We start from the raw sequence: 144,179 nt of genomic DNA on the forward strand, positions 1-144,179 counted from the left end.
ATTCTTCACGGAGTGCTGCACTGAGGAGAGGTATCGATGTCAGTTGGTGAGGCCTGCACGAAGTTGGCGTTCCAAAACATCCCCAAGGTGTTCTATAGGATTCAGGTAAGGATTCTACGCAGGCCAGTCCATTACAGGGATGTTATTGTCGTGTAACCACTCAGCCACAGGCCGTGCATCATGAACAGGTGTTGAAAGATCCAATTGCCATCCCCGAATTGCTCTTCAACAGTGGGAAGCAAGAAGGTGCTTAAATCATCAATGTAGGCTGGTGCTGTGATAGTGCCGTGCAAAACAACAAGGAGTGCAAGCCCCCTCCATGAAAAACATGACCACACCTAACACTACCAGCTACGAATTTTACTGTTGGCACTACTCACACTGGCAAATGATGTTCACTGGTCATTAACCATACCCACACCCTGTCATCGGGTCGTCACATTGTCTACTGCGATTTGTCACTCCACACAATGTTCTTCCACTGTTCAATTGTCCAATGTTTATGATCCTTACACCACACAAGGTGTCGTTTGGCATTTACTGGCGTGATGTGTGGCTTATGAGCAGCCGCTCGACCATGAAATCCAAGTTTTCTCACCTCCTGCCTAACTGTCATAGTATTTGCAATGGATCCTGATGCAGTTTGGAATTCCTGTGTGATGGTCACTTTGTGCAATACGTGTCCCTTCACGTTTCCACTTCACTATCACATCAGAAACAATGGACCTAGGGATGTATAGGAGTGTGGAAATCTTGCATACAGACGTATGATGCAAATAGTCCGTGAGATCCGTGGAGGACCCCATTCTGCTCTCTCACGATGTATAATGATTACTGAGGTCGACGATATGGAGTACCTGGCAGTAGGTAGCAGCACAATGCACCTAATATGAGAAAAAAAAAATGTTTTTGGGGGTGTCTGAATACTTTTGATCATGTAGTGTATCACAACCTCCAAAATCACAGATTCTCACCTCTCACTGATCATATATAAGTATCATCCCACTATCTATGCAAAACTGACATGTTGCCTACTGTGAGCAGTAGAGAAACCATGTTGCAACTACTGCTGCTCATGATCTAGACTTTAGCCAAAAAGGCAGATCTAATTTTTTTCCTATGCTTATCTTACCTTAGATTATTCTCTATCTCTAATAACCTCAATGTCTGCCGGGTGTTAAACTATTACTCTTTCTTCCTTTAAAGACACTATACAAATCCGGTAGAAAGAAGCTTAGTTTTACACTAAGAAAAATAAAAGCCTCTAACTCCCAGGTGAGCAAAATGCCAAGGAGATTAACACATTGTTTGCTTCCCTAGTTGCAAACAGTAGCAAAATGCTGTTCAAAGAAATAACATTTTCAGAGACTTGCCATCATGTAACTGGATTACTTGGCAGTATAACCTTTCTTCAGATAGACAGTTTGGGAAGTGAGTCCGAGTCTGCCTGAGAACCAAAGGAACTCCGTTAACAAAATCATCATATGCGACAAAAATATGTTCACTGTTATTTATGAATGAAGATGGGACAAAGCTTCCACATTTTATAAACAAAGAGATTTGGAGGAACTTGCCTTGTACTTGCAGAAAATGAATGAGTTGTTACAATCTTACATTTCCTACCCAAAAGTCATATCTTGTCACACAGATTCATTTCTTATATAGAATGAGAGCAATGAACACGCAAAACACTAAACTAATCCACATATTAAGTTTCACAACATGTGAGAACTGTGTTATGGCACTGCAACTTGCAGAGAAAATACCGGGAGTGCAAAGAAAGTGACACAAATAAAGAATTTCAAGATACCAACTGCTCCTTATTAACTCTGAAGTCACTAGTTAGTTCAGTAATTTCATGGGTCACTTGTACAGCTAACGGTAATGATGTCGGGCAAGCCATTTTGCATTCACATTACACATTCATTTGCAAATATGGCAAACCAGTTTGCTCGATCATTCCTCATTTTAAAGAGATTTTAATGCACAAACTGTGGTATTACACAGCTACCTACCCAAGATACTGAATTTGAGGCCCTCATTTTAATACAGAAGGTCTATGTTAAAAAGAGCACTACCAACACACTAACTCAGGAGTTTGCTTGCCCTCTATTATCTACCTTTCTTTCTAGTGAATTTTCTTTATAGACACAATAGCTTAGAAGGAATATCCAGCAAATGATGGGCCTCAGCACAGGTATCATTCACTATGCCACTGCTGAAACCATCTACAGAACTCCTGCATCAGACAATAGTAGAAAAATGTCCCAAAGGTAACAGATCTCTGGGGTTTTCCATAGAAACTAACAACAAACAAGGTTTGGTCACACATCGTATTATCAACTCTGAGAGGATGTGACGGCATGACGATGACAGAGTGAGATACATCAGTGCAGTACTTACTCAGAACTTTGTTGCCGAACGATGCAACAATGAAAGACACAAAGTTCCATCAGCATCTTTACTCTGAATTGCTAGAGCAGCATGTGGATAACAGTGTTGTGATTCCTTTTGCACAGGAGGAAGTGAGACTGACAATAATTAAATTAAAGAAGAAGGAAGCACCAGGACCTGACAAAATACTGGCACAAGTGTTGCATCAGCTAATGGAGCAAATTGTTCCACATATAACAGTGTTATGAAACTAAAGTCTTTTGCAGGGTAGCTGCCCAGTATCTGCAAAATCTCAAACTTCATTGTACTTAAAAAAGAGAAAGACAAAGGTCCAAGAGAACCAAAATCTTACAGGCCGATCTGTTTGGTAAATGCTCCAGCCAATGTACAGCAGAAGCTTTTGTGCCGCCACCTGAGGGACCACAGACAGTAGGCATGAGACCCTTGCAGTACAGTTTTAGAAGAGGGAAATCTATCAAGGGTGTGACAAATCATGCAATGAATAATGTGAACAAGTCAGACAACAAGTATGTTATAGCCATAACGGTTGACATGGCTGAACCATTTGACAATTTATGGCGGACTGCTCTATTCAAAAGACTGACACAGCCTGCCTGTCCCAGGTGTCTTTATAACAGTCTACAAGATTATTACACAGTCAGGCAGTTGCAGTTAGAATGTCCTGGAAAGAAAATTGTGAAAGACATCATCAAAGGCTTCCCACAGGGCTCTGTTTGTGTTCCTGAGTTCTGGGATGTTTGCATAGTACCATTGCAACAAACATTACAGGTTGCATCGCCTATGCAATCTGTTAATTATAGTCTCTGCTAATGCAAGGGCTAAATTATAGGAAACAGCAGGATAGTTCTTTAATAACTAAGCAACTGGTGTGTAGAAAACAAACTAAAGATAGCAGTGCACAAAGCAGTCTATATGATACTAAAGCCAACATTATCAAGAATGAGAAATCCCACAATCAGAATAAATGACCAACCAGTGAAAAAAAGAACTATGTAGGTACCTTAGAATTATCATTGATGAAAAGTGAAACTTTCATGCACATGTAGAAATAGTACGCCAAAGAGGCATTAAAGTCCTACATAAAATAGCAACAATTAGCCAAAGAAGTTTTCGGCGTCAATAAACTTCACCAACAGCCGTTTACTTCTGAAAGTAACCAGTTTTGACAATTCATTTTGCCATCTTCAGGCCCCATATGCTTTTATCCAGTTGCTGTCATCTCTTCATATGAAGCATTTGTATAACAACTGGAATTCATGACATCCAGTGTTTTACGGCACTATTATTTGGATAGAAGCATATGGGGATTGAAGATGGCAAAAGGAATTGCCGAAACTGATTGCTTTCAAAATAAAATAAAATATTGTAAAGTATACAGCTGTTGATGAAGTTTATTGACAATGAAAAGTATTTAACAGCCGATGTCCCCCAGCCTTGATGGTCCAACAAAGAAAGAAGTTTTCAGCTGCCACATAAGTGCAATATGAACATACAACAACACATTCTTACTCACTATTGTTGTGGGTTACGGGTCAAGCATTTGGGCTCACAGAGTCAGAAAGGTAAGGACAGCACAAGTTCTACTAAGTGTCCTGAACCTGCCAAGCATGTACAGAACAACTCCGACAGAAGCACTAGTTGTCATATTAGGCTTGCAACCTCTACACCTAGCAGTAACACAGGGAAATGCAAAATATTGGCTCAAAAAGCATGAATGAGATAAAATAAAGGAGATACTGGAGACAAGAGCCATATCGAATAAGGAAATAAAGGCATGCATTGACAGAGGATGGCGAAATCTGGTACAGGGCAGAAACAGGAAGGAGAATCTACCAGTTCCTTCCTAACATAATGAAAGAACAAGAATGATATACTTCCTACCGACCAAAAGAGCTGTACACTACCTGTTCGGACATGGTATCGAGCTACTTACTAGCAATATGACAGTGCACCACAGCCACATAGTCTAGGAATGTGCCATTAGACAAGATGTTATAGACCAGAGCAGGAATATATCTGGAAAAGCAAAAGTCTACAATATAATAAGGAATGAGGAACTGTGGCATAAGCAGAACTCACTGACACCTAAGTTATCAGCTTGTGAACTGCAAGTCTACATGGCTGAGAGACAACCAACGAGAGGCAACACACAATGATAATAAGACATGCCATGGCAGAATACCCACCTACAGCAACCTTCTGGAAGCTGTGAGGAAACAATCTCAGAGAGAACCAAGAAGGATTTCCTGAGACCCTGACAGCCATCTCCCATCTCCTCGCCTTGGGTGGCAGAGCCCCTGTGAATTCAGAGTTGCACCTCCGCGCATGTGGGGCTAGCATTCCAGACACATGAGAGATCCATCTTGGTTCTGACACCAAGTACGGTAGTGTAGTGTTGTGCTGTGGTAGCGTAGATCAGAATTATAAAGTATGTGATCTACTAATACTGCAAAGTATAATAGACCAGTAGCATGTGCCTTCTGGATTCCGGATGAACCGACATCTATATGCCAGATGGCCAAATGGTGTTTTATGTACATATTCCACGTAGATTCCCCCTCCCCCTTAAACAGCACAATGCTTACCAGAATGAAAGTTTGGAAGGTAGGAGACGAGATACTGGCAGAAGTGAAGCTGTGAGGACGGGACGTGAGCCGTGCTTGGATAGCTCAGATGGTAGAGCACTTGCCCGCGAAAGGTAAAGGTCCCAAATTCGAGTCTCGGTCCGGAACACAATTTTAATCTGCCAGGAAGTTTCAGCATAATGCTTAGTTATTACTAACACATTTGAAATAATGTTAAAATATTAATGTGCTATACTCATGCCAATTCATGTGCAATATTTGGTCTGTTCTTTTGACAAAAAACCAAAAGAAAATAGCAAACAAATAAATAACCATCTAAAGAGGAGCCTTCACCTGGTGAAATGTTGACAACAGTTCAGAAAGGCAGTGATGTGTAAATTCAAGAGCCAACCAGAGACTCATAGCACTTTTTTTTGGTGGTGAGTATTAAAGAAATGCATAGGAGTAGAGGAGGAGGGTGAGGATCCCAGCAGTGACATCCTGAATTATATTGTCCATTCCATTACTGTGGAATAAGAAGGATGTCATGAGTGGGACAGCAACTATGACAACGTCATGTCAGATTCTGACATGGTGAAGATGATGGGAGGGCCACTGATCATTGAACATTTATCAGGAATAAGTGACTGTATCTTGGTATCACAAGAAGACTGATAATCAATTTTACACCCCCCCCCCACCCCACCCCCCTTTATATCTGTACAATCACTCTCAAACACAACCTCGGTTCAGAACTCCGTGACCGAATACAAAACACCCTGTTCATTATTGAAGTGAAACTAGGCTCAGTAAAGTGTACCAAAAACCCTGAAGAGAGTCACTATATTGCAACCTGGAAGGGAATCCACTAGAACTTCTGAAGTACTATGAAAAGAATGCAGTCTGACTTCACATAGCACCAAGTCTTCCACTTGTGTTATCTATGCTGTAACTAGAAATAGCAGGGAAACTAATGAGTACAAAGGACATGACAAACTGAACTTAATTTTTCCCCTCTGCCTCTGGAATCTAGGGTGTGGACTGGCAATGGCAAAGTTGCTCTTCTTTTATGTTGTGATTTATAAATTATTACCCGTCACTGTTTTTGTCAAGAGGTAACAAATTGAGTTTTTTATTATTTGCAACACAAGTGACAGAGAAAATGCCCAATGTGATCTCCAATTTAAAACAGAATGGTGAACAATAAAAATGCTTACTGAAATTGTTAATCACTTTGTGGTTTACCCACGAAATATGGACCGCAAGTCAAAATCAGTATCATACTCAAGAAATGACTTAAGGCTCTACACTTTGAATATTCCATTAATGGCATCTGCACGAGCTGGCCACCAGAGGCTGCCTGTGGTGGACCACGAGTTGTGCATATGGCATGGCACCCGCCACGCTGTCTTCCAGAGCCCTCCTCTTTATAAGCATAGTGCACCAGGCACTCACTCTCATACTGTGTTCATACTTATTGTCAGCAACTGCTTGTATCAGTACCTGGGTGGTTTCTATGTTTGTGTCTTTGTTCTCAACTGTTGTTTGCTTGTATGTGGCCATGCTGCTGTTTTTGTCTTACAGTATGATACAAACATCATACATCAAAAAGAACATTTTAGTTTAACAAGTTAAATATTATGATTTGTAGATGAATGCATAAAATGTAGTACCGAAAAAAGACATTATCATCATCAACCATAAGAGTTCTTGGTTGTGATTCAGCCAAGGTGCTCTAGGACAAATATACGATATAATTCCGTAAAGATTGCACAGTTTATCACCTTATAGCTCATAAAAGAAACGAACTTGTAATGGATTAATGTTCCACGGAAGTAACATGGAAGTTGATAGTGAGTTGCTAGAAGGACCACGTATAGTTTCTTCTTAACAATCACTGCACACAATACCTCACATGAATTAGCATTTGATCCACAATGGCTACTTATTGCTATGGCACAAAATACTGTTAAGATAGTTAAGGCTAGCAATAAACATAAACTTTCCAGAGCGGCACTAAGTCAGCCAACTTTCACTGATTAGAAAGGAGCCTCCAAAAAAGTAACCAAAACCGCAATTAGATAAGATCTAACGTGCGCATTTGGTGGAGGAGATGGCAAGGCAATCGCAACTGTTAACTTAGGTACAAAGTGGTAAGCTACGGTGGTCAGAGAATATAGTGTTCTGACATTCACAGACAATATGGTCCCTCCAACCAGGGAAAGAGAACAGCTCTAAAAATGAAAGATGATACTGAAACTACTGGCAAATATTATGGAATGAAAATTTAAAAAAAGGAAAATGAAAACAATGGCAACAGAACAAGATGAAAGAGTAAAAATAATTATGAATGGAAAGAAACTGGAACATTGGTAAGATTTTAAGTTCCTAGAAAGTAAAACAGAAAGAGATGGGAGAAACAGTCCAGATATTAAACCGATAATAGCAACTGCAAAACTAGCTGCCTCTAAGAAGAGGTGGAATTTCTGCACCAGTAAAGAAATTGGCTTGTGGAAAACTTTGAAGTGTCCTGACTGGAGCATCCTACCGTACAGAGGAGGAGATTACTGTTCAACGTCCCATCGACAACAAGGTCATTGGAGATCGAGCACAAGCTCGGATTAGAGAAGGATGGAGAAGAAACCATCCCAACATTTGCCTTAAGGGATTTAGGGAAACCACGGAAAACCTAAATCAAGATAGCCGTCGCAGGTTCGAATTGTTGTCCTCCCGAATGTGAGTCTAATGTACTAACCACTGCACTACCCCACTCTGTTAGTGTATGGTGCTGGAAATTCAACTACAAGGACGCAAGACTGAAAGCAGTTGCAGTTTTGAAATTCAGCTATGGCAGAGAACGGAAAAAATAAAATGTGTAGACAAAGTGACAAATGAAAATGTGCTGTTGATAACAGGAGGAGAAAGGCAATTACTGGATGTAATTGAATATAGAAAAAGAAATTGGCTTAAGTATGAACAAGGAAAACATGAAAGAATTTAAAAAAATACAAGAATGAAGCAACTGACTGTAAAAAGTCGGACACACACACACACACACACACACACACACACACACACACACACACACACACACCTAATTGTTATTTTATTTATCTTGTAACACTGAAAATTATAGTTGGAAATGGGTACATTAGCTGGAAGTACAATGTGTCTCCCAAAGATATCAGCTATTATTTTGAATAAATCCTTAAAATATTACATACACGATGAAGACGAAATTTTGCGACTGGAAGTTTTAAACTTCTAAATTAAGTGCTCATTTAAAATAGGCAAAATAAGTAAATCATACATTATTTACCCATTTTTAATATATTCTACTGAACATTGATATCCAATCCATTTGTTGTCCATTTACCACTTTTAGTAAAGGACACAGTGATGTTTCTGAAACTTTTTTTCGTGCTTTCCACAAGTGTTTCTTCCTACCAATTAACTCCACTGAGCAATAAGTTTTTAGCACCCATAAATCACATCTTGTGTATCCACAGGACATGTGGACTGTAATTGAAAAAAGTGTCTACGACCTCTTCATTGACAAAAGATTCCAAACTAGACCCCATTTGGACCTCTAAGTGAGGACTGCCAAGGGGGAATTGACCATGAGAAAAAGATCGACTCACTAACGATGGGATAAGATTCTATGAGTTGGAGCATGGAATGTCAGAAGTTTGAAAGTAGTAGAAAAGCTATAAAATCTGAAAAGATAAATGCAAAGGCTCATTCAAAGTGTACTGGGGGACAGTGAAGTGGAATGGAAAGAAGTTAAGGATTTCAGGTCAGATGCGTATAGCGTATTATCAACAGCAGCAGAAAATGGTATAACATGATGAGGGGTAGGATTTGTTATGAATAGAAAGGTATGGCACAGGGTGAGCTACTGTGAACAGTTTAGTGATAGGGTTGTTCTCATAAGATTCGACAGCAAACAAACGCCAACAACAACAGTCAGGTATACATGGCAACATCACAAACAGCGGATGGAGAAAGAGAGAAAGCATATGAGGATCTTGAATGGATAATACTGTATGTAAATGGAAATGAAAATCTAATAGCCATAGGGGACTGGAATGTGGCTGCAGGAGAAAGAATAGAAGAAAGGGTTACGGGAGAATATGGGCTTGGCAGTAGGAGTGAGAGAGGAGAAAGACTAATTGAGCTCTGCAATAAATTTCAGCTGGTAACAGCTAATACTCTGTTCAAGAATCACAAGAGAAGGAGGTATACTTGGAAAAGGCTGAGAGATATGGGAAGATTTCAGTTAGATTACATAATAGTCAGGCAGAGATTCCAAAATTAGCCATTGGATTATAAGACGTACTCAGGTGCAGATGTGTACTTAGACCACAATCTAGTAATTATGAAGAGTAGACAGAAGTTTAAGAGAACTGTCTAAAATAATCAATGTGGAATGAAGTGGGATACTAAGGTATTGAAGAAAGATGAGACACATTCTAAATTCACTAAGACATGGACACTGTGATAAGGAACACCAGAGTAGGAAGCTCAGTTGAATCGGAAGTGGACATCTACAAAAAAGGGCAATCACAGATGTTGGACAAAGAAGAAACCTTGGGTAACAGATGAAATACTTCAATTAATTGACGAAAGAATAACATATAAAAATGTTCAGGGAATGACCCGAATACAGCAATACAAATCCCTTAGGAATGGAATAAATAGCAAATGGACGGCATGCAAGGCGAAATGGCCGTAGGAAAGATGTGAAGAAATTGAAAAAGAAATGATTGTCGGAATGACTGTTTTAGCATATGGAAAAGTTAAAACAACCTTTGATGAAATTAAAAGCATGGGTGGTAATATTAACAGTGCAATGGGAATTCCATTCTTAAACACAGACAAGAGAGCAGATAGCTGTAAAGAGCACACTGAAGGCCTCTAACAGGGCAAGAATTTGTCTTGATGGTTTTAGAAGAAATTGGAGTCGACAGTAATGACATAGGGGACCTAGTATTAAAACCAAAATTTAAAAGAGATATGGAAGACCTGAAAACAAGTGAGGAAGAAGGGATAGATAAATTTCTGTAGGAATTTCTAAAATCATTGGGAGAAGTGGCAGCCAAACAACTATTCTAGTTGGCGTGTAAAATCCGTGAGACTAGCGACATACTATCAGACTTTTGGTAAAAATATCTACACAATTCCGAAGATAGCTAGGGCAGATAAATGTGAAAACTATCATTCAATCAACTTAACAGCTCATACACCCAAGCTGCTGACAAGAATAATATACAGAAGAATGCAAAAGAAATGTCAGGATCAGTTACATGATGATCAGTTTGGCTTGAGCAAAGATAATGGCACCACAGAGGCAGTTCCCATATTGTGCCTGATAATGGAAGTAAGGCAAAAGAAGAATCAAGACACACTCATAGGATTCATCAACCTAGAAAAAGCATTCGACACTGTAAAATGGGTCAAGATGTTCGAAATTCTAAGAAAAAATTGAATAAGCTATAGGGACAGAGTGTAATATGCAATATGTACACAACCCAGGAGGGAACTATAAGACTGGAAGACAATGAACATAAGTGCTTGGATTTAAAAGAAAGAATGAAAGACACTGATGCAATCTTTTGCCCCTACTGTTCAATCCTTACTCAAAGAAGCAATGATGGAAATGAAAGAAAGGTTCAAGAGTGGGATTAAATTTCACGGTGAAAGCATACCAATGACAATATTCACTGATGACATTGCTATCCTCAGGGAATGTGAAGAAGAATTACAGGATCTATTGGATGGAATGAACAGTCTAATGAGTACAGAATATAGATTCAGAGTAAATCAGAAAAAGACAAAAGTAATGAGATGTAGCTGAAATGAGAATATCAAGAAACTTACTAAAATTGGTGATCAAGAATTAGAGGAAGTTAAGGAATTCTGCTACCTTGGAAGCAAAATTACCCACAATGGACAAAGTAAGGACGACATAAAAAGCGCACTAGCACAGGCAAAGAGGGTATTCCTGGCTAAAAGAAGTCTACATTGGCCTTAATTTGAAAAGGAAATTTCAGAGAATGTTCATCTGGAGCACAGCACTGTGAGGTTGTGAATCACATATAGCGGGGATTTGGGGAGGGGGGGGACAGAAGAGAATAGAAGCATTTGAGATGTCCCTGCAAGTACAGATGGTTGCAGGACCTCAGCAGTTCAATATAAAATATCAAATCAAAATATCTTCAGCCATCTAAATTTCCCATTATTTCACCTCATTTGAGCAACCAGCACAGCTAGTGATGATCAAAGAGATCACTGTGTCAAATATCTACGAATACCAGTTGCTGAATGCTGGCCACTATTCTGACTTGTCCAAAGCTGGGATTATTCCCACATGTAGGTCAGTGGGCCTAAAGATGGCATAATGTGGCGCTGAAACTAGTTACTCAAATAAAATAACAACTGGAAATCTAGATAGCTGAAGGTGTTTTGATTCGACATTTTTCATTTGAGATGTGATGCTACAGAAGAATGCTAAAAGTAAGGTAGACTGATTAGATAAGGAATGAGGAGGTTGTCCACAGACTTTGAGAAGAAAGGAACATATGAAAAACACTAAGAAGAAGTAGGGACAGGATGATATGACGCGTTAAGACATCTAGGTATAACCTCCACGGTGCTAAAGAGAAATGTAGAGGGAAAAACTGTAGTGAAATACACAGATTTGAATACATCCAACAAACAACTGAGGACTTAGGGTGCAAGAACTACTCTCAGATGAAGAGGTTAGCACATGTGAGGAATTTGTCGTGGGCCACACCAAATCGGTCATGGGGGGAGGGAACTTTTTTGTTGGACTGAATGACAATAAAATACCACTATCTCTAACGACATCTCCCAACTCGGATGGGATATTAAACTCTAAATCTTCCTCCCTTCTATTTAATAAAAGCTCAGCCACCTGAACTGAATCTCAATTCGGTCCTTCCATTTCCAGCATACAGTGCATATTTTTGAGAACAGTGACAAGTGCATTTGTTGCTTTGTCATTCAACCATGTTAGTAAGTGGAATATCAGTACAAGTTATCCACATAAGCAGAATGTACACTGATAAGCCAAAACACTATGAGCACTGCACACCGTGATGATGAGTACTGCCTACTGGCAATGCAGGCAAGTGACACGATAACAAAAGTATGGAAGTGGAGCAGACATGGACAGGAGATCACACTAGTGAAGATATTGGCTGCAAATGGGGAAATCCACTGAGATAAGTGACTTTGGCAAAGGGCACATTATTATTATTATGCAGAGCCTGTGAACGAGTATCAAGTAAATGGCAAAGCAGGTTTAATTTTCACATGCTACAGTCGTGAGCAACTACGGAAAGAGGACAGTGAAAGTATCACAAGGGGTTATTTGGTTGGACATTCATGACTCTTCACAGAATGTAGGGTTCAGAGGCTTGTCTGCTCTTTAAAGTAGAATAGATGGTGATCTGTGGTATCTCTGCTGAAAGAGCACAATGCTAGTGCACACACAAGTGTTTTGGAGCACACTGTTCATCGTACATTGCTGAACATGGACCTCTACAGTAGTCCACACCTACATGTTCACATGTTGAGCCAACGACATCATCAATTATGGTTGCAGTGGGCATGGGACCATCGAGATTCAACAGTCGATCAATGGAAATGTGTCGACTCTTCCGGTGAATCAAATTTTCGCTACACAAAGTCGATGGTTGTCTCCATAAAAGCTGTCAGCAAGGCAAACGGTGGTTCAAAATGTGCAGCGTGTCATAGAGATAGGCTAGTGGGAGCAGTATTATAGAGATGGGCAAAACTGTTCTTTTCAGAGATTGGATCAGAACTGTTCACTCCCTGAAATGAACTAGCTCTTTTTCATGACTCACCACTCATTGACAATAGAAAATAAATGGAAGGCACATTGCCCTTTAAACTTGGTTTATTCCAGTACTATACCTGTATTTTGATCTTATTTGATCCTATTTTGAAGTAACACAGAGAATGAGTAAGAATTTGGTATTGTTTATTGAAATTTCCATGATATGACAAAGTTTTTGATTAGTGATTTATTTTGCACTATCGTGGTTTTTTGGGTGATCGGAAAATGTTGTAACTTGAGATTTACATTAACAATGTATTTGGAAATAATGTATTAAAATTTCATTAACCTCATACAAATAAATCCCAAGCCATATATTTTTAAAGTGAACGTTTCCTTCCGAAGACGCCTAAAATTGCAAAATCCCTACTACAATAAGAAAAAAATACATAAATTTGACTGTAAGACCAAAGTGCTGCATATAGCCTTACGCAGAATAAAACAAGGAAAATATTGGTGTACCAGATTTTGCAATACGTTTATCGGTTCGCTCGTAATTAAAGCGTAAATTCGAGTGTGCATAATAAAAAATCCTATAGTAAGAGGAGTCGTCAGGAACCTCATCTGATCAGTTTAAACAAATAAAAATAAAATAAAAACAAATGATCTATACATAACATAATTATGTAATATACATACTGGTATTACTACGAAGAACAATATCCAGTATCGACGAACTCCCATGCAGAGGCGCTGAGTCAAGCAGGTCGAGCCGCGAGCTGTATTACTGCGTGAGCTAAGACTGCAGAGACCAGAGTGACACCTGAGTTACTTTGCTCAACGCTCTGGCTAGAGTCGAGAATGGTGGGGTGAGCGTTGAGCGGGTGAGTTCCTTGGGTGGGGGGAGCGGTGAACGGCCACCAGTCACCCGGTCCGAGACAAATCGTCCGTTCTCTTGCGAGCAGGTTGTTGCAAGTAGTTCTTATGTTCTCTGCTAGGAGGCTCTCTGTCCTGTTGCTCGCATCAACTGCCCAGAGTGTAGGACGTGCGACTGAAATGATCGCCGATGGAGTGCAATGCTAAGTTAAGGTGCGCCAGACACCGCACGGCATATGTGAAACACAAAATCCAATGGGGCAGTGCACAATGCAGGCAGCCAAGGCAGAAGCAGGGCAGAGGCTGGCGCTGGCTGTGTAGTGTGGCGTGCAGTGTGCTCTGACCAGCAGAGGCCCCGCTGATCTGCTCCGACTCTCTCTCTCTCTTTCTGCTGTGGGAAACGTTTGGAGCTACCGTTCTTTTTTTCTGAATCACTGATTGTTCACTCCTTTGAAAGATTCAACTCTACAGTATTATGCTATGGGAGACATTCTTCTGCACTTGCTTGGGACCTGTTGTAATAACTGAAGACACATTGACAACTGCGAAACACCTCCATTCCTTCACGCTTGATGTCTTCCCCGACAGCGATGTCATCTTTCCGCTGTATAATTGTCCATGTTTCAGAGCCAGAACCATGCTACAGTGATTTGAGGAGCATTATGGTGAACTCCGATTGAAAAAATTTACCTGATGTAAATCCTATGGAACCCATCTGAGTTGCTATAGGATGCAATCACTGCGTACCATGCTTTTACGTGAATTACATGACCTGTGCATAGACATCTGATGCCACATATATCCACAAACTTACCAACGAACTGTAGGATCCCTTAGGCAGAATCAATGACGTATTTTGTTCCCAAAATGGACAAACAACCTATTCAGCAGGTGGTCGTAATGTTATGGCTCATCAATGTACTATCTGAAGTTATAGTTTTAGGACTATAACCACAATATTCAATGATTTCCCCAGTTAAATTATTCTATATTAACAGTGGCTCCTAGATACACAAGAAAATCCAGGAAATTGAACAAACCACAACCATCTGAAACATTTTTTTCCATTTCTACTAAGGAAGAATAGTTCGTTTCACGAATTAGAAAATAAAATTGAGTTCCCAGAAAAATAGCTGACACAGTAATTATGACACATTTAAATCATTGACCACCAAATTCAATTACACTTTCTCACAAAGGCAGAAGAAATTGCACCTACCAATAAACAACCAAAAACCAATATATTACACTTACTTCGGAAAAAACTGCATGCACCAAATTTGGCATTAATTTTCAAAAATACAGCCTCTGAAGAGATTAGAAAATTTATAAAGTCATTTTAAAAAATTAATTCTTCTGGTTATGGTGGTGTTTGCAGCATTCAAATCTTATGCAAACTTGGTACAACTACCCTTAACCTATCTTTGTAATCAGACGAAGACTGAGTGCACGCCTTAAGCTACCATTATCAATCAACAACTTAGACCATATTACCTGACAGACATAAAGACGACACGGTGCACAGAAATGTGAACATTTGAAATTGATGTTGGCAGCCCTATAGATGTTCAATAAATGGCAGGAAAATATTAAACTGTCAAGTTGTAATAGCCATTTAGTAGCAATGACAGGGTGTTGAGTGTGCCTTTGTCATGAGCATTTACTACTGGCATGGTTACAGTGAGACAGATGCACCAAGAGTGTTTTGGTGCCACTATGAGATCCCACCCCATGGTCAACTTCTTTCTTCACACACCACAAACAACCGAAACATGGGTTCATAACTTTGAAGAAACTGGTTGGGCTTTGGGAGGGGGGTGGGAGTATACCTTTGGACTTTAAGAAGCATGTAATTATCTTAATTTCCTAACAGGCGGCTGCTGCCAGGTGTGAATATTACCAAACCAACTCTGGTCCTAAGACTTATTTTTGAAGAAAGAATGAAGAACAGCAAACATACATTTATAGCATTTGTTGATTTATGGGAAGCTATTGACACCACTGACTATGATGCACTCTTTGAAGTTCAAAAGGTAGCATTAAGTAGATCTTAATGTTTTTGTGGAGCATTGACTGATCTAGTACAATTTTAAGTGTGCAGCTACAGAAACTCATTTTTTCCAACCGATATTTTGGTTATATACCATTCGGATATCTCTCAAGTGAACAGGTTGCCTGAATTTACAGCATGTACGTCCATCCCTTTAAATCCAAGGACCACATCATGGCACATGTGATCACAGATACATAATGGTAAGAGATGTTCTATGACAGCAAATAATTTTATATGAACTGAATCTGAGATTAGAAACTTGATCCATGCTGGGAGATAATGCTTCAACGGGAACTACGTTATAGTGATGACTTTGCAGGCTGATCAAAGAAAGTGCTGGATTCTATGCTATGTCCACGCTGAAACAGCTGTCTCAACTCGCATGGCTTCCTCAACAGTTTTCAATCTATAACAGTCTATAACAAATTACAAAAAACATGGAAGGATGAATAATACAGAAATATAATAAATTTAATCAAATAAATTTTCTGTTTCTATCACCTCTGAGTCCCAGAATAACTAAGTTGATGCCTGTAGTCATCATACACTACTGGGCATTAAAATTGCTACACCAAGAAGAAATGCAGATGATAAACGGGTATTCATTGGACGAATATATTATACTAGAACTGACATGTGATTACATTTTCACACAATTTGGGTGCATAGATCCTGAGAAATCAGTACCCAGAAAAACCACCTCTGGCCGTAATTAAAGGACTTGATACGCCTGGGCATTGAGTCAGACAGAGCTTGGATGGCATGTACAGGTACAGCTGCCGATGCAGCTTCAACACCATACCACACTTCATCAAGAGTAGTGACTGGCGTATTGTGACGAGCCAGTTGCTCGGCCACCATTGACCAGACGTTTTCAATTGGTGAGAGATCTGGAGAATGTGCTGGCCAGGACAGCAGTCGAACATTTTCTGTATCCAGACAGGCCCGCACAGGACCTGCAATATGCGGTCGTGCATTATCCTGCTGAAATGTAGGGTCACAGGGATCGAATGAAGGGTAGACCCACGGGTCGTAACACATCTGAAATGTAACGTCCACTGTTCAAAGTGCCGTCAATGCGAAAAAGAGGTGACCGAGATGTGTAACCAATGGCACCCCATACCATCACATTGGGTGATACGCCAATATGGCGATGACGAATACACGCTTCCAATGTGCGTTCACCGCAATGTCGCCAAACACGGATGCGACCATCATGATGCTGTAAACAGAACCTGAACTCATCCGAAAAAATGACGTTTTGCCATTCGTGCACCCAGGTTCGTCATTTAGTACACCACCGCAGGCGCTCCTGTCTGTGATGCAGCATCAAGGGTAACCGCACCCATGGTCTCCGAGCTGATAGTCCGTGCTGCTGTAAATGTCATTGAACTGTTCGTGCAGATGGTTGTTGTCTTGCAAACGTCCCCATCTGTTGACTCAGGGACTGAGACGTGGCTGCACGATCCGTTGCAGCCATGCAGATAAGATGCCTGTCATCTCGACCACTAGTGATACGAGGCCGTTGGGATCCAGCACAGCATTCTGTATTACCCTCCTGAACCCACCAATTCCATATTCTGCTAGCAGTCATTGGATCTCGACCGCAATCGCGATAGGCTACAATCCGACCTTTATCAAAGTTGGTAACGTGATGGTACGCATTTCACCTCCTTACATGAGGCATCACAACGACGTTTCACCAGGTAACGCAGGTCAACTGTTGTTTGTGTATGAGAAATCGGTTGGAAACTTTCCTCATGTCAGCACGTTGTAGGTGTCGCCATGGGCGCCAACCTTTTGCGAATGCTCTGAAAAGCTTATCATGTGCGTAGCACAGCATCTTCTTCCTGCCGGTTAAATTTCGCGTCTGTAGCACGTCATCTTCATGGTGTAGCAATTTTAATGGCCAGTAGTGTATATGCAACACTGTGTCTTTATCGGCACCTTAAATCAAAGATTTAGTTAATATAAAATTCTTCACCATGAAGCATCTCTGGCACTTCTACATCTGTGATCACATCTGCAGTGATGCAGCTCTCGAGTTTAAAAGGACAGAAGCGAGTGCTATAGCTTCAGTCTGTCAGTTCACACAGAAGATGACTGTATACAACCAAAATATCAGTTGACGATGGAAGTTTGTGATTTCAGGCCATCCAATGGATAAAAAATTACTGTTTGCTGATTACACTGTTTTTATAGCTGAGACAGCAAACAAATTGGAAAATCAGCTGAACACAATCGATAGTGCCTTGAAATCAAGTGATGCCGAGGGAATCAGGTTGGGAAATATACTCTGAAACTACTTGTCAACTTTTGCTGTTTGGGGAGCATATGACTATGATAGCATAAGGAAAGAGAATATAAAATGCTGACTTGCAATAGAATGAAAATCTTTTCTAGAGAGATAAAAACAATGTTAATAAAAATGCAAGTGTTGAGAAGTCCTTTCTGAACACATCTGTCTGCATTTAGCCTTGAATGAAAGTGAAACGTAGACAATAATTAGTTTAGACAGACAACAACAGAAACTTTTGAAATATGGCACTAGGGAAGAATACTGAAGATAAATAAATATGGAAAGGATAGATTGCTATTCACCATAAGATTCCACACTGAGTTGCAGTCAGGCACAATGTAAAGACTGCTACATATTAAGCTTTCTGCCAAAGCCTTCATCAGAAAAGAGAAACACACATGCGTTCACACAAGCAAGCACACATCACTTTGTGTGAATGTGTGAGTATTTCTCTTTCCTGATAAAGGCTTTGGATGAAAGCTTTATGTGTAACAATCTCTCCCTTCTGCCCACCTGCAATCAATGAGTCCTCTTTGTAGTGAGTAGCATCTAACCTTTCTGTAATATTGTCGATATTCCAACCTGGATTTTCCACTGTCTAATGCTGAAGATTAGATTAATATTTCATCCAAATAGTGTAGATATACTGAACAGAATCATATGAAATTCATAGCACAACTTGACTAAAAGAAGGCATCCATTGGTAAGACACTTCCTGATGCTTAAAGAATAGTTATTTTGATAATAAAGGGAAGTGCGGGGTTTGCATAAGGAAGCCAAGACTTGGGGACAGCCAGCATTTAAGTAGCAAGTTGTAATAGTACACAGAAATGAAGAGACTTGCATAGGATAAATCTATGATAGTGTGGATGGCTGCATCAAACCACTCTTTTGGGGACAGCCAGCATTAAAGTAGCAAGTTGTAGTAGTACACAGAAATGAAGAGACTTGCATAGGATAAATCTATGATAGTGTGGATGGCTGCATCAAACCACTCTTGTCCAAAGAGTCAAGGACATAAAAATATAGCTTAATTTTATTGATTCTCTCTTTTGGGATAGTGATTATTACTGTATGTGTCTTACTAAAATGATGAATAATATCAAATACCTTACAAGTATCCTTTTTTATTCTGCCATTGGTGCCATATTGCAGGAGTGCCCCTTTTTATCATTCAGTCACAATCACTTAACATAGGAACACACCATTTCCACTTGTACCTACGGTCAATTTATACTGCACTTGGAGACAATACTTATATCACATGTGATTGAAAATTATGCCTTTAGTGACAGTATATTTCTGTTGTTCATACATTTTTATCATATCACTCACAAGTTGTTTGAAATTTTCTAATATTCTTAAATGATTGCAATGTTGTCTTCTTCTTACTTTATACCCTTAGTTAAGACTAAGTGTCCTTAAACAATTCTCTGAGCTGTGAACTGATAAATAACCTGGTTTCATTTTTTCAAACCTGCAACTGGAAAACTTCTGAAATAAGTAAATGAATCCAGAGTAATTTACAGTAAAAGCTTTTACAAAATTCCTTGATTCCCAATTTTATATGCAGCACTGGAAGCAAAACACTGCTTGGCTCTATCAATGATTCACCTATAAGATTTTCATTTCATGACTAAATAATTACCTCTTCAGACAATTTTTCCACAAGTAGTGTTCGTCCCTAGGCGTCCCATTCACACAGGAAACAACAATACTAGGTGTAGGCACACTGTGCTCCTAAAAACTATGACAACCACTTTAAAACAATCACAAGCTTCTCACTGGTACCTTGAATAATCTACATCTGTATGAATGTTTCTCATATTTGGATATGTTTATAAATAGAAGAGAACTTGTCACCACTGTGTAGGAGTACTGCTGGATGACTTGTGTTCAAATGGCAAGCTAACAGTTGCTACTGATCAGAAATATGCATCATATTTTCCCATCAGACCCTCTATGTCTTTGTAGTAAGTAGTTGTATTCAGTTTTAAAGAACTGCTCCAGTTCTTTAGTTCTGCTGTGTTACATGGATACTTAATTGGAATCATGTACATACTTCTACTGTTTTTAATGTGACACCAAAACTTCTGCCACCACATAAATTCAATGGTCTTTTCATTCAGCTGTGCATTGTATTTGGACAATATGTAATGCAGTATACATGTGGTGCACCTTTGGACAACATGTAATACAGCATACATGTGATGTACCTTTCATTTTGTCCTGCACACTATCTCAGAAGCCAAAATACACAATGGCATCAAAATATGACCACTTTATTACAATAGGTCTTAAAAACTTAAGGCTGTTCTGAACAGAGTGCTACTGATCATTTGATGAACTCATACAGAGCATGTAGATGATCACATGATGCTACCATACTGTGAAAAATGGGACATTGTAGCCAATGCTGCTAACTACTTACACAGAGGATCCAATATTAAGTGAAAAAACTGTAGCCATACATAACAGCTGTAATTAAAAATTAGATGTAATTAACAACATGGCACCACCATCTTACAGTGTGAGTGTATTTCAACTGTTTTTTTTTTTTCTCCTCTCTAATTTGGTGGTGATAAATAAATGTGGAAGTTCAAAGACTTTTTCGTCTGTGCAATCTATACTGCCCTTCCTCCCCCAATTTGTGGTCTGTTAAGTTTCTACTGACAATATCTATTGAACTTGTGGGGTATGTTGAACTTTTTCCTGGAGTTCCTATGCTGTATTATTTAATACAAGAATGTAGAAGCTCTGCATTTAAATTAGGTAAAATACATATCATATTATTGTAACAGCTGCACCAATTACCAGACACTATGCCATATGAAGCTGTTTGATAGCTATTATGCAATACTGCTTTCTGATCTTATTTTCTCTCACCCTGAAACATACAGGCAACCAGTACCAAAACTGTTATGGAATACTGCTCTCTGATCTTATTTTCCATCATCCTGAAACATACAGGCAACCAGTACCAAATCATATATAAAGAGAACGAGTCGCCCCCCCCCCCCCCCCCCACACACACACACCTGTAAGATATACTATCCTTCCTTGATAAATCACAAACCTTTGGCAGTTTGTGTGCATGTTAGGTATGCTCCAATGTCAACAACTCAAGTTTGACATTTTCTTTTAGCTGCAGTACTCTTGTGTTTGAAATACCTGCAATCCATCAACTATAAAGGGAAACATTGTTAGCAAAGAATAACACTGTTAGATTTGCATGACTGTCACATCATAAAGTATAACAAAGTAGTAGTAGTAGCAGTAGTAGCAGCAGCAGCAGTGGTGGTAGTGGTAGCAGTAGCAGCACTTGTCTGAAATGCATATAACAAGCATGTTACGTGTCAACTGGATTCTGACTTCCAGCTACTGGTAGAAAAGATTTACAGCTTTTCCACACCATTCTCTTTGGATTAGTACATGAACTTTGAAATTTGATACAAAGATATTCAATAAGAGGAACCATATACCATCAACTGTTTAATTTAAAACTTATGCAGTTTTATTAATATACTCCAACAATTTCAATAGCATTTTGCTGCCAATCACTTAGGAATAAAGTTGTCATTGGCAAATAAAATGTCAGTATTATGCACATGCATATTTCCACATTCCAATGGTAAAGATTTAGTGTCAAATGAAAGAAAGGTCACTGTCTAAAAAATCATTCTTTGGTTCCAATATATTCCACAGTCTTTCCAGTTTTCTTAATTGTTTCCAGCAATTGGTCTGATGTTAGTGTTGAAGTCACTCTCACCTTCTTGTCCTCCAGTGAAATGGTAACATCTTCAACACCTTGTCCTGGAATAAAAACAGGTTAGCTTAAATTATATGAGAGTGTTAAACAAGTGTGTGATCTCACTACCCCACCAACATCAAGATTTTCCAGAAGGCAAAAAGGAAGGCAACTTATTAACTTCACTTTAAAAGATGTGAATAAATGAAGAAGTGTATCAGCAAGTTACAGATCAACAAAGTAATCGATGAGAATGGAACTGAGACAGAGCTGCTAAAAGAGGCTTGAGATAATGCTGCATCTGCAGAAAATTCATCTAAAGGACATAATCTATAATGCAAAGAAAATGTCGAAGTTGGAAAAGAGCACTCATGCTACCAATCCACAAAGAGGGCTCACTGTGACTCAAGTAACTACATACTACTGAACATTCATTCACCATGCTCTATAGACCCCATCGAGGAGAACCTTCATAGGTATGGAATGCGTCAAGATATGCATTAACATGAGACACAGACATCATGGAAACTTAATCTGTACACAGTATTAATAAACTATCTTTATGCTTCTTAAAGCCATTCATGCTTATGCCATCTAAATTTAATCAGGTAAATTAGTAAGAAAGCTGTTACTTTGGGGGAAAAAAAGCTGCTGCCTCCTTAGTTTCATTATACAGGGTGTTACAAAAAGGTATGGCCAAACTTTCAGGAAACATTCCTCACACACAAAGAAAGAAAATATGTTATGTGGACATGTGTCCGGAAACGCTTACTTTCCATGTTAGAGCTCATTTTATTACTTCTCTTCAAATCACATTAATCATGGAATGGAAACACACAGCAACAGAACGTACCAGCGTGACTTCAAACACTATGTTGCATGAAATGTTCAAAATGTCCTCCGATAGCGAGTATACATGCATCCACCCTCCGTCGCATGGAATCCCTGATGCGCTGATGCAGCCCTGGAGAATGGCATATTGTATCACAGCCGTCCACAATATGAGCACGAAGAGTCTCTACATTTGGTACCGGGGTTGCGTAGACAAGATATTTCAATGCCCCCCATAAATGAAAGTCAAGAGGGTTGAGGTCAGGAAAGTGTGGAGGCCATGGAATTGGTCCGCCTCTTCCAATCCATCGGTCACCGAATCTGTTGTTGACAAGCGTACGAACACTTCGACTGAAATGTGCAGGAGCTCCATCGTGCATAAACCGCATCTTGTGTCGTACCTGTAAAGGCACATGTTCTAGCAGCACAGGTAGAGTATCCCGTATGAAATCATGATAACGTGTTCCATTGAGCGTAGGTGGAAGAACATGGGGCCCAATTAAGACATTACCAACAATGCCTTCCCAAACGTTCACAGAAAATCTGTGTTGATGACGTGATTGCACAATTGCGTGCGGATTCTCATCAGCCCACACATGTTGAGTGTGAAAATTTACAATTTTATCACGTTGGAATGAAGCCTCATCAGTAATGAGAACATTTGCACTGAAATGAGGATTGATACATTGTTGGATGAACCATTCGCAGAAGTGTACCCGTGGAGGCCAATCAGCTGCTGATAGTGCCTGCACACGCTGTACATGGTACGGAAACAACTGGTTCTCCCATAGCACTCTCCATACAGTGACGTGGTGAACATTACCTTGTACAGCAGGAACTTCTCTGACGCTGACATTAGGGTTATCGTCAACTGCACGAAGAATTGCCTCGTCCATTCCAGGTGTCCTCGTCGTTCCAGGTCTTCCCCAGTCGCGAGTCATAGGCTGGAATGTTCCGTGCTCCCTAAGATGCCGTTCAATTGCTTCGAACGTCTTCCTGTTGGGACGCCTTCGTTCTGGAAATCTGTCTCGATACAAACGTACTGCGCCACGGCTATTGCCCCGTGCTAATCCATACATCAAATGGGTATCTGCCAACTCCGCATTTGTAAACATTGCACTGACTGCAAAACCACGTTCGTGATGAACACGAACCTGTTGATGCTACGTACTGATGTGCTTGATGCTAGTACTGTATAGCAATGAGTCGCATGTCAACACAAGCACCAAAGTCAACATTACCTTCCTTCAACTGGGCTAACTGGTGGTGAATCGAGGAAGTACAGTACATACTGACGAAACTAAAATGAGCTCTAATATGGAAATTAAGCGTTTCCGGACACATAACATATTTTCTTTATTTGTGTGTGAGGAATGTTACCTGAAAGTTTGGCCGTACCTTTTTGTAACACCCTGTATATCCATAGTTCATTTGCTAATAGCAGCTAAATAGTTACTTGATTACAACGGTATTTCTCAAAGAAAATATTTTTAAAACTATCAATGCTCAGATCAATTTACAGTACATTATTACTTACTATACAGCTTCATAACAACATGGCTGCCAACTATTATGGACTGACCATAATTGTTACGGATTTATCACCTTAATTGGAATTATTTTCTTCCTGAGCACGTAGAAATCTGTCTAGGAATAATTTTGTCACCATGAATTTACAATAAGTTATACTGGGTGACACTGAAAATTTTGTTCTGCACCTTTCAGCTTAAAGGTTAAGAATAAAGCTGCTTTCGAGCCAAGTGACGGCACAAGGTTCAAGGCATTCGTCTGTAAGCTTTTGCGATTTTTCCAACCAGGTGACTTTTCAATCTCCTGAGTTGGGGGGCTGTTATGAAAAGAAATTTACTGCAAAAACTGCATTTCACTTGCATGTGATAATCTAAATACAATGGTGAGACATATAACAGGAATTGTTGCCTTTTTGAAGAAAGTTTAACCACACATAAGAATACGAAATTCTTCCTGCCACTTGCATTATTTAGCCACACAAACAGGTGCAAAGAGCATCAAATTGTAATTGAACTTTCCTACTTTTGCAAAAAAAAAAAAAGTTCGAAAAGACAGTTTACTTTCAAACTCTGGCAAAATATAAAGCATGTTCGGAAATTCCCATTACAAACTTGTAAGACTTGTAGAAAAGAGTGATGATTCCTTAATATCTTGAATAGGAATGAATGTCCAGAAACATAGTGTTTCCATTCTAAGACGTTTTCAATTCTGATGGGTAATGTGTCCACATCTGCTGAGGGAAAGAGGAAAGTCTCAGAATTGCTTGTCCTGGTATGCAATATGGCAGATGGAAAGCCTTATACCATGCATGTTCATAGGTATTACAGCATCTGTTTGGTATTAACATGTAGGCACATATTCTGGACAGTCATGCGATTTGGCCATACCTCCTCCCACTCAAGCTAATTTGTCCCACACACTTTATGTTCTTACCAAAGTATTGGACCCATTCTTGCAAGCTGTGCCACTGAATGTCAGTCAGGAAATGTGGTTTTAGCATGATGGGGTACCACTTCATTTTTCACGTGCTGTCTGGAGACATTCCAACAGATAATATGATGAAAAGATGGATAGGCCAAAGGTGTTTAACCGTATGATCATCGCGATTGCCGGATTTAACTCCTATAGACTTCTTATGAGGTCACATGCAAAGTTTAATTTAAGGTCCTCTTGTAGAGACAGAGGAAGATCAGCTGGCACGAATTCTGGGCACTACACAAGAAACTGAAGAGATATCAGGAGGGATGAGAATGTGTACCAGAACATGCTTCGTAGGTACAAAATCTGTAACAATGCTGGTGGTTGCCACATCGATCCGCTTTTGTAGTGCGTAAGTACTGTTCTGTACATGCAGTATGGTGTGTTCTTTTTTGTTTTGGAATAATGTAAACACTTAATGATTAAGTGTTAACACAGACAAATGTGCGTAAGTGATAAATGGGTGTTTCGTTGTGTTTACTTTAGAATTGTTACTAAATAATTGTAGTATTTCATGCCTAATTCAATTCCTCCAGCTGAAGTGGATGAGTTACACATTCTGAACTGAAACCATCGTAGAACGTAAATGTTACATTTCTGGACATAGGTTCCTATTCAAAATATTATGTAATCACTCACCTCTCAAGCCCTGGAAATTTGTAACGGGAATTTCCAAACACCCTGTGTATGTTCCTAAACCGTACAAAATATTGAAGTATGTATGTATGTACAAGATTGCTCTCTTTTCTCTAATCAAATAGTGGGAATCTCTGGTAAATTTTTCAGTGAGGAAGCTTCAAAAACTATATGAACAACTCTTACTTAAATGGAGTGCACCCTATTCTAAATGACCCAGTTACCAAACTATATAATAATCTTTCATTGTTTACCAAACCGAAAGTGTTCCTTCAGAAACAAGAGCTAGTAATTCATAAACTTCATAGCATACTAAAATCTTATTTACAGATTTCAGTGTGAGATTTATCAAACTTTCTGCAGTACCTACTTCTGGCTGTCTGCATGGAACTGAAATTTAAAAAAAAACAGAAGGGCAATGAAGATATTATCACCGGTGCGACGTTAAAAGCTACATTTACCATACCAAGTCTGAAAAATATGTTGTAAAATTTTATGAAGATATCTCATGCAGTCAATTCTGGTAGTTACATCCAAGAAAAATTTCCACTAGATGACAATTTCTCAAAAAACAAAGAAGTTATAGGTGTTGGATTTACAAAAAGTAAAATTTTTCCATCAGTTGTAAAGCTGAATGAGCTTTTTCCCCTGATCTCCTGGGCAACACACACACACACACACACACACACACACACACACACACACACACACACACACACACACACACAAAATGTAACTGGAGTCTTAAAGATAACAGTTTGACAATTTTACACTTAACCTGATTTTTTAATTTACAATTGTTTTTATGCCTGGAAAATCTTCTTTATTTAGGATTGGAAAGTGTTTGAAATAGAGCATGTAAAGACCTAAATCAGGCTTACAATTTTAAAGTTTTATATTCAGATGATTAGTAGAAAGAGTGGCTAACAAGACAAGTTTTTAATTTTCTTTTGAGCTGGTAGAGATTCCATATTTCTTGCTTAATGCAGACAGGAGTTTGCTGAATATCGTACCACTGGAGTACATAACCCTGAACAAGGAAGCAATGGCGACATGAAAACTATTTTTGTGTCCTGTTCTCTAATTGTGTATATCACAGTTCACTTAAAACTTATTTTTAATATCAGTAACAGAAACCATTATGGAGTAAAGGTATTGCAAAATCCACAAGAATTTCAAGAGCCTTAAAAAGGCTTTTGCAAGATGTACAAATATCTACTTCATACAATATTCTTACTAAAATAGTAAGTACAAATATCTACTTCATACAATATTCTTACTAGAATATTCTCCACATTAGTGTTAGGCAACAGAAAAAAAAAACTTGCTAAAACAATACGGGGGATTAATATGCAGGTAACTGCAGAGGACAATATATTTCCAATTAGACAACTGTGCAAAAAATACTGTGAATACGAAACGAATATGTACATCCCGCTCACTGAGAGCATGCACCATCACAGCCTACAGCAGTGCTGAATGATGCAGGGGTATCAGAATTTTGAAGTGAAATCCAGTTCTGAGACTGGATAATACACACTGTCCAGTGCATTCGATTTAGTTCTAGATTGGTTCATAGAGAAGTACGGGGTCAACACATAACGAAGAGATATGTGGCAGGATGGGAGGTCAGCAGACAACAAATATATTGAGGAGCAAACAAATCCAATTAGATGGCCATGTGGCAAAAATAAACAACAGTAATATGCTCAGCACTGTAAAAGCAACTGACAGACCAAAATTATATTGAAAGAGCAAATGGAAAAGACAAATGAGCTTTTAATTTCTGGTGAGTGGAAAATCAACAGTGATGGTAGCAACTTGAAAGGGTATGTATTCTTTTGTGGCTTTTATCAACGAACAATAATGATGATGAACTCAAGCAAGCTGAAAGAGTATGTAGTCTTTTGGGGCTGTTATCAATGAACAATAATGAACGATGAACTGAAGCAAAAGTACCCTATTGCCTCCCTCAGTACCCTATTGTCCCTCTCACTGTGTCTACCAAATTACAATACCCGGATAAGATGTGTCCACTCCGCTGCCTTCAGCATCGGATAAAAATAAGTGATAAGCATTCAAGAATTTTAAAGTGGAACACTAACTAAAAGATATATATTACAGAATGTTGAGACTTTTTTTATCACAATTGTGGCAACCCAGTGAATCAAAATTATCTGTCCAGTACAACTTTCATGAATTTGATGCAACAAAAAGTGACAGCAAATGAAATGCTGGGCAAGAGTGAATCAAATTTCTTAGAATTTTTTTCATTTATAAAAATTGTTCTATTGCTGCTCTGTTAAGTGTTAAATATACATGAAGATGGGAAATATTTTAAAATCAAGAACTATTTTTGGAGTAAAGTTGAACACCTGTATTCAGTGAGATTCAATGTCCACACATAAATCAACAAAGGAAATGACACAATTTAAATATCTAATTCATTTTGTTTGTAGTGGCAAGTAAGGGCATGACTATGAATCTCATAGCAAATAGTCAAGTAGCAAACTACATTTAAGCATGAGGATTCTGAATTCAATATAGCATTTTTAATATTGTTTTGTGACTCACAATGAGCCTGTTTGGATTTACTGTCATCCCAAGCTCATTAATTAAATTTAAAAGGAAAAAAATTAAAAAAAGAGAGCTTACAAGATTCAATTTGGCTACTTGAAGAAGGATAGGGAGCTGTTACGTAAATTTAAGTAGGATATGGTACAAGAAAATGCATTATTGAATGAAAAAAGAAAAAGTGTTATTTAATATGTGACTTGCTGCTCTGTAAGTTCTGCGAGTATGTATCTGCAAAAGATTCTAAAGGCATCTATTTCTTCCACGCATGCACTATAGAGAAACAATAGTACAAAAATGAGAGCAGATGGCAGTGAAACTTCTGCAAATGTCCAACCATTCCTACATGTCATATCTGTGGACTAAATAGAGAACTGATATCTATGGACTAAACAAAGAAAGAAAAGAAGAGGTATAGCTGTTCAGCAGAGGGGTAAAGGAGTACGCATGTGCAGCAAGTTTCAAAATTTAATGTGTCACCTTATTTGCTTCTGTAATAGCCAGACTGAAGGCTCTTGGATCCACACAACAGAGGAAACAACAACAACAAAGGGAAAAATACAGAGAAAACAAATCAAATAACAGAAATTTCAGCAAATGCGCAGTGAAAAGCAAACATGAAAAAAGTGGACAGAAGAAACGCAGTGAATATAAGAGAGGTTTTTGGGAAGAAAAAGGAAAGAGACAGAAAAAAAGGCCATGAAAATTGATTGTGTTTAGCACTCTCCTTAAGGGGGAATTAATGATGACGATGATGATGATGATGATGATGATGATGATGATTATGATCAACAGAGAAATAACAAATATCATACAAAACATATGGGAGATGGTAGTAGTACCAGAAAATCAGAAATTTTGTGTACAAAGGGGGCAGGACCAATGCTAACAATTACAGAGGGATATCTGTACTATCAGTCACATACAACATTCTATCACAGTGGAAGAGCATTCTGAAGTTTTCCACCTCGGCTGTTTTTCACATGTATTCAATCTATTATATCTTGAAGGATTGGCCAATTTTTGCCTTACAGGCCATTTTCAAGCACAATAGGTGTTGATAGGTTGCACAATAATCCTGTTATTAAACAGTAGATATAGCTGTTCTGAAAGCGAGCATGTAGTGTGCGAGAGGTAGAATTAAAAGGAGAAAATTTATTGTGTGCAGTAATAGTCATCTTTATAGCTAATGCCATATTATAGCACATACATGTCTACGACATGGCATTTGTTACAAAGATGACTATTATTACCTGCAGGAAGCCTTCTGGCTTTAATTCTGATGCTTGCACGCTATGTGCTCACTTTCATAACAGCTTCATCTGCCATTTAAGAACAGGATGACTGTGCAATGCACTGACACGGTGCTGCCGCCACAACCTCCTGTGCTTGAAAAATGGACTGTAAGGCTGAAATTGGCCATTCATGTAAGATCTAATAAAATGAATTCCTGTGAAAAACAGCCAGGGAGGAAACCTTCAATATTTCCTGTAACATATTTGCTGTTGTGTTATTCACACATGCAGAAAATTATCTATCACAGAGCCTACTAGACAGGATACAGTTCCAACAGGAAGACAAGATGGAGAATACCTAGCAGGCTACAGACCAGTAAAATCCTATGCTGAACAGATTTTCAACTTACAAACAGTCCTGAGATACCAAGCGACAACAAGCAAATAGACCATGTGTATCTTCATGGATTTCAAAATGGCGTATGACCCTATAGATAGCCTATCACTGATCCAAGAACTGGGAGAGCCTGGCCTAAGAAGTGGGAGAGCCTGGCCTCAATGAGAAGACAGTTAACACTATGGGTAGACACTAATAAACATCAAAACCAAAATTAAATTCATGAGGAGAGTTACCCGAGTCCCACAGGGTGATGGTATTTTATCATTATTGTTCAACATACTATTAGACAAAGTTTTCAGGGAATGTTGAAAAGAACTGAAGATACAAGGACTTTATAAATCAATCAGGCTTGTAAGGAGAAACGAAAGATTAGATATTAGCTCTATGGCATTCGATGATGATCTGGCAATAGTCACAGATAACACAGAAACAGCAATAAAGCAAACTGAGATAACGAAAGGTGAGACTGAAAAGGTTGGACTACAGATCTCCAACGAAGAAACAGAATAAGTGTCAAATCAAAAAGATGCAGCAAAAAAGATTACAGGTAGACTATTACAAAATATGGTGAGATCACGAGTCAAAAAATTCATAAACTTGGTGCAGCTGATACAGACAAATGGGATACAGAAAGAGGCTCACAAACAAAGAAATCAAAAGATGATTTGAGCATTTGCTAAGACTGGAAACCTCTACAGTAAGTCATGCCTATCACATAACACAAAAATGCTATATCACAACTTCATCAAGCCAGAAACTTCATACAAATCAGAAACATTGGTCCTGCATCAGAAAGGTGCACTACAGAGAAGAATCATCACCAAAACCCTAGGGTCAACATGATGGCAGAAGGCTACATATTGTAGAATGGACAAGAGACTGAACAAATATCTAACACAGTTCATGACATGAAGAAAAGTTGACAGTAATTTTACTGGCATATCCAGAGATTGCAGGACACCTGACAAATATATCTTGGAGAACATAGAAAGTATTTAGAACATGAAGTGGATCACTGAAGTCAGAAAAGACCTGAAGAATGCTGGCATAACACTTATACAGGTCTCTACAAGATAGATAAACATTCAACAACAAAGTACAGAAGTGGAAAGTTAGCAAAGTGGTTAAAAAATTCAAGGTAAGCACACCTTGGACCAGCAGAAAGAAAGAAATTGAAAGTGAGAAGATCTCAAAACCAGTAGTGGTCCTCTCCCTGTCCTACACCTGTATTACTATGATAAAAATAGTGTCTGATTGATAACTTCTTCACACTGTTTACCTCATCATTTTGCGTAAACAGAACTTCTTAGTGACTTTCTTATCGCATTATAATTCACTCTTTTTTAACAACAAAATCCTTAACTACGATCACTTTCTTAAATACAGTAAGATAACGCTAAAATTTTTTTTTTTTCGAGTTGCTATGGATTATTCGGTGCAAATTTGATCAAAAGCATACAAGCAACATGAAAATCTCGTTAACTTGTATTGCCTAGAATATTACTCGATTGACATCAATGATAAGTTGTTAGGTAGAAATCTACAGAAACCAAGAAAAAATAAAAAGGATAAAAACGACAAAATAAATGTGTAAACATGTCAATTCTTTATTGTACATAAATGACGAAGCTATTGGGAAATCCATTGGCTTGTTATGTGATACCTGGTAGACAATAAATTCATTCTTCTTACGTTATCGTGTGCATATTCGCTGCAATTATAGGAACCACTAATGCACGTCAGACTTTGTTGCGCACTAAACTCACAACACAATACAACAACGAAAGAGAGGCCATCGACATAGAATAAGGTACATAAATTTGAAACTGAACAAATTAATTTTTTTCGTAAAAGGGTCGTAAAAGTGGGAAAAATATTCAATACATTACCCTTCAATTTTCCCAGAACTTTTTCGACTGCAGATGCACAGCCGCCGCATGCCATATCGACAGTAAACTCATGAACCTGTTCAAAAAAATTAAGCAACAGTAAAAAAGAAGATGCATTTTTATGGCCAACTACTAATAAAACGAAATAAACCTTGAGCGGCATCTTGGTGTGTTGGTTGAACTGGAGATTTGGGAATGACAGGAGATTGGATTGTAGTCTGTTATCTATAACACATCCTCTGACAGATGTTCATTATCTTGCAGTCAAGATTACACAGTCAAAGACCCTAAATCCGCAGTAACAATGTTAGTGTTCCATTACAAGATGACAGATGTTTCTGCCACGCGAGTACGACGTATTACTTCATAAAATACTAATTTTGTTTGGTATTTTGAACGATCAGATATGAACTTGTTAATTACAACCTATAATCCTTTTCAAAGTCGTAATTATATTTTGGAAAACCTAAAATAATTAAACCAACACTTAAGTGAGATGTTATGTACTGCAAAAAAGAAAAAAAATCTGCTTTCAACATTTTTGCTTTCTTAAGAGCTATAACAATAATATATTTAATGAATAAAGCAGTTGGTATAATACCCATGGAGGGCAAAACGAAATTGGTTCGATCAATGACTGCATGCGGGAAGTGGGTAACTACGTTAAGGCGTTACGGAAGAAAATTTTGATTAACAAGTACGTTTAATAATTATGATTAATGCTTATAAAATATTGTATGGAGAGTGCAAATACTTGTAAGAGCAGCAAGTAGACGCGATAACAAATGACAGGATGTAAAGGCACTGAATATACATCGGAAGTTTCGCTTTGTTGTCCAATAATATGAGATGTCGCCTTGCTAAATATTTAAGGTCTAAAATAGCAGTGTCAATAATAATAACTGCCGTATTTGGCCTTGTTATCAAAGAAGCACTTTTTCCAGTCAGGGCTTTTTTGCTTAACAGTCATTTTACAGAACAGAAGAAACCGCTGCGGAAATATGGAGATAGTCAAAATGCATTGTCTTCACCATCCCCTGAAAGCCATAGGAAGCCCGTTTTCATACCTGCAAGTTTCTTAAACAGTGAGGTACCGAAGAATGAAAGCTATTGCAACTTCAATTACAAGTTTCCGGACGTTTGGAACATGACAGAATTGTTTCTCGAGGCAACACCACAGCTAGGAAACAATGGACCTTACCGAGTAGTGTACAATCTCATAGAAGGCCGATTTGAAGACAACACTGTAGGTGTGACATATTGTACACATGCAACACCAGAATTTCTTTACCACATTGCTGAAATAGTGAATCGGTGGGACGGCCCAGTGAGTGTAGCCGTGTTCGCACCAGGCACAGATTTGTTCGTAAGTTTGAGTGTTCTGTATCACATGTGCAGATGCCTCCCCGAAATGTCACGCGTGACAATACATTTGATTGTACATTACAAATATTTTCCCATGGAATCCCGTTATTCAGTAGTTGGCAGTAAACTGCTCGAAGACCTAGATTTTTCAAACTGTTCCGCCCCACTAAACTTACTGAATGGAAGATTTGAGACCTTTCGACATCAGCAAAAGTTAACATATCCTGTAAATACGGCCCGTAATGTAGCGCGAATTGCAGCAAAAACCACTCACGTATTGGTGTCAGATGTAGAACTCTTACCAAGCTCAAACTTGGTACCAGCTTTCTTGTCTATGTTCAAGAAATTTAAGCAGCATTTCGATAATGTTAGCCCACATGCAACAAAACCTGAACTTCAGTTGAAAAGGTATGTGTTTGTGTTACCTGTATTTGAAGTTGAAGCAACTGTGCTGAAAGTTCCTAGCACCAAGAAAGAACTTCTACAACTGTATTCTGAGAACCGGGCTGTGTATTTTCATCGCTGGGTATGCTTACACTGCCAGAGGTTCCCAGGTCTTCAGAAATGGCTCCAGAAGAAAAGTGACAATGAAGACACACCACTGATACAGGTTTAAACTTTTACAGGTCTCACATGAACACAGCTGCATGTAAGAAAGGAATGTTTCTGCATTTAAAGCTGTTATTATTCTTTTTTTATATTTTTGTATGGCTGCCTGCCAAAATATGTGATGGTTCTATAACGCTTGTTTTCAGCTGCTGCTAAGTGGACAAGTTGTAATTTTTTTTTTTTTTTTTTTTTTTTGTCAGAATAATGTGAAACTTTTTCTTTTAGTTTTATTTATTTTCCAAAACCAGTGTTAGAAGTTTGGTTTTGCCATATGATTGTGGCATAGTAGCTCATTGTGATAGAGATCACTTGTGTGTTGTGAAAGCTGGCTTATTTTGAGGGTACTGTACTGGTACTTGCATTGTTATGTTTGATGCCTTTCTTCTGTAATGAGCGCATCAAAATTTGACCAGTGTTCCTTTCGCAAACATTTTCTTATATTCTGGAATAAAATTATTGAAAACACAAAGAATTGGTGGGGGCATGAATGTTGGAAGAGTTGTATATCATCAATATTTACTTCATTATCCATGGAAAATGCATCCAGTTTACAATAAACAATGGGAGTTTTCTTCTTGTGGTATTAATCTGTAATATTTATCATAGTTACATGTATGTCATTAGAGCAGAATGCATTAGGGGCCTACAACCGCAGCCTGAGCCACAGGGTAGTCTTGTATTTAAGACAGTGGACTTAAATTCAGATGGAATGTAGATCCAATTCTTGTCACTCCTTTCTGATTCATATTTGCTATATTTTCTCTAAATTATTTGAGACTAGTATTTGGATGATCATGCACATAATCTTACTGTTTCAGGAGACTTCTGACTCTGTTGTCTGTGTTGACTATGGAACATTAAACTCTAATCTTTGACTCACGACATAGAATATGTAATTGTTTTGAATCTGACAATTGGAAGAAGCAAGCACTTGTGTAGGTGACATAACTTTCGTGTCATGTTCTTCTTCATTAGATGTCGACTCTGCCTGCTCAACTTTATTCTTTATCTACATCTACACTTTGCAAACCACCGTGAAGTGCACAGCTGAGGGAATGTCACATTGTACCAATTAATAGGACTTTGTCCTGTTCTATTTACTTATGGATCGCGGGAAGAATGACTGCTTGAATGCCTCTGTGTATACTCCAATTAATTTAATCCTGTCTTCGTGGTCCCAGTGGGAGGAATACGTAGGGGTATGTAATATGTATCTAGATTCATCACTTAAAATTGGTTCTAGAAACTTTCTGAGAAGATTTTTATAGGATGGTTTGCTTAAAACTACTGTAAGTTACATCAGGGTTAGACAGTGGTACCCCACAACACATGGGACAGCTTAAAAAGAGAACATTGTAGTTCTTATTTCCTCACAGCTAATGCAACCCTCATAAGTGAAATACAGAAGAAAAGTAGCTTCCTGTGTCATATCATTTATTGCAAAGCTGCTTTCTATTTTTGTTGCATTTCAAACTGCTTATTTCATAGTGAAAGTGCATGTGAAATAAGTAAAGACTGTTTATAATAATAGCAAAAGAAGTGTAGTTTGCACTTGAAGGAAATGACAAACTGTGAGGTATGATTGCATCCATAACCATGTTTACTCACTTTTTTCCAACATATGATAGTTCATATTGTGGTGTCCACTGTTAAACTAACTGTTTTAAATGTTGTGCAAACTGTTGATGGATACCACTGGAATTACAGTGACTCTTTATCCTGGAAAGTTCCTTTCCCTTGCTCAAATTGAAAAGGATCAGCATAGTATTATGGTTTGATTCAGTGCTCAGGTATTTATAGTGTATCCTGTATCAACCTGCTTGTTTAATCTGTACGAGATAGTATTTGGTGTTTTGTTTAAACCTTTTGAGTTGTACACGTACAAGTTATGTTCCACTTTAATGGTGCTTTCCCAGAGTTATGTTCCATTATTTAAATTGTTTACCTATCTCCTGCCAGTTCTTCTTCCAATTATGTCTCTGTGTCGTGCAGAGCTGTTGATCTTGTAGACAAACTAAATTCAGTTTTTATTTTGGCCTTTTACAACCAAACATAGATGCCTGACTGTGCTAAAAGTTTTTTCATACAATGTGTTAAGTATGTTTTAAAAATTTCTTGTATGCTGCTGAATTATTTCACTAACACTATAGTTTAGTGAGATTCTTGTTTGTGAAATAAGATTTTGAGTTCTAATTCTGCAAGGAATGTTCCAGGTGAACAGTGAATTTTTGCTATTCAGTATTACAGGCAATTATTCATCAGAGGTTTGTTATAGATGCTGTGTATTCTGAGAGAAATTATCAGTATGCCTATTTAGAGCTTTTTCTCTCTTAGTTGAAGAGGGGAGTACAGGATTTATTATTTTATGTAAACTTGATAGATGTGTACAGCAATGAGTATCCTAGATGTGGAATGTATCTAGATTATTTAGCTGTAGATGAGATTACAATCACATGCTTATCATACTTCCATAGAAGATACTAGTAATGACAAGCCAAAGAATATGAAGAAGAAGTTGACAGAGCCAATGTGTTCTCATACCACTGTTCTGATATCTATCTGTACAGTAATAACATATACAAAATACACAGTGGCTAGTGGTAGTATTAGCCATAATACTTATGTTGATTTGTGACAATCATGAAACTGCTTGGAATACTTGTTCATTTTATAAGCTAAATTCACCCACCCTGACAGCTAAACGCATTAAAGCGGCCACTTCTGAAACGTGGAGGCACACCAGCCCCAGTTCAAATCTCACTCATGATTATGCGGGCTGATGTGCCTGCCCACATAGATGTGGTTTTAGGTGGTTTTCCACATGAACCTTGGGGAATACAAGTCTGGTACCCATGTCCTGCCTCAGATAAACATTGAAACATTCTGTCATACTGTGTTACTTAGACCATGTAGTTATACTAGGCCTAAACAGAAGGGGCACACAGATTCCTCCTTGTGAGGAGGGGGGGGGGGGGCGGTCAGTAGCTTTAAAAAAGATGCCTTTGGGAGTGGCGACCCTATCGTAATAATAGTCTATATTTGGGGGTGGTTGCTTCTCCATAATATAAGAGAAGTACCATATCTGTCCTGTCCAGGCATTAGCTGGTTAAAGGACACCAGGGACCAAGGAAGGAAGGAACGTAAATATGACAAATCTATCGCTGTAGCAGAAAGAGGGATCCTACAAGACCTGCTGTAACTTAATTTGGAAAGGAATCAAATAGGGCAGGCTCCAGAAATAGATACAGTGTGCATCACATCAGAAGTTGCCTCTATGCAAAAAGAGTGAGAGAGAGAGTGTGTGTGTGACTTGGAGTGTGCCAGAAATGAAGTTTGCTTGTATGTGGCGTCAGAGAGGGGGCAGATACCTCCCATGTTACTAAGCTGTAGAGAATATTGCTGAGTACAATTATGAATTACAGAGTTATGGCCATATTGCAGTTTGGATTAGAGCAGTTATCATTGTCTAGCACTATTCATGGAAAGGCATCCAACATACCCAAAATATCATTGGATGGCAGCTCTTGGTGAAAGTAGGTGCACAGCATATTTCAAAACTGGACTAGCTTCCAGCATGACATGCTGTATCTAACTATTCAAATACACATTTTGTATTTCACTACAAGTTTATAAAATTGTGTCACTTTCAAAGTAGTGTCCAAAAAACCTAATTCACTTCTCTCGATGTTTCATTCTTTGTTGGAAACAATTTTTAAACTCATCCAAAGTTGCACAGGTTAGTATGACGATGATGATGATGTTTGGTTTGTGGGGTGCTCAACTGTGCAGTCATCAGCGACTGTACAAAGTCCTTTTTTTTTTTTTTTTTTTTCCACACACACAGCCCCATTTTTGTACACAGTCCAATCTAACCACAGTCACGAATGATGATGATGATGAAATGTTGAGGACAATACAAACACCCAGTCCCTGGGTAGAGAAAATCCCCAGCCCAGCCAGGAATCGAACCTGGGACCCCGTGATCCAGAGGCAGCAATGCTAGCCACTAGACCACAAGCTGCGGACGCACAGATTAGTGCCTCCAGCAATTTTTGTATTGTCTGTTCGTGCTCTCAAACTGTTAACCTGTCAGTTGATTTTCGTTCAAGGGAACAGGCAAAAGTCTCCATTGAGTTGAGTGAGTGCTGAACCACTATCATTTTGATTTTTATCATTTTCTTTAAGGGGAGGTTCTGGTTGAGGCACGAAAAATGGGAGAAGCTTAGAATTTTTTCATACAAGTATTGTTTTTATTAAAATGTTATTATACATAAATTTGTGTGTGAAAAACGTCCCTTTATCTGTTAAAAAATTAAAAATGGTAAATGCAGCCCTTGTCAAAGTATGTACCTTGCTGCGCATCCTGGTTGGTGCGAAGCATTGCATAGACTTGTGGCTATTTCTGAAACCCATAAAAATAGAAGATTCTTAAATTAAAATGAATTTAGGGGTTTGGAAAATACCGGGGGAGGGATGTGTGGGGTAAATCAAATATTTGAAAATCATGTCAATTTCTTGGCATGTTTTTCTAAGTTCAGATGTTTGAAAAAATATTTAAAATTCAAGTAGCAAAAAAGCTCTTGCCAAGGCTCCCTAAATTTAATTGTCTTTTCTGAGACATTCCTTGCTCCATGGTGGCCATGCATTTTCTATCAGGTTACTCCACAAAGTTTTAGCTGTACATTCCTATGATGATTCCTAACACATTCATGGTCTTCAGACTAGATGAATAACCTTCGCTGAATATATCTGCAGCTATTTATGCTGCTATTTTAACAGTTTATTGTCTCACAATGAAGATGTTTTGGTACCAGCTTCCAAATGCATGCGTTGAACCTCTTTTGTCATTTTGCATATTGGCATTAATGCAGCTTTTAAGCAAATCTTCATTGGACAAAAATTGATGTACTGATCAAATCTTTCCTTGAACTAATTCTTTGAGCACATACAGCTACTTATATATCACTCAGAACATGGTTCCATTCAGCACACTGTAATTTCTAAGATAGTTGCACAATTAATAAATCCTTTTGCAGGCATAATCTACACACTCCTGGGATGCAAATTATGTGAAAAAATCCATTTTTAATTTGTCTTGGCCAGGACCTCCTCTTAAGGTATTTATTGTATTACTTTGTAAACAAAAAAATAAACCAACGTTATTTTAGTTGATTCTCACATGTGTTGCTTAACTTCAATCAGATGATGATGCAGTCTTTGAAAAATTGGGTTTATGTGTGATCATAGTCATAAAAGTTGGTTGTGCTAAAAACTTAGCATGCTGTTTTGTTATGTTTGCAACTGGAAACTGTTCCATTCATGAAACTGTCTTTTTAAAAACAAGCACTCCTAGCTAAGAAATGGTCACCTGATTCTGAAATATGTGTAATAGAGACATCTAGTGGGAGGAGAGGACCTATCATCACTGCCCTTCTGCTCACAGGAAAGATATTAATGCTTACTAGAGCATGAAAAATATGTGAGAAATGACTTGAAAATTTTTAGCACCTTAAGGACAAAATTATTTAGATCATTGGGAGAGCCAGTCGTTACAAAACTATTCCTATTTTAACCCTCATTTTAGGACTAGAACTGCTTATTGAACACAGCTAAACTTCTTTAGCAACAAACAGAAATTGTCTATTAATCCACAAAATCAAACAGTGATAGTTCTTGGTGGAAGTTCATAAGAGCCAAGATAGAAAGAGTATGAGAGAGCTCATGATTAACTGTGAATAAAGTCAAAACAAACATAGTCACTATGCATGCCTCCAGTTAGTATGAGATTCAATAAAGATCAGGAATGTGGCAGGGGGGCTAGCCAAGCCAAAGACCATCTGAAAGGTAGTTTCAAGACCAAACACTTCCTTGAGTCCTCATGAACTTGCAACTGAAAATACGCCTCTGCAAGATCAATCTTTGAAAAAGTTTTTCAGTTTTATCTGGAGAAGGAAAGGAAGAAGAATCAAAGCATTGCAAAGTACTTGAGCATTAATAGTTTGCTTAAACACTCCACATAGCCACAGGAAACCCCCATTTCCCAACAACCTTTAATGAGAAAGTCCATAGACTGTAGGAAATAGGGGTCCAAATTTGTTGTTGTTCTTTCTGTCTAGTTCAGCCTTAACGTCGTCTTTGATGGACTTGCTGCTAGTTTTAAGACAATGTGGACCTGAAAGTCAACCGCTTTCCCCAAACCAGATTCAAACAGTGGCAAAAACTGCATTCAAACTGTATCTGTTGTGGTGCAGCGTACCAACGAGCCAGTAGAGTCCACTTCATGATTTAATGAAAATCCAAAACTAACTAAACTAAACTAACTCCGTCTACAGGCCGCAAGCGGCCCATCGGGACCATCCGACCGCCGTATCATCCTCAGGTGAGGATGCGGATAGGAGGGGCATGGGGTCAGCACACCGCTCTCCCGGTCGTTAAGACGGTTTTCTTTGACCGGAGCCGCTACTATTCGGTCGAGTAGCTCCTCAATTGGCATCACGAGGCTGAGTGCACCCCGAAAAATGGCAACAGCACGTGGCGGCGGGATGGTGACCCATCCAAGCGCCGGCCACGCCCGACAGCGCTTAACTTCGGTGATCTCACGGGAACCGGTGTATCCACTGTGGCAAGGCCGTTGCCAATGAAAATCCAAAGGTGGAATATATGTCAAAGCCAAAAAATGTTCCTAACCATAGGAGCCACCTCAACCAAAAATGGCAACATTTGAGATACGCTGTCACTGGAATGTCTTGCACTGTTGCATGTAACAAAATTTGACACAGAAACTACATGCGATTACCGTCTGAAATGTTATTAGTCTGAATCAGATGTGGTTGATGCCTAGTTCCTGCCAAGCTAAAAGCATTCTGCAGAATTACCTCTACATAAATACTTATAACATGCACCCTCATAATATGGACCATCTGGGGTGCAAGGAAAAATAATCCTGGTAACTTGGGAACAAAGTGTATCATCATGTTGCCATGAACGGCACCTGGTACTAGCCTGAGACTGCTGAAAACATGGCCAGGTGGCTGCTGCTGAGTGGAACTTTTTTATCAATGGAGAGTCTATGATGGGAATTTACTGCATTATATCACAACTGCTCTAAGCCACATGTGCAGTGTAAAGGTCTGCTGAGAAAGTTTGTTGCACCATTTGCATCAAGTTCACATATCATTTCCAGTATTTCAGGATGGAAGGGATTGGACTGTCTTAAGGTTTGGGCGTGGACATCTTATCAGGGTCTAAGTGAATCACTACATCACATATTAAACTTTCTGTTTATTATCTACCATGCTCTCAAGTGAATTTATATTTTTGACTCAACCACTGCAAACTCACAATCCAGAATATGTAACTGGCACTGGACTTAGAGCATTGTAAGGATACTAGTCTTACTGCTACCACCTGCAGTACATTGACAAAATGATCAAATAATAAAGTATTTCAGACAATGGCAATGTAGATGGTTTGGATAAATGGGCTAACTTTCGAATTACGTATTATAACCATGGAGTCCTCGACAGCAAAAATGCCTGTTGGTGATTTATTCATTTGATACCATTTGTCTTGAAACAGCGCACCAGGAGGCATTTTTGATGTCCTTCCCAGTGCTCTTGAGCCTTGTTAAATGGCCAGAATGCTGGGATGGCTGGCAATGCCTGTGACTGATTCCACGTTGATTTAATGAAAAGCCTGAGCAATTCATGGTTGTGGTTTAGCTGCTGTTACTACAGTTCAAGAAATTTAACATCCAAAGCAGTGCTTCGTGGACCAAAACTGCAACCTCCTCATTGCCAATATTTTAATCTTCAATTTAGGGTCAATGGCATTCACTGAACTCAAACTTCTGTAGCAACAAATGAAAACTGTCCATTAGTTGATGACAAAAAACAGTTCTTGGTGGAAATTCATATGGGCCAAGACAGAAATTAGTATGAGATAGTTCTTGATGTATGAATAAAGTACGTAGTCGCTATGCATACATTCACTAAGTATAATACTAAACAAAGTGGGAACCACATGTTCACAAGTCGAAGTACTAAGCACAAAGATTTAAATGGACTCCAGTAAACACCTGTGGTGGCTGGAGATCACTGGTAGAAGCGAGTCATATACAGCAACTGCTGCCACATGGAAATTCGTGTGATCTGCCAGCAATATCGGCAGTGCTTGCACTGCAGGGTCTCCGCTGGACATGAGCAGTGTTACACATATTGATATGTCCATATATTTTGTTTGCACATTTGGTGGAGTTACTAAAATTCCACCTGGGGTGCAAGATATATAAACAGACGAAATATCTTCGGCCTTCAAGATGAGTGTCATAATCCCAGTTCGAAAGCAAGCTGGTGCTTGACAGGTGTGAATATTATCAAACCATTATTTTAATGTCATAGTTGGAAAACAGTGACACAAATGAATTACAGAAGAACAGAAAGAATAGTAGAAGCAAACCTCAGAGGAGAACAGTGTGGTTTGAGGGAAATGTAATGACATACGAGCCAATACTGACCTTACAACTTTGCTCGAAGATAGCTTGAAGAAAGACAAAACCTCATTTATTGCATTTAAAGATTAAGGAAAAGATTTGCCAGTGTTGACTGCGATACGCCCTTTGAAAAATTGAAGGTAGGAGGGATAAAATACAGGGAGCAAGAGATATATTACAACTTGTATATAGAAAAACCAGGCTATGTTTAGGAGTTGGAAGACATACAAGCTAGGCAGTAGTTGAGAATGAACTGAGATAGTGTTGTAGCCTATCACACAGAAAGACATGAGCCAGTGTGAGAAATATGAAGAGCTACATCTGTAGTTTAATTTACCTTAATTAGTAACTTGTTCCATAGGTCAGATTCATGATACACATTATGATGTGGAACATGCCAACTGAACAAACACAGAACACTTACATACAACAAAAAAATTAATATAAATGTGGCTAAATGTTGGCCATTCACAGTTCTTTTTTTCTTTAAGAATGACTAATTATTTATACTAAAAAATTCCTCATGGTATAATAAGAGGTGTAAAGGAGAAACATCTTTAATCTACATTCGAAAACACTTTTTATTTGCCAGACTTTTATTTCTGTGGGTAGATTATCAAAGATCTCCAGCTGCCTAGCTCACCCTTTGTGCACCAAAGTTAATTAAAGGTTAATGCAGATTATTTTTCCATCTAGTCTTGGACTTGTGAATATTTCTATTACTCTCAGACTTAGATAGATTGCTGATAGCTAATTTTGTTAGTGAATAAATGTACTGTGAGGCTATGATTAATATTCCCAGCTACTTCATGAGATACAATACCTTACGATGTGTGAACTCCACATGTAATTCTGAGTACTTTTTTTTTTTGCAATGAATGTTTTTTAATCAAGTGAGGAGTTATCCCAGAATATTATCCCTTAAGATATACCCCAGAATATTATTCCATAAGATATCAATGGATATGCTAACTTATTGACTTCTATATCACCAAAGTTGTCAATTATTCTTATGGCAAAAGTAGTTGAACCTAAACATTTTAGCACTTCTATTTTATGTTTTTTCCAGTTCAGTTTTCCATCAATATGTACACCTAGGAACTTACAGTTTTCTGCTCTATTTATTATTTCCTGTTGGGATATTGTATTAACACTTTGCCACCCGCACGTCTCGTACAAATTTATTCGCTTGGCGCCGGCAGCGCTAATTCGTATTACTTGGCTTGTCGCCGTCCGCTTTTCACCTGGGACAAGCTCCAAACACATTGACTTTCGCCTGCTTTAATTTTTCCGGAAATCGTTCAACAAACTCGAATTTTCTTTTCAAGTAACTTCTCTGCAAGTTCTACACTGTTATAATAATTATCCATGCAGAGGTGATGCCACTTTCCATAAGAAGTTGTCAATAGTTCCATCACTGTTTTTGCTAAAGGTTGCCCAGCACCGGAATATATCTTGAATGAGGAAATGTATCCCGTACTCTAATCACACAGCATCCGAATGAGTATGCCATATTTCGTAATTTTCGATGGACTGTAAACTTTAAAACTTAACTGTCCACGCCACGGTACCATTCCTTCATCATTTGAGATGTTTTGACTTTTTGGAAAAATAATCAGGTTATGAATTGCACTTTGAAAAGCCGGTCAGCATTATCCGGTTTATTGTTGTTGTCGGAAAAATGTGAAAATGATAATGTATGTCTGAATCGGTTGCGGGACATCGTTTTGCGAAATATCGGTGTGTGTATCAACGGATTCGTTGACCAGTAATCATCGATCCTAGGTTTTTTTTTTTTTTTTTTTTTTTTTTTTTTACAATTCGCGTAAGGATAGCAAGCCCAAACCATTTTCTAAGTTCGGGTCCCGTAACGTTGACAAATTTGGCATTTTTAAAATCCAGTTTCCTTCTATTGCAATTTTGACTGTAATACTTGTTGGTTTCGTCGCTGATATATTCAAATAGATCGTTCTCAATATGTAATTCTACGATATCAACGACGCTCTGTGTATCTTTGGGAAATATGTGTGGACCCGGAGATCATTAAAATTTATTATTGGTCCTCAGTAAATCATAGGCTGTCTTCTTTGTCTGATTCATCCGAATCAGTTGGCAACCGTAGCGTTCGCCGAATTCTTCTTGGACGTATTTAACTATCTTTCGACGATTCTGCTTCACTTTCATTTTTTTGATATTTAATGTCTTCTTCCCAGTCGGCCAAGTCGTCCGGAACGTCAGACAAGACGTCCGCGCATTCATCGTAAATAATAGTATCGTCTCTTTCGTCTGCCATGATGAAAGTGCACAAGTACTTACAAAAACAAAAACCTAGTTGGCGAAACAAAACACCAACAGAATGAAAAAAGTTACTAAAGTGCAGTCACCGGCCATTGCGCGATACTATGCTCACGCACGACACCACTGTGGTGCCGTTGGCCTCTATTTTGCGCACGACACTACTGTGGTGTCGCCGGATGGCAAAGTGTTAACAGGTGTGAGACATTTTTACAAAACAAAAATGGATGAACTGCATTTCTTCTAAGTTTAGAGCTAGCCCACATATGTGAAACCATTCAGTAACTATCACAAAACATCATTTACTATTTTGTCTGTATATACTTCTTTGCTCGGCTTCAACACAGTGCTTGTACCTTCTGAAAACCGGACTAATTCTGCCTCCTGGTTCAAATAAAATGGGAGAGCATTAACATAAAGCAAAAACAGTAGTGGACCTATGATTGACTTCTACTGTAATTTCGCCCCATGCAGATGATGTGGCATCCCTCTTGTATCACTGTTTCTTAAGTAGGAACTATACTAGCGTGTACTGTAAAAACTTAACTTCCTTAATAGATTATGATAGAAACAATCAGGTGCCTTTGAAAAGTCACAGAAGATCCCATTTGGTGATATTTTGTCATTTTAGAAGTCTCATTATATGCCCAGTAAATGTATAAATAGCTGTGTCAGTAGAGTGAAATCCAAATTGTGATTGACGAAGTACCCCATTAATACACAGGTTGGTGACAACCCTGGAGTACATTATTTTCTCAAAAATTCCAGAAAAATACGTAAATGATGTAGTTATTGCCATCTGTGGAATCACCCTTTTCACAGAGAGACCTAACAGCGGCATATGCCAATCTTTCTGGGAAAACACCCTGAGTTAATGATGCATTACATAAGTGACTTAGAACATTACATATTATAGTGCCACAACTGTTTAGTGGCTTCCAAACAGTATCAGCCAAATAAAGAATATTAATGCCTTTAAGCACACAGTTAGAGAAATACTGGAGAAAAACCCATTTTATTCCTAAAATGAATTATTGGAAGGTAAATCCAAATGTATGATGCACACAAAAGCTAGAAAATAAAAGTAACTGCCATTCAGTTTTGATAAACAATATCAACATATGTAAAAGTAAACATAAGGAAGTAAGCTATAAGCTGTGAAGAAGAACTTAACACACTGTGAAATGTCATCCATTTATTATGATGTAATCTGTTCTTCGAGGGCATGCTGAAAAGTAATGTCTCTAAATTTCTTATGCATTGTAATGCATTATATGGTTGAATAAATAAACAAATAAATAGAAATAAAGCAAACTAAAGAGAAATTTGGAGTGAGAATTAAAGCACAAGAAGGAGAAACAAAAACTAAAAGGTTTTCCAATGACCTGTTCATTCTGTCAAAACAACAAGATCAGTTGACAGAATGGTTTATGTCTTGAACATGAGATGAGGATCAATAAAAGTAAAACAAGAGGAATGGGTTGTAATAAAATTAAGCCACGTGCTGACAAGGCAATTAGATTAGGAAATGCAACACCAAAAGTTGAAGAGTTTTGCTTTTGGGCAGCGAGATAACTGAGGACAGTAGCAGTAGAGAGGATATGAAACACAGACTGGCAACAGGAAGAAATGTATTTATGAAAAAGAGAAATTTGGTAACATGAAATATGAATTTAAATTTAGAGAGACTTTTCTGAAAGTATTTGTCTGAAGTGAAGCCATATATGAAAATGAAACATGGATGATAAGCAGCATAGAGAGTGAGAAAACAGAAGCTTTTGAAAAGTCGTACAGTTGAAGATTAGATAGGAGATACCGAAATGATTGGGGAGAAAAGATCATTATGGCATTTTTGACTAAAAGAAAGGTCAATTTACAGGAGGCACCAAGGAATTGTCAGTTTGCCTATGGAGGGAAGTGTGGTGAATAAAAATTGTAGAGGGAGACAAATGCTTGGCTATAGTCAGCAGGTTCAAGTGGATATATTTTGAAATAGTTATGCAGTGATGTAGAAGTGTGTGCAGAGTGGAGCAGGATGAAAAGCTGCAGCAAATCAGTCTTCAGACCGAAGATCACAACAGTGAGTAAAGTCCCAGGAATGTGATCATTTATTCTCCCTTTAACTACTGGGTATTGGCTGTCATTGTAAATTCTATTGGGTATTTATGGCTAGCGTGGTAGTAAGCGAAGTTTATTGTGGTGGCATTGTTTGAAGATTGACAGTAAATCAATTGACGAGCTGGATTGGGGGTTATTGTTTCCTGTGGTTGACAAATATCCAGCCAAAATGATTGTATCATCTTCAAACATAGAGAATTCACTCCTGACTATTCCTGACTGTTGGGAGTAAGGAAAGTGGAAGCAAAATTTAAATTTAATAAAAATAAATGGATCTCAACCTTTTAAAGTAAGTAACCATTTGATAGGGTAAAGTTTCTAAAAATGTATGTCTGGACTGTGGTCTTGTATGACAGTGAAGTAGTTCATTTGGGATGTCAACTATCAAACATTAGTTAGTGGTATAATGATGCCACTTTCTGTAATAGCAGTTCACATTTGACACAGTCAGAGGCACTCTCTGACAATCAAATGCATTGATATGACTTGGAACGATGATGTTCTTTGTGCGAAACTTGAGGATGGAAGTAACTTTTGCGTGATGTGTAACTGCCAGGTAACATAGCTTGATGAAACATGGACCATACATAGAAACAATTGTTACAGAAGGCAACGAAGAAATACGCAATGAGATGAACAGAAATGCTACTTTTATTGAAAGACAGTAAACACAATTACAGTAAGTCATCACGTTTCATGATAGTCCCCTGAACATTACAAAAGGTTTGACATGGTTCTTAATAGGGTGTTTGATCACCACAGATGGCAATGCATGATCTGCAACATAATCTCAAGCTTGCCCCAAGGTTGGTGAGAAGTTCTTGTGGTAGAGTGTTCGATTCCTTCACCAGCATAGTTGACAGCTGCTGGTTGGTTGATGGTGCATGTGGATGTGCAACAATATGCCTCCCTAATGCATCTTACGGTGCTCGGTGGGATTTAAGTCGGGGAATGGTCAGGGCAGTCCATTCACCAAATATCTTCTCATTCCAAGAGCTCCTCTATTTGCTCTGTTTGATGTAGTTGCCCATTATCAACTGTTAAGGTCATCGCACCCCTGATTGGAACTACAGTGGTAAAGAGGAAGTTGAGACAAACAGTTTGATAGAAGGATGCCCATACCCAGGAGCTAGGCGGACACCGTAGCCCATCCCTCCACCTCCCACCCCTAAACTCTCAGGGGAAGGAAAATATATACTGTAGTCAGGTGTTTTTCTTTCAAGAAAATGGCTTAAAAGTTAGTATTATGCAGATTTTTAACAGTGTCAGAACTGGAACTTTTTATGGCTTCTTACAAGTCGCTATTCATCTTCCAAAGTATTAAAAATATTCCATAGCTCCAGGTGTAGACCCCCCTTCTACAAACTGTTGTGTGGACACCCTTGGTTTTATGCAGGACACTTGTGGCCTATCAAGTCAAGAAACTACCTTTAATTGGTCTACAAAAACCACCACCTAAGTTAAAGCGCATGCATGTTACGCGAGATTTTCAGTGTTCTTCTGCTCTCCTTGCACAAATTAATAGTCCTAAGGGGGGAACAATGAGTAGAACCCTTTTTGTATGAAATTTAGTGAAGTTTAATTTTGTACTGGGACACATTTCGCCAGAGGCTACTGTTTTCGAGTTATTCAAGAAAAATGTAAATAAGTGACCTTTAAACATACACCCACCAAAATGCATCTGACTTCACCAGTCAGGATTTTTAGTATGTTGTTCATGGCCCTCCCTCCTACCACTGTAATAAAATTTGTGACTACAAGAGTGATTTCCAATATTCCATCATTTTTGGTCTTCATTGAGTGGAATATTATGCAGCCTGCTCAATCATTTGTAAAATTAACATTTGGGCAAAATTTATCTTGCAATTTTGTGAATGTTAACAGTGTAAAATTAACAGTTAAATAGTTTTGTTTATCAGGCCTTCCTACTACGAAACAACTGTGCCCTTAAGTTTTAAGTTCAGATGGAATTGTAAAACTAATTAGTTTTTACGGAACGTTTACAAGTCTTTCTTCTTTCATTAGTCTCACAGGCATGGCTGGTTTAAGACCGAAAAGTAATAAGCCACCACTTGGAGCAAAGCCTTGTAGAGTAAAGTGATGTTGCTTGGGGCACCAAGCTCGCTGGATTTTTTTTTTTTTGTGGGGGGGGGGGGGGGGGGACAGTGGCGGCTGTGCCTGTCATTTTACAATAGCTCAAATTGAAAATTAACTTTATTGATCAATGCTAATTTAATGTCCAAAATTATGAAAATAAAAAGTGACATTGGTTTACACTTGTTTAATTGCTACACTAATGACATTGTGTAAAACACTGTACTGAAGTTATCAGTTACACCATGAAATCAATTTTATGGGATTTTGAAGTTTGAATAATTTTAATAAATCATAAGCCAGTTGCTAAGAGTATTTTATGTGCCAATTCTATTACTGCCTATTTTTATAGTCTAGGCTCGCATTAATTTATCTTGAAATCTATAAAATCTGCTTTTGTCTGATACTTCAATACACATAAGTAGAACAAATGACTAAACCATTTACCAGAAATTTAAATTGCAGAAGAAAGGAGGCAGTCTCTTTATTTTGACATATCACTTATCACAGTTTAGACATCAGTCCTTTCTTTTCAATGAATTGTCATCATTGCTAGCCCATTAAGATGAGTCTCATTAGGTATATCTTCATTCTTATGAGGGTAGAAAAATTGTGCTCATTTGTAATCATCATCACTGACTAAATAACTAAGAGCTGTAGAAATCGAAACACATTAGGATAAATCTGACGATCGCGGACAAACAAAGCTTCCATTGTGTTTTGAAGCAACTGCTCCAGTTGACTCAGATGTTGATGAAACAGTTTCAACTCAGCCATTCTCGTTGTTAAATCAGCGACCAATGCACCAGAGGCATAAAATGAATGGAGCTTTGTCTTCATCATTGATACCCGTGTCTTCAGTTTTTCATGGTAGAAGACAATTAAAGCTGTAAAAAATCTCACAACATGGTAAGAAGCAATCCTGCAGTGAACTAATGAAGGCATCCAGAAAGGGTATGAACACAGACACTTTGCAGTAACCCTCAACATCATCATCGGTATGCTGAATTGCACAATGTGCTTGCTCGGTAGAAATGCGTGGTGGCTTGATTTCAACTCCATTGGCCGAAGCTAATTCCTCAAATACTAAGAAAAACCAACTGAAAGTATCATCAACATTTTCTCTAATTGCCAGCAGTTTCCTTTTGAAATCCGTTGCAATGTTGATTAATTCTGCAAAATCTATACCTCGGTGCTGAAGTTGACAGCAGATGGTTTCACCCATCACAAACAGTTCAGAAAGAATTACGAAAAAGACGACAAAATCTCCCTTAGTGATGGTTGCTAACAAATCATGGCATCAAGGTATGTGCTCTTGTTATCAAATTCTTGAATCAAACAACACAACAGTATACACTGATGTAAAAAAAAAAATCGTAACACCAAGAGGAGCTGCGTGACATAAACAAAAGTTGGTAAGCATGTTTCTACATCTGAAAACAGTGTCTATTCCAGTTTCGCGCCAGTGGCGTTAGTAGGCCATTATGAGGATGCAACTCAGTTTCGCTTTAAATACACACTGTAAAGTTCGTGATTGTTAGTTATCTTTGAGGTTGGACATGGTGAGTTGATGTTATTGGCATATGCCTTTAAGGTGACGAAGATGCCATTATTGACATCTCACTGAGTTTGAAACGGCTCGTGTAACAGGTTACAAGAAATTGGATGTTTGTGATATTGCAGACAGACTTGCGAGGAATGTAGTCACTGTACATGTCTGCTAGCAGCAGTGGTCACGAGAATGTACGGTCAGAAGAAGACTGGGCTCCGTGCAGCCACATGGCACTACCAAGAGAGATGACCGTTGTGTTCAGCGTGGGGCTCTGGCACGTCATACTGCTTCTGCAGCTGCAATCTGAGCAGCAGTTGATGCCACAGTGACACAATGAACTGTCACAAATCGGTTGCTTCAAGGATAGCCCCGAGTCAGATGCCTTGTGGCATGCATACCACTGACCCCAAACCACCACCATTTGCGACTTCAGAGGTGTCAAGCAAGAGTTCATTGGAGGGCTGGGTGGAGGCCTGTTGTATTTTTTGATGAAGGCTGGTTTTGCCTCAATGCCAGTGATGGGTGTGTGTTGGTTAGAATGGGGCCAGTTGTGGCCCTGCAAGCAACCTGTCAGTGCACTAGACACACTGGACGTGCAGCTGGAGTTATGGTCTGGGGTGCAATTTTGTATGAGAGCAGGAGCACTCTCGTGGTTATCTCATGCACCCTGACTGCAAATTTTTATGTCAGTCTGTTGATTTGACCTGTTGTGTTGCCATTTTTAAACAGCATTCCAGGGGGTGTTTTCCAACAGCATAGAGCTCACCCACATACTGCTGTTATAATCCAGCATGCTCTACTTGGAGTCGACATTTTGCCTTGGCCTGCTTCATCACCAGATCTATCTGTGGCAGTTACACTGGTTATTAATGACTAGCATTTCACATATGCAATGGCTCATCTTGCGCTTATGTTGGTCTGTGATCTTGCAATGTTAATCACTTAAATATGTTACCTAGACAAATGTATTCCAGAAATTTCACTATTGTACGTTAATTATTTTTTGGCATTGTGATTTTTTTCCATCCTTGAATCCATCCAGTCAGAATGTGCAGCTAGAGGGTAGTCCTGTTATATGAACGCATGAGCTGTACAAGCTTTTCTCGAGATGGATGCAGCACCATCATAGCTTTGACCTTGTAAAAATGAAACATCAAGACCGTATTTTACCAAATTTTCAATTATAGATCCAGCAAGTCCTTTGCCAGTCACATAAAACACTGGAGCGATTTGCAGAAAATCTTCACAAATCTCGAGATCTGGGGAATTATAATGGGAACAAAGAGAGAGTTACACTATTCCAGCAATGTCAGCAGTTTCTTGGCAGGAACCGTGAAACCTTTGACGTCATATTCCCACGAGTTGGTTATTAATGCAACTGATGATCTGATTTAGGAATGGGGCACTAATGTACTTGGTGTGTTCACCAGATCCTTACAAACTTATTCATAGGTTTTTGTCACCTTTTGTGTGACAGTTTAGAATGACTCGAAAGTTACCCATGTTCTTGTCATCTTGGTTGTCAGTTTCAATGGGCCTGAAGACCCCCTGTCCCCCTAAGCCACCTGCTACACCAAGCCTTGGTCCAGGTAATGCTTTATTATCTTCTCCCTTGTCATGTGAACAAAATTGTCACCATTGATTACAGCAGCGTTATGGTAAGCATTGCTCGCACGAATGTTGAAATATTCAAGAGCATGCTGTTCGAAAACTTGGAAGTTACCAGGGCTCTAACATTTTGATGAATACCTTAACCTGAACTTGTCTTAGCGAAAAACTCACTGTACTTACAGAAGGCACCGTCCTCTTTGGGAGAATATACCAACCAAAAATATTTCTTCATCAAACTTAGGTAGAACTTATGATATTGGCCACTTTGCAAACTGAGGAGAAATTTGTAAATTGCGTTGGGTGCAAAAAGATTTTGGAAATGTTGTTGCTTCATATGGTAATAAACTTTTGTTATTTAATTGAAAACAATCACTTACAGCCTGGTGGTGGATTGTCAGAGCTTGATGTGTCAATGAAAGATGTTGATTTTGCTTCAGGACCCAACAAAGTTGAGTGTGAATTGCTTCTGTTGTTTGATTACAGCGGCAGAATATGTGATGGATCATCCATTTTCCCGGCATCAGAGGACAGAGTTTCTTCTAGTCATGGTGTTTTGGAGAAGTATTTAAAATGTTCCCACTTTTTGTTTCACAATGCATTGTGTTAGCTCTCAAAATAAAGATTTCACTGTACTAGCTTCATAGCAGTGGTTTTCACAACACTGTCATTTCAACAATTTACTCACTTGGTTTAAGAATCATGAAAGAAGGTTGTATACATGGAAGAACCCTGGAGATACTAAAAGGTATCAGATAGATTATATAATGGTAAGACAGAGATTTAGGAACCAGGTTTTAAATTGTAAGACATTTCCAGGGGCAGATGTGGACTCTGACCACACTCTGTTGGTTATGACCTGTAGATTAAAACTGAAGAAACTGCAAAAAGGTAGGAATTTAATGAGATGGGACCTGGATAAACTGAAAGAACCAGAGGTTGTACAGAGTTTCAGGGAGAGCATAAGGGAACAAGTGACAGGAATGGGGGAAAGAAATACAGTAGAAGAAGAATGGGTAGCTTTGAGGGATGAAGTAGTGAAGGCAGCAGAGGATCAAGTAGGTAAAAAGACGAGGTCTAGTAGAAATCCTTGGGTAACAGAAGAAATATTGAATTTAATTGATGAAAGGAGAAAATATAAAAATGCAGTAAATGAAGCAGGCAAAAAGGAATACAAACGTCTCAAAAATGAGATGACAGGAAGTGCAAAATGGCTAAGCAGGGATGGCTAGAGGACGAATGTAAGGATGTAGAGGCTTATCTCACTAGGGGTAAGATAGATACTGCCTACAGGAAAATTAAAGAGACCTTTGGAGATAAGAGAACGATTTGTATGAATATCAAGAGCTCAGATGGAAACCCAGTTCTAAGCAAGGAAGGGAAAGCAGAAAGGTGGAAGGAGTATATAGAGGGTCTATACAAGGGCGATGTACTTGAGGACAATATTATGGAAATGGAAGAGGATGTAGATGAAGATGAAATGGGAGATACAATACTGCGTGAAGAGTTTGACAGAGCACTGAAAGACCTGAGTCGAAACAAGGCCCCCGGAGTAGACAACATTCCATTGGAACTACTGACGGCCTTGGGAGAGCCAGTCCTGACAAAACTCTACCATCTGGTGAGAAAGATGTATCAAACAGGCGAAATACCCTCAGACTTCAAGAAGAATATAATAATTCCAATCCCAAAGAAAGCAGGTGTTGACATGTGAAAATTACCGAACTATCAGTTTAATAAGTCACAGCTGCAAAATACTAACATGAATTCTTTACAGACAAATGGAAAAACTAATAGAAGCCAACCTCGGGGAAGATCAGTTTGGATTCCGTAGAAACACTGGAACACGTGAGGCAATACTGACCTTACGACTTATCTTAGAAGAAAGATTAAGGAAAGGCAAACCTACGTTTCTAGCATTTGTAGACTTAGAGAAAGCTTTTGACAATGTTGACTGGAATACTCTCTTTCAAATTCTAAAGATGGCAGGGGTAAAATACAGGGAGCGAAAGGCTATTTACAATTTGTACAGAAACCAGATGGCAGTTATAAGAGTCGAGGGACACGAAAGGGAAGCAGTGGTTGGGAAGGGAGTAAGACAGGGTTGTAGCCTCTCCCCGATGTTATTCAATCTGTATATTGAGCAAGCAGTAAAGGAAACAAAAGAAAAATTCGGAGTAGGTATTAAAATCCATGGAGAAGAAATAAAAACTTTGAGGTTCGCTGATGACATTGTAATTCTGTCAGAGACAGCAAAGGACTTGGAAGAGCAGTTGAATGGAATAGACAGTGTCTTGAAAGGAGGATATAAGATGAACATCAACAAAAGCAAAACGAGGATAATGGAATGTAGTCGAATTAAGTCGGGTGATGCTGAGGGAATTAGATTAGGAAATGAGACAATTAAAGTAGTAAAGGAGTTTTGCTATTTGGGGAGCAAAATAACTGATGATGGTCGAAGTAGAGAGGATATAAAATGTAGACTGGCAATGGCAAGGAAAGCGTTTCTGAAGAAGAGAAATTTGTTAGCATCGAGTATAGATTTAAGTGTCAGGAAGTCATTTCTGAAAGTATTTGTATGGAGTGTAGCCATGTATGGAAGTGAAACATGGACGATAAATAGTTTGGACAAGAAGAGAATAGAAGCTTTCGAAATGTGGTGCTAAAGAAGAATGCTGAAGATTAGATGGGTAGATCACATAACTAATGAGGAAGTACTGAATAGGATTGGGGAGAAGAGAAGTTTGTGGGACAACTTGACCAGAAGACGGGACCGGTTGGTAGGACATGTTCTGAGGCATCAGGGGATCACCAATTTAGTATTGGAGGGCAGCTTGGAGGGTAAAAATCGTAGAGGGAGACCAAGAGATGAATACACTAAGCAGATTCAGAAGGATGTAGGTTGCAGTAGGTACTGGGAGATGAAGAAGCTTGCACAGGATAGAGTAGCATGGAGAGCTGCATCAAACCACTCTCAGGACTGAAGACCACAACAACAACAACAACAACTCACTGGTAACACAAAGAAACGTATACGAAACAAACCGGAACAGTGCCTGGTCAGTACATGGTCCAGCAGTGTCCTCCACCTCTGTAATGCACATTGTTTGTGTATTCATTAACTTTCATTTGTTGGTACTGTAATATGCTGAGACTGAGCTCATAACCTTTGCATTTATGAAACTGAAGTGTGTTGCTGTACTAAAAGAAAATGGAAACATGTTATGTTACTATATAATGGTACATGTTGCTTAAATAAATAATCTTTAACAAACTCTATTTACTATTAACCAGTCACAACATACAACCCACCATTTATCGTCGATTCTCTTTTTTGCAGAGATTCGTTTGGAAACAATCTGTTTTTGGCATATTGTAACAGCATACAACCCGCTTCTTCAAATGTACTAAAGCAGGGGTGCGGTTAACTATTGTTTTCTACCCATAGCGTTATGATATTGTGTGCTGGTGTCTAATAAAAACATGTTTATAATTTCCCATTTCGGGGGGGGGGGGGGGGGCCTTAAGCCTGGAGGTCCACCCCCCTTACATGCGTGACTGTATAACATTAATGAAAAGAAGACTGGAAAATATCGAATATGGGAAACAATTCATGTAGTCACAAATTTTAGCACAGTGATAGGAGGGAGTGCCTTAACAACATACTAAAAATCTTGTCTGGTGGGGGTGAGTGTGGGGGTACTTGTGAAGGTGATGTTTTTTACGTTTTCCTTGTATCTTGAAAACCAATGGCATTAGCAAATATAATATTACTAATAAATGAAAGGAAATATAATAAACCTGTTGGAAGATGTGATAGGTGGATGAAAGATTACACACAATGAAATTGAGACTCACCTTAACATTCAAAGAAACTGAAGTATACAACAAAGTTAAGTTTCTGTTCTAAAAACATCTTTCTTCACGAGTTAAGACTGAAAATAAGATATGAGAAAATATAAATAAGTCAAATGAAAACTGTAACTGGGTAAGAAATAAGCGGGAAAGGTGCCAATAGCCTGTAACTTGTAAAATTATTGTTAACAGGGTGCATTATGTTCATTAGGTTGCATCAGAATTCAAACACACAAACACTGGCACAGAACAATGTAAAGATAGCCACACAAACAGCTACGTGCACCAGGAATGAACTTCAGTCTGTGTAGTAAAGGTAAACATATTGAAATTCACTATGTGTACAGAACGAACATTCAGTAAAGTGATGCATGTTGTCACTTCATTAAGTCTACTCATGGAGTCAGAAGTTTGCAAGTGGTGTAACGTCTGTGTCTAGTGCTCCTTATCTGGATCTGGTGCAATCATATTGTGACAACTGGAGAAACTATAGCTGTTAAAGCAATCATAATGAAAAACCATGCAGGTTCACATGGTAGCAATTGGAAACATTAGTCATGGTTCAGTACACCATATTGTGAATGATGTGCTCCAGTTTGAAACAGTGTTTATGTGTGAAAATAACATGCAGTTGTCACTATTCTTCTGTAGTGTAGTGCATAGAGCAAGGTGATCATCACCAGATATCAAACCTGGATTGACTGCCACCAACATGAAACGAAGAATGCAGGTAACAAAACATGTGCTATTTCTTATCTTGCAACAAAACAAACCAAGGGAGTTTCCAGCTTGGCCATCAGCAGAGAGGTTATGCTGATCCTCTTATGAGACACAAAAGGCAGTAAGTTGTCAGTTTTCTGTGGCACATTTTCCCCTAACCGACTTGTACAACTCTCTTCATCACTACCACCATACTGTGTTACACATTTTCAAGGTTGGAATCATATGTAGTGAGTGTCATGTCATCAGCAGAATGCATATGGTACAACTATGGATAAATCATTAATATAATTTATAAACAGAAAATATTCTAGAGTAGATCCCTGTGCTACCCTTTGTAACTGGAAGGGAATCTGACTGTCAATTATTTACCTTCATCATCTGTTTCTTATTGTTCAAGTAAGACTGCACTGAGCATACAGCTTTCTCTCCTGTCATGTGTTCTAGTTAGTTTCTGTTATGTTTGCGTCTAGCTGTATAGCAGTTAGAGCTATTCCGCCATGCAGTCCACCAAATGGGCCAGTGGTCTGCACCACATCAGTAAGTAGTGTGACTGGGTTGCATCAGCAGTCTCTGTGGCATGGATGTAGTCTTGAGTTGACAGTTTGCTGTCAAGTGCCCCACACTATCTACAATGTATAAAACATCAAAAAAGTACAATTTGAGCTCAGAGTAATTGTGCTCAAGGCTACAGCACTGTACACCATATAGTTATATTAATTAAAATACATACAACATTGCACAATCCAGTATTATTCTAGAACAACAATATATAATCAGTTTAGTACACGGTTCAGAATTGAGGTCACAAGAGATGGAATACAGTTGAAAAAGTACGGCCAGTTAAAGACACACAAAAACTTTAAAAAGTGTAGTGTCAGAATCAAAGTGTTACCATAAAATGAGGCAATTAGAAACAAAACTTCCAAAACAAGTTCCATGCTATTGTGTCAGAAGAGAAATGGGAATATCATTTAAGGATGTGTTTGTCTAGGTTGATAGTGAACCAATCTAACAGGGGAATTATGAATTTCTAAGTTGGCTACCCTCTAAGTTGACATTTTGTTCACTCTATGACAAACATTGGATGTGATACTGAATTTTATTTTTATTTACTTGTCAAGTTCCAGAGGAGCAAATCTCCAAGGTCATGGAATGTGTCAGTACAGGAAATTACAACATAAACGCAATAACATATAAAAATAAATGTCCATGAGCCTTAAAAAAGCCAGTCCATAAGTTTAAGTAAACACTATCAGCAATACAATAAAAATCAGCTTAATTTTTCAAGGAACTCCTCGAAAGAATAGGAGTGACCCATGAGGAAACACTTCAGTTTCGATTTGAAAGTGCGTGGATTACTGCTAAGATTTTTGAATTTGAGTGGCAGCTTATTGAAAATGGATGCAGCAGTATACTGCACACCTTTTTGCACAAGAGTTAAGGAAGTCCGATCCAAATGTAGGTTTGATTTCTGCCGAGTATTAACTGAGTGAAAGCTGCTTATTCTTCGGAATAAACTAATATTGGTGACAAGAAACGACAATAAGGAATATACGTATTGAGAGGCCAATGTCAAAATACCCAGACTCATGAACAGAGGTTGACAAGAGGTTCATGAACTCACTCCACTTATTGCTCGAACCGCCTGTTTCTGAGCCAAAAATATCCTTTTAGAATGGGAAGAGTTACCCCAAAATATAATACCATACAACAATAGTGAATGAAATAACCAAAGTAGACTAATTTTCGTGTCAAATGATCACTCACTTCTGATAACGTTCGAACAGTAAAAATGGCAATATTAAGTCTTTGAACAAGATCCTCAACGTGGGCTTTCCACGACAGCTTACTATCTATCTGAACACCTAGAAATTTGAACTGTTCAGTTTCACTTAGCATATTTCCATTCTGTGAAATTAAAACGTCAGGTTTTGTTGAATTGTGTGTTAGAAACTGTAAAAACTGAGTCTTACTGTGATTTAGCGTTAGTTTATTTTCTACAAGCCATGAACTGAGGTCATGTACTGCACTATTTGAAACCGAGCCAATGTTGCACACAACGTCCTTTACTACCAAGCTAGTACCCCACTCAGACCCCACATCACAGCTGTTATCAACATTGTTAATAATGACCTTTTCTGCCTGTTGCTAAGGTAAGACGTGAACCAACTGTGAGCTGCTCCCTGTATTCCGTAATGGTCCAACTTCTGGAGCAATCTTTTGTGATCAACACAATCAAATGCCTTAGTTAAATCAAAAAATATGCCAAGCGTTCGAAACCTTTTGTTTAACCCATCCAGTAACCTCACAGAGAAAAGAGAATATAGCATTTTCAGTTGTTAAACGACTTCTAAAGCCGAACTGTACATTTGATAGCAAATCGTGTGATATAAAATGATCAATTATCCTTACATACATAGCCTTTTCAATAACTTTTGCAAGCACTGATGGCATAGAAATAGGTCTTAAAATTATCTACATTATCCCTTTCTCCCTTTCTATAAAGCAGCTTTACTATTGAGTACTTTAATCGCTCAGGAAACTGACCATTCCTAAAGGAAAAATTGCAAATATGGCTAAATACAGGGCTAACATGTGCAGCACAGTACTTTAATATTCTGATAGACACTCCATCTTAACCATGAGAGTCCCTAGTCTTCAGTGATTTACTTAATAACTCAGTTTCCCTCTTGTCTGTATCACAGAGGAGTATTACAGACATCAATCTCGGAAAGGCATTTGCCAAGAAAGTTATATGATTTCCTGTAGAAACTAAATTTTTATTTAATTCACCAGCAATGCTCAGAAAATGATTGTTAAATACTGTACATATATCTGATTTATCAGTAACAGAAATATTTTTACTGGAACTGACTTTATATCATCGACCTTGTGCTGCTGACCAGACACTTCCTTCACAACTGACCATATGGTTTTAATTTTTTTTGTTTACTTCAATTTATTTGCAAGTACCAATCTAAACTGCATTTTTAAAATTTAAGTACTTGGTAAGCAAACTTCCAATTCCCTTTCATTAACCATGTAGGATTGTGGTTTTGGAATTTGTGGGGTGAATAGAAACAGTAATCACCAGCGTTTCTTCAGAAGAAGACCGAGAATGGGCACCGTTCTCATCCCAGGAGATTGTACTATGACTAGCATGTAAAATTTGTTACTTAGAAGACAATTTAAAAAAAAAAAGGCCAATTGAACATGTGTAACAGATGAGGAGTCATTTTTTAATCAAGGAGATGTTGTTTGAGAATATGGTATTAGAGTTAATGTATTAACAAACAAACCAAGCCCACCTATTTAATGTTATATTTAATATTAAAATAAGGAAATTAGAGGTAAAAACATTTTTATTTGCAAAGTAGAATAAAAAATTACAATTTGTGCAGTATCTTTAGTTTTTGTACTGAAAAAAAACTTTTTTCTAACTAGATGAATTTTGTTTCTTATTCTTGTAGATCAAAAACAGGTTTTTACAAGTTCCTGTTCACCCCAAAGACCAAAAAATAGTAAGACTCACCCTTCTCTCCAAAAATGAAAATGTATAATAACTCAAAAAGTAAACAGTTAATGCAGATGAAATTAGTTCCACTCAAAAGAAGGCTGCATGAGGTACTTATACTGAAATTCTGTAACTCTGTGGACAAATTCATGCTAGATGAATTGGTAATTTGAGCTGGGCACAACTTGTCACATATTCTACTAGGTATATCTGGCTGTTCAGAGAAATACCATTTTAGTGTTAAATTGTTATTTATCAGTGGATAAATTATTGTAGCTGTTATGGGCGTCCCCAGCGAGGGGCAGGGGGGTGGGGGGCAGCTGCCCCCTACCCCCCCCCCCCCCTAGAAGATATTCGCATTTTTTCACTAATGTACTGTTTTATTTAATAAGAAATGCTGCATGTTTTCTCGGATTGTACAAGTGCATTCTTGTATTTAAAATGTTTATTAAAAGCAGTTTTTCACTGGTTTACTGTTTTATTTAATAAGAAGTGCTGTATGTTGTCTTGAGTCCTTGTTTCCTGAGACTAGTATGACCTGCCCCCCCCCCCCCCCCCCCCCAGTTCAGGTCCTGGGTATGACCTTGGTAACTGTAATGTAAATTTCTGACATATCTCCTGTACACAAATCAGATAGACTGCAAATGTATGTCATGACATGAATAATCCATAGTTCACAATTCCCTTAACTGCATAATGCAATTTTGTTCAGTTTTTTTCCCACAACCTTTCTCAGTATTTCAGTTTGATTAACAAGTACACATTTTTTATTCTACTGATTTTTGTTTATTTCCAACTAGTTTTCGGCTTATCAGACCATCTTCAGGAAGCAATGACTAGCTTTGCGAGAGACACTACACTGAGCTAACCAAACATTACCAGCAAAGATACAATCTATTTGCACAGAATGTTGTGCACAAAACTTGCTTTTAATGTTGAAATTACACTTTACGCGATGAACAATATTAAGTGCAGTAAATAATTAAACTACACAATGTTACAGCATTACAGGTGAGGGTGTTTATAAGATCTTGACTTTGGTTGAGAAACTGACAAACTGAGCACCCTTAACTTATGCTGTGCACCAAATATGTTAAAAATAAACAAAAAGGCAGTAGAACAGTGTAGATGTTACTCAAACTCAGATATGGAATTGTTTTATCAAGAAGTAATGGAAGAATCCATAAATGACTCAGTATCATCAGCATGAATGGAATGTGTGCTGTGTTTGTAACTAAAACAGATACAGTGACTCATAATATTGTTCAGTGCTCACTTGCTTCTTTGTTCTCCACTGATCAGTCTAGGTCTGTACTGAATTTTTTTCTGGCAGAACTTTGCACCCATGTACACAGAGGCAGCTGATATGCACCTTGTGTATGGTTATCTGAGATGTAATGGGAGTGCACAGCAACATTATGATGAACTGACTGTACAATGATAGTACATTCATTCATTCATTCATCTGAATGACAATCTTGAGGCAGCCACTGCAGACTACTTTTCCACAGTGTATTAAAAAAAAAAAAAAAAGAAATTATTATTAGTGGCAATGCACAGACTATAAACACAATCATGGAATTACATTGCCAACATATTGTAACTGTTGGAGTTTCTATGTTGATTAGAGCACGCAATTTGGCTATGGAACCATGCCATTGTCCTGTTGTGGTAGGTGTTTGGTTTTCATATGACTACCCCTAAAACTTTAAATTATTTTGACATTAGGCCCCACAGAGAGAGATTGAATGGTAACCTCTACAGAAAGTTTATTTGCATGCCTCCCCAAACTTCCTAGAAGATGTGCAACTGATTTTTTTTGTAGCCTTGTGTGGTTTTAAAAAGGCTGTGCACCTGATATGAGGGATCTCCTTGATGTACACTATGGACAGTGCTGGACTGATGAGTACCAACATTTTTCCACAACTGGCTGTATGTCTAATGCCCTATTATTCCTCATTACTGTATTGTTTCGACGCTGAAGCTGTTTTCAAACACCATGATATACATCAATATTCTGTGTTGTTCGTAGCAATGGTGCTTCATGGCTAGCTCATTTTCCATGTATATGTTGATATATTTTTTCTTCCAGACAACACAATGAGCCTACTTTAGGAGACTAGTTAACATTTGCATGGATTTGGTTGCTTGGATTTTCACTCATCTGTAGATGAATCCTGGATATTGCAAAGCAGATAATCACACTAACTTTGCAAATTTTTCTAGTATAATTACATCTGCATTCGTAATCTGTAAACCACTGTGAAGTGTATGAGAGGGAACTTCCCATTAACTATGTATCAGAGTTTTCTCCCACTCCATGTTTGTATTGAGTGTGGTAAGAATGACTACTTATGTATGTCTGTGCATGCTGAAATTTTCCTTATCTTTGTGGTGCCTATGGGAACAGCATATTGGGGGCTGTAAAATATTTCTGGAGCCCTCCCTTAATATTGGTTCTTGAAACATTGTGATTAGGCTTTTATATGATACTTGACACCACTCTTCAAGGATGTGTCAGTTCAGGTATTTCAGCATGTCTCTGACACTCTCCTTGTCACCATTTGTGTTGCTCTCCTTTAGATATGTTCAGTAACCTTTGTTAGTCTATTTGATATGGCATTCTGACCTGAGATGCTGGAGTTGGCAGTCGTGTGTGTGTGAGATGTGTTTGCTTGCGTGTGTGAATGGTGCGTGTCACTCTTTTACTGATGAAGACTGTGGCCGAAAGCTTTATGTAAATGTCTTTTAATTGTGCGTGTCTGCAACTTGATGTTCCTTCTTTACAGTAAGTAGCACTCTTATCTTTCCCTACATTGTTGATATTCCTACCTGGAGTTTCCATTGTTTGATATAGGGCCCCCACATTTGAATGAATATTCTAGACTGGGTCAACAAGTGTTTTGTAAGCAGTCTCCTTTATAGATTGAATGTATTTTCCTAGTATCCTATCAGTGTGAACTGCAGCCCAAAACTTGGTTTAGCATGGTTTCTGTATCCTGTTCTAAACTGATAAAGTGAACTTTTGTTTTTTGTTATTCAGGCAGGATTATTACATGGAAAATTTATTCTGTTATTATCATGAGACTCAGTATCTTTAACAATATTTCCTGATAAAAAAAGAAACAGAGGCTTTTATATGGTCTATAACTGTAATGACAAGATAATGTTTCCTCCTTGACTCTATTAACAAAGTAAATATGGCTGTCTCTAGGTTTTGAATGGCAAACTGTTGCATTGATATAATTTGGGGTTATAACTTCTCATGTATATTATGTTTTTATTATTAAATGCAGAATTAATTGATAACAATAATCAGTTAGTAATAGTATTTAACATCCTGCAAACCACTCTGTTCATGGTATTCCTCTCCAGCAAACTGCAATTTGCCATTATTTTCTTGATGTCCTTCTAAGAATGAGCATGTCTTCCCCATATGTGTTTCCCAGATGCTCTCATTCAAATATCTTCTTTGGCCAATGTTGCTTTGGCATTGTCAACATACATCCATACGAACTTAACAATCTGCTTAGAATTTTGTTTACCACCTTTTCATTCCTATTAGTTTCATGTTAGTCTTTCTTTCAGTTCTTGATATTCCTGCAGTCCTTTGGAGTCATTTATATAGTTAAAAATTAAGTAAAAACAGAATAATGAAGCATATGAATAACTGTTGTCATATTCCTTTCATATTTGGTACCTTATTGTCCAGTGTGAAGAGTGACTGAAACTGTAGCAGATCACATATCAGAAAATAGATCTGAAACTGTAGCAGATCACATATCAGAAAATAGATAGGCATAGTGAGTGATCACAAAGGTGCTCAGGGGACAATCGTCCACATTTCCACAATATTGCAACAATGTACTTCATACACCAGTGTAAGCAATTGAAAATCATCTGAGAAATTAAGAGGAAGAAATCCATGTAAACAGGATAAGAAATTGAGTAGAAGAAATTCATAGGCTAGTTGGCAATGCAGAAGAAATTCAGTTAATTGCTTCAACATATTGCGTCCAATTTATTTTTTTATTTTTTTATTTTATTTTATTTTTTTAAAATGCTTCAGTGCTCAGATTATGCAGATTAATAGTTGAGAGAACAGCAATATACACAATGTTGAGTAAAAATCTTAAATTGATATATGAAATGTAGTGTGTGTGTGTATTTATGTGTGTGTGTGTGTGTGTGTGTGTGTGTGTGTAGAGAATTGGGTGACATATTGATTGAGCTATACATGCTGAGTCGGCACAACTAAAAGAAATTAATTTTCAGCTGTATTGTGTTTGTTGCATTTTGTTGGTGTACCATTGCATGCCTTCACCTCAAATGAAAGTAATCATCTGACAATCATCATTTTTGTATTACTGTTCATAAGTATTTCAGGAAGAAATAGTTTATGGTTTATTAAATGGTGTCAATACACATTTACATGATCTTTTACTTATTCAATTTGTAATTAATGGAAGGAGTAAAAGTAAAGACTGTATAGTTGGAGGCATTGACTCAACAGGCATATGAATGAGGCTGGGAATGTTGCTAAGATTTCAGATAAATTCTTCTTCATTGCTAGACATATGCTCCTGCACGACTATATTGTCCTGACCAGCAACATTGTACGTGCACTGCAGTTCTACTGGGATGAGAGTTAGTGTTAGGTGGATTGAGCAGTGGGGGATATGGAGTGGAAGTGGAAAGGAAAGTTGAATGGAACAATGGCTTCAGCTGAGAGGGAGAGGTGGCAAATTGACAAGATAAGATTGTGGCACCAATAAAATCTGTAGCACATGTAAGAGGAATTGTGTGTGATACACGTTGCCTTGGAGAAGTGGACTTGGGGGAGAAATCAAAGGAAGAGCCGCACTGGAGAAGAAGATGTGTATGTAGAATGAGTTTATTGGGGGCAGGGATCGAGGTGGGTGTAGGACCAGGCCTAGTGGGAGAATAAGAGGAATGCAGGATTGAAGAAAGTGTTACTAGGACAATTCTCATATCTACATAATTCAAGGAGCTGGTACGGAAGGGGAAGGATCCATATGGCATGATGGTCTTGAGTATCATGTTCTGCTACTGGGTGCTTGATTCTTCTTGTCCTCACAATTTGGGAGTGGCCATTCATTCAGTGCTGACAGCTATTTGATGGTCAGAACTACATAAAATGCTGTGCAGAAGTTACAGCAAAGCAGATATATGATATGACTGATTTCACAGGAGGTCCTTCCTGTGATATAATAGAATATGCCTGTGACAGCACTAGAGTGGAATGTGCTAGATGGTTACATTGGACAGGTGTCATATGTGGATCTTCCACAGCAGTATGACCCATGTCACGAGGTGTTGGAATTAGGTGTGGTTTAGGAATGGACTTGTCAATTTCGTAGACTGGATGGATGGGTGAATGCCAGTTTGGAAGTGTTGGGATGGATTGGGGATATGGGCTTCCTCATTTTCAGGTGCAATAATATGTAATTGTAGCACTGGGAAAGGATAGGGTTCAGTTTTTGTAGTCTGGGGTGATATTGGGTGATGATGAGAAGATGGGTGATTGGGGCGGGGGGGGGGGGGGATTGTGGCGGGGAGGGGTCTGGTGGGGGGGGGGGGGTGAGATTGTGGCGGGGAGGGGGCTTGTTGCTGGTTCTTGTGGATGATCAGATGTTTAGGGGCATGTGCGGATATGGCATGGGAAATCTGTTTGCAGACCAGGGAACAAGCATAGGCCAAAAACAGATTTCTTTTTCCACATGCACGTATACCACTAACCCTCCAGCCACTACCGTGAACCAGCTACAAAGGAACACACTCGCTGTCACTGAATATCATCCTGCATTGGAACAATGTGATCACATCCTTTGCTAGCTTTTCATACCTGAAACTGAGGAATATCCTGCACACAATCCTTCCTATCACTCCTAAAGTGGTATTTCATCAGCCACCCAACCCACAAAATATCTTAATCCATACCTATACCACCCCCCTCCCCCCCATGAACCATGGACCGTGCCGTTGGTGGGGAGGCTTGCGTGCCTCAGCGATACAGATAGCCGTACCATAGGTGCAACCACAACGGAGGGTTATCTGTTGAGAGGCCAGACAAACGTGTGGTTCCTGAAGAGGGGCAGCAGTCTTTTCAGTAGTTGCAAGGGCAACAGTCTGGATGATTGACTGATCTGGCCTTGTAACACTAACCAAAACGGCCTTGCTGTGCTGGTACTGCGAACGGCTGAAAGCAAGGGGAAACTACGGCCGTAATTTTTCCCGAGGGCATGCAGCTTTACTGTATGCATGGAGAGCTGCATCAAACCAGTCTCAGGACTGAAGATCACAACAACAATAACCTATACCACACTTTCCACACTTTCTCCCATCCCCTTGCCACACAGGCCATACCCCTGTAGAAAACCCAGGTGCAAGAAGAGTATAATGCTCCTACCCAATATATCCTACTCTAGGTCCATCACAGGCATATCTTATCCGGTGACTGACACAACATCTGTGAAAGAAGTCCTAACAGCTCAGCAGACTACCTGAATGAATGGCCACTGCCAAACGATGACCATGAGCAGAACACATTTCTAAGCATAACATCCTTGACATCAAAGGCTGCTTCATATTCCATGTCATCTGGACCCATACCCCCAGTACTAGCTTCTTTGATTATCTAGATGGAAATTGTCCTCACAATTCATACTGCAATCCTGCACTCCTCCTAGTCTCAATATCTCCTAGCCTCTGTCCCACACCAACCTCCACATCTGTCCCCATGAACCCATTTCAATCATGTTATGCTCACACCCTCTTCTCCACAGTCTCCCTTTTGCTCTATCCTGTCTCTCCCTCCCATTCCACTTTTTCGCATCACTATGCATCACACTCAACTACTCCAACCAATGATTACTTTTAGTACCTCCATTATTCATATTCCTCCAAGAGCTGCCCTATATCATTTTAGTTAATGATTACTTTGATGCTCTAAATAAACTGAATTCACCTTCAAGAATCACCGATAACTTAAAAATCCATTTGCAACTTTTGCTGAAATGAAATGAATGGATGATTTAAATGAAACCAATGAAGATGCAGTGGTGTTAGTGAGAATGGTTTAGGAAAGCAGAATCCACAACACACTATTAACGAAAATTTGTGCATGATCAAGACTCTTGAGCTCTTTTTCATGAACAGAAGAAGCAGGAAATTCTGGTTTGAGGCTTGGTCTATTCATTATTCATGACATATTCATATCTTTTTTCAAGTATATGGATTTAACACAGATGTAGATGTTGCAACATTTTAAGCTCTTACTTCACATTGTAGATGATTGGGGTTTAAATTCCCATTCAACCATCTGGACCCATACCCCCAGTACTAGCTTCTTTGATTATCTAGATGGAAATTGTCCTCACAATTCATACTGCAATCCTGCACTCCTCCTAGTCTCAATATTTCCTAGCCTCTGTCCCACACCAACCTCCACATCTGTCCCCATGAACCCATTTCAATCATGTTAGTTTTCTCTAGTATCCCTAAACCACTTAACATTAATGACAGGTTCCTTTAATAATGCCATGGCCCATTTCCTTCCATATTCTTGTTTAATCGGAGCTTGTGCCCCATCCCTAATGATATCATCATTGACAGGATGTCAAGCCAAAATCTTTCTTCCATTTCTATTTTGTTGTAGCACTAACATTTCTTTTGTAATTTATGTAGACCATACTTACCATAAGCTTCACTCATAGTCCTCTGGCCAGTAAAATGTCAAAGATACCTGTACTGCCAAACAACACTGTGGTCATAGCAGCAGAAAATTGATCTTTAAAACAGTGTGTGGTTTACACTCATAGTTTATACAAGATAATTAATTTTATGTTTTGTGGAAGTAATCATAGTGTGCTTTAGGAATTGTACACAGAATAAGACACAGGATTAGGATGGCTTGCATGCTACATCATTGTGTTGCGCTTATGCACTATTGATACAATCAGTGTAATGCTTATTAGTTTATAGTAAAAACTCACTGAGAGAAAATCATATTTTCTGTAAAATAAAGCTTATGTATTTATAAACAGATGAATTTTTCTGAGAGAATTTGATTATTGCTATTATCACCATGTCACAATAATATATTTGTAAAACTTATTTTTTGTAAATTGTAGAAGTTCAAGAACTATTTATCTTAATATCATCTGCAGCTGTTGTTGTTATCATGAGATGATCATTCTTATTTAGTATTTCGTTTCATTGCAATTGATGCTGCCTGAATAACACTTCACATGAGAAAAAAATGCAATATCTGTACAGAGTGCCAATGTTCCACAGCCACTTAGAGTTAACAACACTCTAATATGTTAATCTATCATTTGTGTACTACATGGTATTTCTCAAGCAGTTAAAATATGTGTAAAGGAAAGGATATGAGATGAGCATAAGCTTGTGCCGCAGAAACAGCCTCCCAGTACTCCAAGTAGCAGAGAAACTGAACACAAGTAATAGTGATAGCTTCCAAATTTTTAATTTTATCAGTGTTGTTTAGTTCAGACTCCTTTTCTCATTTGTTCTTATTTCGTAATTTAAGGCCCTGAGTGACTTAGTATTGCTTTCACGAAAAGTGTCACTTAAATGTACCTTTTGTACTATTATTACCTATAATCAAAAGAAGTAATTTCTGTTTCGGAAGCTCAAGTTTCATTGATATCTCTCCAGCTTGCTCTCAGCAAAAAGGGGAACCTGCAGACTTCCAGTACATGCAATCGCTAGCTCTTGTGTGAAACAGGAAGCCAATTCAGAAAACTTAAAATGACAAGGAGTCAGGATGTGTGGCTAGTACTTTCCTTTAGAAGCTGAAGTTCTTAGTACTGCCAGTGGAAACACTGTAGAAAATGTTAATTCTAGCTTTTGAAACTGAATGCTTCAGGAAAGGGCTTTTGGAACTGAATGCTTCTTCCAGAAAGAGATATGGATTAGACAGGGAGGTAGTAAATTGGAGAAGACCACTAAGGCCTCAGTTTGAGAGGGACATGCCTGTTCTGGGGATGAGGGCATCTCAGTTTCTCCTCACTACAGGTGGGTTCCTCTCAACTAACAGTCTAAGTAACCTTCTCATACCGTCCCCTCGCCAACACCAACCTTCCCCAAGCCAATTCCTCCTTCCTCCCTGAAGAAAGAACATCAGTTTGTTTTTGTCAACAGTATTAGGAAATCAGCTCCTAAAATTGAGTACTTCCCATACAATTTGTTTTCCTGTAATTTCTACTATTAAATTTGTTTTTCATTGTTGAATTGTACAGTGCATTTACTTATTTCCATTAGAATTAGTACATACTGGTAAAGTGCAATATGGTCTATCACATAACATTTTTATTTTTATTTTGTATCAAACTTTCAATTCTGAATATAATGGAACACATGTTTGAAGCCTTTATTTGTGTCACAGCCATTCCTCATCGTGCATCGTGAATATCCATATCATCGATGGGAACCCATCTACATTGGAACCAACAGTGAACCGCTTTATAGTGAGATACTGACATGGGAAGGTCAGCAAGACAAAATGACTCAGGTAGTAATGGACAGATGTTGCTCAGTAGAATATTAATTTCTGCTCCAAAGTTCAGTGGTTGCTACAAGTTAACACTAGAGAGGAACTTATTTTTTACCAGTGATGTACTTTGAACATTTACAGGTGGCATGAAGTCAATGTCAGAGTACCAGATGGGTAAATAACCCTGAGTATGAGGAAAGTATCACTTGAGTGCTATAATTTTATCATACAAAGACAGCATGTTCCAGAAGTAAGATGTGCATAACAACATTATGTTGATTCTTTTGTAATGTGCTGCTGCTTTCATTCAGTATGAAACAAAATGGATAACTGCATGAGTATTCATTTCAGTGTATCAAGTGTTATAATATTTTACCAACCATAAAGCTGACACGTTGAGATGCAGACAGACCTATTGAGATTTTGGCCAGATCCTTCTTCAGACAAGAAAGAAACACACACACACACACACACATTCACCAGCAGGAACACCTCACACACACGAATGCTATATCCGGCCACTCTGGCCAGACTTGTCTGGCCACAGAGAGCAGTTGTGTGTGTATGGAGGTGTGCCTGCTTGCGTGAATGTATGTATGTTTTCCTTTCTTTCTGAATAATGCTTTGGCTGAAGCTCAGGGTATAACAGTCTTTTTGTTGTGCTCGTCTGCAAATCAACATGTCACTTTTATGGTGTGTAGCACTGTATCCTTTTCATAATATTGTTGACATTCCAACCTGGAATTTCCATTGTTTGACATTGACAACTTAAATTGGTTAGAGAAAATTAAAGTTGGTTTTTTTACAAAGTGAAGTATATATTGGCAATGACAAGTGTAAAAAAAAAAGCTACACATTTCCACTGCCAACTTAATCATAAAATCTCGTATGTACTGACCTCAGCCTTTTTAGTTTTCTGATGCAGGCGCTCTCAAATACATCTTTAATATTTTTGCTTTGTGCAAAAGTTGCATTAATGGGAAAATTGTCTCCGTTTTGATTATTATGTCATTTACGTTAAGTGAGTGGTCTCTAAACTTTTTGAAGTACCTTCACCATATTGTGAGCAACAAGCTGACTTTGGCTACTTTTTACAAAATGCAATAATAATAAAATTTTATGTCATACCAAGGTAATACAACAGCTTTTTCTTAATAATGTTTGTGATTGTAAATAATTACTTATGCCAGATTTGTTCCTTTTCTTTCTCACATGATAGTGCTTAAAAGCTGCAGTGTATGCTATTTATTCTATGAGAAATAAGTTAAACTCTTGTTTGATTAATTATTTTGTCTGGCTGTGGGTGATGATATATTTACAGTACGCCTAAAATAAATTGTTAGTTGAAATCTTGAAATTGTTTCTCCCATCAAACTACACACAAACTGTCCCTCATTTCCAGTGAACCACAACAAAAAATACACAATTTCTTTGACTATTGCCGATTACATTTGGCAGCAACACAAGCTGTCCACATTAGCAGTTAATTGCCTGTTTGACTCAATCTTAACCCTTTGAGCCCATTGGTTTCTGCCACAACTACATCTACATCTACATACATACATACTCCGCAATCCACCATACGGTGTGTGGCAGAGGGTACCTCGTACCACAACTAGCATCTTCTCTTCCTGTTCCACTCCCAAACAGAACAAGGGAAAAGTGACTGCCTATATGCCTCTGTACAAGTCCTAATCTCTCTTATCTTATCTTTGTAGTCTTTCCGCGAAATATAAGTTGGCGACAGTAAAATTGTACTGCAGTGAGCCTCAAATGCTGGTTCTCTAAATTTCCTCAGCAGCGATTCACGAAAAGAACGCCTCCTTTCCTCCAGAGACTCCCACCCGAGTTCCTGAAGCATTTCCGTAGCACACGCATGATGATCAAACCTACCAGTAACAAATCTAGCGGCCTGCCTCTGAATTGCTTCTGTGTCCTCCCTCAATCCGACCTGATAGGGATCCCAAATGCTCGAGCAGTACTCAAGAATAAGTCATATTAGTGTTTTATAAGCGGTCTCCTTTACAGATAAACCACATCTTCCCAAAATTCTACCAATGAACCGAAGATGACTATCCACCTTCCCCACAACTGCCATTGCATGCTTGTCCCACTTCATATCGCTCTGCAATGTTACACACAAATATTTAATCGACGTGACTGGGTCAAGCGCTACACGACTAATGGAGTATTCAAACATTACAGGATTCTCTTTACTATTCATCTGCATTAATTTACATTTTTCTATATTTAGAGTTAGCTGCCATTCTTTACACCAATCACAAATCCTGTCCAAGTTATCTTGTATCCTCCTACAGTCACTCAATGACGACACCTTCCCGTACACCACAGCATCATCAGCAAACTGCCGCACATTGCTATCCACCCTGTCCAAAAGATCATTTATGTAGATAGAAAACAACAGCGGACCCACCACACTTCCCTGGGGCACTCCAGATGATACCCTCACCTCCGATGAACACTCACCATCGAGGACAACATACTGGGTTCTATTACTTAAGAAGTCTTCGAGCCACTCACATATTTGGGAACCAATCCCATATGCTCGTATCTTAGTTAGGAGTCTGCAGTGGGGCACTGAGTCAAACACTTTCTGGAAATCAAGGAATATGGCATCCGTCTGATACCCTTCATCCATGGTTTGCAAGAAATCATGTGAAAAAAGGGCGAGTTGCGTTTCTCAGGAGCGATGCTTTCTAAAGCCATGCTGATGCATGGACAGCAACTCACCATTTTATTAATTTAGTTTTGAGGTACCAGTGCCTTTAGCATGAAACACCATTTCTGCAAATGCCCTGAATCATGGCTCTCATAGCATCAGAGGTTTCTTGCTAAAGGCATTGGTACTTCAAAACAAAATGAATAAAATGGTATGTTGCGACAGAAATCACTGGGGATCAAAGGGTCAAACAAGGCAAACTGACAAGCATTGTGGAAAGACTGTAGTGTTATATACCACACATTAACTAACAAGTAATTCTAGTTAGATTGTAGTTGCACATTTTGGTACGTGTCATGTGACTGTATGGTATATCCTGTACAGTCTGTCAGGAACTAAAGTAACACACTGTTTGTACACTATATTGGTCTAAGTATTTTTTTTCTATTAATGTGTGAGTTCATCATCATCATCATCATCTTCTTCTTCTTCTTCTTCAAAAATATATGTCCATGATTTCTAATGTCATTTGCCTTCCATTTGATAATCATCTGGACCTATTCTTATGTCTTGGAATAGAACACATAACTACTTTGCTTTATTTACCATCCATTTACTTGGCCACATATCCCATCCTTTTCTCGTTATGTTGACTACAGCTATAATTACATCTTCCACACCTTTGTGTTCCCTGATATATTTGTTTGTTTTCTTGTCTTACTTAATAATTCCCAACATACATAACTCCGTTCCTTAATGACCAGCCTCCAGTTTATGAATAATCTTGTCTCACAACCATATACCAAAACTGGTAACACATACTGATTCTAACTTTCAGGCACATTTGAACTCTCACTTCAAGAATAAAGATGGTTCAGATATAATCCATTAACATGTATTTTTTCTTCGTTTTTGCCATTTAAGAATCTGAAAATGTCTTCTCGGGCTGCTAAGAGTAGCACTGGTGATAATGAACCTACAACAGATGTCTGGAAAGTAAGGTTACAAGATTTTTTATACAAATACAAATGCATATATTTCAAAGAGACACACAGGAACAGTAGCATAGGTATTACATGATTTTTCCACATAATCTCCATTTAAGTTAGTGAATTTTGTCAACCATGGGATGAGTTTGCTAATATCTGCGTCACAGATATCTCCCACCAACTCCTTAAACCACTTCCCCACTTTGATTTTCACCTCCTCATCATCAGCAAAGTGTTTTGCACCCACATATTTCTTCAACATAGGAAACAAATAATATGAACCTTCCTGACAGATTAAAACTGTGTCCCGGACTGAGACTCGAACTCGGGACCTTTGCCTTTCACGGGCAAGTGCTCTACTGACTGAGCTACCCAAGCACCCATCGGGTCGTGAGTCGTGCTTGGGTAGCTCAATCAGTAGAGCACTTGGCCGTGAAAGGCGTAGGTCCCGAGTTCGAGTCTCGATTCAGCTCACAGTTTTAATTTTCCAGGAAGTTTCATATCAGTGCACACTCGACTGCAGAGGTATAATTTCATTCTGGAAACAAATGATAGTTGCTAGGTGTGAGATTGGGACTTGAGTGGGGTGGTGGAAAAAATTTCCTACCAAATGAGGTCAACAACTCGTGTGGTCCTTAAGTGGAGTGCAGACTAGCATTGTCATGAAGGATGCATTCCGAAACATGGGTTTTTATGGCTCTGCAGAGTTCCTTGGGGTTCTCAATACCTTGCACAGTTGATTATTTCACCTCTCAGCAAGCATTCAATAAGCAGAATCCATTTTCTGTCCCAGAAAATTGGTTACCATGACTTTTTGAGCTATTTGCTGAGTTTTGAATTTTTTCGTTGAAGGGAAATGAGTGTGGCACCACTGCATTGATTGTCGCTTGTTCTCTGGGATATGATGGTAAATCCACATTTCATCACCCATCACTATGGAGTCAAAAAAAAAGTCTCTCAGTCACTTGCAAAATGATCAAGAAACTCTTACACGGCCTTGGCTCTGTAGATTTTGTGTTCTGCTGTAATCATCTTCAGAGCCCATCGTGCACACAACTTGTGGTACCCTAATCAATCATTCATGATTTCATGAACAACGGTTCGAGAAATTTCAGGGCACAGTTAGTGCAGGTGATGAGTGGTCACACAGTGATTAGAATGAATATGCTCATCTAGGTTTTGCATTAGTTCATCAGCCACCATGGATGGGCGTCCACTTCTCTCTTCATTGTGAATTTCTGTTTCCTGAAAGTGAAGTTCTGTTGCTGTGACGTAACCTCCTCCCCATACTCTGACATGATTTTGCAGCAATTTGTGGTGGTGCTGATGCCCTTGGCATTCAGGCAGCTCACAGTGCACACTTCACACTTGTCGGTGGATCCAGAGTAGTGTTCATCTTTATCTGTCATCACATTGAGAGTTGCAATGCTACTGATGACCATGACCACTTATTCATTTCAGTGTACACTACCATATACTGTTAAAAACTCAGTTTCCTGGTAGAGGTATGGACCTTGCAGTTTTACTTTCTGGATATCCCTTGTATGTGTCTGACTTCAATCTTCGAATTTCTCACTATCCTGATGAAGTCTAATGCAAGTTGTGACACTGATATATAAATTCTTCAGTATAGAGATGTGTAGTTTTTTTTAAATGTGTTTTGTCTTTTCCCTTACATGTGAAGTAAAACAATTACAGCATTGTTTAAGATTTGGGGAATCATCTTCCTCTGATGACATTCTGTAAAAATTCTCAGGTTTTCTCGAGGTGTTTGCTTTATCATGTGCTTTCAGGTGTTTAGCTTAGCTGTTGTTTCCATTCTTATGCACAATATTTCAATGAGTGAGTGGCTAAGTGGTCTTCTTCACATGCTGCAAGCAGCTATGAGTATTCACTGCCTGGACTCCACCCAGACTAATGTTACCTGAAAAACGGGCAGAACCTCAGGCTTGCCCTTGTTACTGATGTGGTGGCTACTATTCAGATGCCTATGATTTGTCTTAGGATGTTTGGCACAAGAGAAATAGCATCACCTCACTTCGTAATTTTTCTTGTGCTGAGTTGCTTTCTGTGTCATATACTACTGGCCATTAAAATTGCTACACCATGAAGATGACGTGCTACAGATGTGAATTTAACCGACAGGAAGAAGATGCTGTGATATGCAAATGGTTAGCTTTACAGAGCATTCACACAAGGTTGGCGCTGGTGGCGAGTCCTACAACGTACTGACATGAGAAAAGTTTCCAACCGATTTCCTCATACACAAACAGCAGTTGACCGGCGTTGCCTGGTGAAACGTTGTTGTGATGCCTCGTGTAAGGAGGAGAAATGCGTACCATCACATTTCCGACTTTGATAAAGATCAGATTATAGCCTATTGCGATTGCAGTTTATTGTATCGCGACATTGCTGCTCGCGTTGGTCGAGATCCAATGACTCTTAGCAGAATATGGAATTTTTGGGTTCTTAGGGACCGCTGTGCTGGATCCCAACGGTCTCGTATCACTAGCAGTCGAGATGACAGGCATCTTATCCTCATGGCTGTAACGGATTGTGCAGCCACGTCTTGATCCCTGAGTCAACAGATGGGGACGTTTGCAAGACAACAACCATCTGCATGAACAGTTTGACGACATTTGCAGCAGCATGGACTATCAGCTCAGAGACTATGGCTGCGGTTACCCTTGATGCTGCATCACAGACAGGAGCGCCTGCGATGGTGCACTCAACGATGAACCTGGGTGCACAAATGGCAAAACGTCATTTTTTCGGATGAATGCAGGTTCTGTTTACAGCATTATGATGGTTGCATCCGTGTTTGGCGAGATCGCGGTGAACGCACATTGGAAGCACGTATTCGTCATCCCCATACTGGCGCATCACCCGGTGTGATGGTATGGGGTGCCATTGGTTACCTCTTGTTCGCATTGACAGCACTTTGAACAGTGGACGTTACATTTCAGATGTGTTACGACCTGTGGCTCTACCCTTCATTCAATCCCTGCGAAAGCCTACATTTCAGCAGGATAATGCACGACCGCATGTTGCAGGTCCTGTACGGACCTTTCTGGATACAGAAAATGTTTGACTGCTTCCCTGGTCAGCACATTCTCCAGGTCTCTCACCAGTTGAAAATGTCTGGTTAATGGTGGCCGAGCAACTGGCTCGTCATAATATGCCAGTCACTACTCTTGATGACCTGTGGTATCATGTTGAAGCTGCATGGGCAGCTGTACCTGTACACGCCATCCAAGCTCTGTTTGACTCAATGCCCAGGTGTATCAAGGCCACTATTACGGCTAGAGGTGGTTGTTCTGGGTACTGATTTCTCTGGATCTATGCACCCAAATTGCATGTAATGTTATCACATGTCAGTTCTAGTATAATATATTTGTCCAATGAATACCCATTTATCGTCTGCATTTCTTCTTGGTGTAGCAATTTTAATGGCCAGTAGTGTAGTTTCGGTAGCAGAAAGCTATTGGACCATCACAATATGTTATGTCTCAAAAACTGTAACATAGCTGTAATATAGATTAGTATTTTGGATCATAATTATGACTATCTGCTGACCTGAGATGAATTATTGCAGAGAAGATAATATTTGCAACATTGTTTCCAGAACCGATCATGGCCCTTTGGTTCTCAGTCAAGTGGAAGGACTGAATAGAGACTTCGAAAGATCTGTGACAAGCTAGCTGTGACTTCCTGGACATGCATCATAGGTTTGAGAAGTGTTAGGTCATCCTAAATTGGTCATGTCTGCACTACACGTCAGAGGGTGTTCAGTTAACTGACAGTGTGAGGGATCCACACAAGGGTTCTTTTTTTCTTAGATTAGGTAACTCTCCATCCAATTCAGGTAATGATAGCTGTAGGAAACTCAAAAATATCAGTGTAAGATCAAAAGAAATGGCTGCCACAGGTGAGAATATTAAAATCCTAATGGTAAACTGCTGAAGCATTCGCAACGTAGTGCCAGAGTTTAAAATGCTCATGAAAAGCAGTGAAGCTCACACAATACTAGGTACAGAAAGCTAGTTGAAATTGATAGCAGTGAGATTTTTGGAGAAAATTAAAGTGTATATCAAAAGGATAGGCAAATGGGGAATGGAGGTGGTATATTTGTTGCAGTAGACAAGAAACTCAAATCCACTGAGGTAGAAATTGAAACTGCGTATGAGGTTTTCTGGGCAAGATTCAGTATCAGGGGTGGACATAAAATGATAATTTGATCCTTCTATCACCCACCAGACCCATATCCTGATGTAACCAAAAACTTCAGAGAAAACGTCAGTTCTCTTGTACGCAAAATCCCTAATCTTACTGTAATCATCGGTGGAGACCTTAATCATCCAAGAATCAACTGGGAAAATTACAGTTTAGTTAGTGGTAGACACGATAAGACATCCTGTGAAACTTTACTAAGTGTCTTCTCTGAAAACTACGTAAAACAGATTTTTAGGAACCCCTCTCATGATGGAAATACATTGAATGTCATGACAACTAATAGACCTGACCTCTTTGAGGATGCCCACATCGAAACTGGTATTGATGTGGTTGTGGCAAGACTAGTTTCCAAAGTACAAAGAACAACTAAAACAAGAAGAAAGATGTACATGTTCAGTAAACTAGGTAAAAAATCAGTAGTGTCATATCTCGGTGAGGAACTTGAAACTTTTAGCACAGAGCAGGAGCATAGGCTCAAGTTTAAAAGAATAATTGACTATGCACTGGGTAGATATTACCTGGTAGAACAGTTGATAATGGGAGGGAACCTCCACGATATACAGAAACTTCTAAAGAAACAGAGGTTACTGTGTAATAGGCATAAAACAAAGCGTAGGTCTGTAGGTAGAGAGATGCGTTTGGCTGTCAACAGAGCAATGCATGATGTCTTCAGTATTTATTATATTGTCAAGTGATCTTTCACAGAACCCAAAGAAATTCTTGTCATATGTAAAGGCTGTTAGTGGCACCAAAGTTAATGTCCATTCCCTAGTGAATGAAACAGGAACTGTAATTGAGGATAGCAAAGCAAAAGCTGAAATGCTTAACTCCACATCAAATGTTCCTTTACAAAGGAAAACCCAGGAGAACTGCCCAGTTTAAGCCTCTTACCACTGAAAAGCTGAATGAGATAAGTATCAGTGTCAGTGGTGTTGAGAGACAGCTGAAACAGTTAAAATTGAACAAAACTCCATGGCTTGATGGAATCCCTGTCAGATTCTATACTGAATTTGTGGCAGAGATAGCCCCTCTTCTAACTAAAATCTATTGTAGATCCCTTTAACAAAAAAATGTGCCCAGTTCTTGGAAAAAAGGCACAGGCCACACTCATCTACAAGAAAGGTATTAGAAGTGGTTAGTGTCCATTCCCTAGTGAATGAAACAGGAACTGTAATTGAGGATAGCAAAGCAAAAGCTGAAATGCTTAACTCCACATCAAATGTTCCTTTACAAAGGAAAACCCAGGAGAACTGCCCAGTTTAAGCCTCTTACCACTGAAAAGCTGAATGAGATAAGTATCAGTGTCAGTGGTGTTGAGAGACAGCTGAAACAGTTAAAATTGAACAAAACTCCATGGCTTGATGGAATCCCTGTCAGATTCTATACTGAATTTGTGGCAGAGATAGCCCCTCTTCTAACTAAAATCTATTGTAGATCCCTTTAACAAAAAAATGTGCCCAGTTCTTGAAAAAAAGGCACAGGCCACACTCATCTACAAGAAGGGTATTAGAAGTGGTTCAAAAAACTACCATCCAATATCGTTGTCATCAATTTGTTGTAAAATCTTAGAACATATTCTGAGCTCATACATAATGAGGTATCTTGAACAGAATGACCTCCTCAGTGTTAGCTAGCGTGGATTTCAAAAACATCGATCACGTGAAATCCAACTTGCACTTTTCTCACATGACATACTGAAACCTTTGGATCAAGGCAGTCAGGTAGATGCTGTATTTCTTTATTTCAAAATAGCATGTTATCTTGGATGAAAAGTAACTTTGGGTGTTGGGACACTTGCTGTTCATGTTGTGTATTAATAACCTTGCAGACAATATTAATAGTAAAATCAGGCTTTTTACAGATGATCTAGTTATCTATAATGAACTTCTCTCTGAAAGAAGCTACATAAAATTTCAGTCGGATAATGATATGATTTCAAAGTGGTTCAGAAACTGGCAGTTTGCTTTAAATGTTCAAAAATGTAAAATTTTACACTTCACAAAACAAAAAAGAATGTACACTCATGCTCATAAAGTAAGGATAACTGCAAAATGTGGTGCCACACAATGTGGCACTACACAAAACTGGCACTAATAGCATAGGGAACACACACGACACAGGTCTGTAAGTCCACGGTATTGGTGATAAGTTGGGAAAACTGTCCCTAAACACATGTGCTTCAAAACGCCACTGTTTCCTGCGCATGAACCCTGACATCAATATGGGATATGATCACCGTGCACATACAAAGGTCGCACAACGGGTTGGCATACTCTGGATCAGATGGTCGAGCAGCTGCTGGGGTATAGTTTCCCATCCTTGCACCAGTGCCTGTTGGAGCTCCTGAAGTGTTCTAGGGGTTTGAAGACGTGCAGCAATACGTTGACAGAGAGCATCCCAGACGTGCTCGATGGAGTTTAGGTCTGGAGAACAGGCAGGCCACTCCACATGCCTCATATTTTCTGTTTCAAGGTACTCCTCCACGATGGCAGCTCAGTGGAGCTGTGCTTTATCATCCACCAGGAGGAAGGTGGGACCCACTGCACTCCTGAAAAGGTAGACATACTGGTGCAAAATGACATCCCGATACACCTGACCTCTTACAGTTCTCTGTCAAAGACATGCAGGGGTGTACGTGCTCCCATCATAATCTCACCCCACACCATCAAACCACGACCTCCATACAGGTCTCTTTCAAGGACATTAATGGGTTGGTATCTGGTTCCTGGTTCACAGCAGATGAAAACCCAGGAAGAATCACTGTTCACACTATACCTGGACTCATCTGTGAACATAACCAGGGACCACTGTTCCAATGACCATGTACTGTGTTCTTGACACCAGGCTTTACAGGCTCTCCTGTGACCAGGGGTCAGTGGAATGCACCTAGCAGGTCTTTGGGCCAATAAACCACGTCTGTTCAGTCATCTGTAGACTGTGTGTCTGGAGACAACTGTTCCAGTGGCTGCGGTAAGGTTCTGAGCAAGTTTACCTGCAGTACTCCATGGCTGTCTGTGGGCACTGATGGTTAGATATCGGTCTTCTTGTGGTGTTGTACTCTGTGGACGTCCCGTACTGTAGCGCCTGAACACATTTGCTGTCTGCTGGAATCGTTGCCATAATCCCGAGATCACACTTTGTGGCACATGGAGGGTCCTTGCTACGTCCTGCTGTGTTTGACCAGGCTCCAGTCGCCTTAGTATTCTACCCCTCATAACGTCATCAATATGTGATCTTTGAGCCATTTTCAACACACAGTCACCATTAACACATCTGAAAACGTCTGCACATTTACTCGCTGCACCGTACTCTGCCATGCACCAACACACTTCTGTGTATGTGGAATGCTACCAGTGACACTGTGCGACAACCGCAGGTCAAATGCACCGTATGGTCATACCCCAAGGTGATTTAAACCCTCAAATTGCCCACCAGAGCATTGTTTCACCATGTACCAGCATTATCCTTAATTTATGAGCATGAGTTTAGTATCCTATGACTGTAATATCCATGAGTCATTGTTGGAATTGGCCAATTCATACAAATTACCTGGGTGTAACACTTTGTAGGGTTATGAAATGAATCATGACATAGGTTCAGTCATGGATAAAGCTGGTGGTAGACTTCAGTTTGTTGGTAGAATACTGGGCAAGTGCAATCAGTCTACAAAGGAGATTCTTACAAATCACTCATGCTATTAGTTCTAGAATACTGCTCAAGTGTGTGGGACCTGTACCAGATAGGACTAACAGCGGATGTTGAACTTATACAGAGAAGGGCAGCACAAATGGTCACAGGTTTGTTCAGTCCTTGGGAGAGTGTCTCAGAGATACTGAAGGAACTGAACTGTAAGACTCTTGAAGATAGATATAAACTATCCCAAGAAAGTCTATTAACAAAGTTTCAAGAACCAGCTGTAAATGATTGCTCTAGGAATATATTACAGCCCCCCTACACACCAGTCACATGGGGATCAGGAAGATAAGATTAGAATAATTACTGCATACAGAAGCATTCAAAGTGTCATTCTTCCAGTGCTCCATTTGTAAATGGAAGAGGAAGAAAAGTCTGACAATGAGATTCCATTGAAGATAACATGCTATGTCCTTGAGATGTCATTTGTTTGGCATTATTATGCATGACAGGAGTATGTTTCAACTGAGAATGTTTTGTAATTAATGACTTACTGCTTACTGTTTCTGGATCTTGCACTGTGTGTGGGGAGAGAGAGAGAGAGATAGAAGAGAGAGAGAGAGTGAGAGTGAGTGTGAGTAAGTGAGAGGGAATCTGCATAAAAAGGAGGGCATGTATTGCAGATATGCTGTATTTATTGTATTATATACAGATTGAGTCCCTTTTGCTTCTGATGTTTTATCTACTGTTGACAGATGGCTGAAATGTGCCTGATGCAGTATAACTTCGTAATACTTGACGGTGCATTCCTCGTACACACTCCAGGTGTGAAACATCGTAAAGATATCAGTCCAAATCAGACTTTATGGAGAAGGCCATATGAGTGGGAAAATATGAAGCGCTACAGGAACATTGCACAGACATTGCTGCAAAAATATACATCAAGGAGAAGCTGCAAAATCTGAACTGTTCATTTACTGATTTTGCTAAATGTATCCAAAATTTACACAGGAATGTGAGTAGGAAGCTCAGCTGGATATGACATATGTGGTATTGTTTTTCATTCTTGAAAACACTAGTATATTTTTATAATCAATATTCTTCCAGTATGATTGAAAATTCTGAAAACTTTTAGTGTTGGCTGTGAAACTTCAGTAATTATATTCATTTGTGTGGGTGTAAATGGAATATAGTTGTGTTTTAGTCATTTCAAATCTTCCACAATGTGTGAAGACATTAAACATCTCCATACTATAAACAGATTTCACTGATTAGAGAAAACTGTTGCATTGGTGTGTCTAATAGATCTTTTATTGTAATTTATTAACCACTTTTTATTGTGAAATTAAAAATAAAGAGAAATACTGAATAAAAAACTGAGCAAAAAAAGTTCTAATTCTCATCTACTCCTTGTCAAATATGTGAGAACATTCTGGAAAGAGCCACAGTGTTGAATACTATTAATTGTACACTGTTGCATCAAACCCTCTATATGAGAGCCATGTAAGAGAGTCCTGGCAGCTTTGGTAGCTGTTCGAGAAGATGCTTTTTGACCTCACAGGTTTTGAAAAACATCCTGGAACACTAGTCACTGTGCCTGGATTCATATTTTAGGATTATCTATGCTGGAGTTCATAAATGTTTCTGCTGACTCTCTGCTTGTTTTTTCTAGGAACGCAAATAAAGAGCTTCATATATTATATTTTTTAACTTTTATATTATTGGGTAATGGAGTGTATCTCATTTAAAAATTCCAGATTTCAGCCAACTTTAGCAAACTGACTATGATAAAAGAGCAGTCCTTGTTGATACATGATTTATCAGCACCTTAAATGTCCACCTTGATAGCTGTGGGGTCAGTGTAGCTTGAGCCAGCTGAAGGATCCCATTTTTGATTCCTGACCAGGTTGGGGACTTTCTCTGCTCAGGGACTGGGTGTTGTGTTGTCCTTATCATCATTTCGTCATCACCGACATGCAAATCGCCTAGATGGCGTCCACTAAAGACTTGCACCTGGTGGTGAGCTGCCACACGACAGAGAGAGAGAGAGAGAGAGCATGTTAAATAATTTATAGTCATGTGACAAATGTTTTCATCTGTCTATTAGACATTTCAGTTGTAAAAGTAAATTGGCTACCTTACAAGGCGAGGCTGTTTGGTATTTGAAAACAAAATCAGCCATATTAATCATGAAAGAAATATCAATGGGCATACAGGTCTGATCCTTGTAATGTGAAAATTATTAAAACATGTGAATATGTGTGTGTGTGTGTGTGTGTGTGTGTGTGTGTGTGTGTGTGTGTAAATAACTGCTAAAGTGGGATACTTTACAATACTTGATACACACAAGTGACTGAATGTATTGAGAAATGCATGGCAGTGAATAAAACACAGATACTTTTAGTAACTTAAATGAATCACATGTTGCGATCAACAACAGTTTCAAGATATGTTCTAGAAGTTCCTGGGAGTTGGAATCAAATGACTTGTAACTTTACTTTGGAGTGAACAGTATCAAATAATTGCATTACTAAATAGGTCAGAGTATATTCAGAGCTTCCAACATTAACTTTTAAAAAGCATCTCCTCATAAAACTTAGTATGTAAAACAGAAAGTGGTGCATGTGCTCTCGCTGAAAAATGATAGCACACAAATATTCAAATGTTGGCAGATAGTGGACTGGAGGCACACACTTAGAAATAAAGTTACTGTACTGACGACCATATTTGTACCACATTTCCTTATAAAAATGTGGAATATGTACATACACGCAGAGCACTGCTCTCTCTCTCTCTCTCTCTCTCTCTCTCTCACACACACACACACACACACACACACACACACACACACACACACATATGCACGCACACATGCAAGAACATAAAAGTAATGATTTCTATTAGGTCTATAACTTTGCTTCTGCCATTTTGCTATAGACGACAGTAGCGGCAAGTGGGGTTTGGGTGGTTGGTCAAAGGTGTAATACAATAAGCTTAGGCATCTGTAAACATAATGCCATAAAAATATTAGTTGATTTGTGATTGCATCATAATGTTATTCTTGATTAAGTATGTCAACTTACGTACCCATTTCTCGCCATTTGCTGGAAGTTTTAATTTTCTGCTTTAACATGAAGAAATCTGCGGCTGTGGCTCTTAAAATGCTGGGTAAGACCAATGGTGAGAGAACTATTACTGGAAGAATGTGCAGAGAATGTTTTCTATGCCTTAAGAACAGTGACTTTGATGCCAAAGACCGGCATGGTGGTGGAAGACAGAATGTTTTTGTAGCTACTGAAACAGATGAAGACAGTCACAGAACATCATTATCAAAAGCAACTGATGCGTTACAGCCCAGCACTGAAACACAAATGGCCACAATACAGCGATAGACATGTAAAGGTAATTTTGCAGCTGGTCAGTGCTCGACCCCATGTCGCAAAACCCGTCAAAATATACATAGAAACGTTGGAATGAGAAGTCCTATCCCTCTCGCCATATTCTCCATGTGTTGCTCTCTCTGACTACCATCTTTTTCGATCAGTGGCATACAGTCTGGCTGACTAGCACTTCCGGTCATATGAACAAGTACAAAATTGAATCAATTCATGGATCCCCAAAAAGGCACCCAGTTCTTCCACCACAGGATTCATATGCTATCCAAAGATGTAGTGGCCAGCGATGGGAAATACTATGAATCATAATTTTTTTGTAAGTTTTTCAGATAAAGCCCTGAACTTCGAGAAAAAATGGTGGAAGCAAAGTTGTAGACATAGTATATAAACATTTTATATACTGTACAAGTTGATGGATTATTGCTATTTGGGGAGCAAAATAACTGATGATGGTCGAAGTCGAGAGAATATAAAATGTAGACTGGCAATGGCAAGGAAAGCATTTCTGAAGAAGAGAAATTTGTTAACATCGAGTATAGATTTAAGTGTCAGGAAGTCATTTCTGAAAGTATTTGTATGGAGTGTAGCCATGTATGGAAGTGAAACATGGACGATAAATAGTTTAGGCAAGAAGAGAATAGAAGCTTTTGAAATGTGGTGCTACAGAAGAATGCTGAAGATTAGATGGGTTGATCACATAACTAATGAGGAAGTATTGAATAGGATTGGGGAGAAGAGAAATTTGTGGCACAACTTGACTAGAAGAAGGGATAGGTTGGTAGGGCAAATTCTGAGGCATCAAGGGATCACCAACTTAGTATTGGAGGGCAGCGTGGAGGGTAAAAATCGTAGAGGGAGACCAAGAGATGAATACACTAAACAGATTCAGAAGGATGTAGGCTGCAGTACTTATTGGGAGATGAAGAAGCTTGCACAGGATAGAGTAGCATGGAGAGCTGCATCAAACCAGTCTCAGGACTGAAGACCACAACAACAATGAATTACTTGGCAGAAGTACGTGCTATATTGCAGCAGTTCAAAAGTGCCCTTTTATATAGGGAAAATATTATTTTTTCACATCAGTATTATTGTAGTTCTCAATTTAGATCACAAAGTGTCAGTTAAAACCTTTTTGAAAACACTGAAACACGGAATAAATGATGCATAGTTCAAAATGGTTACTGTGCTATGAATGTTTCAAGATGACAACTTCAGTTATGGTGGTGGAAACCTTTCACACTTAAGGGCGAATTCAAACTCTTGGTAAAAGTGGCATCACAGTCCACTGAAGTAGAAATTAATAGGGTAGTTGGATGTCACGATACTCAGATCCTAAACAGTTCCAGTTGTCATGAACAAGTAACCTCAGTTCAAAGAATAGTACAGAGCTGTCATCGGTACTTCAATCAGCTGTGGCGGGGAACACATTAGGTAACAAACAGAAGTGGAAATGCGACTGCAGTCACTCGGCCTTAAATCTGCCTGCTGACAGGTGCATATGATCTGTGAGCCGGAGATACTCTACTGTCAACCACTCACAGTGACCCTTCTGGATGTAGGTGTAATGTGGTATATCAATAGTATGGCATAAACCATTAATATGACCAAGAGGATTACAAGATCTCTCCCCCCTTGAACTGGCACAGTGTCAAAATCAACCTGGACAATAGGGAGAGGATGGCATGGTGACAGCTGTTTGGTGCCAGACAAGGTCCTAGGTGGTACGCCTGGGACATAGTTGCTCTGGCATGGGATAGGAGGTGAAGAGGTGGAAGCTGGTTGCCAAGTTCTAGATGCTGGAAGTACCAGTGACTTGACTGGTGGGAGAATGGGGTGGATGTCCATGGGTACCACCAGGCACGGAGAAGTTGAAAGGACCAAATGCCCATCATTCCTGGTGAGATACTGGAGATCATGGCATGGAGGCAGCAACTGTGCTGAAGCTCTTCGGATGGCAGAGGCATCTGAAACTGATTCCGAAGCCTGCAGAGCAACCCACACACAGTATGCACATAAATGTAGTGCTGGCCTCGCTGAACTGAAATTGAGCCCCAGAACCAACCAGGGGCCAACAGAAAGGTATGCATCCAGGCAGGAGTGCCCAAACAAGAACATGTAGCTCTTACAACCTGAACAAGTGGGGCTATCAAAAGGTAAAGCAGCGTCCAATGGGGATATCCATGCAACAACTTGGCTGGACTAGGGGTATAGATGGGCATACTCTGTACGATGTCAGGAAAGCACTGAGAGCTGATTGGGATGCGGCTCATAACCTTTGACAATTGGATTGTAAAGTGCAAACAAAATGTTCCACAAGGCTGTTGGAGACAGAAAGAAACCAAGGAGTGGTGACATATTTGATGCCATCACAGTTGCAGAACTGCCAGAAGGCAGCTGCCGTAAACTGTGGCCCATTATATGTGACTAAGGTGCTGAGGGGGAACCTTCAATGTGTAAACTGTGGTCTATTATGTGTCACTAAGGTGCAGAGGGGAACCTTCAATGGAAAAAAAAAACTTTCTTGAGGGCCCTGATAGGAGGTATCTTCAATAAAAAAAATTGTCAAGGGCCCTGGTATAGAAAATGAGAAAAATGACGAGTCACATGGCTCCCAAAAAATGTCTGGCAAAATTCACTTGCAAGTGATCCCACGACTGAGTGGATTCCTGTCAAGGGGAATATGGTTGTGAGGATGCTGTCTGATGTGCTTGACACGTCAAATAATTTTGCACCACACATCTGACATCGTTGTCCATTTGTGGCCAATACACATAATGGCGACTGTTGTTCCATCAGTGAGACTGACAGATGAGCTGCTGTGCATGTATATGACAATGTTAATGGGAAGGACAATGGTGTATAGAGTACTGGTAATTGGATATGTACAATACCCATTGGTGAATGTGGTGAACTGTTCATTGTGGCAGTTTGGCCTTGGTGTCAAACAAAAGACAGCAAAGGCTTCTGATCAATAACTAAATGAAACCTATTTTCATAAAGGAAAATGTGGAATTTTTGCGCTCCAAAAAGATAGCAAATGTTTTCTTCTCTATTATTGAATAATGTTTTTAACCCTCAAAATAAAGCTACAGGCTTTTCAGACTACTTCAGATACGAATGGGAAAGGGATCATGCCATGAGAAGAGGCATCCTTTGCCAAAATCATTGACAACCAAGGCTGATCCAGTGTTAAACAAGTTTTCAAAGTTTGTAATGCTTGCTGACAAGCTGTGAGCCATTGAAAAGGAAAGTACTTGTTGTGCACCTGATTTGAAGGTTAGGTAATGGATGATGTACAAGGAATAAACCAGACATAATAGGTAACAGAAGCTATCCAAGCAATAAACCAGATATAAGAGGTAATCTCTCTGAGAAACATCTGAAGGTCCCTCACAGATTGGAAAACAGTCTTATTTTTGAACACTTCAACATAGTACCATATGGGGTGTAACCCCTTTCTACAGGATATATATCCCAGGTAAGTGATGGAGGTTTGACAAAATTGACATTCAGAAAAATTGAACTTAAGACCCTTTTCAGATAGGCCACAAAAACTCTATGTAAATGCGTAGATGTTCCTCATTTGTACCACCCATAGGCTGGAAAGGAGCACATGCATTCATGGCCACAAACAGCGATCTATTATACCTGTTAAGGCCAAAAGCCATTTTTATTATTAAGGTTTTCTCCGACTCCTTGATCAACAGAAGTTGGTGATCAGTTTTTGAAAAGAAGTAACCACCAGCAACAAAAGAGTTTGGCAGGCTTGGGCAAGGGATAGGAATCCATTTCCACTTGGGCATTGACCGTAAGTTTGAAGTCACCACACCTGTGCCACCAGGCTTATGTACGCCCACTAAGGGGGTAGCTGATTGACTGAAGGGAGTACATGAAAGCACTTTCTCTTGTTCCAAACTGTCTAATTCGAATTTTGGTTCATCCCAAAGGACAAATGGAATCTGGCAGGCTTTAAAAAATGCAGCACTACGAAAATTTTTAAAGGGTTTATCTATTTGCTTTAGATGTGGGATGTTGTTAATCGTGGATCCACAACACAATATGTTTGGGAATATTATTAGGTGTGGCTCCAGCAAGACGTCCAGGAATATGTTTGGGATGGATCCACCTGAGCAACAGCCAGGGTAACAGCTGCTCAGTTGCAGAGTGGACTCTAGCCGCTCCAGAGGGGAGGAGCTGGGGGCTCCCCTGGGTGACCTTGATCGATGCCTTGTGGTTTCCCAGATGAACGGGACTGGGGATGGCCATGAATATATCCCCCAAGTAGGTAACCTGACACTGGATGTGTAACTTGACACTGGATGTGATAATATCGTTATCCGGGTCCGAACCTATTATCCCTACTGTAGCTGATCATTCACTACGTTTCTCTGATACTATAATTTTACCAAGATTTCAATATTATGCTAGGGCGTACAGAGAAGCGATAGAAATTCGAAAACATATAAACGATTTAACAGAAAACAAGGAGAATTGGGGTTAGAGAAACTGTTGTCTTAGTGCCAAATAAAGCAAACTGTGCTATCATACCCCGCTGAAATCTCCGTAATACACACCTCCATGGTAATACACGTCGATGCGACTCCATAATCTCTGGTAGCGATTTGATGACGTCACGAACCTACCTTTGCATGGATAGGTATAAACAGTTCGGCTTGTTGAGTTTTTAAGTCTGAAACTGCTGTCTGAGTCCTTATGGCCTGCCATTATGCCTCCAGTATTGGAAACGAACCGTTAGGCAGAGAAATAGGCCTTTGATCACGATCGAATGCTCGTAAAACAAAAATAACCAAGGTCCTGCACCACGCAGGCTTTGTCATACGGATCGCTGATCCCTTCACGTATAATGGGAGTCGAACTCGAAACCCGTGACAGACCACGATTACTCTCTTCGCTAATTCCAAAACAAGGAGCAACACACAATACAAAACAAAAGAGGGCACTCAAAGCTTTTGGTAACGGCTACAGCTGAGGTTGGCACTGCGTAAACATGGTAGTCCAGGTCCAACCTCATGCCGTACCTTACCAACCAGAGTCCAAAATATACCCCCTGCCCTACTACTCCCACGTTTAAGCTCCTCTTTTCTTTTTTATGAAATCAGTAGGACTACGATATAAAAAGAAATATGTCTTGTTAGAAAGGAAGGAAGAAAGTTAAAGTTTAACGACCCCTCGGTAGCGAGGTCTGCACAAGCTCTGATTATGAAATGATGGGTAATGTAATCGACTGTGTCCTTTTCGAAAGAACAACCATGGCATTTACCTCGAGCGATGTAGAAAATCACGGAATACCTAAATTTGTACGGCCGAACGGGGATTTCAATCGTCGTTCCCCCGAATGCAAGCCCATTGTGTTACCTCGCTCGGTGTCTTGTTTCAAATCGGCTAATGCAAAATTAGGTCCTTAAACACTGTTGAAAATCTGTGTTAGATATTCGTTAGCATTCTTCCTTGACTCTTGTGCTCTTGAATAATATTTTTCTTAAGTTTAGTTTTCTTCGCATATTTCTTATATAAATGTTGATACATTAAGGCGGCATTACAAATCTGTATTGGACAACTCCACTGCAGTGCACTGTTAATTTATTCACTTTATACTAATAGTTTGTGGTTTGATCCGTACCAATCACTCTAAGCATTCGAGTAGTACCGGTAATGTAACCCTATTTCTTCGCTCTTTGCAGAGGAGTTAAACAATTTCTTATTCACGGTACATCAATAACAAAAATATTGGTTGGCTTATGCACAACGCTATAGTTCATTTCCTCTCTACAGTGAGTCGAAATCATATCAGTAAAATATTGTTGATGGTGGGTGTAGACGTAGTGCTGACCTATTAATTTGTAGCCCAACTGAATGCCGGTAGATAAAGCCTGAGTTACATTCCACAACCATTTTCCGCACTTTTTTGTTACAATTTTCAGTCAAGACCGCAATATCAATTTTGTCTGTAACTATTTTCGACTATTGCTATCATCGGATCCTGTCAAAACAGAACATTAATGAAACGTAAATATTGCTGTCTTGACGGAACACTGCAATAAAAAGAAATATTCGTAAGCGATTCCAAACTCTAGAAGGCTTATTCTCAAAACAATTATTTGAGAATTTTATTATTATTATAATCAATGTTGCTGTTCAATAAACGTTCAGCGATTTACCTCGTTTTGTTGCACCAGTTTCCCTTTATCACACACCAACAAAAGCAAACACAATCGCATTTGTATGTTTGTTTTGACTACTAAGTGGCCCTTCCCTAATCGAAGATCAAACACGAATACAGATACACTGCGTCTATTCAGTACGGATTCCAAACACGGTTGGACGCCGTTACACACACGTCACGCAAGCATTTCGGCTGTTAGATAAACTTTTGACAAGACTATAAAGACAAGCTATAAATCAAGCACAAAACGTCTGAATCTTATATAATAGCTAATTTATCTAGTCCAAAATGGACTTTGCCATGTCGCAACAAAGTCACCTAGCTTTGCGGACATCGTTTGCTGACAAAAACATAAACGTAAACCCCAGTTCTGCAGCCGATACTGACGCTGCCGGCTTATGTCTGCAAACCGGAGCCCGCGGGTCGAACTACACGACAACGAATAATTGAGGTTGTGCTGGAGGGCGAGTATCCTTGCGCTCGTCTTCGAAGTCAACAACAGTGTTTCCGAATCAGTTCGTCGTCATTATCGCGCCGCACCGACTGCGCATGACGTAACAGCGGTATTGCCATGCAGACCCCTGCTTGCTGCTAGTGACTGGCATCGTCCACCGGTCCGACTGAGCTGCCAGCGGCCTGTACCGGGAGAAAAACTTTTTTTTTATATAAAGACCAGAAGAGAAGCAGTTTTCGATAATGATCTCTCTGTGTCTGTTTCTGATATGATTACCTTTGATTACCTTCCAGATAAAGACCTACGAAGTGTTACAACTAAAGCACGAGGGCAAGTCAAAAATTATCTACACGTTTGCCATAATGTTTGTTACATTGCACACGTTGTCTTCTGTCCTCGCACATGTCATTGTTATACTGGTGTGGTAATGCTGTGACAGTCTGATCTTATTTCCACCATCGTTCTTCCTTCTGTTGCAGATATATCATGACAGCTCCATTAAAAGTGTGCACCAAAGAGGAACAACGGGCGGTGATCCGATTTCTCTATTCGTAGGGTGCAAAGGGGCAGACTTTCGTCGCAGGCTATCATTGCAATATGGGAGAAGAGCACTATTACGTAAAACTGTCTTTTTGTGGATCGAGAAGTTTAAAAGTGGTTGAACAAGTGTAACGCATGAAGAGAGAGCAGGACAGCCATCAACCTCCACTACAGATGACAACATTCAGCAAGCTCGAGAGATGGTTCTGGCGAATAGGTGAATCACTATTGATGACGTAGCATCTGCTTTGAACATCGTCTATGGGTCAGCCCATCACATCATCCACGACAAGCTCGGTTTCCATTCGGTCTGCACGGTGGGTACCAAGAAAGCTTACCGACGGCCATAAGCTCCCCAGTCTTAGGGTCTGTCAACGCTTACTCACTCGCTTCAACAACGAAGGTGATGCATTTTTGAGCAGAACTGTCACTCTACGAGCCTGAGTCAAAGCGCCAGAGCATGCAGTGCAAACTCCCTGAATCGCCAATGAGGAAAAAAAATCAAGACGAGGCCATCCACAGGAAAGGTTATGTTAACCGTGTTTTGGGAGTCACAGGGTCCCATACTGGCAGAGTTCATGGAAAAGGGAACGACTCTCAACAGTACTGGGTGTAGTGAATTGTTGGGAAAGAAGCTGAAGACATCAATTCGCACCAAACGCCGAGGTTTGTTGTCGAAGAAGGTTTTGTTGTTGCATGATAATGTACGGCCACACACGGCCCGTCACACTATTGAAACCATCAACAAGATGAAATTTGAGGTACTGGAACACCCTCCCTACAGCCCAGACCTTGCTCCAAATGACTTTCACTTGTTTGGGCCACTTAAGGATGCTTTGCGTGGTCGCCGATTTGCCTCAGATGTGGACGTGCGAAATGCGGTGCAAAAGTGGCTTCACGACCACGCGAAAACCTTTTATTTGGAAGGAATACGTAAGCTCGTGGGGCAAGTGCATTGAGAAAGAGGGAGATTACGTAGAAAAATGATGTGCATCGTACATCTTCATGTTAATAAATGGTAGAATGAAAAGTGTAGGTAATTTTTGACTTGCTTTCGTATTAAAATCTGACAAAATCACCTGCGTACAGCTCTAAAGCTTTGTCTGTAGTCAAGTTCTGATACTTTTTTACTGCTGTAAAATCTTATTTTTGAGCTTGAAATACAGTTACCATCATTACAGTTTTTGGCTTCTCTTGTCACCTTGTTAAATTATTAGTTCTATTTTTCGCATGATTTCTAAATTCTGATGTAGAATTATTGTGTTTGAGGATACTGCCTTTTTCTATCCAATATTTACTTTTAACTCTATCTTAATCCTCTCCTTTTTTATTTATAACAAAATAATGTGAGTGTGAAAGCTGTGAAGCATACTCTCATTTACTTCAGTTTTACTGAAGACATTCTCCCATATTCCCTTCGATAGCATTAAATTAAATACTCTCCTCTGGTCATCATTGAAGATTTTCTTTTTAATAATTTCAGGTCAATGTTTAGCTTAATTTGTCAGAATCTGAGCTTCATGGTTATTTAAACCAATATTCACTACGTTACCGTCACAATTAAGGTCACGTGATCTTCAAAAATTTAGCACCAGCAGTTTTTCTTTTTCTGGTTGGAGACGTTTGTAGAAGTCTGCAACACCACACCTCTTCGAGAAGTCTACACAGATAACCAGATTATTTACATTACTTTAATATTATTAAGCTGCCGTTTGAAATTTGCCGTGAAATTTTCCAGTCTCCAGACAGAGACCTTTAAAGTGTTAGAGCTAAGGTACTAAAATCTAAAAAGATCAGTTCTACACATTTCAAAATCTTTGTATCTATCCAATTTCTGATACTTTTCTACTATTATAAATTTTAGGTGGAGCTTCAGAAAAATAGCAGTTTCACCACATTTACTATCCAGAAACAACCGGTGAGATTGTATCCAGAAATCAAAGCTGACACAATTTGTTCTTTGTCGAATTAGTGTTCAGATAGACATAAAATATCAAACTGGATTCAAGATTCACTAATTCAAATTGCGGTAATTTATTTTTCACGGACTGAACAATGTTGTCTAATATTTTTAAGAATCTAGAATACTTATTTGTAGATGACAATTTCTCATTACTTTTAGGTGTTTCTGATGAAACGTATCCTAAAAATTCCACTGCATTGACTCAAGTCACAATAATATTTTATTGGTGATATAGCATTTCTTGTTGCTTCTCCTGTATTTGGCACACGAAGATTCCATGTGATTCTTTCAACTAGTTTTTGTGTTCCGAACTTTTTGCAAGGTCATTCAGATGAACACCATATGTAATGTAGTTTCTTCGGCCAACACCACTGATATCCAGAAGACTAATTTCGTAGACTGATCGTGAATACATGAGAACTGTTCATCTGTTGCACTAATCTCTTCCTTCACACCTGACCAAGATGCTAGATCTTATCAGTACGGAATGCACACGTAGACAACGTTTGTGTGACTCGAATAACTCAGTCACTTCTTAAGCGCTCAGAAGGCTACTGAATTTTTCTTACTGAATATATCGTGTGAGCCACCAAATAGTGTAATGATATCATTCGATGGTAACTTGCTGATCTCCTCATAATGAACAGCTTTCTTATTTTAGACAGGGGAGCGCCAGACTTGACAGCACCTGTTTCCCTCACAGCTGCCGCTTCATTTATACTGTAAGAGAGAACCCACGCCCCTTAGTATCGGCAAGACTCCAGCATTCTCACGCGACTGCAATGTTGGCGGATGTATCGGGGAACATAAATGACAGCTTGCGAAAATCAAATATCTTCATACTGAAGTTTAGAAACACTTCTGGCTGTGTTTATTAGTCGTAACATTTCATTCGTTTCGCACCAAAACTAATCCTTATTCACTGATCGTAAACATTTAAATCAATCTGCTTTCTATCGGATTTGTTTAGCCGTTGGATGGATGGTAAAAATCAGAGAGCAATTGTACCGTAGCAACTCGTATTTTGGTATCTGCAGCACGACCTATAGAAGCACTAGTGTCGCTGAGTACTTCGTATCTGTTTATTAACGAAATATTTTTTGTAGGCTTGATTGATAATTTTACTGGGGAAAATATTGGTCAACCTTTCCAAAGAGCACACTGGTCGCATCGGACTGCTGTATGTGGTATAGAGCTAGTATCAAGTGGTCATATGATCCTACACCGCTTACGTATGTCATGGCAGTCAGGTGTATTAACTAGTTAGTTATATGGAATCAACGTTGTTAAAGAGGGTCGACGTGGAGACGTGACAGAACGAAAGAAAGGGGCTATCCTCTTTGGACGTGTCTATGACCATCCTGTGTGTGAAGTTGCCCGATTTGTTGCTGTATCAATGTGTCTACAAGGAATGGTGTACCACATGCAGCCTTGTATCACGGCGTAAAATCAGTGGTCGTGATAGATTCTAACGGAGAAGGATTGGAGACAAATGTGTCGCCTTGTCATTGACAATCCGTTTCAGATAAGAAGGGAATTGCTGCTGTCAGGGAATGCAGCATGCAGCTCCATTTCAACTACACTCATGTTCGGAAAAAACAGAACACCTTGAACGATTAGAGACAGGACGTTCATATTCATAGGACATGTTCTGCTGAAATGATTACCGTTTCAGTCGTCTCAGTTAAGCATGTGCCCTGTTGCCTAATAGGCACAGGGTCCGCTGTGGGCCCTGATAAGTTGTTCCACACGTGATGGCATCATCGGGTATAAGGCGTGAATGGCATCTTGTGGTACAGCCATCTGTGCTGCATTCACCTGGTTCCAAAGTTCATCTGTGGTGATTGGCACTGGGTCACAGTGCTGCATCCGTCGTTTCATCATATCACACACATTTTCGATTGGCGACTAGTCTGGTGATCTGCGGACCAGGGCAAAATGCTGACGTCATGTGACACCATGAAGGTATGTGTTCGTGCAGCAAAATGTGGTTGTGCAGTGTCTTACTGAAAACTGGCGTCTGGAGTGTTGTTCAAAATGGGTATGGCTACGGGTCGCAGGATGTCATTCATGTAGGTCACACTGGTCACAGTGCCCTGAACACACACCAACTGTGATTTGTGGTTGTAGCCAATAGCAACTACACCATAAGGCCTTGAGTTGGCACTGTATGTCCTGTGCGAATGCAGTCACTGTGATCCGCTCCCCTTGTCTGCGGCGAACCAAAATGCGATCATCATTTTCAAACAAACAAAAACTGGATTCGTCCGAAAACACTATCTGATGTCTTACTTGACTCCAGCTACTTCGTTCTGTACACGATTGCCGTCTAGCATGTTTCTGCACAGTTGTCAAAGGTAGATGGAGAAGTGGACGAAACGCACGCAACCCTTCCCGTAATAAACGGCAACAGACTGTTACCGTTTATAGCGTACAATGTGTTACACTGTTCCACTGTGCGTGCAGAGCAGAGGAGGGCGCAGATCTGTCCTGCAATGCCATTTGGTTGAGATGTCGATCTTCGCGGGGGATGGCCTGGTGCAATTTCCCGGGTGGAGGCATCATATTCTCTCATGCCGATAATGCGGCCTCTTTCACACTCACTGATCTGACGGTACGGTTGGCACATACTTCTGTGAGGCATCCTGCACATCTGCTCAAGTCAAATTGAGGCATTACCTTCGGTTTACAGCGATAGCGAGAGCCCTAGGCACATTTTACCGGTAGGTGTTGTGCCGCGATATCAATGTTGACCTTGAACTCGCGGGCTGACGTGGTTCAGATGCTAATCATTTCTGCAGAACATACCAATGTACATGTCCTGCCAATATGAACTTCCTACCTCTAGTAGTTCAAGCTATTCTGTATTTTTTTTTTCTGAAAACGAGTGTACTTTCCGAACCGGTGTAAAGCTGCCAAGTGCTGCCCTTTTTCTGTGCCGCCATGATGAGTGTGGCGAGGACGTTCCCATCTTCCAAGATGAGAAGTCGTATTCACAGGGCTGCACACTTAAGTATCTGGATAGACTAACACTCAGAGAATCTACTGCATCTCGACTGGTCATCTTAATCGCACATCCCAAAGAACATGTCTGGGGTCCTCGCTGAACTGAGGGTATTATGAAGGCTCATATATTAAACGGGATTTTCCTAGGACCATTAGTTTTGCGCCGTGTAATACGTGAGGCGCCCGTCGTAGTGAGTCGTCCCCTCGACAGCGACAATGTAGTGAAGGTCTTTTCCGACAGAGCGCAGTGCGTAGTGTATCAGCGCTTTACACCAGGCATGACAGCCCGGCTGTTTTCGTACGAGTCTAGTGCGTTGTACGCTGCGTTCTAGTGAAGCAATTTCTGCAAGTCAGATAAAGTTCGTGCGTCAAATGGCTACGAAGTGTGGTAAGGAACTACAAGTGCGTGACAGTGCTGAGAAAGATAAACTGTGCCAGAAATGCATTGCTACTATGAGGTTAATTCAAACGAAACATGGTCAGTGTGTCTGCCTTTGCCTTACATGTAAGGTGGCACCACGTAACTCTGGGAATGGTGGCGCCATCTACTGGTAAAGAGACTGACGCGTGCGCACCGTTTGATGTTGCACAGCGCCAGTGTGGTTACACGCCGAAGAGACGGTGGTCACACGAGCTATCGTCCGCCACCGAACATCAGGTGAATAAGCAGGAACAACGAGGAGTGATTCGATTTTTGGCGGCGGAGGGAGTTGGAGACCGTGAAATGTATCGACGGATGAAGGCTGTGTACGGTGAGTACAGTCTGAGTCGTTCAAGTGTTGTGGAATGGCGCAAACGATTCCTTCAGGGGAGCGAGTCACTGGAAGACGATGCTCGTCCTGGACAGGCTCATCGTGTCATCACACCGGAAATGGTTGCGGAAGTGAATTCACCGTGTGACTTCCATGTGTTTGGACCTCTAAGACAAGCTATACGTGGACATCGACTCGTAACAGAAGACGAAATGGGTGACTGGGTCCAGGCGTGGATCCGACAGCAGCCTACTAGCTTCTTCAAGGATGGAATCGACCAGTTAGTGTCGCAATGGGATAAATGTGTCAACAGTTTTGGCGACTATTTTTGAGTATGTGTACTGTGTACAACTACATTTTTGAGTTAATAAAATCGTTAACGTTACTTTACACTAGTGACGGGTTTCACTTTAATGCCCCTTATAGTTTCTCTGCACTAAGTCTTGAGAAAAGGAGTCACTTTTTCGTCGTACATTATTATCTATCAGCAAATCCAAGAGTTTCCTTTTGTTTCCTCCCACATGATCCATCAATACTATCAGTATATTAGCGCTTTCATTAAGGTAAAAGCACTTTGTTTGAATGCTCTTACCGGACAGCATCTGTGGACTGAATAATTAATGCATTCGCAGTTCCATGTTGTGGGAAATCACGGATGCGCAGCGTATTTAAATTTCGCGTCCCTACCGTCGCAAAACGACCTTTCCTGTTCGCGCAAAATTTCTGGTCCTAAGAAAACCCTGCTTTACCGTGACTTCTCTCGGGGTGATTAAATTTATCCTATCATAAATATTTCGTGTCCTTCTGATGACAGGTTGACCTTTCCACATCGGAATTCAAATTTTGTGTCGTATGTGGCGAACTCAGTAACACTTGACGTGGTTTTCCCGCTTTTCCTTACAAAGGTTACCACATTTGGTTTCACAAGTCCTTGTATCCAACAACAGCTCATTGTTTATTTGAGTGTTAACATGACTGTTTTACTGACTGAGTTCATCACATTTATATTATACAACCCTTACCTCTCCTAACAGAAAAGCAAAGCAAAGCTCTGCGTTCTGACCCAGACGCACCAGGTGGGACTGACCGTGTCATCCTATGCCAAAGGCGTCGTTCGGATGCGGTATGAAGGGGCGTAGGGTCTGCACACAGCTCTCCCAGCTGTTGTCAGCTTTCTTGACCTTGGAAACGCGACTTCTCATTCAAATACCGCCTGAGTTGGCATCACGAGGGTGAGTGCACCCCTTTCCAGTCTCCCCATCGAGGAAAAATGCCTGACAGCACCGGGAAGCCAGTTCTATAGAAGCCAGACAAGCTGACCACTTTTTTCCGGTCGGTTTCTTCGCTGTTTTTCTTCTGCACGGTGATCGGTTCTACGTGGACGTCGCGTAAAACCTTTCACTAACGTTGGCACCCTTACTTAATTCTTTTTATTACAAAAGGTGGCCAGTCCCTTGACCGGACGCGCTGAGCTACCACTGACAAATGAGCTACGGAGTCTTGACACCTCTTACATTATAATACAAGGCGATAATTTCGGTTTTGCAGCCCTCCTGGTGTATTGTTTTCTCTAGACTTTACTGATTACACCTTTTTAAAGATGGTAGTTTACCCGTTGGATTTACGTTAACACTTGTGAAAAGACACACGGTATTCCAATTTATGCGCATCTTGTCCTTTACTGCACAGGTTTTGCAGTAGCAACAATGCACTTGATCTTTTGTGATTTAATTTTTCGTGATTTTGTGTCACAGCATTTTTTTCTTTCCACAACTCTTTTTTGCGATAAAACATACGTGCAACACAGACAGATTTTTTATAAGTCGAACACACGCTTTCCCTGATTCCGGCTGCATTTCTTCCAGGAACTAACATACTCACCATCTTGAAAGTATACAGATAGTAGAGTATTTTAAAGTGAGTACTTTGAATTGACATCGGTTGATAGAGACATCCTGAGGCATGAAGGAACAGTTAGTTTACTAATGGAGGAGGAAGAGATTAGTGTTTAACGTCCCATCGACAACGAGTTCATTAGAGACGGACCACAAGCTCGGATTATGGAGGGATTGGGAAGGAAATCGGTTGTGCCCTTTCAAAGGAACCATCCCGGCATTTGCCTGAACGATTTAGGGAAATCACGGAAAACTTAAATCAGGATGGCCGGAGACGGGTTTGAACCGTCGTCCTCCCGAATGCGAGTCCAAAGTGCTAACGACTGCGCCACTCAGCTCGGTTTTACTAATGGAAGCGCCAGTTACTAAGAGATGAAGAGACTTGCTCAGAATAATTCCTCAGTCCAAAAAATTCGAGATTGGATTAATAAAAAGTAGAGAAAAGTTAAGATGGTGGTTTTAATGGTTCAGACGCACACACACAGTATTTAGATGCACCTAAATGCTGTGTGTGTGTGTGTGTGTGTGTGTGTGTGTGTGTGTAAGATGACAAAATGTACATTGTCAGAATGAATTTGTCACGGATACCGCAAGGCAGTGCTGTCACCACAACATTAGCGTCTAGCAGTATATGGTACAGAATATGTCGTCCCTTAACGTCTCCAGCTGATCAGCCTGCAGTCGTTCGAAAACTAGTTAATGATTCAAAAAATTCGCTTCGAACCATCCTAGAATACTGCTCAAGTGGGTGGGAGCGTACCAAATAAAACTAGCAGGGGATTTTTTTTTTTTTTTTTTTTTTTTGTCATCAGTCTAGTGACTGGTTTGCTGCGGCCCACCACGAATTCCTTTCCTGTGCTAACCTCTTCATCTCAGAGTAGCACTTGCAACCTACGTCCTCAATTATTTGCTTGACGTATTCCAATCTCTGTCTTCCTCTACAGTTTTTGCCCTCTACAGCTCCCTCTAGTACCATGGAAGTCATTCCCTCATGTCTTAGCAGATGTCCTATCATCCTGTCCCTTCTCCTTATCAGTGTTTTCTACATATTCCTTTCCTCTCCGATTCTGCATAGAACCTCCTCACTCCTTACCTTATCAGTCCACCTAATTTTCAACATTCGTTTATAGCACCACATCTCAAATGCTTCGATTCTCTTCTGTTCCGGTTTTCCCACAGTCCATGTTTCACTACCATACAATGCTGTACTCCAGACGTACATTCTCAGAAATTTCTTCCTCAAATTAAGGCCGGTATTTGATATTAGTAGACTTCTCTTGGCCAGAAATGCCTTTTTTGCCATAGCGAGTCTTCTTTTGATGTCCTCCTTGCTCCGTCCGTCATTGGTTATTTTACTGCCTAGGTATCAGAATTCCTTAACTTCATTGACTTCGTGACCATCAATCCTGATGTTAAGTTTCTCGCTGTTCTCATTTCTACTACTTCTCATTACCTTCGTCTTTCTCCGATTTACTCTCAAACCATACTGTGTACTCATTAGACTGTTCATTCCGTTCAGCAGATCATTTAATTCTTCTTCACTTTCACTCAGGATAGCAATGTCATCAGCGAATCGTATCATTGGTATCCTTTCACCTTGTATTTTTAATTCCACTCCTGAACCTTTATTTTATTTCCATCATTGCTTCCTCGATGTACAGATTGAAGAGTAGAGGCGAAAGGCTACAGCCTTGTCTTACACCCTTCTTAATACGAGCACTTCGTTCTTGATCGTCCACTCTTATTATTCCCTCTTGGTTGTTGTACATATTGTATATGACCCGTCTGTCCCTATAGCTTACCCCTACTTTTTTCAGAATCTCGAACAGCTTGCGCCATTTTACATTATCGAACGCTTTTTCCAGGTCGACAAATCCTATGAAAGTGTCTTGATTTTTCTTTAGCCTTGCTTCCATTATTAGCTGTAAAGTCAGAATTGCCTCACTCGTCCCTTTACTTTTCCTAAAGCCAAACTGATCGTCACCTAGCGCATTCTCAGTTTTCTTTTCCATTCTTCTGTATATTATTCTTGTAAGCAGCTTCGATGCATGAGCTGTTAAGCTGATTGTGCGATAATTCTCGCACTTGTCAGCTCTTGCCGTCTTCGGAATTATGTGGCTGATGCTTTTCCGAAAGTCAGATGGTATGTCGCCAGACTCATATATTCTACACACCATCGTGAATAGTCGTTTTGTTACCACTTCCCCCAATGATTTTAGAAATTCTGATGGAATGTTATCTATCCCTTCTGCCTTATTTGACCGTAAGTCCTCCAAAGCTCTTTTAAATTCCGGTTCTAATACTGGATCCCCTATCTCTTCTAAATCGACTCCTGTTTCTTCTTCTATCACATCAGACAAATCTTCACCCTCATAGAGGCTTTCAATGTATTCTTTCCACCTATCTGCTCTCTCCTCTGCATTTAACAGTGGAATTCCCGTTGCACTCTTAATGTTACCACCGTTGCTTTTAATGTCACCAAAGGTTGTTTTGACTTTCCTGTATGCTGAGTCTGTCCTTCTGACAATCATATCTTCTTCGATGTCTTCACATTTTTCCTGCAGCCATTTCGTCTTAGCTTCCCTGCACTTCCTGTTTATTTCATTCCTCAGCGACTTGTATTTCTGTATTCCTGATTTTCCCGGAACATTTTTGTACTTCCTCCTTTCATCAATCAACTGAAGTATTTCTTCTGTTACCCATGGTTTCTTCGCAGCTACCTTCTTTGTACCTATGTTTTCCTTCCCAACTTCTGTGATGGCCCTTTTTAGATATGTCCATTCCTCTTCAACTGTACTGCCTACTGCGCTATTCCTTATTGCTGTATCTATAGCGTTAGAGAACTTCAAACGTATCTCGTCATTCCTTAGTACTTCCGTATCCCACTTCTTTGCGTATTGATTCTTCCTGACTTATGTCTTGAACTTCAGCCTACTCTTCATCACTACTATATTGTGATCTGAGTCTATATCTGCTCCTGGGTACACCTTACAATCCAGTATCTGATTTCGGAATCTCTGTCTGACCATGATGTAATCTAATTGAAATCTTCCCGTATCTCCCGGCCTTTTCCAAGTATACCTCCTCCTCTTGTGATTCTTGAACAGGGTATTCGCTATTACTAGCTGAAACTTGTTACAGAACTCAATTAGTATTTCTCCTCTTTCATTCCTTGTCCCAAGCCCATATTCTCCTGTAACCTTTTCTTCAACTGAACGTATAAGGGCAGCACGAGTGGTCTCACGTTTGTCTGACTCATAGGAGAGTGTCGCGAAGATGCTGAAAGAATTGAATTGGCAGACTCTTGGAGACAGGCGCAAACCGTAACGTGAAAGCCTACTTAGAAAGTTGCTAGAACCAACATTTAAGTAATGAATCTAAGGACGTACTATAACGCTCTACGTACTGCACACGTAGGATCCATGAGGACAGGATTACACAAGATACAACGTGCACAGAAACGTTTGACCAATCATTCTTGCTGCTTTCCATACGTGAATGGAATGGGGGAAAGCCGTGATAACTAGTACAATGGGAAGCATCCCCTGCCATGCAGTTCACAGTGGTTCCAAGGAAGCTGAATTGCTTCTCGACCTACAGAAATGGTTTACTAAAGACAGTGGGGGACTTATGAAATCTATGATGGCTGTTGAAGGTGCAAGTGTCCTGACGAAGGGCGCAGATACTGACAGGAGGCTAATGGAATGAGGTTACAATATTTCACAATAAACAGCTGGTAAAGATCACATTATGCAGTTGGTAAATTTAAGAAGTGCGAATATTAATACTGTGAAGAGTTTTCTTCCTCTCCTGAACCCAAATGGTGATGATGATGGTAGCTAATTGTGATGTTCTAACGATCATTGCCGCCTGGCCTTCAACTACAGTTAACTGTGACCGACGACAGGTATTCCCGAGACGTGTTGTAAACTACGTCCACATCCGGCGTGAATTGGTCTTGCTTTGCTGTCACAGGTGCAATATCATATTTGACTTCTGCGCTCATGTAGACGGATCTGGATCGAGAGAACTTATCTTTTCACATTTGGAAATTCGTGTTTTCTCTCGCAGACTTTCACTGTATTTTTCCAGCTTATTTTATTTTGCCTCTTAGCGATTTTTTTTACCTCCGCCTCCTCTTTTTGTTTGTACACCACAGAAATGTTATTCTAATGCTTGTGTCCCCTTAGTGGAATAGAGTCTGTTATAGCTGTGTTTATTACTTCAGCCAGAGAGCCACGCTTTGTCATAACATCTGGTTCGTTTTGATCTCAACACAAGTCTTACTCATTGAGCGTAAATATTTAAATCAATCTGCTTTCTGTTGGATTTGTGTGGGCATTGCGTGGATGGGGAAAATCAGAGGGCTGTTGTACAGTTGCGATTTGGGTCGTCTGAACCTGCTGAATGCAGCAGTACTTACCATTCAAATAAGGCAAATACATGACGAACAAGACAGCCAGCCACCGCTGATTGTCTACAGTCTGGTGACGGCATAAGAGTAGGTTACGCAGTTGTTTAGCATGTACAATCCAAATTCGTTTAAAAGTGTTTTTGTCTTATTTGTTTACCCCAGTGGGTATCATTCGTGAATATTTTGCGACGAGTACGAAGTTGCAAAATAGACAATCTATGTAGAATCAGAGAGGGAGATAGAGGTTGTGAGCAGTACAAATATACGCATGTCTTGTAAACTGAGTAAAATTAAGTAAAGAACATAAAAATGGTTAGAAGACTACAGAAAAGAACACAGAAAAGAGGCTTGGCCACAAATGGCATAGTAATGGGTGAGCCTCTAGGTGTTCATTTCTGCATCGTTAATTATGGACCTAAGTGGAAATGTACAGACAAACACAACTGTGGAGTAAATGAAACGATTATGTTGTGTGCATTTGGTGCATCAGATCTTTCTCTGAATCATGTAGATGTACATGTGCTTACGATTTGTCAGTTTACAGAGCTCAGTAACCAACATTATTACTTCAAGAAATAATCTGTGATGGGTGTCGGAACAAGTTTTATGTGAAGAGTAAAGTTTTACAAACATTTTAATATTTTGATGGCATTTTGAGAAGTAGACTTAGTCATCTCATCAGCTGTGTGGTGAACGTCACTCAACTAAAAAAAAAAAAAAAAAGTTCGTAAGCTGGGAATACAAAATTTGCCAAACCAAACACGTATTACTGTCGTAACAATTACAAATGTGACTACTGGAGTTGTGGTCCTGCAAATCCAACTGCAGTAGCAGTTGATATAAAAGTCCGTTTGTAGAACACATTGTCAACAGTATCTTGGTTCACATATTGACTAATAGTCTCGAGTAATTTCGTGTATTCTGTAAGGCAAATTTCGTCAAAAATTTAAATTACAAAGTAGTGAAAGGAATGTGTCGATGTTTACGTAGCAGTAGCAAGATACAACAAACCCAGAATCAGCACCCAATGTGTTAGAGGTTAGAGATAGGTGGTGGAAAGTATCTTGAATCTTAAGCTAAGGGAAAGGGCTATAGTATGCACAGTAAAGAGATAAAAGGTGGCAACGACTCCGTTAGACATGTAAGCAAATTGCAAGAATCTGTCAGGTCTGTGACAAAGGCGCTTAAAACGATTGTGAGAATGAATTTATACCAATGAAGAAAGCGATGAAATTATTCAGCTTCGGAAGTAATTTGAGAGTTACGCTGAAGCTGTCGTCCCACCCTACGCTTTCAGTTTCACAAGCAAGGAACAGCGTTTGTCATCAGTAGGGAACACGTCACGGCGTCAGCGTGCAAAGGCAATCGGCTTATAAAGATTATGAAGAACTAATCGGATTATGGGTATGCAGATGCTGCTCGAGGGATTAAAGCAGATTACGTAGACAAAATTCTTTCCATGTGACATCAGGACGGCAGAAAATGCGTTCTCATGGAACCTTCAGTTTTATAATACTGAAATTTATCTTCAGACGATTTATTTAATTATAAACAGGTCTCTGACGTGCTGATCATATTCTTGAGGCTGAAATTTCTCGTTAACGGCGCTCCATGAAAGGCGTAATATGAAATATAAGAAAAAATTTATGAGAGTACTAAGCAATCACTACTGTGCGATTTTCTTCATGAAACACTTACAAAAATTCACGACGTATTAAATAAAACAACGCGAATATATAGAGGAACTGAAATGCTTTTCTTTCACAGCACTGTGAATCATCGGAAACTGCTATGCTTCTTATGGACTGACAAACGTTCTCCAACTGCAAAAAGCTTGAGGCGATTACTTTGAACACTATGCTTAGCCTAAAGTATATCATATGAAATTCATTCCCATTCCTCACTGGCCGGTCTCCTTAGAGTCGAAAAATCAAGCTCTCTTATAACCCATGCTTATAACATCTTATCAACTTAAAAACGCTCTCAGGTTACAACCAGGTGACATCATTATCAACAACGGAGGTAGCTTACGAAACACTCGTTCGAACAAAACTTGAATATTGCTGTTCAATCAGGGACACATACGGGAGAGGATTGATACAGGAAATAGAGAAGATCCGTAGAAGAGCAGCACATTTCGTTACGGGTTCATTTAGTAAGCGCTAAAACATCACAGAGATTCTCAAACTTAAGAGGCAGACTTTGAAAGAGATTCGTTCTGCATTATGGTAGGGTCTACTGTTTAAAATCCGACAGCGTATTTTACTAGAGGAGTCAACCAACATATTGCTTCCTCTTGCTTAAATCTCGTGAAAAGACCATGAAGATAAAATTAGAGTCATATGCAGCATATGACCAGATTTAGTATCAAGCCTCCATGGTTATGGAATGAGTTAGTATACGAAATTAACACCTGAAAAGTTAACAACAGATAAAATAAAATTTACACAAATCCTATGCAGACGACAAGCTGATGAGTACATATTAGCATAATCAACCAGGTAACAAAGGGTTTTGCTTAATTTTTTCCTGAAACTGCCCAATAGAATACAAGAAGCGAGCCATGAGGAAATTCTTCAGTTTGGACTTGTAAGTGCGTGGATTACTACAAAGATTTTTTAGTTCTTATGGTAGCTTATTGAAAATAAATGCAGCAGAATACTGCTCGCTTTTCTGCACAATAATCACGGAGGTGCACTCCAAATGCACACTGGATTTCTGCCTAGTATTAATCGAGCGAAAGCTGCTGATTCTTGGGAACAAACTCATGTTGTTAACAACAAATGACATCAATAGAAATACGTATCGAGAGGCTAATGTCGAAATTTCCAGACCCCTGAATAGGGGATTGACAAGAGTTTCGCGAACTTACACTATAGATTCCTCGAGCTGCCCGCTTCTGAGCCAAAAATACTCTTTCTGAATGGGAATAGTTACCCCACATTATAATGTCGTTTGTCACAAGCGAATGAAAATAACCAAAGCCGTCTTTTGTGTTGGGCTATCATTTACTGCAGGTACTGATTTGATGGTAAAGGTAGAATCATTCAATTTTTTGAGGAAGATCCTAAACATGGGCTTCCCACGACAGCTTGCCTTTTATCTGAACAACCAGGAATTTGGATTGTTCAAACTCACTAATCATATGACCATTCTGTGTAATCAAAATGTCATTTTAGTTGTTTAGTGTGTTTGGGACTGTAAAAACTGAGTCTTGCTATGATTAAGCATTAATTTACTTTCTACTAGCTATGAACTTAGGTCCTGAACTGCACTATCTGATACATCGTCCATTATGTACTCAACATCCTTAACTACCAAACTAGTGCCATCAGCAAACAGGAATACTTTAGGATCATCTGTCATATTAGAAGGCGCGCACACACACACACACACACACACACACACACACACACACACACACAAGAAATAGTAGTGGTTCCAACACTGACCCTGTGGAAACTCGGTCACTGCACGACCTCATCCCCACCACTTAACTGTGCCCCAATCAGACTCCACATCATACCTACCTTCATTAATGTGCGGAAGGAGGTTTAGCTGTCTGTTCTCAAAGTATGGGACAAACCAGTTGTGAGCTACTCTTCTTATTCCATAATGGTCCAACTTCTGAAGTAATATTTTGTGATCAACACAATTAAACAGCTTAGTTAAATCAAAGAATTCTCATAGGGTCCGCAACTTTTTATTTAATCTGTTCAGTGCTCACAGAGAAAAGAGTATATAGCATTTTCAATTGTTAAAAAATTTCTAAAGCTAACCTGTTTGGTTGACAGCAAATTATGTGAACTGAAATGATCAATTACCATTATGGATACAGCCTTTTCAATAACTTCAACGAACGCTGGTGACCTAGAAATAGATCTAAATTTGTCTGTATTATCCCTTTCTCCTTTTTTGTAAGGTGATTTCACTGTTGAGTATTTTAACTGTTTAGGAAACTGACCATTCCAAAAGAGAAATTACAAATATGGCCATTTACTAGGCTAGCATATGCAACACACTGCTTTAGTATTCTGAGTCTTCAGCGATTTAATTATTAGCTCAGTCTTCCCATCGTCAGTATCACGGTAGCGAATCGCAGATAGCAGTCTTGCACAGGCATTTTCTATGCGAGTTAAATGGATTCCTGCAGAAACTAAGTTTTTATTTAATTCACCAGCTATATTCGAAAAGTGATTGTTACACACCCGTACATATATCTGAATTATCAGCAACAAAAACGTTTTTACTCATATTGACCTTACATCGCCGGCCTTGTGACTTTTGGCTCGATGCTTCCTTCGCATTGTATTCGTCACTGTCGTATGAGGCATAACATATGGCATAATGGTACAGCGCATCACTGGGTGCTTAATACGATCACTTCTGGTTCGCATGGACATTAATTTGGACGGCAGCCACTACAATGATGATTATTAAGGCCGCTGGCTGTGCCATATCATCGAAATTTCCATGACTTTATCTTTCAACAAGCTAAACGTAAACCACATATTGCCCATTGTGTCCAGATCTATCTCGATTCAGAGGATATTCATTGTTGGCCTGGCCGCTTCTTCAGAACTCTCACCCACAGAAAACATCTGGTCATGGACTGCTGAGAGACTAAAACACCACTATACGCCAGCCCCTACATTGATTAACTCAGGGAAAAAGTGAAGAAGCTTGGAATGATATATCTGTATCTATCACTGTAGCTCGGTTCGACTCAATGCTCAGCTTGGCTAGAACCAGAGTTGGCACTCTGTGTTGTTAAATTAGCACCGTTACACCGTCGATTCACCTACAAACTTAACCATATCCGCTTGCTGCTATACTGTGCACGCACATCATGTAAAATCTCATTATTTACAGTCCTTCCTGATGGCCTGATAGTTTTAATGGCCAGCTTTGTAATATTTACCAGGAAATACAATGATGAGCCAAAGCATTGAGGCCACCTATTTAATGCTTGTCAGTCCAGCCTTGGAACGCAATGCTGTAGCAGTTCTGTGTGCCTTGGATTCGACACTTTTTGGTAGGCTACTCTAGACCAGTCAGTCACGTATCCCTGCCATCCCATCAGCGTTGTAACACTGTTTCCAAGTATTTGTGGTGTGATACGACGTTCGCATTCCGTTCTGTCGGTTGTTGGCATGAATGTCACAATTTTAAATGTTTTGGCGCTACCATCCCATGGGTTGATGGACCCCTATTTGACAATACGGACATTGTCTTTCTCCAGTGATGTCAGGGAGTAGGTATGCTACAGAGAATAAATTTTTCGTCAAGGAAAAGGGTATGCTGAGGGACCAGCGCAAGTGAAGATACAGTGAACAAACTGCATGGAAGATCTCTACATAGTGTTCAAACATCATTACAGACAGTTGCCATCAACACTGCGTAAGATTTTATGGAAGCAAATTTAGAGGAACTTGAAAAGACTGCAGCTATTACTGAACCTGCATCCTAATACACCGCAAGTGGTGCACATTTTGTGAGAATGTGAATGTAGTTATTGAATAAGATGACTGAAGCAGGGGGTCTGGGTATGTACCAGGTCAGACAAAAGAATTATGCGAATGAACTGCCATACTAAATGAAGAATGGTTTACTACCCCTCTCCCTCTCTGACATTCTGAACAATAGATGATTTATTAACCCCTTGTGAGTACAATGGGGCTACACTCTGGGTCCATAATGAGCTATTACCCCCTCCAACTCCCTCTTTCCCCTCTCCCTAACATCAAGGTCAAGGTCACCTGCCAATTCAAGATAGTAGAGCCAAGATGGGTTTTGTAGCCTAATTGCCCTACCAAGATGGTGGCCTTTATGATATCACAATATTTTGGCAATATGAGGTGGCAGACCTACCCCATAAGGTAATCTCAAAGTCACCCTGCACTGATTCGAAATTAGTTCCCTAATTCCTATGATGTCACAACCCAATTGGGCTATGTACAAAATGCAAGGAATTTCAAAAATATTGGGTTGGTTCAAATGGTTCAAATGGCTCTGAGCACTATGGGACTCAACTGCTGTGGTCATAAGTCCCCTAGAACTTAGAACTACTTAAACCTAACTAACCTAAGGACAGCACACAACACCCAGCCATCACGAGGCAGAGAAAATCCCTGACCCCGCCGGGAATCGAACCCGGGAACCCGGGCGTGGGAAGCGAGAACGCTACCACACGACCACGAGATGCGGGCAAAAATATTGGGAAAACCCTCCATGTGCCATTACCCAACTAAGATAATATCAGAATTCAAGATGGTGGACCAAACCCCGTTACCCTAAGTATAAAATGGTGTGATAGCGTGTTAAAAAAATTACTGCAAATTGTAGTACGTTTAAATCTCCTCCCAAGCCCATATGTTCCAAGATAGTTTGCTTATTATATGCTTGAAAACAATGGAACTGTGGTCTATAATGCTGACAGTGTTTTGTTTCCTTTAAGAAGTTTGGCATTTTTTCTCAAACTTTGCTGTTTCCCAAATTACCTGTCATATTCTGTCACTCTTCTCTTGAACATACAGGTTTGAACAAGCTTGCTACATGTTTCAACTTGCTCACACTTCCCTACCATACTCCCATGTATGCATGTGTGTATGTATGCATTGAACTGGGGACCTAGAAATAATGGAGAGGCTTTTCCCTGCCATTGCCCTCAGTGGTACACAACCCCACAACAGGCTACAGCAGTCCACTCACCCCATCGCCGCCCCACACCGAACCCAGAGTTATTGTGCGGTTCGACCACCAGTGGACCGCCCCAGGAACGTCTCACTCCACAGGAGTGTAACCCCGATGTTTGCGTGGTAGCGTAATTATGGCGTACGCGTGCGTGGAGACAGCGTTTGCGCAGCAATTGCCGACATAGTGTAACTGAGGCAGAATCTACATCTACATCTACATTTATACTACGCAAGCCACCCAACGGTATGTGGCGGAGGGCACTTTACGTGCCACTGTCATTACCTCCCTTTTCTGTTCCAGTCGCGTATGGTTCGCGGGAAGAACGACTGTCTGAAAGCCTCCGTGCATGCTCGAATCTCTCTAATTTTACATTCGTGATCTCCTCGGGAGGTATAAGTAGGTATCGAATATATATTCGATACCTCATCCAGAAACGCACCCTCTCGAAACCTGGCGAGCAAGCTACACCGCGATGCAGAGCGCCTCTCTTGCAGAGTCTGCCACTTGAGTTTGCTAAACATCTCCGTAACGTTATCACGGTTACCAAATAACCCTGTGACGAAACGCGCCGCTCTTCTTTGGATCTTCTCTATCTCCGTCAACCCGATCTGGTACGGATCCCACACTGATGATCAATACTCAAGTATAGGTCGAACGAGTGTTTTGTAAGCCACCTCCTTTGTTGATGGACTACATTTTCTAAGGACTCTCCCAATGAATCTCAACCTGGTACCCGCCTTACCAACAATTAATTTTATATGATCATTCCACTTCAAATCGTTCCGCACGCATACTCCCAGATATTTTACAGAAGTAACTGCTACCAGTGTTTGTTCCGCTATCATATAATCATACAATAAAGGATCCTTCTTTCTATGTATTCGCAATACATTACATTTGTCTATGTTAAGGGTCAGTTGCCACTCCCTGCACCAAGTGCCTATCCGCTGCAGATCTTCCTGCATTTCGCTACAATTTTCTAATGCTGCAACTTCTCTGTATACTACAGCATCAGCCGCGAAAAGCCGCATGGAACTTCCGACACTATCTACTGGGTCATTTATATATATTGTGAAAAGCAATGGTCCCATAACACTCCCCGGTGGCACGCCAGAGGTTACTTTAACGTCTGTAGACATCTCTCCATTGATAACAACATGCTGTGTTCTGTTTGCTAAAAACTCTTCAATCCAGCCACACAGCTGGTCTGATATTCCGTAGGCTCTTACTTTGTTTATCAGGCGACAGTGCGGAACTGTATCGAACGCCTTCCGGAAGTGAAGGAAAATAACATCTACCTGGGAGCCTGTATCTAATATTTTCTGGGTCTCATGAACAAATAAAGCGAGTTGGGTCTCACACGATCGCTGTTTCCAGAATTCATGTTGATTCCCAGAGAGTAGATTCTGGGCTTCCAAAAACGACATGATACGCGAGCAAAAAACATGTTCTAAAATTCTACAACAGATCGACGTCAGAGATATAGGTCTATAGTTTTGCGCATCTGCTCGACGACCCTTCTTGAAGACTGGCACTACCTGTGCTCTTTTCCAATCATTTGGAACCTTCCGTTCCTCTAGAGACTTGCGGTACACGGCTGTTAGAAGGGGGGCAAGTTCTTTCGCGTACTCTGTGTAGAATCAAATTGGTATCCCGTCAGGTCCAGTGGACTTTCCTCTGTTGAGTGATTCCAGTTGCTTTTCTATTCCTTGGACACTTATTTCGATGTCAGCCATTTTTTCGTTTGTGCGAGGATTTAGAGAAGGAACTGCAGTGCGGTCTTCCTCTGTGAAACAGCTTTGGAAAAAGGTGTTTAGTATTTCAGCTTTACGCGTGTCATCCTCTGTTTCAATGCCAACATCATCCCGGAGTGTCTGGATATGCTTTTTCGAGCCACTTACTGATTTAACGTAAGACCAGAACTTCCTAGGATTTTCTGTCAAGTCGGTACATAGAATTTTATTTTAGGATTCACCGAACGCTTCACGCATAGCCCTCCTTACGCCAACTTTGACATCGTTTAGCTTCTGTTTGTCTGAGAGGTTTTGGCTGCACTTAAACTTGGAGTGAAGCTCTCTTTGCTTTCGCAGTAGTTTCCTAACTTTGTTGTTGAACCACGGTGGGTTTTTCCCGTCCCTCACAGTTTTACTCGGCACGCACCTGTCTAAAACGCATTTTACGATTGCCTTGAACTTTTTCCATAAACACTCAACATTGTCAGAGTCGGAACAGAAATTTTCGTTTTGATCTGTTAGGTAGTCTGAAATCTGCTTTCTATTACTCTTGCTAAACAGATAAAACTTCCTCCCTTTTTTTATGTTCCTATTAACTTCTATTCAGGGATGCTGCAACGGCCTTATGATCACTGATTTCCTGTTCTGCACTTACAGAGTCGAAAAGTTCGGGTCTGTTTGTTATCATTAGGTCCAAGATGTTATCACCACGAGTCGGTTCTCTGTTTAATTGCTCGAGGTAATTTTCGGATAGTGCACTCAGTATAATGTCACTCGATGCTCTGTCCCTACCACCCGTCTTAAACATCTGAGTGTCCCAGTCCATATCTGGTAAATTGAAATCTCCACCTAAGACTATAACATGCTGAGGAAATTTATGTGAAATGTATTCCAAATTTTCTCTCAGTTGTTCTGCTACTAATGCTGCTGAGTCGTGAGGTCGGTAAAAGGAGCCAACCATTAACCTAGCTCGGTTGTTGAGTGTAACCTCCACCCATAATATTTCACAGGAACTATCCACTTCTACTACACTACAGGATAAACTACTACTAACGGCAACAAACACGCCACCACCGGTTGCATGCAATCTATCCTTTCTAAACACCGTCTGTGCCTTTGTAAAAATTTCGGCAGAATTTATCTCTGGCTTCAGCCAGCTTTCTGTACCTATAACGATTTCAGCTTCGGTGCTTTCTATCAGCGCTTGAAGTTACGGTACTTTACCAATGCAGCTTCGACAGTTTACAATACCGATTGCTGCGTGGTCCCCGCATGTCCTAACTTTGCTCCGCACCCTTTGAGGCTGTTGCCCTTTCTGTACTTGCCCGAGGCCATCTAACCTAAAAAACCGCCCAGTCCACGCCACACAACCCCTGCTACCCGTTTAGCCGCTTGCTGCGTGTAGTGGACTCCTGACCTATCCAGCGGAACCCGAAACCCCACCACCCTATGGCGCAAGTCGAGGAATCTGCAGCCCACACGGTCGCAGAACCGTCTCAGCCTCTGATTCAGACCCTCCACTCGGCTCTGTACCAAAGGTCCGCAGTCAGTCCTGGTGAGCTCTGCTTTCATCCCGCTAGCGAGACTGGCAGTCTTCACCAAATCAGATAGCCACCGGGAGCCAGAGAGGATTTCCTCCAATCCATAGCGACACACATCATTGGTGCCGACATGAGCGACCACCTGCAGATGGGTGTACCCTGTACCCTTCATGGCATCCGGAAGGACCCTTTCCACATCTGGAATGACTCCCCCTGGTATGCACACGGAGTGCACATTGGTTTTCTCCCCCTCTCTTGCTGCCATATCCCTAAGAGGCCCCATTACGCGCCTGACGTTGGAGCTTCCAACTACCAGTAAGCCCACCCTCTGCGACCGCCCGGATCTTGCAGACTGAGGGGCAACCTCTCGAACAGGACATGCAGCCATGTCCGGCCAAAGATCAGTATCAGCCTGAGACAGAGCCTGAAACCGGTTCGTCAGACAAACTGGAGAGGCCTTCCGTTCAGCCCTCCAGAATGTCTTTCGCCCACTGCCACACCTCGAGACGACCTCCCACTCTACCACAGGTGAGGGATCAACCTCAATGTGGGCAGTATCCCGGGCAGCCACAGTCGTAGTCCGATCGGGGGATGCGTGGGACGAGCTGGCCGTCCCCGACAAACCCCCATCCGGACCCCCACAATGATGCCCATTGGCAACAGCCTCAAGCTGTGTGACCGAAGCCAACACTGCCTGAAGCTGGGAGCGAAGGGATGCCAATTCAGCCTGCATCCGAACACAGCAGTTGCAGTCCCTATGCATGCTAAAAACTGTTGTGCAAAGAACGTCTGAACTAATCTACAGAGTGCATAAACAATTCGACACAAACTTTAAACGGTTATTAAAATACAAGATTGTCTAGTAAATGCAGTTATGCTGCTACTTGCGCACTGCTGACACACTGCTCGGCGGCGGAAGGAGACTACGCGATTTTACACTATTCAGGTACTAAAACGCGATGCTACAACTCTCAAATACTATAATACGCCCGAAATTTATGAATTAAACAATGCAAGTACCAAAAACACGCAAAGAATTAAACTACGTAACAAATAAGTGAGCTAAGAGTATACGACTTGCTGCTGGCAGCTGCTTATCCAACGGCGGCCGGGAGCAGGGAATAAGGGGAACCAGCCCGCATTCGCCGAGGCAGATGGAAAACCGCCTTAAAAACCATCCACAGGCTGGCCAGTACACCGGATTTCGACACTAATCCACCAGGCGGATTGGTGCCTCGGGAAGCAGTTCGTTAGACTGCACGGCTAGCTGGGCGAGCACCATACTCCCATAGTCCTGTGCCAGTTGGTTTGAACAAGCACCCGTTACATGTTTCAAGTGGTTCACATCATTCCTCATCACTGTGTGTAGCATATACATTTTTATAAGTTATTGTGATAGGGCTTTGGACTCATGGTATGGTTTTTAAAATATGAACAAAAATGTATGAGAAAATATATTTAGTTTGTTGACTAGGTGCTTTAATATTCAGTAAATTTTTTTTACAAGTTCCCCATGAAATGTTTAATAAATGTCACTGCACTCTTTTTACACTTTTTATTTACAGTTGTCATTGCACCTTTTTACAGTTGTCATTGCACTTTTTTACAATTCTTGTTGCACTTTTTACAAATGCTGTTTCACATTTTTTTACAAGGTTTACAGTTTAGCTGTGAGACTTTATATAGAGAAAAATATCTTCGCAACACTATGAAAATATGTGATTATATGAATGCCCATTGTTTCAGACATATCCAAAAGAATGGACGCCACAGACTCATGTAACTGATTTGTCTGGATGGGAAACATACCTGCCACTTTCATTGCGTGCGCACAAGTCCATTCGACATCCTATGGGAAACTCAAAGTAACGAGGACATGGACGGGGACTGTGGATAGGTGGCGCTAGATGGGAATGTGGGTCAGCTGAGAGGCGTGCCAATACAGTCCGTGCAATTGCGATAAACACTGTGTCCAAGTGATGCAGTAGTTGACGCAACTGTGTAGCAAGCAGGAGATCATGGGTTCAAATCTTGGTCTGGCACACATTTTCACTCCTCGCCAGTTATTCTGCAAAAAGTCACGATGCAGCTGACTTCAATAGTTCCTTCCCCTTTCTTTCATTTCTCTCCCCCCCCCCTCCTCCACCTTCCATTTACATACTATGAAAATAAATGGACTTGGATGGCTAGCAGCAGAAAAACACTGAAATGAAATTGTAAAATGCATACAATTCATGCATGCACACGTACAGGTACCATACATACAATTCAGACACATGAATACACATCTATACATACTATGACCTACGCCTTGTAGTATTACACACACACACACACACACACACACACACACACACACACACACACACACACACACACACAATTCAGACACATGAATACACATCTATACATACTATGACCTACGCCTTGTAGTATTTTACACACACACACACACACACACACACACACACACACACACACACACACACTTATTTACAACACAGGCATCCACTATCAATACAAGTGCAGTAGCGTCTCAATCCCATCCTTTCAAATAACACACTTATTGTCATGGTACGACAGGCTGACCTTCTACTGCTCCACAATATGAACCACAAGCCCACTTGGTTGAACAGATTTCTGATGCACCAAATGGGGTGCATCATCTTCACCACCAAACAGACTCTCCAAATAACCATCAGTCCAGAAGTTCTTGTGGATTCATGCCCCACACTGTTAGATAGTCTTTAGCAGACACCCGACTTAGTGCAGTATGCATACCTTTTAGAAGTGATGCCTAAAAACTCCCCAATCTACTAACCATTCGCCTTGTCCTTCATTAAACAAATAATTTTGTTGTTAGTTGTCTTTGTACAATAGGAATAATCAGCTACATATCCAGATGTGTCAAATGTATCAGGATGGTACCTGGTCACTTCATATGGTTCACAGCTCTTCAGCCAATACATAAAGCTGTCTGTATCCATATAGAGTAACTTTGGGTCTTCAAACAGATTTTTCTAATTCATAATGAAAATGATACATGTGAAATTTCGATAGGTCCTATATAAACACATCAACATATACAGGTTTCTTGAACTGTATTGAAACCTTTGCCATCTCCAGAGCCAAACGTGCATCACTGAAGATAGTAACTCGCTTAAAATTTGGGTTGGAAGTATAATCACTCACTGCATAACACCGATTCCAACAGTTACTTAACTGAATGTCTCCTTGTCTCCAAAGATTTTTCATGGCTTTGTTGAAAATTGTTGTTACTAAGTTTGTAAAAACATTTTTCAAAATCACACATTGCACATAATCGTTTCTCTATATGTATGTCAATATTTTCCTTTAATCAGCGTGAGTGGTTAAATTTAATAAAATTTAAATCTGTGTCATCTCCAAACTGAGACTCTGCTTGAGGTATCTGTATCGCAGTATGTCTCTCTATTTACCCCCCAGCATAGTCAGTAGCTTGGTGAGGGAACTGTTTTTCAGAACTTGCTGCTCTGGGCGTAGTGGCATATCACTGTGTATATCATGCAAACTATCAGGATATGCCTTATGTACCTCTAAAATATATCATAGTCAGATAGTCAGTTACATGTCAGAAATGGAATCTACCGACGTCAGCACCGGTTAGCCGTCGAGACCCTACAACAGGTAGATGTTGTTGCAGGTGAATGCATATCTATTGTTCACCTCTAGGTACACGGACTAACCTGAATTGACAGATGTCGTATTAGTCTAATATGCAGAAGATTAGAAGACATTAAAAAAAATGTCATGACTCACCTGACATGTGTTCGCAAAACAGTGGTTGAGAAACGCTGGTCTATCACTGGCCTACTGTGGCGAACGTACAAGATTAAGTCTTGTTATAGCGTTAATCTGCGTAATGTAGAGTCCAGAACTGAGTAATTTATATTAACAAGCTAATTATGAATAGGAAGGGAGATAACAGAATTTGGAAAGTTGATTATGTAATAATTGCTGACTGAAATTATTAGGGATTAATTGGCAGTTGTTAAGGAATAATACTCGGTGTAAGATCTAATTTAACTTCCATGCCTTCTTATTTTAAAACAACTGTCGGTGATATATGGTATGGGTCACATGTCATACCAAAACACAAAACAAATAGTAATTAATAATCTGGGCAATAACTGACTTTCAAAGTAACCCCTTTGGATTCCACAGAGACACAGCATTGAAGACACAAAGGTAAGGGCAAAGATACAAAATTACTGCTAGTTACAATTATGCCAGATATTTAAAAGATCAAATATTGGGGAGTAAATGTTGTGTCCATAGTTTCTACGAGATAGTTGGACAAACCTTGTACACTCCAAACACTTAATAAATGAAAACATCAGCAAATTTATTTACAATGTGTACAGCATAATTATTATACATATATTTTGTGTCATGGGTTGTCTCTGTTCCACACTGTCTCCAAAATATTTCTTTATGGTAGTGGAGTATCAATAACATCGTGCAATGTTCGTGATTGTCTCACTGCACGTCTTCCGAGATCTGGGGCGGAACTCCGTGTGCAACATCTTAAAAAGTCGCGCTGATGAATACATTTTGCATGCACTGAGTAGATGAGAAGACTGCGTCCTCTGATGGTATCCGTAGCACATCCATCAGGATACGGCGATCCTTGACGATAGCGTGGCTCGCTGACGTGCCTCGCTGGCGGTCCATTTAAATGACGCGCCTACTACGGAGACGTGGGTGAAGCGCGGCGCGCCTTGGTCGGTCGACAGAGACCACGTCGATGATGTGGTAAATATGTATGCAACATTTGAAGCAAAACTGTGATCTAGCTGACATACAAGGTATGTTTTTGGTAAGTTTTAAAAAGTTACCAGTATTTCTAAAGGGGGCATAAATATGAAGAATAGTTACGATTACTGAGGGAAAGGTAAATGTTTTCGGAAATAAAATCCTGCAGAGGATATCTGGACCAATTTGTGAGGGAGGACAATGACGAAGAAGAAAAAACAGGGAGCCCAGGGAGGTATATAATGAACCAGATATTGTTGCGGAAGCCAAGACGAGGAGGCTGAGGTGGACCAGACATATCTATAGAAGAGAGGAGGGATCAAGATTGAGAGAAATGTCGGAGAAGCGTCGGTAGGCGTGAAACATGACAGTGAGGGCAGGCTTTGACTGTCATCTGATGAAAGCAAGCAGTGGTGTAGCTGCACCACACAGGAAACCAATAGAAAACCTATCTCAAATCATCCGGAGGAGAGGGGGGGGGGATATGAATCCCACGTCTCCCGTGTAAAAATTAAGATGGGTCATCAGAAGAGAGGATTGTTACAATCTTAATTTTATCTTAGCGTAATGTGTTATGAATCGGTGGCTAAGTGTCAGACTACAAATGCAGTAATGTCTGATGGTTGCGTTTTCAGACAGAGCCAGAATTTTTTCTGTTTTACCTATGGTAAGGATTCGTTAATCTGAAAAACTCCAAGTTGTCTGACAGTTTGGAGCTCATGTTAAAGCGCAGGACTCCTTGTAAGTGGGTGGGTAAATGCGTTCAGTTGTCGGAGGATGCGAGAGGATACCAACTCCAACAGAATCCTGCCTATGCCTTTTGTAAAGGTGCATATATTTCTCCATATGAGCCGCACTCCATTTCCAAAGAGTGTGGCAGCATCCCACCGCTTATCGCATAAATTCTCCTGCTCACACCTAACCATATTTTGCAACTGTTTGTTTTTGTCATTCACTGACTTGTGCTGTACAACTTGGCTTCTTACAGCATTGTTTATATTATTTTTAAACGATATCAGGTGTTGAACGGTTTGTTTGAGAAGTTGTGTAGAACTGTATTGTATATTCACGGAAGACGGTTTTGTTAAAAATGTGTTGCACTGCTAGGCAAATTTATAACGTAAATGTAATGACAGTTGAGATGCTACAACAATTATCGGCCATTGGGCTGTGTGTGGCATTGATCCTTTGTAACTTGAATAAATATGTTTGTTCCCGTACTAATTCGACATTCCATGTAATAGTGCTTGTAATATTGTTCACAAATTTTTTTTGTACTGAGACGTGTCAACGTCACTTTCTGCGTTTGTTTCGAAGAGCTTAGAAATGTAAGTTACATACTTATTAATACAATGCTGTTCCTTTTACTATTTTTTTTATAATTTAAAGTTGAATAGTACATGTACCTTTAATGAGCGTTGATGTATCGCAGATATGCCTTTGGTCTTAGACATTATGATACTGTCAAGAACACCGCCTATTGGCAAAAATTGTTTATATTATAACATGCTGTACTGCCTGAGCCAGTTTGGTAACGGAAAGTAGAATCGACAAGGTACTGTGTATCGATGTTAAAGGTATATTACTCGGCTTTAGTCCTTTATTGTAACTTGCATTTCTCAGTTTTGTCTTACACTATATCTTATCCCACAGATCTGACGATGGGATAGACCTAACATGAAACGCATCATGCGAAGCTAAATAGTAATAAAAATATCGGCGGCTAAGACAAGTGCATACCATTAGTACCAACATGGACACAGGTCTCCTGAAAGACTTCTTTTCTAAGGTGATGAACTTGCATTTCTCAGTTTTGTCTTACACTATATCTTATCCCACAGATCTGACGATGGGATAGACCTAACATGAAACGCATCATGCGAAGCTAAATAGTAATAAAAATATCGGCGGCTAAGACAAGTGCATACCATTAGTACCAACATGGACACAGGTCTCCTGAAAGACTTCTTTTCTAAGGTGATGAACTTGCATTTCTCAGTTTTGTCTTACACTATATCTTATCCCACAGATCTGACGATGGGATAGACCTAACATGAAACGCATCATGCGAAGCTAAATAGTAATAAAAATATCGGCGGCTAAGACAAGTGCATACCATTAGTACCAACATGGACACAGGTCTCCTGAAAGACTTCTTTTCTAAGGTGATGAAAAAAGATATTTACTACAAGCCGACACTCGCACAATCCCCAGACAAACTCCAACCAAAACCTGCCCCGCACTATTTCCAGTGAATGACAGCGTTTAGTAGAACTTTCTATACAATAAATCTTCTATACACAGATATTTTTTAACTTCAGGCTTGTTAAATTTTACTTGCACTCTTGAGACTGTGTTACAGACACTAGATTTTCATGTAAAAATAAGAGCGTTAAACAAATACTATTTCTGACTTACATCTAGAAAAGGAATTAGGTTACATACTACCTATAATATTCTTCGACTGCATCAAAGTACTGACGATAAAGAAATTTCAAACCTTAAATTATATGTTACTTTACAGCTGCATTAACGCAATAAAGATACCGGAATTAAACAAATAAAAATTAAATTTCTCAGTTCTGTAACAATGATATCTGTGTATGCTTTACACTCTTGAGTTATTTACTTTTACAGTGATATGCCACTGGAACAAAATACGTACCAAACTAGGCGCTTTTGGTAGGAGCATGACAGATGAACTAAAGGAACCGATGAATATAAAAATGTACGCTGAGTGAAGGAAGAAACAAAGCCAAACCATTCCTGTTTACACGGGAAGAGAGTACCTAAGGAAGAAGATGCACTAGACATTCGTGCAGCAACGATTTTACCACACATATTTCTTCAGACTCCTCAGGGCCGTCTAGGTTCGACATTAATCGTCGCGTTATACTCTTTCAAGTCAACTCTTTGCTGTAGTTACTACGCAAAAAATATTTAAGATGATAAGTTCTAATTAAATTCTTCCTGCGAATACAGTACTCCATTCTTTAACTCGATGAAAACTTCTGCTTGTATTCGTGTAACGCTTCAACACTGCTGACATATCTGTGATTTTTTTCCACTGCCTGATCCAGCGACGTTTGTTCAGTGTTTCTGGCAGTCGTGCCAAGCTCCTATCTAACGTTGCTGTGTAATTAGCTGACAGGCAGGAGAGCTGGACCTTATCTCGACAGGTCAACAGTCGCTCTTTGCTCTTAGCTACTTTTGGTCATATATAATAGACAAGATGTTTGCTGAGGTTGTGACTGGGAGCATCGCTTTTACTATTATTTGTGCACGTACGTGCCGCTGCTCGTTCTTTGGCGTCTAACGTTCCAGAGGCATTCGCAACATGTCTGTGGAGTTTAAAATTTACATTACAGACTTGAGACACTGGTCTCCTCCTTAGGAGCAGTCAGTGTCAGAGCCCGTTCTGGTTACAGTGACTCTGGCTTACCATGTTTTCCTTGTCACGTGAGGCGAAATGGTACCTTCAAGAAGACGACAGCATATTTCCTATCTCATCCTTTCGGCTATTTTTAAGGCATGCGTCGTCGGGACATTACACCTTATTCTTTCTTGATTAAACATTACTTTTTACAGAGTATAATATGTATGAAAGCTGCATGTACTCACTTTGCACATACATTTTCATTTTTTCCGCTGTTACTGTTTTCAGGTATTTCTGTCTAACCTTCAGATGGTTATGTTTTATGTACAGGAGTGCTCCAGAACCCGTACATGACTTGACATGTGAGGAGAAACATATTTCCAAAGCGGAATATATAAACGCACAAGCATATTTAAGGTGTAATGAAAAAGCTTCAAAATCTTATAAAAACTGAAAAATTGCACCATTACAATTCTAGATGTAGATCGTAAATTTGCTGTTGTTGTATGCAATTTAGTTCGGAAACAGAACATTTTAGACAACTGTTAGAGTCCTTGCTCAATGTAATTGTACATTCACGTATTTCTAAATCAAAAAACCTTGGTGAGCTGAAACACTATGGCCAGCTGCGTAATGGTATGTTGGTCCACCTCTGGAATACAGTACAGCAGTGATTGTGCGTGGCATAAACTCGACAGGTCCTTGGTAGGTTTCCAGAGGTAGGACTTGGGTATCAGCGCGATATTTACCTAGTCGGATGCGGTAAACAATCTGAAAACCACAGTCAAGATGGGTGACACACCTGCCCTCATCATTTAATCCGCCGGGAGGATACGATTTGAAGCCGACGGGCTTTACCGAATTCCGAAAGCGACGCGAGAGAGCGCGCGCCTATCCGGGCATTTATAAAAAATGCTTCAAATGGCTCTGAGCACTATGGGACTTAACTGCTGAGGTCATCAGTCCCCTGGAACTTAGAACTACTTAAACCTAACTAACCTAAGGACATCACACACATCCATGCCCGAGGCAGGATTCGAACCTGCGGCCGTAGCGGTCGCGCGGTTCCAGGCTGTACCGCCTAGAACCGCTCGGCCACCTCGGCCGGCCGGGCATTTATACATCACCACAATTATACGTCATCACCATCTCTGAAGATTGCTCTTTGACCTCTTGATAACGCAACAAATAATCTTCGCAAGTGCTTTATAGAAACCAGACATACATCTGTAAAGTCCTCAGTGTTCAAAGTCACCAGAAATCAAATGATTTATTCGTCACCTATCGTCCATTTGGGTCATTATTTAATCCAGCTGAAGTATTTTCTTTTTAATTTTGGTGATTACTTCGATAACTGATAAAAACGACTGAAAAATCACCGAATCTATTACGAGCTGCGTCACATCTCCGTTGTGACAAATTCGTGGTCCTTCTAACAGTCTGATGGGGTATAATTACATAAATTTTTCTTACTATGGTAGTATTTGCTTTGATATTTCACCCCATCTGGTTCATGTAGACTGGACGAACTGCAATTTAGAACAGTTAGGTTGTGTCTCAGTGTAATGCATTCTATACCACTTAATGTCATGCTCGTTGCTTGGAAAGAAATGCCGCTTGACATCTGACGAAAATTATTGGCTTACGAATTTGTTCTACAGAATCTGCAATCACTAATAAACGTGCACTTACAATGATTAGAAAACTGAGAATAACATTACACCAGAAAGGCAGAAGATCAGCCACACGAGTATATTTGTTAGTCGGAATCCTTTCATTAGCATTATATTATACAGCTTGTTTTAGAAGCTTGTAATCTTCTAGTTCTTCCGTATGACTATGAAAACTGTTCTTAGAACTATGTTACAAAGACTTCGTATTTAGCAACACTTTCGAAAATGTATACCGATGGACATACACTCCTGGAAATGGAAAAAAGAACACATTGACACCGGTGTGTCAGACCCACCATACTTGCTCCGGACACTGCGAGAGGGCTGTACAAGCAATGATCACACGCACGGCACAGCGGACACACCAGGAACCGCGGTGTTGGCCGTCGAATGGCGCTAGCTGCGCAGCATTTGTGCACCGCCGCCGTCTGTGTCAGCCAGTTTGCCGTGGCATACGGAGCTCCATCGCAGTCTTTAACACTGGTAGCATGCCGCGACAGCGTGGACGTGAACCGTATGTGCAGTTGACGGACTTTGAGCGAGGGCGTATAGTGGGCATGCGGGAGGCCGGGTGGACGTACCGCCGAATTGCTCAACACGTGGGGCGTGAGGTCTCCACAGTACATCGATGTTGTCGCCAGTGGTCGGCGGAAGGTGCACGTGCCCGTCGACCTGGGACCGGACCGCAGCGACGCACGGATGCACGCCAAGACCGTAGGATCCTACGCAGTGCCGTAGGGGACCGCACCGCCACTTCCCAGCAAATTAGGGACACTGTTGCTCCTGGGGTATCGGCGAGGACCATTCGCAACCGTCTCCATGAAGCTGGGCTACGGTCCCGCACACCGTTAGGCCGTCTTCCGCTCACGCCCCAACATCGTGCACCCCGCCTCCAGTGGTGTCGCGACAGGCGTGAATGGAGGGACGAATGGAGACGTGTCGTCTTCAGCGATGAGAGTCGCTTCTGCCTTGGTGCCAATGATGGTCGTATGCGTGTTTGGCGCCGTGCAGGTGAGCGCCACAATCAGGACTGCATACGACCGAGGCACACAGGGCCAACACCCGGCATCATGGTGTGGGGAGCGATCTCCTACACTGGCCGTACACCACTGGTGATCGTCGAGGGGACACTGAATAGTGCACGGTACATCCAAACCGTCATCGAACCCATCGTTCTACCATTCCTAGACCGGCAAGGGAACTTGCTGTTCCAACAGGACAATGCACGTCCGCATGTATCCCGCGCCACCCAACGTGCTCTAGAAGGTGTAAGTCAACTACCCTGGCCAGCACGATCTCCGGATCTGTCCCCCATTGAGCATGTTTGGGACTGGATGAAGCGTCGTCTCACGCGGTCTGCACGTCCAGCACGAACGCTGGTCCAACTGAGGCGCCAGGTGGAAATGGCATGGCAAGCCGTTCCACAGGACTACATCCAGCATCTCTACGATCGTCTCCATGGGAGAATAGCAGCCTGCATTGCTGCGAAAGGTGGATATACACTGTACTAGTGCCGACATTGTGCATGCTCTGTTGCCTGTGTCTATGTGCCTGTGGTTCTGTCAGTGTGATCATGTGATGTATCTGACCCCAGGAATGTGTCAATAAAGTTTCCCCTTCCTGGGACAATGAATTCACGGTGTTCTTATTTCAATTTCCAGGAGTGTATAAACCAAAATGGTGTAGGAAATGCCTTCGACTTAAATATACCAATCTTGCGCTCTTCCTCACGTAGTTTTCCTTGTATACAGCTGAAATGTTAGTGAGAGAGGCAACTATGGAATACGGATATTATATTTCCAAAAATTTTAGTGCTAATAGGCCAAATAAATGCACTTAAAAAAATCGAACCATCGCAACAACTGGAGCCAAATTAATGAGAATGTAGATGGCGTTTCGAATTAAATGTGGATTTCCAAGATTAATTATCAGAAACATGTACCTAATACGGACTAAGCCTTTTGTTCGGAACCGTCGTAATGAAACAATGATTACCTTAGCGAGGAAGAGTACTGCAAAAGGGCGTTTTCAAGGAGTAAGTGATGGCATAGTAATCCTGTCAGAGACAGCAAAGGATCAGCTGAACGAAATGAATACTATCTTGAAAAGAGGTTATAAGATTAATATCAACTAAAGTAAAACAAGCGCAATGGAATGCAGTGGAATCACTTGAGACGATACCAAGGGAATCAGTTTAGCGAAACACCCGCTTGCAGTAATAAAGTCTTGGTTTTTTGGGCAGCAAACTTAGTAACTACGACCGAAGTTGTTGTTGTGCTCTTCAGTCCTGAGACTGGTTTGATGCAGCTCTCCACGCTACTCTATCCTGTGCAAGCTTCTTCATCTCCCAGTACCTACTGCAACCTACACCCTTCTGAATCTGCTTAGTGTATTCATCTCTTGGTCTCCCTCTACGATTTTTACCCTCCACGCTGCCCTCCAATACTAATTGGTGATCCCTTGATGCCGCATGATATAAACTGCATGCTGGCAGTCGGAACAAAACGAGAAATTTGGTAACTTCGAATATAAATTGAAGTTTAGGAAGTCTTTTCTGAATATATCCGTCTGAAGTGTAGTCTTGTACAGGAATGAAACGCAGATGATTAAATGCTCAGACAAGAAGAGACTAGAAGCTTTTATATACGTAAGAATGCTGATTTTAGGTTTATTCGTAAGATAAATAATGAATATGCACAGATTGGGACTGGGAAGAAGAGAAACTGATGGCATAACTTGACTAAAAGAAAGAATCGATTGACTGAACACATCCCGAGGCATCAAAGAATCATCAATTTGGTAATGGAGGGTGTGCGTGTTTGTGAGTGTGTGTCTGTAGGGTGTAGTCATTGTTTGGAGATGAAAATAGGCTAGGATGGAGAGCTACATCAGACCGACGAATGATGACCACAAGAATGTGATGACCACAAGAATAACACCTCCGCGTTATACTGACTACACTCCTTGAAGAAAGAACCACACTCGAGAGGAACTGTCCTCATTATGGCTCACAGCACATGTGGATGAAGAAATGCCAAAGTTCAACCCATCATACCACGGAAGCGATAGTATTATGAGTTTAAATCAAACGACGTACCGTACCACATTAGAGCGAGTCTAGAACACGCCACTTGAGCGGGTCTTTTCCATAGGCTACACATTTAGGACGCTCCACACTGTCTTGACGAGGCTTTTCAAATAGTAGGCCTCAACCACATCATTCTGGCACGTAGCAGCTACTGTTCGTGAAAGAGGACTCGTACAAGGAACTTGGGAAATTAATTATTGAATGTATCTGTTTTCTTATTCTAAGTAATTGCGTAGTATTGAGATAGTTTTATATTTTATGCTTTTGCTTCAATAATAATCGTTAAAGAAAATTGGAGTACAACGCGATTGAGACCAATGAATAAATAAAGTAGCCGTATTGTGCTAGCTGACTGCGATCAAAGGCCTTCAAGCTGTTTTACAAGAAGTATGTCATTGAACATTATATTGATTGTATCTGAGTACGCTACTCTTAACGAAGTATTAGAAGCCACAACGAAGTGCATAACTTCTTAAAAAGGGTTATAGTAGTTTCGATATGAAAGTGAAAGACAGATGATAAACTAAATACGAACTTACAGTAGAGTTACTAGCTAATCATATTTTATCTCAGTAACACCGACGATACCTAGGTGTCATTTCTCAAGGTCCCAGACCCACTAATGTTTCTCATAGAAATGTTTGTTAACCAAGATACTTGCAGATGTTCTGGGTTATATGGGCACGAAAGGTGCTGCCCTCTCAGCGGCAGAGTTTCTAGATCCGCCGGTAGATGGCAAGGACGTAACGAAACCGGAAACTGACGCACGGAGTGCTGCCGAGGTGAAGTGAGAATGCAATGGACATTTCTTTACATGACAATAGAGTTCAGTTCTATATCTCATTAGGAACTGAATGATTTACAGAATAAAAGTTCTACGACTCTTTTTATCTGTTGAGCTTAATTTAACTTCGCGTAGTAACCAAACCCTGCCATACTTCACAGTTCACACTGTTGTCGAAATAGCACTACTTGCTGTCGTGTCCGTTCTTGTCACCAACTAAATATTAGCGTCCCAGCAGACCTTGTTCTTGAAAAAACTTCTTGTTATCTGATGTCCAGATAATCGCGAAATAGCCCGTAATTTTGCGTTATATAAACACAAAAAATTCTATTCAGGTTTTCTTGATAGTGCAAAATTCGTTTAAAAAAGATGCCTACTAGTTTCATCAGTGTCTATTGCCGCAATAAAAGTGTAGTTAAACGTTTATAAATCGTATTTAACTAACACGTTTCCTATTGCTTACTAGTTACATAAAAGTGGTCTAGGCGTAAAATTTTCGTGTTATAACGTTTAAAAACCTGACCTAACACGTTTCATAACGTAAATTCTCTAAAAGCAAAGTAATTACTAATTCATTCTTCTGTCATTGTATCTCTAAATCAGTACAAAAACAACAACCACACATAAGACCTTCATGTTGTGCCAATCTCACATCCTTGACAAATTTAAAACATCCTTTAAAATTAATTATTCTTTAGAAACTGACCGTGAGTGAGAAATGTGGGAGCTGTTATAGGGTAGTGAGCAGAGGGATTTATTGTCAGGCTTGTTATTTTCACTGGGGAGGGGGGGGGGGGGGGAGATGCAGTGGGGAGAATGTTGGGAGAACAGAAGAGGCTCTCTCCCTGAACTGCAGAGTATGCAGTAGAAATATTTTGAATGGGAAACAGGAGAGGAAAAACTGTGCCCTCAGGCACAGTTGGAGGAAGCAAGGAAGGAAGATAGAGGGGAGAAGGATGGCTGAGACCTGGGAGTTGGTAGGAGGACAGGAAGAAAGAGAAGGGATCTGACAGTTTTATTATCAACACAAAAAACAGGTATCTACCACTGCCAGAGTTAAGTGAAAAAGAGCCTCAGGTAGAACGAGGAACAGGAAATGTGCAGCACACCTCAACTAAGGCCAAGAAGCCTAGGAATGTACAAAGTGTTAGGAAGAAGAAAGTGCTGCTGCTGGGTAGTAGCCATAGGCGAGGAGTAGGCCCTCAGTTCCAGAAAAGTTTAGGGGCAGTGTACCAGGTCACCAGTATCTTCAAGCAAAATGCAGGGCTAAGTCATGTGATAGAGGACTTAGGGTCTTTATGTAAGGACTTTACAAAAAAGGACCATCTAGTGATAGTGGGTGGGGTGGGAAACGGTTTGGACAGGGATGGGGCATATGACATAGGTGGTGACCTGGACAAGATAGCTTCCCTGACTCATGGCACCAACATACACTTTGTTGCGCTGTTCCAGCGTAATGATCGACCAAACCTTGATGGAGCTGTGAGGCCAATCAATGTGGGTTTAGAGATGGCTCTGAGGACAGCCAACTTTGCTCATGTTTCTCTGGTGCCCGTTGAGACTATCAACAGATGGGGATTCACTAGACATGGCCTACACCTAAACAGGACTGGGAAGGGAAGATTGGTACAGCTGATTCATGAAAGTATAGGGTGGATCTCAGCCCACACATAGTCAAATACCTGTTGTCATGGGTAGGAAAAGTAGGTCTTTTTTAGGGTAAATCCAGACAACAGGTACCCCTGCCTAAAGAGTATCTCCAGCAGTTTAAAAAATATTGAAACAATCACCCACAAGACAGATTTTAACACTTCAAGTATCACACATAACAGATGACACAAAGAAAAACAAACCATTGGAAAGAGTACATGGGGCATTTCACAAACTTAACATGCCTCCAACAAAACATACAATCAATAAAAAATAAAATAAAATATTAGAAGTTGAGCTCCAATCTTTGAACTGTACAGTAGTTTGTGTTACTGAGCACTGGTGTAGGGACACAGAAATCCAACATGTAGTATTATCATTGTATAAAAGGGTAAACACTTACTGCATAACTGCTTCAAGGAGTGTTCAAATAAAGATATGATCTTAGTAAAGTAAGTGAAGAGAAACACTTTGAAATATCAGCTATTAAATTAACAGGGATTGATATCACCAAAAAATTAATCATTTTGTGTGTTTATAGATCTCCCAGTGGTATGTGGACACTTTTTTCAATAAATTAACAGAAGTTCTAGATAAAGTCTCAAGTACAAAGGTCAACATAATTCTGTGTGAAGACATTAACATTAACACTAATATGATAAATTAATCCAGCAGCACCCTCATAAATATCCTTCAAAGTTTTGGCATGTCCCTATTTGTCAATAGTGCAACAAGCATTACTACAATGACTGTATCAGTAAATTGACCATGTGGACACAAATATGGACAGGGAAAAGTGTGATGTAGCTGTAAAAGATCTCAGACTATCAGACATATCTGTCAAATAACAACAGTAAAATCAGGCATTGAATCATTCCCTAAACTACAAGCCTTCAAACAACATCTATCAGAAATCAAAATAAAAGATTTTTCAAAAGAACTAAAAAAACAAAGCTGGAATGAAGTGTATAAGGAAACCAATGTGAATATGAAATTTTCTGAATTCTCCAAATTATTTAAATTGAACTCTGAATAGGCATTTCCAAAAGTATGCATGGCTGTATCAACATCTGACAAAAACTGATAACAGCAGGTATTAAGAAGTCCTCCCAAACAAATACCTCAGTTCCATGAAAAATAGTTGCAATGATCCAGAATTCTTAAATTTCTATCATAGATACAAAAAGATCTAATCATTTCGTAAAACACTTATCAGAACCAAAATACATTAATATATGGGTTCTGCAAGGTAGCATATTTGGAACAATACTGTTCTTCATATACATCAATGACTTTCCCAGTAGTGTTACTCATGGTGAAAAAATCCTCTTCACTGATGACAGCAATATTATAGTAACTGAGAAAAAAGAGAACTCCTTGCCGAGAAAGCAAATGAGACTCTCAAGGAAGTTTATGACTGGTCAGTAATCAATAATGTGACATTGAACATAAAGAAAACTAATGCCATGAATTTCAGCTTGAATAGGAAAAATGGCTGTTAAATGTAGGTGGCACCTCTGTAGACTGTATAACAAAGGCAAGATTTCTAGGAATGAATATTGATTCTCAGTTGAAGTGATGTGAACACACAAAGGTACATGTAAACAGAATGTCATCAGCATGTTATGCCCTTATAATCCTATCATCAGTGTGTAACATGCAGTGTCTTTTAGTTACATACTATTCATAATGGTTCAAAATGGGGTTCAAATGGCTCTGAGCACTATGGGGCTTAACTACTGTGGTCACCAGTCCCCTAGAACTTAGAACTACTTAAACCTAACTAACCTAAGGACATCACACACATCCATGCCCAAGGCAGGATTCGAACCTGCGTCTGTAACAGTCGCGCGGTTCCGGACTAAAGCGCCAGAACCGCTCGGCCACCGCGGCCGGCAGTTTGTGAAGTCTTGTGAAACAATGTGTCTATAGTGTTTGCAGTGACTGATAGTGAGATATGAGTGAACAGTGTGGCATTACATTATTTAATAAGTTATTTGTAAAAAAATTATTGTATACCTGGAGTAAATCTAATGATTGTCTCTAACTAGAAGTCTGTAAATGTATGTGTATACGAATTAGCTTATTTGAAATTGGTCTAAACTTGTAAATACCTTGACATGTCCTATATCCTTGTAAAAAGAGATCTACAGATGAATAAAGTTACTACTACTACTTCAAATAAAACCTAAAACATTAATGTTGAAAATGCATATGGATGGACAGTGTTTTGATAGCATACGAAATATACAAAGAAGAAAAAACTCAGAAACAATTTTCATTTGGCATACTTATTTTAAAAAAAGATAGCTTTTCTCACGCATATTTTCTGTAATAGTCCTTGTGTGTTTCTGATATGCAAATGAAAATAAGAAACAGGTCATAATCTTTTTGTTGCCATGGAGTTTTTTAAATCACGAAAATCAGCCATTTGGCATCCTCTATATTCGTTTTGTTCATACCTGCCTCCGAATTAAGGTGTTGGAAAGATGGGTGCAGCGTGCTCATGCATAATCGTCTTGATAGACGAACTCACCGATAAACTGTTGACTACAGGGCTAAAAAGTACTTTGGAAAATGCCGTTCTGATACTATAGAAGCCTCAAATTATTTTCGATAGCTACGAGGTCCGTTCAACATCCATGCATGCACATTATTTATAGTACGACTAGTTTCGATCTCCTTGGATCATCTTCAGTTTTATGTAGTTGCGCCAGCAGCCTGTCGTGTTTGCATCTGAACCACACATCAATATATGAAAAAAGTAAATGATACAAGAAAATTAAATATCAATAGAGTTACTGAATTCCTTCGCGACGTGTATGTCTGTTATAGTGACCCATATATGTTACTGGTTCGAATGGCGACTGACCCTCATCCATGCTGAGATAGCATTTGTGGTCAAGCTCGCACAAAATAACATGACACCGGTGTTGAAACACATTCTTGTCGTGAGCGCTGGGCGACAACAATGCGTTGTTCAGGAGCGGCGGCTTCGTTGTGACCTGTCAATCTGGAAACTTGGAACGTTGTCATTGCCATCTCTTTACTACAACGTATGCCACAGCAGTCTTCGTATACCGAAAATACAGCGTGGGGAAAGGTCTTCATAATCAGGTACATGTGGTTATAAGCAACGGTAACAGGTTTCTGTCGGAAGAGGCAAACGAGGAAGCAAAACTGTCACTAAATACTGTGCTTTGAGGGCTGTAGCAACCACTAACTGTTGTAGTCGATCAGTAAAGAGAATAAACAAGGCAGTGAAAATCACAGCTACAAGTACTTCTCAAGGTTTCACTACTACGGGAAAAACACGGAGGAAAGAGAACAACATTTCATTTGTATGTAATACTAGCTGTACCTGACATGTGTTCCAATGCCATGGAAAGAATAAAAGTGTTTTTCGTTTTACAGTTTGTTTATTGAAGTTCTTCTGGATCCACAATATTTTTGGTTTTTCCATCTGGTGCGTGCACAAATAAGTCAGACGGTTTCCCGACACTTGAACATGCAACATATAGATGTCCATGTGAGATTTTTCCAAATTTAGTCCACACATTTGTAGTGATTGTCCCTGCCCCTTGTTGTGGGAGTCGCACTGAAATCGGCAAGCGTTTGAACTCGAACACTAATGCTGCCCCCTCAGGAATTGCCTCCCCATCACACGGGTGCTGGGCTATTGCAAGGGTTTCTATCACACTGTTGGAGTCATCCTGCGTGTGTACTTCTATTACACTGTTGCTGGCATCAGGCTAGGGCCACACCATAGAATCTCTTTTTGGTGTCCAGTACTTTTTTTGCGACAGATTTCTGCAATTTTCTCCCCATCGCATTGCTCATGGGGCACAGTAATCGCTTTGCCATTGCAATACGATAGGCATTCTGCAGGCGCCTTATATGACACTCCTGCTGGCGATCAGTTACGCCTCTCCGTAACAAGGCTGCTGGCCTACTACAAGTGTATCGTCGACATTGTTGGGGTATTTCTGCGAGTACCTTTCTATGAGAATGCTGCTGGAATTTGGCACCGGTCTCACCATGGAACCTCTTCTGGGTGTCCAATAATCTGTCTCCGAGGCACAGTTGCTAACTTACTGTAACTCTCGTGCCATCTTATTGTTGTTGAGATCACTGGAATCACTGGGATGCGATTAGGAAATTTGTATTTTCTGTTCGTTTGCTCTTAATAGCAACTTTCGGGAAGTTCTTGGTCAATTGATTTGAAATTTTGACGCAAAGTTGCAATGGAATATGCCTACCATTTCTATACTTCCTTTAATACGTTTGCGAAATGTGTTGCGAATAGCTTTAGTAATACAGAAGCAATAAAATAAAACGTCATGCTTGACGCGGGGTTTGCTCACGCATCTCAGTGTTTAAGACGTCATATCTCCTGAATTATGTGTCGCACAATGATATCAATTTGTCAGCATATTTAGTGATAAATGTAGAGACTGTATGCAAAATATATTGCGAATAGAGTTAGTGGTGATGAAGTGATACGTTAAAACGTCATGCCTGACGCGGCAGTCTTACAGCAGGTATAGTGAAAATGTGGTAAGCGGTAACAGTTTTTCCTTTCATCATTTTGTAGGGAATGTCAGCGAGTAAAACTTTCTTAATAGTTTGAAATTATAAATTACGTAAAGTTCGTTGTCAGTCGCTAAGTGCTCTCATATTTAAATAGTGGGTGAACAAATCTGGCTACTTTCACGCGTGACATATCATAGTATGACTCCATATCTCGTGAACTTTTTTGGGCTGGGAACCTTTGCGGGTGTACTCGGAACAGCTCACAAACGTTTCATCGCAATAGGATGAATAGTTAACGCGTAGAGGACAAACATATAAAGAAAAAATAATTTTTATTTATACAGATTGATGGACAGATTGTGTGTGTGTGTGTGTGTGTGTGTGTGTGTGTGTGTGTGTGTGTGTGTGTCTGTGAATTGATAAGGGGCCAAACTGCTGAGGTCATCGATTTCTAGACTTACACACTAATTAAACTAAATTATGCTAAGAACAACAGACACACCCATGCCCAAAGGAGCACTCGAACCTCCGATGAGAGAAGCTGCGCAATCCGTGACACGGCTTCTCAAGCCGCGCGGCACTCCGTGCGGCACATACAGATTATCAGGGAACTGACACATAATATACACTTTATATACATTCTCTGTTGAAATGTGTGTGCATTCCTAAGGGACCAAATTGCTGAGGTCATCGGTCCCTAGACTTACACACTACTTTAAACTAACTTTCACTAAGAAGAAGACACACGCCGATGCCCGAGGGAGGACTCAAACCTCCGGCGGGAGGGGCTGCGCAATCCGTGGCATGGTGCCTCAAACCGAGCGGCCACTCCTCGCGGCTTCTCTAGTTTACGTTGACAGTTCACTAGTAAGCAACGTTGTCTGCTACACTCCATTTTTAATCTTTTTTGTTCCATTTTAACCCTTCTTTTGTTTCGTGACAATTCCTTCTGGTAGCGCATGGTCGAACTGTCCATGCTTTGGTTGATATTTTGTTTAAGTTACACTCCGATTTTGGTACTGTAGTGAGAAACTATTGACTTTTAACGTCTATATTTGTCGAATTACTTATTGTATTCACGAAACCTGTTCACATGATTGTTTACAGATGCTAGTGTTAACCTACAAGTTATGCGAGATATACTTTTGCGCATGGGCTTTAGCTGTCCCTTCACTACCATTATCACATCCCCTCCCACGCCATCCGTACAGGTACGGGCCAAGCTGTTATAATTAAAATGCAGCTACTCACAGAGGTCCAGTGTGGGCTGTAATTATAGTATGGCAGTGAAACTTGGTAAATATATTAATGCAGAACCGATTTACGCTGAAAAAGTTGGAGTTTCGGCCACCAGGTGAAAATCTGGCGCTGTGAATGCAAGAAAGACCTATAGGGATGTTTCCATATGTAATGGATTAGGAATGGTACGTGGGCAGAAAAGGTAAAATAAGTGAGAAAGGCATAATGTTGATTTTATTATTAATCACCGCTTACACAGTTTGTTCAGTATAAGTACCGGAGACGTCGACGAGATGCTGCATCCGCAAAACGATGTGCTAAACAGTAGCTCGTAGTAGTTCTGGTGGAATCTGAGCAACGTTTTACTGTACACTGGTCGTTAGATCAGGTAGAGACCGAACGTTTCTCTGGTAAATGCGTCTTTTACACATCTCCAGAGCCAATATTCATACGGACTGACATCATCGTCACACTGCACGAGCACTAGCACTACCCGGAGCACGTACCGCATGGTCAGTTGCAGCAACATCATCGTCAATAACTTCCACCGTGAGAGGACGCCTTCCTCTTCCACGTGCCGCATCAGGCTCAGCCGTGTTTTCGAATTTCGTTGTCATTGTCTTTAAACGAATTTGTGATATAGGGCTTCTCCTCAGTAAAACAGTTTCACTAACAGTGCACGGTCTCTCTTCTCGATAGCCAAACTGTTAATTCACATTATGGGTTGTCAAATAACAGCGTGAATATCTTATCGACCTACGAACAGTGTACAGTGCCAGATTTGCATCTGGTGGCAAAAAATGTAAGTAAATCTTTCCAGGGTAAACCGGTTCCGCATTAACGCATTAGCATATCTACCAAGTTTCGCTGCCATACGATAATTACAGCCCACACTTGACTTCCGTGAATAGCTGCACTTTAACCTTTCGGTACTTTGTGGACACTCTATCTGAGCGTCTTCATGCTCTTCTAGGAGGACGATCAGGTTTCGGACAAACCCTACACTCGTCGATGAAGAGATACCGACGCCATTAATACAGATTCCACTCCAGTTGTTCCCTTGTCCACTTTCTTTGCGCACCTATATGTTGCGAGGGGTTTCTACTGTTGTTCGTGATGGTCTCTTAGAGATCAAGTTGATCGCTTGTGGGGAACTGTATACTGTCTGAGGTCAGAGATCCCTCCCATTTGACAGTGTGCAGCTCTGTGCCATGCTCCTCATGGCATCTACGTACCATAATTTGTAGGTTATCTGTTGGTGTTGTTGACCGCAGGCGACCACTTTGAGACCGATCTTCAATGATTTATGTCTCTTGATAGCGGTAGAAAGTTTCAATCGCGTCACTGTAGTGTACACCGATGGGACGTGAATTTGCTGTATTGACAATCACCCTTACTGTAGTGAAAAAAGGCATGTAAAATGTAAGTTTGAAATGATCCAGCGATGTATGTTGAGAGACTGAACAGTGTGGGCCGAGACCGGTGCAATGTTCCATTTAAGATTCGAGACACGTTGTTCTCTGCTGAAGTGCACTGAGAATGCAGCTTTACTCTTACAGCCCTTAAACAGCGACTTCCTTTGATTGCTGACTGAGAGAGTAGCGAAAAAAAGAAAAAAAGAAATTCTGACATTGCGTTGATGCAAACCTTTGAACCTTATTTTGAGCAATTTCGTTGATTTTCAAAATTATGTCATTAGACGACGTTGAAATGGACGAATACGCGTACAGATGAAGAAGACGCTCAGAACTGAACAAATGGAAAGACTCCAGTCGAAACTTGCCATAAGACAGCTACAGTAAATAATAAAGAACAAGATACTAACACAGGTGAAGCAACGCGTTCTTTTGTTAGGGCTGTTAGTACAGTTGTTATTAAAATTAAGTCCGGCATTACCCTTGAAATGTCATTGTTTTCATTATTAATTATCAGCGTCTATGATTCGGCTCATGAGCTATAGAAACAGGTAAAGAAACCATTTCGATATAGAAACAGCCAAAGACGCAGGACTCACTTTTTATTCAATTGATGATTAGTTTTCGGTTACCTAAAACCCATTTTCAATCATCCAGACAGACACAACAGCATTTTCTGAAATGGCCATGAACAGTGACAGAACGACATATACCCGTCACCAGTCATGGTTAAGCCGGACTTTGTTATTCGTATATGTATAATCGTGGCATAATTTGTATGCTATTTCGGGAAATGCTGTTTTGTCTCTTTGGATGATTTGAAAATGGGTTAAGGTAACTCTAAACTAGTCATTAGTTAAATAAAAAGAGTATCTTACAACATTGACTGTTTCTATATCGAAATCGTTAACACATTTTCTGTCGTGAAATTAATCCAGCATCCCGGAAATCCATTTAATGAAATGTTTTCTTCCTGTACAAGCATTCTGTTATAGCTACTGCGCCATTCGCTAAAATAATTGATGAAAACTGAAGTGTACCCAGTAAGTTTGTTTCGTTCTTTTCGTACTTCTATAGTTTTCACATACACAGCATCAGGTTTACTAGCGTCGGTATGGTTGCCACGATTATGACGGCTGAACAGCCACTGCGATATCAGGGCATACGAGATAGGCTGAGGCTGTTTATACAGGAAACTACACTGCTGGCCACCGTAAATGCAACACCAAGAAAGACAAGAGGTAGCACAACACAATTTATTTTGTAGATAACATGTTGACCAAGTATCAAATGATTACGTTTACAGACGTCTGTGACATGTGGTTCCTGCCAGAATCAGTAGCCAGAGTAGCCGCCATTGTTGGAGATCACCGCTGCCACACGTCTCGGCATTGAGTCAAAGAGACGTTGGATGTGTTCCTGGGGTACAGCAGCCCAAGCAGCTTCCACACGTTGCCAAAGATCATCTGGTGTGGCAGCTGGGGATGTAATCTGGGTCACTCGTTGAGCAACCATGGACCACATGTTTTCTATCGGCGAAAGATCCGGAGAGCGAGCCGGCCAGGGAAGCAATTCAATCTGGTTATTGACGAAGAACCTTTGGACAATGCGTGCCACGTGTGGTCGTGCATTATCCTGTTGAAATATGGCTGTGGCCGAGCCCTGAAGGTAAGGAAGGACAACTGGCTCCAGCACCTCGGATATGTAGCGCCGGCTATTTAAAGTACCGGCAATGCGTACTAGAGGCGTGCGAGAGTAATATCCAATACCGCCCCATACCATAGTACCCGGTGCAAGACCAGTGTGGCGGTGCATAATGCAGCTGTCCAGCATCCTCTCTCCACGGTGTCTCCACACTCGAATCCGACCATCGTGGTGCTGCAGACAGAAGCGTGCCTCGTCAGTAAAGACAACGTCATTCCATTCTGCCGTCCACATCCGTCTGTCATCACACCATTGGCGACGGAGACGTCTGTGGTTCTGCGTCAATGGTAGACGAAGCAATGGACGTCTTGCGGACAGACCACTCTGCTGTAAACGGCCTCGAATGGTACGCGCAGACACTGGATGATGCGTTACAGACGCAATGTGCTGTGCTATGGTTCGGGATGTCACTGAGCGATCCGTCACTGCCATACGCACAATTTGCCTATCAGCACGTGCAGTGGTGCATCGAGGTGAATGCGATCGACCACGTCGGTCCGTCGTACCCTCCTGCATCCAACGGTCACATATCCGCATTACGGTTGTTTGGTTTCGTCCAACACGACTAGCGATTTCTCTGTATGATAATCCACAATCTCGGTAAGCCACTATCCTTCCTCTGTCGAACTCGGATACTTGATCAAAAGATGTTCGCTGATGTCTACGAGGCATAACTGATCGTCTTGTGAAACAACCACAAGGTAAACACACGTGCCGAAGGTACACTCGTCGAAATCGCCAAGCCTTAAATGGCGCTATGAGGTGGCGCCACAGGCGCGCGTGATGTGCGTCTGCGCTGAAATTCTAATCAGTTGCATATCTCATCGCTGCAAACTCATGGTGTAAATTTCACTTGATTCGGAGGCTTCCTTCAGGGTGTTGCATTTACGGTGGCCAGCAGTGTATATGTGTTTCAGCATACATATCACACATATCCTACGCTAATAATAATCAGACCTTTGTGACTTAATTACTTTTAGGTGTTAGATGTTGGTCAAAGAAACACAACAGTACAAGTGGCTTGAAGTACACTGACGGAAAAAAAACCGCAGCACCCAAAAATAATTAATATAGAGTGATGAACATTGAAAGATCAGCGGTTAATGTAAACGCGAGGTAAGTCATTGCAAATGTGAAATGGGGTACATTAATAACTGGTGTAACCACCAAAATGTTGAATGCAAGCAAGCAAACGTGTATGAACTGCTTAATACGGGTGCTGGAAGTTAGTTTGTCGGATGGAATTCCATGCCTGTTGCACTCGGTCTGTCAATACAGGGACAGTTAATGCTATTTGTGGATGACGCTGGCGTTGTCGTCCGGTGATGTCCCATACGTGCTCGACTGGAGACAGACCTGGTGATTGAGCAGGACAAGACAACAAGTCGACGTCCCATAGAGCATGTTGGGTTACAATTGCGATATGTGGGCAAGCGGTATCCTGTTGGAAATACTGTTCATGAATGGCAGCGCAGCAGGTAGAATCACCAGACTGAAGAACAAATTTTCTGTCACGGTGCGTATGGTAACCAAGGGAGTGTTCCTGCTGTCATATAAAATCGCACTCCAGGTCATAACTCCAGGTGTAGGTTCAGTGTGTTTGGCATACAGATAGGTTGGTTGCAGGCCATCAACTGGCCTACTCCTAACCAGCTCACGGTCTTTACTGGCACCGAGATAGAACAAGCTTTCATTAGAGAACACAACAGACCTCCACCCCGCCATCCAATGAGCTCGCACTTGACACCACTGAAGTCGCAAATGGTGGTGGTTTGGGGACAGTGGAATGTACACTACAGGGCGTCCCACTCGGAGCTGTCCTTGAAGTAGTTCGTTGTGGTGCTAACTACCGTTCAAATTACTGCTGCAGATGCAGTACGATGAGCAAGAGCCATACACATTCTTCCTGCTCGGTAGCGCCACCTGTCCGTCCGGAGCCCGGTCTTCCTGCGACCATATATTCTCGTGACCACCACTGCCAGCAAACATGTACAGTAGCTACATTTATGCCAAGTCTTTCTGAAACATCGCAGAAGGAACGAGGGGTTGATAACGGCGTCTTTGCCGCCTTAGAGACGTTCTTGACTGACATTAACTCACCATGCTCAGTCTCATGGTGTGTAATGCTCATGATCGCTACACCATGTGTTTGAAGCAAACCTATTTTGCATCGTCATAGTGGCGCTATTAGCGCCACTCTTATGCAACTGGTGCGAAATTGGACTAAATATCACCTTTCAGATACAGAAACATGTCTATCAACTTTCGTTTATATCGCACAACTCCTTCTTGGCTTTGCGATTCTTTTTTTTTTTCACGTCAGTGTACTTTGCAGCGCTAGTAACACGCTTCCACGAACCAGTCCACAAGCTAAGTCTGATCTAAGCTGGAGGAAGAGCCTGGGGACGGTAGACAGTGAGTGTGCTGCCGTTCGTGGAAGCCACTTCCTGTCGCCTGTGGCCTACATAATGGGCGACGCTCCCCTCATCGATGCACGGCGGGCCTTATTGCCAGCGCGGCCAATAAGAGACCCAGCAATTAGGGAAGCGCGTGAGCGCCGTCACTCACCCTGGTCTGTCTCCTTCCTCGAAAGCGTGGGCGCCGTGGCCGAACCCGTGGCTCGCTTCACCACTCGCGTGGGACGCCAGAATACCTTGCTACACCGAGCGAGATGGCGCATTCGTTAATACACTGGACTCGCATTCCCGAAGACAACGGTTCAGACCCGCGTCCGGCCATCCAGATTTAGGTTTTCCGTGATTTCCTTAAACACTCTAGGCAAATGCTGGGTGGTTCCTTTGAAACGGGACATTAAACCCAGTCTTCTTTCCTTCCTTCCACCTTGTTGCAATACTACTCCAGAGCTTGGCTTCCTACACGCACAGGACTGTCGGTGAAGTGGTTACGGTTACTACAAGACACACAACAAGTTGGGAAACGGGGCCAAATTTCTAGTAGTGTACTGTTGAGTTGAGATTTTCACACACAAATGTTTTATTCACATCTTACAGAAACTAGCAGTACGGCAGTAACAGCCTTTTAAACACGCTAACGGCAATCCAGTAATTTATAGCAATACCACAGTTTAAAAAAGGTAAATGTCATATCCCTTAATCGGGCAGGTAGGTTAGAAATTTTAAAAAGGGAAATGGATAGGTTAAAGTTAGATATAGTGGGAATTAGTGAAGTTCGGTGGCAGGAGGAACAAGACTTCTGGTCAGGTGACTACAGGGTTATCAACACAAAGTCAAATAGGGGTAATGCAGGAGTAGGTTTAATAATGAATAGGAAAATAGGAATGCGGGTAAGCTACTACAAACAGCATAGTGAACGCATTATTGTGGCCAAGATAGATACGAAGCCCACACCTACTACAGTAGTACAAGTTTATATGCCAACTAGCTCTGCAGATGACGAAGAAATTGAAGAAATGTATGATGAAATAAAAGAAATTATTCAGATAGTGAAGGGAGACGAAAATTTAGTAGTCATGGGTGACTGGAATTCGAGTGTAGGAAATGGGAGAGAAGGAAACGTAGTAGGTGAATATGGATTGGGGCTAAGAAATGAAAGAGGAAGCCGCCTGGTAGAATTTTGCACAGAGCACAACTTAATCATAGCTAACACTTGGTTTAAGAATCATGATAGAAGGTTGTATACATGGAAGAACCCTGGAGATACTAAAAGGTATCAGATAGATTATATAATGGTAAGACAGAGATTTAGGAACCAGGTTTTAAACTGTAAGACATTTCCAGGGGCAGATGTGGACTCTGACCACAATCTATTGGTTATGACCTGTAAATTAAAACTGAAGAAACTGCAAAAAGGTGGGAATTTAACGAGATGGGACCTGGATAAACTGAAAGAACCAGAGGTTGTACAGAGTTACAGGGAGAGCATAAGGGAACAATTGACAGGAATGGGGGAAAGAAATACAGTAGAAGAGGAATGGGTAGCTTTGAGGGATGAAGTGGTGAAGGCAGCAGAGGATCAAGTAGGTAAAAACACGAGGGGTAGTAGAAATCCTTGGGTAACAGAAGAAATATTGAATTTAATTGATGAAAGGAAAAAATATAAAAATGCAGTAAATGAAGCAGGCAAAAAGGAATACAAACGTCTCAAAAATGAGATCGACAGGAAGTGCAAAATGGCTAAGCATGGATGGCTAGAGGACAAATGTAAGGATGTAGAGGCTTTTCTCACTAGGGGTAAGATAGATACTGCCTACAGGAAAATTAAAGAGACCTTTGGAGATAAGAGAACGATTTGTATGAATATCAAGAGCTCAGATGGAAACCCAGTTCTAAGCAAGGAAGGGAAAGCAGAAAGGTGGAAGGAGTATATAGAGGGTCTATACAAGGGCGATGTACTTGAGGACAATATTATGGAAATGGAAGAGGATGTAGATGAAATGGGAGATACGATACTGCGTGAAGAGTTTGACAGAGCACTGAAAGACCTGAGTCGAAACAAGGCCCCCGGAGTAGACAACATTCCATTGGAACTACTGACGGCCTTGGGAGAGCCAGTCCTGACGAAACTCTACCATCTGGTGAGCAAGATGTATGAAACAGGTGAAATACCCTCAGACTTCAAGAAGAATATAATAATTCCAATCCCAAAGAAAGCAGGTGTTGACAGATGTGAAAATTACCGGACAATCAGTTTAATAAGCCACAGCTGCAAAATACTAACACGAATTCTTTACAGACGAATGGAAAAACTAGTAGAAGCCGGCCTCGGGGAAGATCAGTTTGGATTCCGTAGAAATACTGGAACACGTGAGGCAATACTGACCTTACGCCTTATCTTAGAAGAAAGATTAAGGAAAGGCAAACCTACGTTTCTAGCATTTGTAGACTTAGAGAAAGCTTTTGACAATGTTGACTGGAATACTCTCTTTCAAATTCTAAAGGTGGCAGGGGTAAAATACAGGGAGCGAAAGGCTATTTACAATTTGTACAGAAACCAGATGGCAGTTATAAGAGTCGAGGGACATGAAAGGGAAGCAGCGGTTGGGAAGGGAGTAAGACAGGGTTGTAGACTCTCCCCGATGTTATTCAATCTGTATGTTGAGCAAGCAGTAAAGGAAACTGTTTTTGAATCACGTTCACACTTTTACTTATAAAATACTTTATTAAAATATACATATGTTCACTTTACAAAAGACACACGAAGACTATCTATTGCGCCTCATCACTCACGCATATATACACAAACATAGCTGTCACCACAATCGATACTTCTCGAACATACTCGATATAACTTATTCTAGAACGATGTTCTGGAACTTTCTCATATCCGATATAAATGTATTACATAATTCCAACACACCTCCTTACATTTATATCGCGATGTTTAACATATTCCTAATTTTAATGAATTTTTCTTTACATAACGACTTTGTGAATATATCTGCAACATTTTCATTTGAATCTACTTTAACAATATCAATGAGTCCCTGTAAATAATACTCTTTCACAAAATGGTAATGCACTTCTATGTATTTTGAATTTTTTGTAAAATTACCAAACTTCGCTATATTTAATGCTCCTGAATTATCTTCATATATGACAATAGGTTTTTCAAATTTAACATTAAAAATGTCTAAAATATCATGTACAAGTTTCACCTCGCTTACAGCTTCAGACAGTGCTACATATTCTGCGAAAGTTGAAGCCTTTGTAACACTCGCTTGTTTTCTTGACTTCCAAAATACAACATTACCAAATAATCTAATTACATAACCAGAAGTTGACTTTCTATCCACACTATCACCTGCCCAATCTGAATCCACAAAATAATCTAATATCTCAGCACTTTCATTCCTACAATAGTTTAATTTCAAATCTTTAGTTAAATATGAATATTTCAAAATTCTCAAAGCATATTTAAAATGAGTACTACTGTAACAACTTTGGAATCTGCTCAAGTAATTCACACTATAGCTAATATCTGGTCTAGTACCCGAACTTACGTACAAAAGTGCACCTATCAAGTTTCTATATCTAACGTCATTACAATCTTCATATGCTGGTTCTAACTTTAAATTTATTTCCATTGGAGTTTTATACAAGATCGAATCTTCAATTTTATATTTCGCAGCTAACGAATCAATATATTTTTCTTGACTCAAACTCATAACTCTTGTTTCACAATCATAATTAATATCGATGCCAAGATATCTTTTTACCTCA

General features: G+C 40.2%; 2 protein-coding genes across 4 annotated transcripts; one reads left to right on the plus strand and one right to left on the minus strand.

The window, feature by feature from the left end:
• Window positions 1–21,523: 21,523 nt before the first annotated feature.
• On the minus strand, window positions 21,524–32,159 carry LOC126253214 (copper transport protein ATOX1). The gene is made up of 3 exons (XM_049954395.1): window positions 32,005–32,159; window positions 31,854–31,929; window positions 21,524–21,845 (listed from the first exon to the last, which is right to left on the minus strand). The coding sequence occupies exons 1-3, from the start codon at window positions 32,014–32,016 to the stop codon at window positions 21,709–21,711; spliced, it is 225 nt and encodes a 74-aa protein (XP_049810352.1). The 5' UTR covers window positions 32,017–32,159; the 3' UTR covers window positions 21,524–21,708.
• A 447-nt stretch (window positions 32,160–32,606) lies between these two features.
• On the plus strand, window positions 32,607–82,492 carry LOC126253211 (beta-1,4-glucuronyltransferase 1-like). 3 transcript variants are annotated; one of them, XM_049954388.1, is made up of 3 exons: window positions 32,607–33,828; window positions 69,508–69,633; window positions 81,906–82,492. In XM_049954388.1, exons 1-3 carry the CDS (start codon window positions 32,698–32,700, stop codon window positions 82,113–82,115), a joined length of 1,467 nt encoding a protein of 488 aa, XP_049810345.1. In that variant the 5' UTR covers window positions 32,607–32,697; the 3' UTR covers window positions 82,116–82,492. The 3 variants fall into 3 exon arrangements, with proteins under 3 accessions (XP_049810345.1, XP_049810346.1, XP_049810347.1); XM_049954389.1 differs by having other exon boundaries at window positions 32,636–33,219; window positions 81,906–82,485; XM_049954390.1 differs by lacking the exon at window positions 32,607–33,828 and adding an exon at window positions 60,035–60,187 and having other exon boundaries at window positions 81,906–82,481.
• The last annotated feature ends 61,687 nt before the right edge of the window (window positions 82,493–144,179 follow it).

The sequence above is a fragment of the Schistocerca nitens genome, chromosome 4 (assembly GCF_023898315.1).
Source record: "Schistocerca nitens isolate TAMUIC-IGC-003100 chromosome 4, iqSchNite1.1, whole genome shotgun sequence".
Taxonomy (NCBI): domain Eukaryota; kingdom Metazoa; phylum Arthropoda; class Insecta; order Orthoptera; family Acrididae; genus Schistocerca; species Schistocerca nitens.

Bases quoted from the DNA above. Each gene is read 5' to 3' on its own strand.
- LOC126253214 (XM_049954395.1), bottom strand. The intron at 21,846-31,853 runs GTAATGTATTGA...TTTTTATTCCAG, and splicing joins AGTTCTGGGAAAATTGAAGG to GACAAGGTGTTGAAGATGTT.
- LOC126253211 (XM_049954388.1), top strand. From the start codon at position 32,698: ATGAGATGTCGCCTTGCTAAATATTTAAGGTCTAAAATAGCAGTGTCA. The intron at 33,829-69,507 runs GTTTAAACTTTT...TTTGTGTCACAG, and splicing joins AAGACACACCACTGATACAG to CCATTCCTCATCGTGCATCG. The intron at 69,634-81,905 runs GTAGTAATGGAC...TACTGTTGACAG, and splicing joins AGCAAGACAAAATGACTCAG to ATGGCTGAAATGTGCCTGAT.